At 34.4% G+C, this 144,179-nt stretch overlaps 10 protein-coding genes and 2 pseudogenes across 13 annotated transcripts; 9 read left to right on the forward strand and 3 right to left on the reverse strand.

The window, feature by feature from the left end:
• Positions 1–5,201: 5,201 nt before the first annotated feature.
• On the forward strand, positions 5,202–9,043 carry LOC140802955 (probable mediator of RNA polymerase II transcription subunit 26b). 2 transcript variants are annotated; one of them, XR_012111728.1, is made up of 9 exons: positions 5,202–6,070; positions 6,332–6,400; positions 6,485–6,567; positions 7,062–7,117; positions 7,190–7,314; positions 7,427–7,454; positions 7,571–8,004; positions 8,073–8,177; positions 8,488–9,043. XR_012111728.1 is itself a non-coding variant. In XM_073158587.1 (9 exons), exons 1-9 carry the CDS (start codon positions 5,597–5,599, stop codon positions 8,613–8,615), a joined length of 1,488 nt encoding a protein of 495 aa, XP_073014688.1. In that variant the 5' UTR covers positions 5,220–5,596; the 3' UTR covers positions 8,616–9,041. The 2 variants fall into 2 exon arrangements, 1 of the variants encoding a protein (XP_073014688.1); XM_073158587.1 differs by having other exon boundaries at positions 5,220–6,070; positions 8,087–8,177; positions 8,488–9,041.
• A 4,784-nt stretch (positions 9,044–13,827) lies between these two features.
• On the forward strand, positions 13,828–15,427 carry LOC140802956 (transcription factor MYBC1-like). Of its 2 annotated transcripts, none has more exons than XM_073158589.1 (2): positions 13,828–13,988; positions 14,302–15,427. In XM_073158589.1, exon 2 carries the CDS (start codon positions 14,353–14,355, stop codon positions 15,238–15,240), a length of 888 nt encoding a protein of 295 aa, XP_073014690.1. In that variant the 5' UTR covers positions 13,828–13,988; positions 14,302–14,352; the 3' UTR covers positions 15,241–15,427. The 2 variants fall into 2 exon arrangements, with proteins under 2 accessions (XP_073014690.1, XP_073014689.1); XM_073158588.1 differs by having other exon boundaries at positions 14,307–15,427.
• A 7,133-nt stretch (positions 15,428–22,560) lies between these two features.
• Positions 22,561–26,691, reverse strand: LOC140802957 (uncharacterized). Its single transcript, XM_073158590.1, has 4 exons — positions 26,427–26,691; positions 24,177–24,795; positions 23,640–23,916; positions 22,561–22,736 (listed from the first exon to the last, which is right to left on the reverse strand). Exons 1-4 carry the CDS (start codon positions 26,566–26,568, stop codon positions 22,686–22,688), a joined length of 1,089 nt encoding a protein of 362 aa, XP_073014691.1. The 5' UTR covers positions 26,569–26,691; the 3' UTR covers positions 22,561–22,685.
• A 4,223-nt stretch (positions 26,692–30,914) lies between these two features.
• LOC140802958 (bZIP transcription factor 17-like) lies at positions 30,915–34,228 on the forward strand. The gene is made up of 2 exons (XM_073158591.1): positions 30,915–32,885; positions 33,551–34,228. Exons 1-2 carry the CDS (start codon positions 30,953–30,955, stop codon positions 34,000–34,002), a joined length of 2,385 nt encoding a protein of 794 aa, XP_073014692.1. The 5' UTR covers positions 30,915–30,952; the 3' UTR covers positions 34,003–34,228.
• A 1,156-nt stretch (positions 34,229–35,384) lies between these two features.
• LOC140802959 (exocyst complex component SEC15A-like) lies at positions 35,385–38,582 on the forward strand (annotated as a pseudogene).
• A 5,258-nt stretch (positions 38,583–43,840) lies between these two features.
• Positions 43,841–54,310, forward strand: LOC140802960 (protein NRT1/ PTR FAMILY 3.1-like). Of its 2 annotated transcripts, XM_073158592.1 has the most exons (4): positions 43,841–44,018; positions 44,787–45,004; positions 52,297–52,856; positions 53,245–54,310. In XM_073158592.1, the coding sequence occupies exons 1-4, from the start codon at positions 43,907–43,909 to the stop codon at positions 54,170–54,172; spliced, it is 1,818 nt and encodes a 605-aa protein (XP_073014693.1). In that variant the 5' UTR covers positions 43,841–43,906; the 3' UTR covers positions 54,173–54,310. The 2 variants fall into 2 exon arrangements, with proteins under 2 accessions (XP_073014693.1, XP_073014694.1); XM_073158593.1 differs by lacking the exon at positions 44,787–45,004 and having other exon boundaries at positions 43,890–44,018.
• Positions 54,311–65,688: 11,378 nt separating this feature from the next.
• LOC140803745 (uncharacterized) lies at positions 65,689–66,234 on the forward strand. The gene has a single exon (XM_073159629.1). It carries the CDS (start codon positions 65,689–65,691, stop codon positions 66,232–66,234), a length of 546 nt encoding a protein of 181 aa, XP_073015730.1.
• Positions 66,235–67,351: 1,117 nt separating this feature from the next.
• On the forward strand, positions 67,352–68,190 carry LOC140803739 (3'-5' exonuclease-like). The gene has a single exon (XM_073159626.1). It carries the CDS (start codon positions 67,368–67,370, stop codon positions 67,989–67,991), a length of 624 nt encoding a protein of 207 aa, XP_073015727.1. The 5' UTR covers positions 67,352–67,367; the 3' UTR covers positions 67,992–68,190.
• Positions 68,191–71,405: 3,215 nt separating this feature from the next.
• Positions 71,406–72,254, forward strand: LOC140803632 (3'-5' exonuclease-like; annotated as a pseudogene).
• A 5,055-nt stretch (positions 72,255–77,309) lies between these two features.
• On the forward strand, positions 77,310–88,485 carry LOC140803746 (uncharacterized). The gene is made up of 5 exons (XM_073159630.1): positions 77,310–77,528; positions 87,413–87,835; positions 87,914–88,057; positions 88,141–88,206; positions 88,300–88,485. Exons 1-5 carry the CDS (start codon positions 77,355–77,357, stop codon positions 88,483–88,485), a joined length of 993 nt encoding a protein of 330 aa, XP_073015731.1. The 5' UTR covers positions 77,310–77,354.
• A 6,948-nt stretch (positions 88,486–95,433) lies between these two features.
• LOC140803628 (3'-5' exonuclease-like) lies at positions 95,434–96,262 on the reverse strand. Its single transcript, XM_073159535.1, has one exon. It carries the CDS (start codon positions 96,199–96,201, stop codon positions 95,581–95,583), a length of 621 nt encoding a protein of 206 aa, XP_073015636.1. The 5' UTR covers positions 96,202–96,262; the 3' UTR covers positions 95,434–95,580.
• A 20,594-nt stretch (positions 96,263–116,856) lies between these two features.
• Positions 116,857–133,149, reverse strand: LOC140802961 (4-alpha-glucanotransferase DPE2-like). Its single transcript, XM_073158594.1, has 23 exons — positions 133,130–133,149; positions 132,598–132,996; positions 132,170–132,287; positions 132,023–132,078; positions 131,795–131,925; positions 131,572–131,695; positions 131,292–131,488; positions 131,044–131,122; positions 130,924–130,962; positions 130,682–130,801; positions 130,481–130,582; positions 130,255–130,338; positions 129,912–130,154; positions 129,665–129,790; positions 129,234–129,308; positions 121,095–121,166; positions 119,969–120,088; positions 119,671–119,768; positions 119,333–119,492; positions 119,113–119,211; positions 118,167–118,364; positions 117,381–117,474; positions 116,857–117,298 (listed from the first exon to the last, which is right to left on the reverse strand). The coding sequence occupies exons 2-23, from the start codon at positions 132,949–132,951 to the stop codon at positions 117,057–117,059; spliced, it is 2,931 nt and encodes a 976-aa protein (XP_073014695.1). The 5' UTR covers positions 132,952–132,996; positions 133,130–133,149; the 3' UTR covers positions 116,857–117,056.
• Positions 133,150–144,179: the final 11,030 nt, after the last annotated feature.

Consider the following 144,179-nt stretch of genomic DNA (forward strand, 5'->3'; position numbering starts at 1 on the left):
AGATCGTTTTACACAAGTTTTTGTATATTTTTAAATGATGATAAATTAGGGTGATTATTTATAAAAACAAAGAAAAATAGGGGTGAATATTTATGTTGGGTTGGCCCACCATATCTCATGATCCCAAAGAATGTTTGTTGAGGTTGTAATACCAATGGCTGGAAACTAGCTAGCATACCGAGTGCCAAATGCCTTTAATTGAATACCAAAAACACCATAATTTGAAGCAAAGAACTTGAATATCATTGCTCTACATGAATCTACTAAGGTTTCTCTTCATTTCTAACTATTTTCTTTCCGAGACGACCAAAACATTTCGATAAACGAACGAACTATAAAATTTTGGATCGAGTTTATGTATTTTTGAAGAAAAAAAATTCCCATATCAAATTAAATTTTATATTTCATTAATTGGGTCGAAGCAATAGTGTGAGCACCATTAGAACATCAATTCTACATGAAATTTCCCATCACGGGCTTCTTTTATATTACTAGACCGGTCACCAAAGTGAAATCATTTCTGGTTTCGAAATATCCTCTTTCATGGAACCCTTTCACATTTCTTTTTCTCTTACTTAAATTAATAATGGGCCATCATGGCATAAGGACACTCATCAATTCTTTTGCTTTCATCTAATTTTTAATAGTATTTGACCAAGTAATATAAAAAGTTTATAAAATAACATATATATTATCACAAAAACTCTTATGAGATCATCTCACAGATTAATTTTTTGTAAGAATAATTTTCTACCTAATATGAATTATTAATATATATTAATTTTTATATTAAAAATATTAATTTGGACTCTAAATATAGATCTGGTCGACTCGTCGTTTCATTAGTATAAATCCGTGAGACTGTCTCAGAGACTTACTCATTATTAGGGGTGTTCAAACTTCGGATAAAATCGAAAAAACCAAAAATCCAAACCGAAAAAACCGAACACTGAACCGAACCGAAAGCCGAATTTTGTAATTCGGATATAAATGTTAAAACCGAAGTTTATTTGGTTCGGTTTTGGATTATATATGTCAAAACCGAAAAAACCAAAATTTTATTAAATTAATAGTTTTTTTATATTTTTATTTATATTATATATTTTGATATGATATTTAGTGAATACAAAACCATTTTGAACAATTTTTAGTTGATTTTTGTTTGTCTAATTAATTTATACCTTCTATTTAAATATTTTACTAAAAAAACATATAGAAAGTTAACATATTATATTTTACAATATATTTATATTATTAATTTAAATAATTATACCAAAACCGAAATAATCGACCGAAATTACCAAACCGTTTTGGTAGAAAACCGAACCGAACCGAAGAAAAATAGTTCGGATTCGGATTATATATTTCTAAAATCGAAAAAACCGAAATAAAAAACCGTAAACCGAACCGAACCGATCGATGAACACCCCTACTCATTATTAGTATAATATGGATCTAGTCGACTCGTCTTTCCAATATAAAAATGTGAGACCGTCTCAGAGACTTACTCATTATTATTATATATATATACTGTACAACTATCGTGTATGCTTATCATCCGTATTCATATTCATATAAGTGTGTATGATAGTTATGCAGCATATCAAAACTATATATATTATATCACTCGTCATTAGACATTGTTCGAAAAACTTTGTATTTCACTTTTGTACCAAAAATATATATAAAACTTCGATTTTTCATAAAATTTATTGACTGGTCATTTACATTTACACCATAATATGAAGAATATCTTCATCATCATGTGTTTTCTCCTTGTGTTCCACATGAGTTCAAGGGTACAACCAAACTATATTTGGGCCCGTTGTGGATCGGGCATGATTTCCTGGGCTATCATCTGCTTTTTTGTGTTGGGCTCAAAATAAAGCGGCTATGGTATTAAAAATGGGCCGGAGTCTTTTATAAAAAAACATTTAAGCTCTATAATGGAAACCACAACAAAATTATACTTTTTTGCTGATTATTTATTTATATTTGGGAATTGATAATAAAAAATTTTGGTGTGACATGCATGTATAAACACGTGATGATTATTTGAATAAAAAATTAAACTATCCAATAACTTAATTATAATTAACAAACTAATTAATATCTAACAATTTATTTGATTGTACTATAATTGAGTAAGAACATTATTTAATAAAAATAGTTTTACATTTTTATATGGGAATGTAAATAAACATATTAATCTTGTAACATATACTTCGTATTCGTTAGCATTGTACGAAAATGATTAACTCAAATTGCTACAGAATTCTATTATAACTATTTATAAGTTGTTTTAAAACTTTATTTATTTTTTCTCATGTGAGACGAGTGCATTACATCTTCCACCTTGTTCTGAAGATCGTTTGGAATATGGAGTAAAAATTAATCTTATATGTGCAATTTATTTAAGAATAATGGTTACATTTTATTATGTTTACATGCTTGGTCCGAGAGAAAAATATAGGGGGTATTAATTTGAGTTGGGTAATTTAGGTCCTGGTTCGACCTAAACCCGATCGAGTAAAAAACTGGGTTTTTTTTAAGTATGAGTAGAACCCGACATAAGTATATCGATTCGGATATTGGGTAGTAAACCTCAACCTAGTAATAACTTTTTGTATTTTTAAGTGTACAAATATTTTAATTAATTAAAAACCTACAAGTTCAATTTAAAATTTATTTTTTAAAAAACAGATAATTACTGACGTTAACCTGAACTTGAACTTCTGGGTTTAAAAAATAAAACCCCCCGAAATCGAAAAACCCAATATACATATTTTTGTGTTAAAAACCTAATTTTTTTCAAGGTTCTAAAAAGCGTGAAGCGCCCCGAAGTACGGATGTCGAGCTCCAAGCTTTTCAAGCTTAAGCGAGATTAGCATATGCTTTAGCGTAAAAACATTTTTTTATCTTTAATGTAATTGTAATTATCTCAAACCAATAAATAGATAAAATAATACATAAATATGGTAACTTTAAGTCTGATGCATTAATTCTCATATTTATAAAAGCATAAAAATCTCAAAATTACAATCTTTATTTGTTTTTGCAACTATACCACATTAAAAGAATGTTAAATATTTGTCAAACTATTATCAGATATGTTTAATCATACTTAAAATTAAAAAATAAATATCTAAATTATAAACCTAATTTATTATTTTAAAATAAAAAAACATACCTTCAAAATAAAAAACTAAAAAATAAATTGATGCAATTAATTGTGCTTAAATACACTTAATTAAACAACTTAATTACGCTTAATTCGATCAAACTATAATTTAACCGCTTTTCTCCAAAACAGGGTGTTTTTGTCGAGTTTCAAACTTTCGTTTAAGCAAGCTTTTTACAACATTGATTTTTGCCCAATGTTAAAATATTTAGAATCGTGATAATTAATGATTGAGACTTTTAAATTTAGACTTTCTAGTTGGCTAAATATTATTCCTAAGCTAGATCTACATATTCTTTGTGGTCAGATTTGGACATATCAAATTATGTTTATGTGTCTTCACGGATTGAATCAATATAGAATCGAGCCGAACTTTGTTCGATTTAATCCAGTTCAATCCAGAGTCAATATAATTATTTCTAGGTTGAATCAAATTCAACACCAATATTAAATTTTACTGAATTTTCAAAATGGATTTGAAATAATTTTAGTTCAATTCGTTTGAATCCGATACCATAACTAGTTCAAAATTTGTTTCATACAACTATATTCGATAGCATGTATACTAAACACACACAAATATATACAAAATTTATAAATAAATTAAAAATTTACATAAGACTAAAATCTAATTTATTTAGATACATAATTATTTAGAAAATTGATTTGAATTTGATCTCAATCCGGTTTAATCCGATTTCACTTCATTCGATTTTCGATTTTGGATTCAATCAAACTCCAAATCCGATATCGTACAAGATTGGTTCAGTTTCAGTAGTCGGTAATCTTGAATTGTTTTAATTCGATCCAGTCATGTAACATGTCTTTAGAATATTTTTAATATAAAAAATGCTAAATGCTTAAAAATTATTACTCCATCGTCTTTCGTGATATTTGCTCGATATTTCGAATTTTAAAAATGGAAAATCTTTTAACTTTAATTATATATATAATTTTTTCTTGAATACTACAATCTACACAAATGCATAAAAACGTAAAGTCACACACATCACAAATGTATAAGTTTTGAACACAATTAATACATATTATATGATTTTAAAACTAAAGATTATAATATATATAAATTTGTAAAATAATAAAAATTTATTAAATAATAGAATTTATCATATCGGTTAATTCGGTTAACCAATCTAAAAGTTTTGAAAACCGTAACCGAACCGAATAAACCGATATAACCAGATTTTTTAATTTGAAAACCGAATTTCCAAATAACCGAACCGAATTTCTGAATTGACTTGATTTAGTCCGTTATTTCGATTTAATCGAAATCTTGCTCGTCGCTATCCGGGGGTATGGAAATTTATTCAAAATGCGTTGAAATTTGTCGAAACAAGTGGGTCCCTCTTGAAGATGGGTGGACACCATTTGCTCCAGATGTCACAGGTGCGTTAATTTAGTATTGCCCAAATACAATCGAGTCGCCGAGTATCTATCCGATGGAACAGTCTCGTTGCCTGCCTAATTGTTGATTGAATCAAGATTTATAACAGAAAACAACCCCCAAAGAAAAAATAAAAAAAAAATTATTTTATAATTCAAAAATTTGTGTGAGACGGTCTCACAAGTCGTATTTTGTGAGACATATATCTCTTATTTGGGTCATCCATGAAAAATTATTATTATTTATGCAAAGAGTATTACTTTTTATTGTGAATATCGGTAGGATTGACTCGTATCATATATAAAATTTCGTGAGACGATCTAATTTTTTTTTCATGAGTTAATTTTACAAAATAAACTTTCAACTCGACTCAATTAATAAAATCAGATATTATTTTTTATTCTAAAATTATTAATTTTAAATATGAATAAGGTCTTATGAAAATATATATGCGAGATCATCTCACGATAGATCTAATCTTCAACCGAACTCATAAAATAAAATTAAAAGTTAAAACAAGAATAAAAAATCAAATTTCCTACTTTTCATTTTCACATTATTGTGAATTTAAGAAGAGATTTGTGTAATCCAAGAACCATATTAATTACACCAAATCAAATCTCTATGTGGGTAAATTTATCCCAAATATTTATTTGTCTTTAAAGAGTATACAAAGAGTTGTCTTTGTGCACATCACCTGCCCAATTCTTCAATTTTTTTCAATCTTTAAGCCCACAGAAAATATTCCTTCTTCTATCCAAGTAATACCTTCTGTATATACGATGTTCAGGTTCAAGAAAGTGATATATGATAGATGGATAAAAGATTTATCTCCATCGGGCAAATGACTTTTTGTTGAGTTGTTCTTTTTTATTCGGATTTGTGGGAGTTCTTTATTCTTGAAGGGAAGAATTTGTATTGGATACCTTATCTGTGATGAAGAATCGATTTTCTTTATCTGGGTAGTTGAAAAAAATTAGTTTCGAACTGAATTTAGTCTTCAAATTTTCACCATGGGTGATGCATCAGCGAGTCTTGATAATTGGAGGGATTATTTCAGAAGTTCAAATTCAGATATCTTTAATGTGATCGAGCATGCAATAATGGTTGCCGCCTGTGATTACCCTTACGACTTCAAATTGAAGAGGGATCGCATTGCTGAGATGTTATTCGTGAGTAAAATGACCAAGTGTTTTGGCTGTGACAGGACTGAACTTTTCGTGACAAATTGTGATGGTGTGGAGAACAATGGTAATAACGCTAAAAGTAGGACTGGAGAGAGCAAAGATACAGAAGAAAGCAAGGTGAACAATAACAGAGGTGGTGATAATTATGAAAATAGAAGGGCGATTAAGGCGAATTGGAATCATGTTAGCAATTGCAGTTTTGGAGATGCTGAAGCATTGACTGATGAAATTGATGAAGAATTTAAGGTTTTTGAGGAGGTTTTGAGGATCAAAGAAATTTTGGATAATAAGGATGAAGAGGTTGGTTTGTTTCTGTTTCCTTACTGTTCATTCTGGTTCAATCCATGTATTAAATTTTGCTACAAATTTTGTATTTTTATCTAGCAGATTGAGTTCTATTTTTGTTATTGTTTTATCTGTTGAACTGATGAATGGGATTCTTTTACTTGTTTTTGATTTGGTTTATGTAGCTGTTCTTTGTGTAATTGTTGGTTCTTAGTTTAGCTGACTGCTGTTTGTTTTAGTTATGGTTTTGATTGTTGCCTTGTTTTTCTTGAGCAGTCAGTTGAGGTATTGTTTGATTCATTGAGGCGGCTTCAGCTGATGCATGTCTCTTTAGAGACACTGAAGGTTCGGCTGGAATCCTTGTTTAGGATTATTTTGTTTTCTGGGACATTTTGTTTTTAATCTTGTTTCAAAATGATCTTATCTCAGGTTACAGATATTGGAAAGTCTGTTAAGGTTTTGCAAAAGCATGCATCAAAGGACATTCAGAATCTTGTTACGGCATTAATGGAGTATGGACTGTCATCTATCGCCTTGTTATTATACTCGTGGTTTTGTTTCTCCTTGGAGTATAATTTGTGTTGGCCTAAAAAGAAAGAACCCAATTCCACTGAAAGTGTCAATACATCGTTACATATATCTCTTATCTGGTATGTTAGATGGTGGCAGAGCTTAAAGACAGAGCAGTGGAGAGGAGTGAAACTAGAAGTTGAAATATTTTGAGAAAGTGAAACTATATTTCATTGTATATAGAAATGTATAAAATTTTATAATTCTGCAAGAGGAGCCGTCCTCTGCCGACCCAACTCCATTTGGCTCCCCCACTTTTGTTTGTTCCTTTGATGCCATACCACAGAATCCGATCAATCAGCTGGTTGAGTTGATAGTTATTACTTATATTTCGAATAGTGGCTATTGTTGTTGGTGAACTAACAATCTAGAAAGTTTTTCTGGAGCATTTAAAGCTGTTAATGAATGTTTGTTTCTTGTCTGTTTGAAAATTCAGGGATTGGAGAATTATGATTGATGCATGGGTGAAAGCTACAGCAGCCATTACAGGGAGTTAGTCACGAAGATTTTCTCATGATCTAAACTTTGTGTTTCTGAATGGAGGATAATGAATTATTTTCTTAGGTGGAGAAGCTGAAACAGAATCAGTAAAAATGAGTACAGCTGAAGAAGAAGAGGGAGGGCTTCCGTCTCCCCCGCTAGATGAAGGAGCTTTCTTTACTTCTACGGCTTCAATGGAGCTGTCAAAGGTGTCATATCTCCTCATGTTGATGTTAAAGTTCTGCCAAATTGTTTTTTTTTCTTCTGATTTTATGACATGGTTAACTTATCTTTATTTTTTCTCTTTCATGATTCCTTAAGTTCTTTGATGGCATGGATGATGATGGAAGTGAGTTTCTCCCTTTAACGCTTCTTATGTTATATTACATTTTAGCTATTATGTTCTTTAATAATAATCGGCCTCTTAAAAAAAATAAAGATTCATGCTCTTGGTTACGGTTTCAGACCTGGGAAACATTGCGACCTTTAACAAGAACCAAGAAAATAGCAGAAAGCTGTCCATTGAAAAAAGGGACTTTCCAAAGTCGAAGCTCAAGAATCCCGGTAATTCAAGCATTCCTCCGAATGGCAGGAAGGTTGAAAAGGAAAAAAATCATGAAGTTACATTGAAGAAGCAAATCCTTGAACCAAATAGGCTTCAAAATGGTGAATCTCAACTAGCCAAACCAAAACCACACTATATTGAATCTCGAATAGCAAAACCAAAACCAAAACCACACTATATTGAAAATCGGCTAGCTAGATTAAACCCTCCGAACAATCAATCTAGTGCCATGAGACCAAAACCAGCCATGCAGCCGAGGGTTAAGAGTAACCTTAAGATTCAGCAGAAAGCAGACACAGGCGCAACTCAGAAGAAACCAATGCCTCCCAAACAGGTGAGTGGTGCTAGTACATGAGGTATCAATGTGAACCTGTTGGCTCAATTGCTATCTTATCTCTCAAGTTTTCTTGTATCAGAAGTTGGATTTTGACAATGAGGCTTCGCTTCAGATGAAGCTAGAGGTTGCAAAAAGAAAGCTACAAGAGTGTTATCAAGCAGCTGAAAACGGTTAGTTTGCCTACTTTTCTATTATTTAGCACTTGTGTTATACATTACATTGTGTCACACCTCAGAGCATAGATCATAAGGAACAAGGCCGTAAACAAGACTCTATGCAGTGAATCCTGATAGCAAATGTGTTGTGTTTTTTGTTATGTGGCGAAATGATTGACCCGACTTGCAATATAAGTCTATTACTAAGGTTATATCACGCTTCAAAACTTATTTCACAAATCAATATAAGTTTCTATATATCTAGTGTGAAACTTGTAAATCATATGATCTATCATCTAACATAAATCATCACACATCTCACCAGCCAAGAAGCAAAGAACAATACAAGTGGTGGAGCTTCATGATCTTCCCAAAAGGAGTTTTGCGCAGAGGAATAATCAGCACATGAAGACCGGCTTATCCAACAAGAACTGGCCAAAATTACGCCGGTAGCTACCCCAAATTTGATTTCACTAATCTTCAAGAATCTAGGAAAATCGCCATTAATATTATATCGAGTGGAGCGGTCTTGCCATTCACTAACTCCACGGCATATTTTACACAAGTCGGTTGACAGCTGGAGAGTTGGCTTTTTATCCATGATATCTTACATTATCGGATGCGGCGTGGACCTATTAGTCGAGCATTTAGGACAAGAGAACGTACCCTTCAGTTCGGCTGAACTCTCTTTTAGAAAAAAGGATCCTGGATCGTGTCATCCAAGCCATGAATTATTCCTTTAATGTCCATTTTTCTTTAACTTGCTCTAGATTGTGGAGGAACACAAGGCATGTCTTGTGTTGTTTTATGTTGCTATTCATATTGAAGCCTTTGAACTTCAATGGCATTTTTCTTCTGCCTAAAAAATTATGAAAAGAAGTTTATAAAAAATTTTGGCCTTATAATCCAAACCTACTAACTTCACTTGAGCAAAGCTCAAGCAAACTTTTTAGGTAAAAATGTTTTTTTTTTTGTTTTTTTTTTGCTGTAGAAAATCGTGTATTTTCCATGATTTGTTCTAAGAGGTCGGTTGTATGTGGGGAATGGGGATCGACGGCTTTGGTAATAAAATTTAATTACAATTAGTTGTGAGAATGTATAATTGCCCCCTTTGTCTTTGGATTGATTATGGCTTGTGCGATATATGGTACGGGTGCAATAATTTGATTCCACCTTCTCGATTTTACGATTGATATCATAATCAAAGATCATACATCTAATTTTTGTGAATCGTGTGTAGTTATTTGAAGAGTTCCACTTGATCCAATGATGATGTTGTGCACCGTAAAAGATGCTTGTTTACTCTCTCATTTTTTTTTATACAATAAAAAGTTATAATTTGTATTTTTCGTTATGGCTGCTCGATCCCACACATTGTATTATTTGCATTATATGAGCCGTGTACGACAACTTCATATAAGAAATATTTGATTAGTTTAGTAGGTTCCGACGAAAAAAATAACCCAAAAAACAATCCAAATTACTGAAAAAAAACCAAAATTTTACATAACTAAAATATAAAATGGATCAACTTACGCGACTAAATTCAATTTTCTCACTTAATAATATAAACTAACTTTTGTTTGTCAACTAAGCAAACTTATTTCTGAACAAAACAACCTGGTCAAATTTTTAATCTCAAAAAAATTAAACTAATGGAATAAAACACAAAAAAAATAGAAAAATTCCCCCTTCAACCTATTTTTTTGCACACCGACAGGCGAACAAGCAATATTGCAAAAATAATAAAACGAGATGACTTTATGTCATCATTCTACAGGAAAACTTATTTTTTTTCCCCCTATATTTGTATTGTTTTCAATATTGTTATTTTAAACGTAAATTTGTATTTTTAGTTTTATAACTTGCACTTTTTCTTTTTTTTTTTTCATTTTTTTCCTTAATAATGATAAGTTTGAATCAAGAAGATATGTGGATGATCAAATTCCGGAAGCTTTGACATGCGATGATATCATCGGGATTTATGGTGCACAAGGAATTGGAAAGATATAAGCTCGTATTGGACTTTGTACATTTGGTTTTATTGGTTTTTTTTTTTTTTGGAAAAAATTTTGAATGAAAATGGGATACTTTATGGCTTTTTAAGTGGATGATAAATGTGGAACGAAGAATGTTTCACATAGGAAAATAATATCAGTAGCTGGTCCAAGAGGATGATTAGCTATACTGGGACTGAGAAATGGCCCACACTCCTACGGGAGGAAGCAATGGAGAATTTTCCGCAATGGGCGAAAGCCCGAGGAAGCAATGCCGCGTGAGTGACTTTTTTTCTTATTCAATAGTCTTTAATAATTGAGAACCGTATCAGCATCAGAAATTACAATGGAGCACTTAAAAGCTGGAATGAACCAAGTGCAGCCATCTGATGTGCAGATACATATATACAAAATTGCCATTGAGGTTTCAGACACCCGTTCATGCAACATCCAAGGAAGATAATTCTATACGTGAAACAAAGTCCAATCCCATTTTCACTTTGTCTTGTGACAATTTTATTCCAAAAATATAATCATCTCTTCAAATTTGACAAAAATTATTGTGAAAATGTCGAAACGGATCTCTGACTCGGCCCAACTCAGGGAAAAAAATGTTACATTTTATGCAAAAAAAAATATTACTTTTTCATGATAGATCAGGTCGATTCGTCTAACGGATAAAACATGTGAGATCGTTTCACAATAGACCTCATCTTCAAATTCTAGATATTGTACGTGCTTTTTTCGGTTTTTTGTGGGTCTTTCGCATGCCCTTCCTTACACAAAGGTTCTTTCTTCCTTTCACCTCGAGTCTTTTGACTTATTGCTACTGTTATCTTTTCCTTCAGAATATATCTTTTAGTCTCTTTCAATTGGGACTTTAGAAACGGGAAAAGCATCTTTAGTCCCATGGAAAAGGAATTCTGTGATGAAGTAAAAGTGAATGCTCATTTTGAAACTCAGTCTTATTTACCATATATGTTGATGAATATATGATTTCTTGTGTGTGACTGCTTTTCTTTTATCCGCTCCGATTGCTTCTTCTTCAATCGCAAAGATGTTTCCTAAGGCCAGTACATGTAGCATTATCTTGTTTGACGCTGGCTGCGATATTTCTCATATAAAACAGAAAAGAACATAATATTACGACCATTTTTGGGTAGAATATGTCTCTTTTGAGACGGTCTTACGAATCTTTATCTGTGAGACGAGTCAACCCTATCGATATTCACAATAAAAAGTAATACTCTTAGCATAAAAAGTAATATTTTTTCAAAGATGACCAAAATAAGAGATCTGTCACACAAAATACGATCTATGAAATCGTCTCACACAAGTTTTTGACTTCTGGGTACTACTAAATCCGACAAAGAACCATTTTCTTTGGTCAGTCTGGTTCATGTCATTGCCTTGGATCTTTGTAGACCTATATGTACACTTCCTATGTATACCTATTTTCATGTCATTCTTGGACGTTTGTCAATTAAGATAAGATAAGAAATGAAATATTCTTTGGGTCGAATTTTTATAGCATTTGAGTAGATACATTGCTTGGGTTAATTCATTATGGAACCAGTACTGTATTTTGTGCTAAACAGAATATCAATGGGCTAAATTTTTGTATTCTTAAATTAGTAATTTTAATCTCTAAAATTATGCTTGGATTCGTTGATTCAAGATTATAAATTTCAAATTCATTATCTTGTTTGTATGGACAAAATAGAAATTTAAATGAAGTTACTCGGTTTTATTATTAATTATGGTGAATTTCAAATAATTGATGTAATTTGAAATACATCTATTAAACCTTTAATTTTTAACTATATTAATAAATACCGAATTTTTTTTTTTGAAAGGACATCGATTTTGATAGTGAAAACTTTAATAGAAATTTGAAGATACAAGAAATTTGATTTTAATATAGAAAAAATTTGAGTATTCTTGACAATCTTTTTTAACTTGTATATAGCGGAGATATATTAGTTTTCACAAAACTCTTGTGAGATAGTCTCATGGATCAATTTCGTGGGTCGAATATCTTATTTGGGTCATCCATTAAAAAAATTCTTTTTTATGCTAAAAGTACTACTATTTATTGTGAATATCAATAGAGTTGACCCGTATCACGAATAAAGATTCGTAAGACTGTCTTACAAGAGACATACTCATTATTTTTACACCAAAACTAATGTGAGATGATCTCAAGAGTCAATTTGTGCTACAAATATTCTATTTAGGTCATATATAAAAAAATTATTATTTTTTATGTCAAAATCAATACTTTTTATGTATTTCGTATAAATTAAGAATATTATTGGAAAAACCATTCACATAAACAAAAATCCTATGTTATCATTATTTAAAATAATATTTATGTCTTTAATAAAATGAGTATCTTAGGTTACAAAAATGAAGGAACACTACTACATTAAATTCCTATATGTTATTGTGGGAATCAAATATTTAATTTTTAAAAGCTATTTTATATGTATATATTTTAAAAGGAACTTTACTAAGCATTTTCTTCAAACTTTTCACCTTTTTTCCCACTTGGGAATTTTCAAAGTCCAAACCAACAAACAAAGTACAAATATAATCTAATATACAAATAATAAATGTCATAAATGCACAACTCTAGCTCAAAGACAGCACATAGGAGCGTGCATTACAATCGCCATATCATTGCTCCAATTTCTAAGACCAACCTCTTTGATTTCCAATTTTTTTTATTAAAAAAAAACAAATTATAATATTCCTATAGTTGAATTGAATTTATTTCTTTCAAAATATATTTCCTAAATTTATAAATATTAAAATAAAATTCAGACTATGTTTAGTAGAATTCAAAATTCTCATCACTCGAAGCAATAATTGACATCCTTAATTTCTACAAAAATATCATTACATTTTGGGTCCCAATTTAATTTTCACATATTTTTCATGTTTATTTTCATCGATTCTCAAAATTAATGTTTATCCGTTTGCACAAACCTTGAAAAAAACAAACTAGTCCACCGAATTTCTCGTTAAGACAATACCTGACGTTTTGTTTAAATCGATGGATTTCAACTCCGTGAATTTTAAACATATTTTTATTATTTAAAAAGTTCTTACATATTAATATAATATTTTTTCTTAAATAAGATTAATTTAAAGTTAATTCAATAATTATATTATTTGAAATTTATTCTATTTTATACTACTAATATATAAAATAAATAAGATGAAGATGTAATAAAATTGATTTATTATTTTATGGTAAACAATAAAATTACCATCAAAATTTATTGATTTCAAATACATGGCTTGAAGCATCTCTTTAAATTACATATATATATAATTTTTCCGAGATAAAAATATACCCTTGATTTTGAATAAACACTTGAAGCATCTCTTTAAATTACATATATATATATAGATATGTAGATATCTTGTGAGACGGTATCACGAATCTTTATCTGTGTGACGAGTCAACTCTACTGATATTCACAATAAAAAGTAATAATATTATCATAAAAAGTAAATTTCTCAATAGATAACTTAAATAAGATATATATCTCACAAATTACGACCCTTAAAATCGTCTCAGACAAGGTTTTTTTTTATATAGATATACAAGATTCCCAGAAAATACAATGTATATATAGATATACAAAATTGTGTGGAAAACGAAAACCCAGAGTACCCTTTCACCCACACATAAAAATCAGAAGAAAAGCATCTGCAACAGTAACATTAACAAAAGGTCGAAACAAGAAGACCAGATCCACCTCGATCACCCCTCCCCCTCTACTCTTCTTTCACAAATGAATATCTGCAGAATTCATAGGTGAAAAATGAAGCCCCCCAATTTTTTCTACCTTTTTTTTTGTTATTTTATATAGCTATCGTAATAATTTGATCTATGTTCGAGATTTCACCACCCTTAAAAGTTGAAACCGACTCTTCTTTTTTATCTGTATCTTTGTCAACCACTCTCTAAAAAAAGAAGTGAACTTTTTTTAGTTATTTTCCTTGTGATTTTTGGTTATCGTTTTCTTGGTTTTAAGGGCTCTTGATCTTGAATTTCTGAAGAACAAGGGGTTTTGTTTTTGTTTTTTCACGATGTAAATTTTTGTACTGAAGTTTTTTCCCGTTTCAAGAAAAGATTTGTGTGGAAGTGAATCCAAGAACTGAGGCACAAAAGGAGAGGAATGAGGGAAGAAGAATCCAATTGGTTTTCGAAATGGGAAGATGAATTGCCCTCGCCCGAGGAATTGATGCCCTTGAACCAATCCCTTATTACTCCTGATCTAGCGCTAGCTTTCAACATTTCGAGCCCACATCAAAACCTGAACAACCACCACACACCGGCTCTTCCTCTGCCGCAGTCAACTGCCCATTCCTCAGCTGAATTTGACTCGCCGGAGTTGAGTGGCGCCGCAGGCGGATCAGGTGGGGCTGCCGGGTCTGACGAACCCGCGAGAACCCTCAAGCGGCCGCGCCTCGTTTGGACTCCACAACTGCACAAGAGATTTGTAGATGCGGTTGCACATTTAGGGATCAAGAACGCTGTTCCAAAGACTATAATGCAGCTCATGAGTGTTGATGGGTTAACTAGAGAGAATGTAGCGAGCCATTTGCAGAAGTATAGACTATATCTGAAGCGAATGCAAGGTATTTCCAATGGTGGAAATGGCAGCGCCATCGGGAATAATAGTCCGGCGGGATTGTCTGGTTCTGGCATGGATCCGGCCATGGACCACTTATTTGCGAGCTCCCCTGTGCCAGCTCAGTTTTTGAACCCCGGCAGGGGGAACCCAGAGCATTTCTTGCCATTTGTACCGGTTGCGGCGCCAATGCAGCACCACCACCCGATGGCGGTGGTGGCGGCAGGTCCAGGGCATCAACAACAGTTCAGGCCATTTGGTCACTCACCGCCAAATGGGCAATTTGATCGTTCATTTTTTAGGCAATCACAGCAGCAGGGTCAGAGAATGGGTGGTTCTGTGGTGCCTCTCACGTATGTGGAAGATTTGGAACCGGCTGGCACCACGAACGGGAGGAAAGTTCTTACGTTGTTTCCAACGGGGGATGATTGAGTTTCAGTAGTTGATGACTTTTCCGAGGCGGATTATGCAGTTCATGAGTGATTCAAGGTTCTTGACATTGTGAAAAATCCAGTCTTTTGGGAGACTATTTAGTGTTTCTTTGTCTTCTTAGGTGTTCTTGATGGTGTAGATTCGAGTTTATTGGCATTTAATGTTTGTTAAAATGATTTACTACTTCCATCAATCTTTCTGATTTTCATGTGGACAGCAGTCTCTCCATGAGAACCAGTGCGTGCATAGTGTAAATTTTTCTGTTGCTCCCCCTCCCCCAACCTTGTAACTCAAGTTGTTCTTACAAGGGATTCAAGAGACTGCTCCTGTGTTCGAGTCACTTGGATTTTTTATTCTGATCATGAGTTAGAATCACAAGGTTTTTTATTTGTTAAAGAATTATTGTCGGATCAGCTTAAAAAGAAAACAGATATACCCACAATTTCCCCCACAACAGCAATAATTTTCAGACATTCTTTTGAGTATTGTAAAATATAGTTTTACCAAAACTATTTAGGCTATTTCGATCATTGGTTCTATCGGTTATCGCATTTTGATTTTGTATTACTGTTTCAAAAGAAGCAGGCATACCACACTTTGGCGAACAATTCCTTCGGATCATTTTGGTTATTTTTACTTCGTGAAACATTGGTCCATCGATGGATCCATATGTTTGATAGTCAATCTTATTCCCCTACATCTTGCTAGTTAACTCCATCTGTGGATATCTCATGTGTGTGTGTGTTCCATGCACACAATTTGTGCTTGTATAATAATGTTGTTATTATTGTTTTATTTGGTTCATATCAACTTTTTGGAGGAAAACGTTGTATCTGAATTAAATAATAAGTGAAGCAACTACCTACTTCACCTTTGGTATATTCCTTTTATTAAAATCTAGGTGGGTTTTTTGATGGCCGTAAAGGAATACCTTATGTAGCAATCGCATTCTTTGGTCCAATTTCTTTTCAAAGGCAAAAAAAAAAATCGAAGTTGAATTAGACAATAGTAGAACGGGCCGATCAAAGAAGCATGCTAGTAATCTACTGCAGCGGATCTTGCCAAAATGAAGCCTCATAGATACCAGGTGCCTTTAAAATCAAGGTTCTTAGCAAACTCGAGCACTCAGCGCGATCATTTATTTCATCCAAGCAAATCCCATTGATAAGCCCAGATCTTATAGAGATTTTAGGAATTTTATTTTACAATATTTGTGCTTATCTGTAATTATTTCTTTAATTTTATGTTTATCTGAATTAATTTTATAATGCTTATATATTTGAATAAAAGATCAAAAATGCCTAATTTGGGAGATAACACAATTTTACAAAATTTTAAAGGAAACAAAATATCAAAAGAAAGAAATAAAATATTTTTATATTTTATTATCTTGAGAATATTGAACTTTTGGAAGAAAATCTTTGCAGATCTTGATAAATAAAATATCTACAAACTTATCTACAATATTTAAAAATGAGACGTGCTTCAAAGAGTTGGAGGATTAGGCTCATGAAGAAATATAAAAGGGCGAGACGTGAGCAGCAAGAAGGGAGGCACAAAAAGAGAAAAAAACAGTGCAGAAGAGGCGTGAGGAGAGAGGGAGGCAGAGAACCAAGGAAAGAGGAGGGCAGAGACGTGAACAATGAGAGAAAAGAACAGAGAAGTAGAGGAGAGAGAAGAAAGAAAAGAGAACGGAAGTGAAAAGAAGGGAGCATGAAGAGGATGGCAGAGACGTGGAAGAAGTGAACATTAGAGAAGTAAGAGAACAGAGGACTACGTGGAAAAATGAACAGAAGGATACAATGAAGATATCAACAGAGAGAAAGACATAGGCAAAAACATGAGGAATTCCTCAAACACGTCACAAATCACTGAAAATTCCTTTTATTTTATTTTCTTCTATGAAATTTTATGAACTTAAATATGAATTTTCAGTTCTGTTTTGAATTCATGGAAAATTTTTGTTTATACTAAGATCATGGTAGGACCGAACAATACTTTATTTGATATTTAGTTTATTTTCAATATTTTATTTTTTTTATTTTAATTATTGATTGATGTTAGTTAAATATTTTTTGTTAATAGTCTGATCAACTATTTATATGTTTGCTGATTAATCACAAATCAAAAGATGATTGGTTAAATATAGCAACAAAGACGTCATCAACACATGGTTAAACTGACTACAAATAGTATTCGGTTTCAGTGTGCGGTTTTAGGTGAAAAACTGAAATTCCACTAAGATTTAATGCATTTAGATCTAATTAAATTCGATTAGAAATAATTGGACTGTTAGATTTAAATAAGTTTATTAACTCGAGAAATCGTTTAATAAATAAAAATGAGGATTTCACCGTGATTGTCAAAAATTAAATAATTAATTGAATTTTAACACGCGTCAACATAGTAGAGTTTGGTACTGCTTTGTGTCTTTGTTATTTATTTGAATTTGATATCTCTCGTTGATATCTGAAAAGCTCTAGTAATGTCCTTGAACAGCTTATGATTGGGACCTAGGCCTAGGAGATGGGCCTCCTCAGCAGGAGAAGTCGGGCTTTTCACGAGTCATACCCCCACCAAGGAAACCCCATCTAAGAAGAGGTTACTTCGAGCTTTTGGGGGGCAGGGTTGGTGCTACTGCATGGAGAATCGGATGAAAGAGGAAGGGGTGAGACCGACCACCCGAGTAGAGTCTTGAGCCACCTCGTCAGTATCTCTAAGGAAGACTGTCTTGGGGTTAGCTACAACCTTCATTTTTTGGCAAATTAGGTGTTGGGTTCTCAGACTCCCAGGGGAGAGAGGGGTTGTCTGGGGTCTTGTTCCTTGACTTGGGTCACAGTAATTCCCTCCCCTGTTACCTGTTCAGCTACGACCTTCTCTTTGGCCTCAATTGTCGATCTCTCTTCATCTTCTCTGGCCTCAGCAGTCGCTTGGGCTTCCTCAGCCGCCTTTTTGACCAAGACTTTTTTTTCGGCAGCGGCCTTCCGGGCTGCTTGTTTTTGTTGTCTTTTCAACCGCTTGCCTCTCAGCAAAAACATCTTGCATCTCGGGCTTATATCGAATAAACTTGCAAGAAGAAGAAAGAAAGTATAAAAGGAAGAGATATTAGGTTGATTACCCGAGGCATCAAAATCGTCAATTACCTTATATACAGAATCCTCAGCTCGGGCACTTAATCCGTAGTCCACCATATTTTTCTCGAAAATCACCAGAGAAGAAGAAAATTTATGCCCCTCCATGAGCTTCTGGCTCTGAACATAAGGTTCATGAGTCTTATAGTTGCTGGGGAGCTCGGGCTGGGTTGGCAGCTTGGATTGAAAGTCAATTGGGTAACTGTAAGAATAATGGAGGTTATAAAAAAATATCTTCCTTTCCATCCATTCAAGGAAAATGAAATTTCATCAAGCAATCAAATGTTTACTCGAGCAGTCAGAGAAATGGTCGCCAAACCTACGTACAAAGAATTAATGGATGGGGGTGGGGGTGTGGTTAATTAAGAGATTATGCATTTTAAATAGCGCATAGGCCGAGGTCATTATGCGGAAGGTGTTGTAAGGAAGTTGATTTAAAGGGGCATTGAGAAAGCGGGCCTCCTCAATATAGAAAGAAGTTATAGGAAACCAAAGACTACTACGGAATTGGTCTCAGAAAAAATATAGAACCCCTCAGGGGGCCGGTCAGCTCGGTCCAAAGAACCGAGAATGAGAATGGAGTAAGAAGAAGAGATATATCTGAGAACTCGTAGGTCCTTGTTGGCCCTCATACATAGAGTACTTGCCATAATAGAAAATTATGGGGTACCCTGGGCCTTGGTCTTTGTTTTGGATAGAGCGCAAACTTTGCCCTTACCCTTCTCCCGCGTATTAGAAGGCATGGCATCCTGGTGGACAATTTTGAATTATGGGACTTCTTGGAAAGATAGGTGATGACTGATTTCTTAGAGGTAATAGGGGAGACGGTAGCAGGGGACGCATAGAGGGTAGAGTCAAAGTACAATGTGGCAGAGGAGGTTCATCGGGGCTTCAGTCGCCGGCTTCTCTGTCATCAGTTCACTAACTTCCTTGACCTTCCGGCATTGGGAAGGTGTCACGAAGAGAAGCAAAGGACGCCGGAATCACAGGAACATGAGAACAAGAACGCGGGAATACAAAATTGACAAATGAGGTAAGGTGGTTAGTATTTTTAAACGGGAGAATAGAGATCATGTCCGTTGATTTCGAAGTAAATGGATGGACAAGATACACCTCGAAAATTGAGTCGGGTCAACCGAGAAGACGAAAAGTCGGGTTATAAATATGAAGCGACGTCTGTCGTATTTCTGTCTTCTCAATTGTTAGGGCTTTTGTCATGTATCCATCAACCGTAGCCCGCCTTAAATTCAAAAAATAATTGGTCATCCTCCCAAGTCCAATCTGACTAATCAAGACAACAAGTAGGGCCGAACTATTTAAGGAGGAAGTGGTGATGCCCTGGAAGGACCCCGGGTCATGCTCGGACTCAGGCAGAGTAAAAGATCGGGAGTCTGGGGCTACCGGGGGGAGAACTAGTCCGGGTAAAGAAAGTGCTCTTATATAAATCATCTTTAAATATGCAACAACTAGGGAATTTCATTATAACATCACATTCTTACAAACGCGGGCTCCCAGCCTATCCAGGGTTGTGTAAGAAGGTAAAGATAACAGATTAGGGACTCTGTTTGTGCCATCACATCATGACCAGTGCTCGAGCATCTCGAAAAAAACATCGACTTTGCCCCCAAGTATGGTTTGGAATGCCTCGAAATCATTAGTATGTCAATCAACGTACGTGGAGGCGATGTGACAAGACTAAAAGCAGTATGACTTGTCAGTCGTAACGGTGTCAGAGGACAGAGAAACAACTATCTGATCATGATGAGTGACCAACAATGAAAACAATGTCATCATTACCTTTTCTCCTATAAATACTCAAGTTTGCTTGATTAGACCGAATCATTTAACATTTCCACAAGCACCCATTATATATTCTCTATACAAAACTTTCCTTTTCGCAAATACTCGACTGACTTGAGCATCAGAGAGCCTTTTTACCCTGTTACCAGCATTCGCAAGAAAGAAACATAATCAGGCCCGATAAATTGCCTACCCAACTCACCCAATTTAGCAGACATTGTCAATATAATTGATAATCAGGGGAAAAAATGTTTTAAAGTAAATATAAACACAAATAGAGAACTCAAGAAAAATAATTCAGGCCAAAATTTTTTTCCTTCGCATGCCTGCCTTGATGGTATATACGATACAAATATAAAGATCATTATTTTAAACAGAAAAAAATCTAAATATCCGACCCCAATGACATTGATAATATAACGATTAGCATAGGAAAAACCAAAACGAAAAGGCAAAAAAGTAAGAAGGTACTTCTACTACAAAAATCTTCTCCATCAAATAAATCAAAAGTAGTAAAAAGATGGTCTCCCAACACTTTACCTTAAAAAGATACATATTAATATGGAATTCCCTACCAAATGTCAATGATTTTGGGAGTAATCAAAACTTTGTGGCTGTTGACAGAAGAGAGCCTACAACAAAGATTGAATAGGGATAAATTATTACCACAATTACCGAACTACGCAATTCTATGTTTCATTTTAGTTGTATTTTCAAGAAAACACAGTTCTGGAAATATAAGATATAGAATGACTTTCATCAAGTATAAATGTAAGTTATATCTACTAAGAAAATCTTCCAGAGTGCAAAATGTCAATTAAAATGATACGGAGTATTGAAAAGTAAGGAGAGATGACAGAAAAGAATATCACGACCAGTGGCGGAGCCATATTATATGATATCCGAGCTAAACTTAATTTTTTAAAAAAAAAAATTATGTAAATTTTGGATTAATTTGATATTAGTTCGGATAGATCAATTTAAAATATTAAAAAATTATAGAGTTTAAAATTCTAGCTCGAGTAGAGCCATATTCTTGGCTCTGCCACTGATCACGACGAAGACTTCATAGCATTTTTTAACAACATGTTGTTCAAAATATATGAAAAACCAGAACAGATATCTATGTGTAAAACCAGCAAATCGGTGTAGTTAATCAAAACAGTAGTACAATGGTTAAGTAAATCAAACCGAGGCCTGTAGCTTGTACAGTTTCCTTAAAACAGATTCGCCCCCTCCGGTATATGCTCCGAGGATTCCGTGGACGTCTGTTTCCCAGGATATAACGGGCAAACCAGGAGAGTTGCAGCACAAAACACTATGCTAGCGAACAAAATTAGTACCTGAACTTTATCAGTAAACAGAGCAGAAGCAGAACAAGCAGAAGCAGTATTGTAGCAGCAGAAGCAGCACTGCAACAAAACAAGCAGAAGTACTGTAGCAGAACGAGCAGCAGTAATGTAGCAAAACCAGTAGCAGAAGTACTGTAGCAGAACAGAAGCACTGTAGCAGAAGAACTGTAGCAGCATGAGAAAATAGATTTTTTCGGTCTTTTTTTCTAGGCTAGGCACATCCCCTATTTATACATGTCAATATCATCCATTTGAAAGACCACATGTTGCCTTAAATATGCCTTAAAGATGGTTGATGAAGCACTAACAGTTGGGTAGATGAAGCACCAACAGTTATGTCATGCGAAATGTCTCAATGGCATGTGAAAAAAATTAACAAAAGATGGGCATAGACTGCTAGACAATTTTTGCTTTGATCGGTCCGACATTCGACGCGCTCGTACGCTTGCACACAAGTCAAGCCTTTTTTTCATTGCAAATCGGGCCCATGATTTGCACCTCCTGCCCCTGTGTGTGCGAGAGAGAGCCTCTTGACCAATCATTGTTACACCTCCATAAAGTGTAACAGAATATAAACTTATCTATACCACTTCATTTTTTCAATGTGAGACAAACCCACATTTCTAAATTTCCATTCACTCACATGGAAAGCCTATAAGCTTAAAAGCTCAGCTTTAATCCAACACATCGAAAGTCATAAAATAAAGAAATATAATGATCATGAAAAAAAAAGAATAAACTTGTGTAGGCACTGCAGTAGTCATGTAAAAATACGACGGTTCCAAAAAAAAAATGCAACAAAAATGATTCAAAGTTGTGTTTAGATAACATGATTTGGATTTATTCGAACTATGTTATGTCTTGTTATTCTTTAAATTTTTATAGAATCTTCTGTGTTTCAAGTGATCGGATTTATTCGAACTATGTTACGTCATATTTACTAGTAAAAACATAAATATCCAACCCCAATGACATTGATAATATAACCATTAACATAGGAAAACGCAAAATGAAAAGACAAACAAGTAAGAAGGTACTTCTGCTACAAAAATTATCTTCATCAAATCAATTAGAACAGTAGATACAAGATTATAACACCAAGTTTGTCTCCCAGTTCTTCACCTAAAAAGGTTACCTATTAATACAGAATTCCCTACAAATATCAATGATCCAGGGAGTAATCAAAACTCAGTGGCTGCTGACAGAAGGGGGCCTGCAACAAAGATTAAATAGGGATAGATTACAACTACAATTACCAAACTACGTAATTATATGTTTCATTTCAGTGTTTTTAAGAAAAACACAATTATGGAAATATAGAATATTGAACAACTTTCATCAAGCACAAAAATGTAAGTTATATCTTATAAGAAAATCTTCTAGAGTGCAAAACGTCAATTAAAATGATATGGATGTACAGAAAAGTAAGGAGAGAAGAGAGAAAATAATATCACGATGGAGACTGCATAGCACACTTGAACACCAAAGTCATAAAATAAATACTATATATCTTGAAAAAAAAGAAAGTAAAAACTTGTGATGGCGCTTGAGTAGTCATGTAAAATTGCGACGGTTCCCTGAAAAGAAAGAAAAACTGCAACAAAAATGATTCAAAGTTGTGTTTAGATGACATGATTTGAATTCGAGAGGGATTTGATCGATAATTTGTAATGACCGCATTTAACCATAACTCGAACTCCATTACACTGATTTATAACAAACAATAGAAGGGGGATTTCAAATTCGTTGAATTCAAAAAGAATCCAAACAAATGAATGAATTTAGATAGTTAACTTAAAATTCTTCAAGGGTGCACTTGGATTGAGAGATTCAAAGTTAAGGATTTCAATTCATTTGATTGATTGAATTATTTTTTGTTGGGTGAATTTCAAATCCACTTCTTGAGTAATTTATGTAGATGTAATGATAATTGTATTGGATTTAAAACGCACCTGAGATGGGTGTCATTTCAAATTCATTCTTCAAATTACTCTCTAAATCAAATCATTACATTCAAGCACAACCTAAATTCATATTCTTCAATTTACGCACACCCCTAAATTATTTCAATAATGACCGTTACTGAAATGCAATGAAAAGAGAAGATGGTATTGACCTGAAAGAGGGTGGGCCTCATTTGGTTATACGAATGCGCATACATCATGGTTTGGGTTTGCCATTGCATATATAAAGCATCCCTAGGAGTCTGATTCACCCCGACAGCACAGTAAGGACTCATCACTGGGCTACTGTAGTTAAGAGAAGCCTGAGGTACTGGCATTTGATGAAACTGGGGGAAAACAGAATCATATTGGACAAATGGAGGTTGGAATTTCTGCAAATTACAAGGTGTGAAGCCGAAATTTTGCGTGTTGGGAGTGCTTTTAACATATCTGCAACAAATCAGAAAACAGAAAAAACTCAGATTTGTTTTCGTACAAATTGTATACGAAACATTATCAATGTTGATTGATAGGCACTTAGATTGGGAGGCTGGGCTAAAGCACCTACAAAAGTAAGGTTAACCGGTCTTATCCATTTAGCAAGTGAATCGGTATGAGGCCTATATTTTAATACTATAAGGTACCTCAAAACATCAGCATAATAATTCAAATTGCAAAGATTCCGTGATTGAAATGCAAGGTCTCATTACCTTTTATAACTGCGATCATAATCAGGGTCAGTGCGATCTTTTTCCCTGTCCCTAAAAATGGCTACTCTTAAGGAACTACCAGCATCCCTGCTGCATATGCTCTTGTCAACATCCACATCCAAGTTCCTTGAAATCTCGTTCTCATCTAGAGTTAAGTTCTTCACATCAGAAGTAACTTGAGTTAATGCATCTTCCAACTCAGAACCACCTGAACTACGGAAAATACGAGCCCGTGCTCTGTCATACTCCTCCTTCCTTTCTTCCACGGTTCTTACTGAACTACCTTTATTCCCCTGTTCATTGGCATCAACTGAGGAACCTCTAGAAGCTCTATGCCTTATAACAATTTTGATTTGATCAGGTTTGTCATTTTCTGCCTCTTTCACTGGAACATCTGATAAGCATATATGAGGGAACTTGCTGTCTGGCTTCTTTATAACCAAAATTCCACTTCCCTGGCCATCTACTACATTATCCTGAATCATGGTCTGCAAGCCATAATGTTGAGCGACGCGATGAGCCGCAAGACGAAGGTATGAACTAGGGAAGTGTGGAAAGACAAACATCTGTAGATCAGAATTCTGAAAGAACTTCTGTAGATCGAGTTCCATCAGTAGAACTGGTAAATAGTGACAAAAGAAAATATATCAACTTTATCCAAATAATAAACAGAAAGGAGAAAATAAATTTCCATGATGTGAATAGAAATTATCCAAATATCTTAAAACAATGTTGTCATGTTCAAATCTCACCAGCCAAGTACATGATTTTCCACACCCCAAGATCGTGACAACAAGAATGTAAAAAACTTCAAAGTTTGGAGGTACACATCAGTGGGTGTTAAAATTATTCCAGACATGATTTACATTATATGTAAGTGTAAAAAACACACTGAAAAATATCTAAGCAGTTACCCCATAGAGTCAGTAATTCAGTATATAAGGAAAGCAAAGCATTATGAGAATGTAAATAAAGTAGTATTTTGCCATAATGTTTTACAGTTGGGCAACTGCTAATTCTAAATATTGTTTCTGACAATCGTTTTCAAACAGTCAAAATATTTTGAAAGAAAATAATTCTAAGATTTTTGGGAGGAAAAATAGAATAATAGAACCGTTATTGAAAAACAGGATTGAATTCCAAGATCTTGGCTGCAGACCCATGCCCCAAGAGGACCTGTTAATGGTAATCGGATTTATGTCGCCCTGCCTCTATTAGGACGCCGAAGTATGGAAAAAAACATAGAAATTAAGTATTAACAACAACAACAGACTTAAAAGAGGTAGTGAAGGAATAAAAATGAATTGAACATGGTATGTTTTACTACTGAATATACTACCTTTATTCAGATGCAAAGAAAAAAAAATTAAAATTGATCAAATGAACTATTATCCATGCAACACCAAGTTTCTAATTCCCTTATATTTATTGACATAGGATAAATTGCTAGGCAATTTTTTCTCAGCTATTTTAAAAAAGTTAACTTTGCATTGTCCTCAACTATTTGCCTTAACAGCCTTCAGGTTCTCATCAACTTGGCAACCATCAGGAGAAGAAAGGTCAATCAGTTCTATTATGTCGTCATTTACATGAAGGACCGTACTTGTCTATTTGATATCATTGATCCATAAAGTTATAACAAACCAAATAGTTACTGAAAGAAAGAACTTTAGAAGGCAAATTCAACATAAAGTGTAATCATAATATTCACAGACAATTCATTCTTTTATATTAATTATAAATGAAAATTGTGCAGCCATGTAATCAAGAGTACTTCTAAGAAGTTGCAAATCACAATTGCTGCAAGTACCAATACAAGAAGAACAAAATCGACACCCATCAGAAACTAGCTCCCGCAATTCAGGATACAACCAACAATGCAAGCTGAAGCAATACAATTTTGTTCAACAGCATGCCGGAAACAACACCATGCATTTCTGTTTCTTTGCCGACGCTCATACCAGTGAAGCCTACAGTGGAGAGTTCAGTTTCTCCCGACCCAGATCTAAATCAGCCCAGCACCGAAAATTCCCAACTTCCACACAGCCAATAAAACACAAACAAACACCCTAATTCACATAGCCAAAACCCCACTAGATCTAACTCAATAACTTCAAACCTCCACTTCTCCGGACACACAGAGCATAAATCCACCTCGAGCACGACAACATAAACAGATTAACGCAACCTAATACACAATAAACTGAACTTTTAACAAACAAAATCACCAAAACGGGAAAACAAACTTACTAGTCAGACGATGACGATGATTCTGAAGAGCTTCAACGAGGAACGGGTCCACCATGGAAACATAGGCCGGCGGTGGCTCCTTCATCTCCTTCTGCTCCGAAACGACAGAATTCTCGTTAGCTTCTAGAGAAGTCATATTCATCCTCGAACAAATCCAAAAATTGATTTCTCCTCCGACAGACGGAAAGAAGAGGTCGTAATTGGGAGGGAGAAATTTTGCGTTGGGGTTATCTCTCCCACCAATCCAAGAGAAGGAAGCAATCAGCGAAACAAGGAATCGAATTTATATCCAAATCTTGTGAGATTTTTTTATTTTATTTTATTTTTAGGGAATCCTCGAAATATCCAGCCGATGTTTGTAATACCCATGCCCGATTTCACGGGTCCGAATCCAACCCAAGACTCAAATCAAGTTATTTCTTTAATTACATGACTATGAAATTAGACTTGTCAAATTGAGTCATATCTGTCCGGTATAAAAATTGACCGAATTGAGTTGATAAAATATGAGACTATTTGGAGACGGGCCAGACTTGTTGAGCCTGTTTGGATTGCGGGCCAAGACGGGCGGGTTAGCCCGTCAAATTAGGGTAGAATTTTTTTATTTTTAAGTTTTATATAAAAATTGGAATAAGTCTCATGCGCCTCCATCAACCTCTTATCTTATTTTTCTCTTGCGTCTCGCTTCCATCACTCACTCTGGTAAAGTCTGAATTTCTGTGCTAATGTAGAAGATCAAGATTGAATGAAATTTAATGAGAATTAACTTTATAGTATTTTTTTAATTTCTTCATATTTGGTTTAAGCACTTTACCTATTATGGATTATGTTGTATGTTTTCTTAATTTCTCATTTCAATGTTTTTAAATATTTTATGAAATTATTTGACTAAAATATATTTTTATTCTATGTTTACTGTGATAATGTGTAGCATTTTTTTCTTAAAAAAATAAGCGGATCGGCCCGCCTAACCCGCTGCCAAAGGTGGGTTGGGTTGGCCATTTAGAGTAGGGGTGTTCATCGGTCGGTTCGGTTCGATTTTCGGTTTTTTATTTCGGTTTTTTGGTTTTCGGTTTTAGAAATATATAATCCGATATCCGAACCATTTTTCTTCGGTTCGGTTCGGTTCGGTTTTCTACCAAAATAGTTCGATTATTTCGGTCGGTTATTTCGGTCTTGGTATAATTATTTAAATTATAATATAAATATATTATAAAATATAATATGTTAACTTTCTATATGTTTTCTTAGTAAAATATTTAAATATAAGGTCTAAATTAATTAAACAAACAACAATCAACTAAAAATTATTCAAAATGATTTTTTTTCACTAAATATCATATCAAAATATATAATATAAATAAAACTATAAAAAAATATTAATTTAATGAAATTTCGGTTTTTTCGGTTTTGACATATATAATCCAAAACCGAACCCAATAAACTTCGGTTTTAACATTTATATCCGAATTATAAAATTCGACTTTCGGTTCGGTTCGGTTTTCGGTTTTTTCAGGTTGGATTTTCGGTTTATTCGGTTTTATCCGAAGTTTGAACACCTCTAATTTAGAAGCCCGCCAAAATAATGGGTTGACCCACCAGCCTGTTTTGATATGTCTATATGAAATTAGGGATGATTATTGGACCAATCAATCCGGAATCGGTCCGGTTTAATCAAGTTTAGTCGGTTTCAAATCGACAAAACCTGCATAAAATATTGAACAGGATTTTACTTACACGATGATGAAATACCGATAGTTTTAGATTCTTGGGAACAAAAATAAAATTTAATACCGTATAATAAAAATGTTGAATCGGATTTCATAGTGTTTGTAATACCCATATCCGATTTCACAGGTCCGGATCCAGCCCAAGACTCAAATCAAGTTATTACTTTAATTACACGATGAAAATAATTTTCAATTTATGGGGAAAAATAATTTTTCCAAAATTAAAAAAATATAGCTTCCTAATAAGAAATATTTTATCAATAAACATTATATCGATCCATATTTTACGAATATAATTTTCCTAATTAAGCATTGTGAAATGCAAATCAATCAAAACCACATCATGATCTAATTGAATATTTACAGAATTTTTTTCAGAAAATAAAAATGAATATATAAGAAATTGAATCGATGAGATAATTAAATTGGTACACAAAGTTGAAATATATACTATGGATACGATTGGATTTAATCAATTTCTCCTCTTGCTATTGGCCAATCAACATAAAATATGATAATAAATACATGTCTGCCTCAGTTTGTTTATGAGGGATATCTGAGTCGACCTAATATTTAGTGTTTGATAAATAGTCAAGAGATCGATTCCTTCTACTATCGTTTTCTCGAACGAGTTTGTTGTACATGATTTGTCCATTGTAGTTTACCTGACTAGCATGATTTACATGCTACTGCATTAGCACGAGAGTTTACCCAACACATACTTAAAAATAGCGGCTCTGAGTTCTATCGTCATAAAAATAAAATACAATATTTTTTTTTCATGACCATGAGATTGTGAATCTATGTACGTACTGGGCTTTATACTAATCACATGGGCTTCCATACTTTTGGGGTGTGTGTATATATAAAAATACAATTTCTTAACAATTTCAATGTAATAAAAGTGAGATATTTGTTAGGACAAGGTATCGGGATTTGCAATATAAATCCAATGCAATGGACCACAAACTAAACTTTAATAATTTTATATTTTCTTTTTATTAAGAGAATATTACATAAATGCTACATCGTTGTCACGTTGGAAAAATATTAAAATTATTGAAAAAAAAACATAATTCCAGACAAGTAGAATAAAGATATATAATGATGGTATGATTGTATTTTTAAATAAGAGATTACGAAATTAATTAGAAGTGAGTTAGTATACCGACTTCAATTTTAATTAACCGTAAAATAATAATGAAACAAAAATCTTTAATTTTAAAGTTTACTTGGTGTTGGGTAAGTTGTTTGCTTGGCAATGCTTCAAACGTCTTTAACAAGATTAAACATACACGCAAAGTTCGATGAACCCGACAATTTATTTATAATACAAGTTTTCGGTACTTGTATTTGGTGTACCAGTGGTCGTGGTGGTATTAGAGTATGTTTCTTGTTAGACGATGTCAAGAATTTTATCTGTGAGACGAGTCAATCCAACTTATATTCACAATAAAAAGTAATACTCTTAGCATAAAAAGTAATAATTTTTCATGGATTAACCAAATAAGAGATCCGTCTCACAAAATACGACTCGTGAGACCGTCTCACATAAATATTTGGATTGATGAGACTAAATTTGAGCGAATTTGTCACCAAAATTTGTATTAAGTGATTTTTTTGGTTAAGTAATTTGTAGGATATTACGTTTAGTCCGATAATACATTTACAAATAACGACATCGAGTTTCCAATTTGGGAAAAAAAAATGAATAATGTTGGATATGTTTTTGTGTCGGGTACCACCAAGTCAACCATATGCCAAACGTTCACTATTTTAAGTAAGTTGAGTGAAATACTTAATACTCTCATATTTCATTGCCAAAATCTTAGCAATTTGCGATAAAAATCTTCAATAAAATACATTAATCCCAAAAATATGCTTTCTGAATGAGAAGATCGATTGTTATAATTGAGATTGGAACTCGATGTTTCGTTCAAACTTGAGATTTAACAACAATTAATATATATATGCATATACATAAAAAAAATCTAACAATGTAAAATCCTCAAAATTAACTCCTTATAAAAAGTTAAGGGTATCAATTCGGGTGGGTTGAGTCGGGTTCATCAATAGTACTATTCAAAATTTGCCCAACCCGAACATAAGTAAAACCGAAAGCTCTCAACTCAAACCTGAACACGAATCAATCCGATCAACCCGTATAACTCGATTTTGATTTTTTAAATAAAATTAAATAAAATACAAATAATAATAATAATACAAATTTAATTTCAACATATAGTAACAAAATCTCTCTCATATATATGATTTGAATTTAAAAATCTAATAGTAGAAAAATAAAATATATTTACTAAACCAAATAATCAATTATTTAAAAAATAAAAAAGTTAAAATAAATATTAAATTATGAAAATTTATGTTATAAATATATAATAAATATTTTTTCAAATATAAAATATATAAAAAAATAGACAATATTTATTAATTATAATTTTTTAAAAAATTTAAATTTTTTGAGTTGATCTGAATCCAACCCAACTAGATCATTTTTTTTCGGGTCAGTTATCTAGGTTCAACTCAGATCTGACTCGAACCCAAAAACTTTAAATCTAAACCTTATTTTTTCGAATTGAACCGTATCTGATTGATGTATTGTGATTTGTGTTGTAACAACCCTGTCAAAAGTCAACAATATCTTTATTTGCAACAAAATCATTAAATCATTGGAATTTTAAATTCACGCACTAGTGCGTGCAATCACGCTCCCAATAAACGCGTTTGGTTTCTAGCGCTACCATTTCTAAAACCCCTTCTCCTTAGGGCAGGAAACTCATGCAAAGTCCTCGCAGAGTGACCTGCGGAGGAAAAATGGTTGACTCGACGGTGGTCTCTGTGGATCTTCCGCCGAAGCCTCCGTCAACTACCGAATTTGGTTCGGCGCCATCGGTTCCACCCATCGAGACAGCATTATTTTCTCAACAGCAATTAATCGACAGCAACTGTAATTTGGGCGAACACCTCAACGACTTAGAAGGACTCGATTTCGATTTCGATTTCGTCCTTGACGATTTTAGTTTCACGCCAGCTGATTTCGAAGACCACCTTCCGGATCCCGCCAAATTAGATGAGACAGATTCATTCAAAATCGAACCCGAATTGGACCCGAATTTCGATCGGTTCGATTTTCGCACGAATTTGGCTCCGTATCAAGTACTTTTAAAATCAGCCTCTTCGGACTTGCGTCATCATTCCGGCGACGGAGATTTCTCTGGAGATCACGGTTCGCTTGGATCCGGGGTTCTGAATTCCGCTTCTCCTGTTTTGGAGTCTAATCAGATTTCTGGCTATCTTAATCTGTCGTCTCCTGAATCGGATGGATCAAATCGAGAGATTTCTGAAAATAGTGTCGGAGACGTAAAGGAGGTGAATTGCCCTTCGCCTGATACCCAGGGTTCGGGGAATTGCAAATCTCATGTCTCGGAGGAGTCTAATGACTGTGCAGCTCGACCGGTGAGTTCTTCTCCGAATCTAAAGAGCAATCCCATTAGAAATGTTTTTGTTGATAATGAAATTAAATCGGAGGATTCAAGTAATTGTAATGCTCCTAGTTCTTTGTTGAAAAAGAAAAAAGAGAGAGATGACTGCTATGGTGAGTCTAGGATTGCTAAATATAAGAAATCTAACAGTAATGCCGAGAACGATGATTATAGCGGGTTGAGTGAAGAGGAAGAGAAAAGGAATGCTAGATTGATGAGGAATAGAGAAAGTGCACAATTATCGAGACAGAGGAAGAAACATTATGTCGAGGAATTGGAAGATAAGGTCAGAATGATGCATTCAACAATTCAAGACTTGAATGTGAAAATCTCGTTTTTTATGGCAGAAAATGTGACTCTTCGGCAACAAATGGGCAGTGGTGGTGGTATGGCTGCCCCACCTCCCCAGATGGCGCCACCTCCTCCTGGAATGTATTCGCACCCAGCCATGATGTATCCGTGGGTGCCGTATACGCCACCTTATGTTATGAAGCCACAAGGGTCGCAAATTCCTTTGGTGCCGATTCCAAGGTTGAAACCGCAACCAGCTCAGTCACAGAAGGTGAGTAAGAAAGTGGAGAGTAAGAAAAACGAGGGGCAAAAGAGTAAGAAGGTTGCCAGTGTTAGTTTTCTAGGTTTGCTTCTTTTTATTATGTTGTTTGGGGGCTTGGTTCCAATCATCAATGTGAAGTATGGAGGAGTTAGGCAGGCACTCACTGGTGGAGAAAGTTATGTTGGTGATGGATATTACGAGAAACATAATGGGAGGCTGCTGATGGTCAACGAGACTGCAAATGGCGAGAAATTTAGCAGTAGGGGAGATTTTAGTCGTGATAATAGCAGTGTCAATCGTTGTCAAAGAGGTAACGGTTGTGGAGGTGAGCCAAATGCTGACGAGTTTTCTCATGTCGGCAATGGGACTGAACCTCTTATTGCCTCGTTGTATGTTCCCAGAAATGATAAGCTTGTGAAGATTGATGGAAATTTGATCATTCATTCAGTTTTGGCAAGTGAGAAAGCCATGGCATCTAACACAGAGGTGGATGGAGAGACTGGTTTGGCAGTTCCTGTAGGTTTGGTTTCTGCTATTCCTGTTCCTGGCGTGGGAAGGAGTGGTATCAGGCATCCCCACCTCAGGGCCCTCGGTCCCAACACAGAAGACAGGGAAAATTTGAAGTCGACAGCAACTGATGGTAGTCTTCATCAATGGTTTCGTGAAGGCCTTGCCGGTAATCTTGACCTTTCTTAGCATTTGATTTTCGTTTTATTCAGTATTTTTAATTAATTTGGGTTAGGACTAAAACATTTCACTGTTGACTTGCTTGCTTAAATTTTGACAGCGAGTTAAAAAATCAAATCTTGATACTTTTTGAATGAATAAATGTGGTTTGTGTGGTGGATATGTTTTGGAAATATTTAGATGTTTAGATGATAGATCGTCTGCAAAGATGTTCTGTGTTGTTGTACATTATTCATACTTGTTCTTGTGTACTATTCTAGATCTGCATAAATATTTTGCCAAGATTTTTTGTCCCACTTGTCGGTTTGCTATGCTAGAAGCTATTTAGTAATCTATAAGCATTAGTAGGAATACATTGATTAAACTAGGTTATGTATCGCCTCTTAATTCTTCATCCTTTTACTGCCTTCCATTCCATAATTGGGTGAACTAATGGATTGAAATATCCATCAGGACAATACTTAACCAAGATGAAGTGCTGTACATTATTTGAGTATACCCCTTGTTTCTTTTCTAGTTTGTGACCGTTTCACTTTGCTCCACTTGCAAACAAGTCTTTGATCTGTAATTTTTGGGTAAAAACAATCTGAATGGAGCTCTCATATATATTTCTTTCCACAAGTGTAACACTATCTTGCTTTTATTTGTGATCAGGGCCAATGTTGAGCTCTGGGATGTGCACCGAAGTGTTCCAGTTTGACATATCACAAGCTTCTGTTTCAGGAGTCGTAATTCCAGCCTCCACTCAAAAAAACATTTCTGAAGAGCAGGCTCAAAATTCTACACATCTCAACAAGGGAAGAAACCGAAGGTTCCTTTTTGATCACCCTATTCCCCTCCCTGAATCCCATCATAATACTTCTGAAGAACATAGACAAAGAAATTCACGAAAAGATAATTTGGATGGTAATAATTTAACATCTTCAATGGTGGTTTCGGTGCTGGTGGATCCAAGAGAAACAGGTGATAGTGACGTTGATGGTGTTATGGGAAAGAACTCCATCTCACGAATTTTTGTTGTTGTGTTGATCGATAGCGTCAAGTACGTAACATACTCATGCATGCTTCCATTTCTAGGATCTGCGTCTCATTTAGTCACTAACTGATGATCGAATAGGAGAAGCTAAGAAGCATCGGCTCAATGAATTTTGTAGATACCTAAGTTATAGAAGTCCTTTGGGCTTATCCTAACTTAATCTACTCATATGTAACCTTACAGCCAACTGTGACTTTTACTCAAGCATGTGCTTTATCATGTATTTATCATAAACAAACGATGGTAAACTTGTAGTTCCTTTTAAATAATGATATCTGCCTTCTATTTTGTGTTAATATTGCATATGAGAAGCTTATTACTAGTTTATTGATTGAGCTCAATGTGGCTGTTGGATATCTTCTATATTGATTTTTCTAAATGATGGAGGTTTGATAGATCTTTATCTATTTATATATATCGGGAACAATGTGCACCAAAAATATAATTTTCCGCGCGCTGCAATCGGCAAAACAAGCAATACAATTGCTAACATAAATCTCATGATATTTGTCTGGATCACTGGATGTTCAGATGTTTATACAACAATTGAAACAAATGTTCATAGAGCCATAGTGTAATCGAAATTTCGATCGTTCTATCTCTAGATCATATATCTCTATACCACGCATTATTCGTCAACTCCTGTGCTACATACTTGGTTATGCCCGATATTATGGCAAGTATTATCATTAGAGACTTCTAAAATTAAGCTTTTTATTTTTTTGGGTTTTTGCGTAAAATAAATCTAGAAACGAATAACGAATTTATTCATATTCTTCACTCATATTCAAGTACTATGATCTCTCTATTTGAAAGTGAAAAACCTATGTACTTTTTTTTTTTTGACTAAACCTATGTAATTTTACTAGGATCCTCTAAAAGTTTATTTTCAAATGACAAAAATTAAGTGTATCACCTTTAAAACCCAATTGGGCGCAATAATTGCATTTATTATGAGAATAACATGTCATTTTAATTATTTTATGATTTAAATATTAGAATCATACCATTAATATCAATTTTTTTTAATTAAAATAAGAGAAGTCCAATGTACTATCTTATATATGTATTATTAAACTATTGTGGGTATATTGCGTTTGGATTGATTGATTTCAAATCTATGAATTCAAATATATTTAAATGTATTTTTATTGTTTATGAAAATAAGATCATAAATTTCAACAATAAAACTTTTACATATTTATATAATATTACATGTTAATTAAGATGAATTTCAAGTATAAATAATTATGATGATATTTGAATTTCATTATAATTTATACTAATAATATGTAAACAATTAAAATATATATTTTATATTTGATTTATTAATTCTTCGTAGTTAATAAATTATAATCAAAATCAATTTCAAATCCTTCTACAAGAAAATTATAGACAATTGAATATTTGGAAAAGAAAATGTATGGAGAGCTGGGCCACCGGACGGCGGACTCACTTTTGCTTCAAGTGGGAATGTCTGTCTGACTTTCTTAATCGATTTATGGACTAGGATTTATATGATGCTCACTTGTATCATGGTCTACAAAGTTAATACAAACCCAGTTCGAAGAAATCCATAAATTTCAGCTATTTATCGAATAATTAACGTCAGCAATCATAAAAATCATTGAAAAGAATTAGCAAATCCTCGGACGTGAAGAAAGAGAAGAACCCAGAAAGATTAATCATTGCTCAGAACCGGGGATACAGAATTCTGGGGCTCGTTTCTTGACTTTTGATCGGAGTTGAGCTTCTCTGTTTCAGGTAAATGGAGTAAATTTTTTTAAAAGACCAGACCTTTTGTTATTCTACTTCTTTTTAGGTGTAATCTGTATTTTTATTTTTAATCTTCACCATATCTTCGTTGTCTGGTATGCAACTTTTGAGATGATGAGAGTGAAACATAAATTCATGGAATGAAGTCCCCTTAGCTTGCAGTGTTTTGTTTTTGGGTTCTATTTGGTTTTTATTTTGTTTGGAACTGAAATAAAATATCTTAATAACGGGATTGCAAATTCCCCAGAAGGTATTTTTTTACAGGAATTTCCATTTGATATATCAACCATGAATGCAAAAACGAAGAGGAGAACCATGACTGAGAATGGTGATACAGGCGAGGACTCTGTTCTTGCGACTATGATCAGTAATGGGGAGGATTTGGGACATATGGTTAGGCTTTCTTTTGAGACAGGGAAACCTGAAGCGCTTTTGCTGCAACTTAAGCATGTAGTAAACAAGAAAGAAGTTGAGATTGAGGAGCTTTGCAAGCTTCACTATGAAGAATTCATTCTTGCTGTTGACGAGCTACGTGGTGTCTTGGTTGATGCGGAAGAGCTGAAAAGTGAGCTGGCGAGTGATAACTTTAGGTTACAAGAGGTTGGTAGCGCGCTTCTAATGAAACTTGAAGACCTTCTCGAATCTTATTCAGTCAAGAAGAATGTTACCGAAGCCATTGAGATGTCGAAGAGCTGTGTTCAAGTGTTGGATCTTTGTGTGAAGTGTAATAATCATGTTTCTGAGGGTCGATTTTATCCGGCTTTAAAAGCTGTTGGTCTGATCGAGAAATATTTGCAAAACATTCCTGTGAAGGCACTGCAATCACTTATAGCTAAGAGGATACCCTTACTAAAGTTGCATATTGAGAAGAGGGTATGCAGTGAAGTTAATGAATGGCTAGTTCAAATTAGGAGCGGTGCGAAGGATATTGGACAAACTGCTATTGGATATGCTGCATCTGCTCGGCAAAGGGAAGAGGACATGCTGGCTCGTCAAAGAAAAGCAGAGGAACAGAGTTGTTTGGGTTTAGGAGATTTCACCTATACACTGGATGTTGAAAAAATCGATGAGAATTCTGTTCTAAAATTTGATCTAACACCTCTTTATCGAGCTTATCACATTCACAATTGTCTTGGCATCCAAGATCAATTTCGTGAATATTATCACAAAAATCGTTTCTTGCAGCTGAATTCAGACTTACAGATATCGTCAACCCAGCCATTCCTTGAATCCCATCGGACCTTCTTGGCTCTTGTTGCAGGTTATTTTATCGTCGAAGACCGGGTCTTAAGGACTGCTGGTGGGTTACTTTCACCCACAGAGCTTGAGACAATGTGGGAAACTGCTGTGGCTAAAGTAACATCAATCTTGGAAGAACAGTTTTCCCATATGGATACTGCAAGTCATCTCCTCCTGGTAAAGGATTGTGTGACCCTCTTCGGTGCAACCCTCAGGCAGTATGGTTATGAAGTGGCCACGATTCTTGGGACTTTAAACAGTAGTCGTGGCAAATATCACGAGCTTCTTTTAACTGAGTGCCGGCAACAAATTACTGACATCATTGCAAATGACTCGTACGAGCAGATGGTGATGAAAAAGGAGTCAGATTACCAGGCAAATGTTCTGTTATTCCATCTTCAAACCTCAGACATAATGCCGGCCTTCCCATATATTGCTCCTTTCTCCTCCATGGTGCCTGAATGTTGTCGAGTTGTTCGTTCATTTATCAAGGATTCTGTTAATTACTTGTCTTATGGGGCGGACATGAACTATTTTGATTTTGTGCGGAAACACCTGGACAAGCTCTTGATTGACGTGTTAAATGAAGTCATTCTTAACACAATTCATGGTGGCAGCATTGGTGTATCTCAGGCTATGGGGATTGCTGCTAATATGGCTGTTTTAGAGAGGGCTTGCGATTATTTTCTCCAGCATGCTGCACAACAATGTGGAACTTCCCGGCAGATCAATCGATAGACCGCAAGGTGGTTTAACGGCCAAGGTTGTTTTTCGAGCCTCAAGGGATGCTGCTTATCTTGCTCTGCTGAGTTTAGTTAACTCTAAGTCAGATGAATTTATGACACTTACTGAAAATGTGAATTGGACTTCCGATGATGCACCTCAGCATGCGAATGAGTACATAAATGAGGTCATCATTTACCTTGACACTGTTTTGTCCACTGCTGAACAAATTTTACCTCGGGATGCTTTGTACAAAGTTGGTAGTGGTGCTTTTGAACATAAATCTAACTCTATCGTTGGAGCTTTTCTCAGTGACAGTGTGAAGAGATTTAGTGTTAACGCAGTCATGAGCATTAACAACGATTTGAAGGCTTTGGAGTCTTTTGCGGATGAAAGGTTTCACTCAACTGGTGTACATGAAATATACAAAGATGGGAGCTTTAGAAGTTGCTTGGTAGAAGCCAGGCAATTGATAAACCTTCTTTTGAGCAGTCAGCCTGAAAACTTTATGAATCCCGTGATACGGGTAAAGAATTACAACGCTCTAGATTATAAAAAAGTGGCTACCATCTGTGAGAAGTACAAGGATTCACCTGATGGACTTTTTGGTAGTCTTTCAAACAGGGCCTCCAAGCAAAGTGCTAGAAAAAAGTCCATGGATGTGCTGAAGAAAAGACTAAGGGATTTCAATTGACAGAGCTTGGAACGTTAATTCTGGACTTCCATTGGCTGATATTTTCGATTTATTTGACTGTTCAAAATTTTGCAGATTAAATATTTATGGTAAAACATTCTTTATTAGAATATAGTTTGGATAGAATTTTTCTCATGTCTAATCAGTCCATTGAATTCTAGTAACTTGGCTATTTATGTCTCGATTATTTGGAAATTTACCGATAAGAGCTGAACCTATATATTCCATGTGGCGATGGATAAATGTTTGGAATGATCCATTTAAGCTCTACTTTACATTTTTAGCTACAGGGAATGGATGATGGAGTGTTATTAATTTATTATCTTTAATTCCCAATTGCTTTTAGTTAGCTTTATGTATACCTGTCATATCTTCCAATGTGTCAGTCCAATTCTTCATGATTTGGAGAACACTAACGTACATCAGATAACTCTAAAAGCATATTTAGGTCTCTGCGGTTTGACTGGAAATATATTATTGATTGCTTCATTAACTTATTTAATTTTCCGTAAAAGGCCATAAATACAAGGCTGAGATTCTTGGATTGTGATATTTAGGTCCCTTTGGAATGAAGGAGTTGATTCAGTATAAGACTTTGATTCAGGGAATGATTTGAGAATGAATTTCAAAACAAGAATCGTAACCTGATACTCACACTTCTTTTTCAACTAGCATTGAATGATTGTGTTAATGAATCTTTAATATATCAGCATGCTACAATGATGGTTTTATGCTTTGGGATACATCTTTTCATGAATAATCTGCACTTCCTGTGGCTCCAAATCCACTCTCCAACACATACCTTTACTAAGCAGCTCCCTGCCCCAAAGAAAAAACCTCCAAACAAAAGAAGGGTTAGAGCCCAATCCTGCATCCATAATGTCTGAATTTTTAAAATATCTCGCTTTGAGGATTCTCGCCATTAAAGATTCAGGATTTTGAACCACTCTCCACACTTGCTTAGCCACAAGAGCTTTATTGAAAGCTACCATACTAACCAAATGGCCTGAAAAATGGCCAATGATGACCAAATGTCATGCATAATTCTCAGTTGTTCCCATTTCATTATCATCAGTTGAGTGACTGGGATTGTAACAAAGCTTATCAATAAAGAAGCCGATGCTCATGAGTCATGACTGCCCATGGCCACCATGCATCGACAAACATGAGGATTAACGATTAATTACGGTCGAGTTCTTGTTATCATCTGTAGAAAACGTCCAATGATCATCATCGATTCTCTCTTCTGTTTTTCATGCGAGGTAAAACGTGAATTTTACGTGTTTGAGTTGCTGATGATCATTAAATCTGTAGTGGGATAATACCTCCATTGTAGCATCTCGTTGTGTGAAACCTGCTTACATTGACACATAATAGATCTTGTTTAAGTTCTGCTAAATTGATTTTTTTCTACGGAAGCAGAAAATGGTAGAGTTTTGGAATTATTTTCTATGTTTAGGGCAAAGAGTTCTTGAATAATATTTTGTGAAGATATCTAAAAGATGCGAATTTGGTATTGTTAGGGATGAAAAAGAGCTTGTGCTATAGGGCGAATTCAAATGGATGTGGTGTCTATGTGCCAAATCAAACGAACATTATGAATTTAGGACTGTGAGGTCCACATGGTTTCAAATCATCACGTAAATTTTTAGAAAAAATCGTAATGTTTAGGATTATTTTGACCCAGTAAGATAATCGGTCGGGACTAAATCGAGAAAAACAGGTCTTTTGTGAAACGGTCTCACGAATTTTATCTATGAGACGGGTCAAGCCTACCGATATTCACAATAAGAGTAGATCTCTTGTGAGACGTTCTCACGAATTTTTATCTGTGAGACAGGTTAACCTCACTGATGTTCACAAAAAAATTTATATTTTTTTATGGATGACCCAAATAAGAGACCGGTCTCACAAAATAGGATCCGTGAGATTGTTTCACACAAGTTTTTGTCTCACAATAAAAAGTAATACTTTTTCATAGATGATCCAAATAAGATATTCGTCTCACAAAATACGACGGTGTAATCGTCTCACACAAATTTTGACGATGGAGAAATATACTAAATATAAGATTAAATGGGGATTTTTCATGAAAATAAACTTTCCACCATTATATATTCATCAAGAACTCACGGGTTCGATGATGATTGAAGTGGGCTCGCCTATCTTTCCCATACACTTTTCTTTATTTGTCATTATTATTATTATAATTGCATAAAAATACAACCAACTCAACCATAATTATGAGTTTTTGACGTAAGCAGATATGTCAGCAAATTCGTCAATTCCCCAGAATTATTGCTCAAAGTTTCCCGCGTAAATTTTAGGGCCAGATTTTCATTCTGTCCTTCACATGGGAATTTATTTATACGTATTCTACTTCATTTGCTCTCTCTATGTATAATTAAGGTCAAGTAGTAGCATGTAAATTTCGTAAACTACACGAATAAATTCTGTATGACAAACTCAAAGTTAAGATGACAGAGACAGAAAGATTGAACGTCTTACCTCCCGACTCACTATATCCTACCATACAAACTACATCTTGGATCAATTGATATGGAATTGTTAAATTCTAGAAGGAATAAATTTCTTTTAATTTGCAACCATCACAAACATTTTCATCATTATGAATTTATCACCAGAAATTCAAAGCGTAGTGTTAGAATTCAGTGTGTGTTCTTCATTGATCACACGACATGGTTTCAGAATTAAAACTCTTTATTTTATAAATAAAATAATGTTATATATTTTTTATATAAGATAAAGTTATGATTTTAAATTATTATAAATCCTTCATATTTTATGAAAATATTTTAAATATATAGATGATAAAGTGGGTTTTGTAATAGAGTAGGTACAGTCTCACGAATCTTTGTTTGTGAGACTTATGTGAGACGGGTCAATCCTACCGATATTCACAATAAAAAGTAATATTTTTTCATGAATTGTAGGACCGAACGCTTACCGTTTTACCAAAAGCTATAGCTAGTAGTAATTGTACAACTTAAATCTTTTAAACCGCACAACAGCTCAAGAACCACGATTCGATCGCTCTACCAAGTAGGGACAATTATTGCACCCAACATGAATGACCCAAATAAGATATTCGTCTCACATAATACGAACTGTGAGACCGTCTCACACAAATTTTTGCCTTTGTAATATGAGAAATGGCGGAATGGATTTTGTACTTTGTTGTATTTTTTGAAAATTTTATATTTTGTAAGATTTAAAACTATTTCATGGGTTTGAAGACAACTGTGTTTTAAGTGGTATTATAATATGATCATTACGATTTTGACTTGAATTGATATATTTGATTTGGAAAAATATTAAATATTATCATATATTATAATTTTGTTATAGGTCTTAAAAATCTATTCATATAGGATATACACGTATATATTTCCAAGCAACTAGCAATGGATTATACAAAGAGAAATTCTCATAAAGTAATATCGACTATAGACAGAGTAATATCGACCATAGACAGAATCTACATGTCATCTTCACGTAAAATGGAGTCAATTATAGTTTATTTACAATTAAAATTTCGGTTAATTATAAATTTATTAAGTTGAGCTGATGTTTTTAAATTTCTATTAAAATTCACAAATTTTTTTCCTTATTAAATTTATTTTCGAGTCTACTCACACATATCGTTATGCTGTTGAAAAAAAAAAAATAGATTTTGTTTGTGTTGGGGCAATACTTTCCTCAGCAAGGCAACTAAAAACACGTGACGTTGGGACTGTTGTATTATATTTGTTCATTCAGTTAAAACTGTCCGAACCGAACTGAACCGAAAGTTTGGTTAACCAAAAATCCAAACGCGATTTTTCAGTTTAACTGAATTTTCATTTTCTTAAGCAATTTATTTTTATTATTAGTAAAAATAAATTGATAAAAATAAAATAAATAAAATCGGTTTTTGGTTCGGTTGACCTAGCTAAAAAACCAAACCGAAAATCGAAACGAACGATTCATACCGAATTTTCAGCTTCAGTTTTGGCTAGGGTCCCCGAACCTGAAATCGCAGGGATCAAATCCACATCCCGGCCCCATCCTCATTTCAAAACTATTAATGGGACAAAACGGGATGGGATACGGGGATTCTCCGAACCAAAACTTATTATTATATATTATTATTGATAATATTAAAATTATTATTAATATTTTAAAAATAATAATATTATGAATACTATTATTATTAGTATTTTTATTATTAATATTATTTTCAGGACGAGTTCGGCGCATTCTCATACCTGCCACGAATTATTTCGGGGATTTTACCCGAAAAATTGGGATCCTCGTTCCCGTTTCGAGTTTTTCCCGCTGATCCCCAAACCCGTGGGGAAAATTACTAGTTCTGGCGGTTTGCCGAATCGTGAAAACCACAAGGGTTTGGTAGTATTACTAGCTAGGGGTGTTCAAACTTTGGACCAAACCGAAAAAACCGAAAATCCAAACCAAAAAAACCGAACACCGAACCGAACCGAAACCCGAATTTTGTAATTCGGATATAAATGTTAAAACCGAAGTTTATTTAGTTCGGTTTTGGATTATATATGTCAAAACCGAAAAAACCGAAATTTCATTAAATTAATAATTTTTTTATATTTTTATTTATATTATATATTTTGATATGATATTTAGTGAATGAAAAATCATTTTGAACAATTTTTATTTGATTGTTGTTTGTTGAATTAATTTAGACCTTCTATTTAAATATTTTACTAAGAAAACATATAGAAAGTTAACATATTATATTTTACAATATATTTATATTATTAATTTAAATAATTATATCAAAACCGAAATAACCTACCGAAATAACCAAATCGTTTTGGTAGAAAACCGAACCGAACTGAAGAAAAATAGTTCGGATTCGGATTATATATTTCTAAAACCGAAAACCGAAAAAACCGAAATAAAAAATCGAAAACCGAACCGACCGATGAACACCCCTATTACTAACTTAAGAGTAGACCTCTTGTGAGACGTCTTGCGAATCTTTATCTGTGAGACGGGTCAATCCTACCGATATTCACGATAAAAAGTAATACTCTTAGCATAAGAAATAATATTTTTTCATGGATGACCCAAATAAGAGATCCATCTCACAAAATATAACTCGTAAAATCGTCTCACACATGTTTTTGTCTAACTTAAAAGCACTTTTTTGAGATCCGGTTATGGTGTTTATATGCATCCAAACTCACTTCTTGATTACAATCATAAATGCTGCTTTAATTGAAATAATGGTGAAATGGTAATTAACTTCTTATAGGTGATACTTATATTTATTATTTTAAGGGGGAAAAACAAGTAAAACCTTAATTTTTTTTAAAAAAAATTAATTCGTGGAGTGCTTTATCCTCTGTCGTTCAGTACAAAGACAAGGATATGATCTATCACGTACATGCCAATATTGAGGTCCCCGTGACCCCGTCAATCACTAAAACTCTCAAACTCGAAAGGCCAAGAACTTCCTATAAATTCCATCTTCATTTTGTTCCATAGTCTCACATCTAAATCCATGGAGAAGCTCGACAAGTTTCAGAAAATGGGTAACCATGAAAATGGAGATAACCAAGAAGAAAGGAGGAAAAGGAAGTTGGGAGGTGTTAGAACGATGCCATTCATCCTCGGTGAGAATCCGTCCCTCTATATAAATCGATCTTCTCGTTCGAATTCTCCATAATCTTCTTTCTATTCGTCAAATAGACGAAATATTTAGGACTTCGTTTTTTGGAAAAATCGAAATCATATATAATGTATCAATGTCGCTAGCTCCTCATGATTAACGTCACAAAAGATTCAATTACAACTGAGTATTGAACCTGATATCTCGTCTCAAATTCGAGGTTTTGGTGTCAGATAGATTACAAATCATTTGTTAATATATTTTAAAGATAATTGGTGATAGAAAATAGGAATTTTAGTTAATTTCCAACTTGACAGCAAGATAAAAGAGTAGTTTAATATCTTCACATGGTGAAATACACTAGGGTGTTAATACTGTCTGATATGCATAAGTTCCACGTGAATTTTACGTATGTTATCTGGTAATCATATTACCGTGATTATTGATTATTAATACAGTTTTTGGTGCAAATGATTCAGTGTGAGATAATGAATATGATTTAATGATAAATTACAACTACTAGAGTGAAAGCCAGCAGCAACCTCGAGATCAAATTTAAAATTTCACAAAATCGACTCATGAAACGAGCATTTAATTATTAGCTTCCTACCCCGAGGGTCGTACGTGCCCTTAACTGATCGTCCGAGTTTTTTTGTTATGTGGGATCAATGGAAGAAAAATATAGACATAATATGACCAAAAAATTTTTTAAAACCATTGAATCTATCGTTAAGCACGACTCGAGACTGACAAGAAATGAGCATTTTTACAGCAAATGAAATGTGCGACAGATTTGCCGGTGCTGGATTTCATGCCAACATGATCACATACCTCACTCAAATCTTGAACCTGCCTCTTGTCAAGGCTTCCAACACCATCACCGCTTTCGGCGGAACCTCCAACTTCACCCCGCTTCTTGGCGCCTTCATCGCGGACTCGTTCGCTGGTCGTTTTCTGACCATCATCGTCGGTTCCATAATATACATCATGGTTTGTCGACCTCTCATATATATATTTTTCTTTCGGTGATGCATGAACACTCCCAATAATTGGTTTTGTGCCATTATAAAATTAGCTTAGTTTTAATTTTTTATATACATGGCATTTATTCCATTATCCACACATACATGATACATACGTACATATATATCTAATCTAATCTAACCTTGTTTATTTATTACATATAAATATATGACTTTCTAATATACCTTTTCTCATTTAATTTAAGCAAATTAAATCAATAGTTTTTTTAATGGTTCTTTTGTAATTTATTGTTTATCTTAAATGCCTATGAATATTAATGCATATTGAATTTATCAATTTACCCACGATTTTTCTTTGTTCTACTAAAAAATATGAACTATAAGAAGCATCAGATTACTCTGTGATTGCTTTTTTGCAATTCTTTTTCTTAAATTATTGTTTTAATGAATTATTTTTTAATTGTGATTTTGTTACGTGTACCTCTCATTGCGGGGGTGGAAAACCTTGTATCATATAGAGATGTAACTCGCTTTAATTTTTAAAATATAACTAATAAAATTTGTGAGTTCTTCAACTATATTTTTTAATTTTTTTCATACTATTATAAACACGTTATATTATTTTTTTTATAAATTTTATATATTTAATTTACGTTATTTTTATTAATTACTGTCTATAAATTTGTAAAACTCTTGATATTTTTATATAACTGATAAGAAAGACTAAAAGTTTAAAACTTCTAATAAAATGTTTAATATTTCAGAAATAACTAATAAATTTTGTAAACTCTTCAATTCTATTATATATTTTCAACTTTCTTAGACTACTACAAGTATATTAGATTATTATAAAATAATTTTTTTAGGAACTTAAGAATTTTTTATGTATTTAAATTAAATTTTTTAATTAATATCAAATAATTCATGAAACTCTTAATATTTTTATGTGGATGATAAGAAATGCTAAATTTTTGACAAATTTTAATAAATTGATTTAAGTAATAATTAAATAACTAGATACTCAATAATTTATTAATTTCACTTATGATTCATTATGTACTACGATAATATTTTAGATAATAATGTTTTTAAAATTAAACTTTCTATTATTATATATTTTGTTATCCAATTTCAATTACGTCTAAACATAATACAAATTACGATTATATTAGCATTATTCTATTATGAAATCATCATATATAATATATTGATTTGTTATTTTGTTTGTTCTTTTCAACATAATAATTAATTTCTCATTATATATGATGAAATTACATACATAATTTTTTTTTCTCTTTTCTACATATTAATTAATTTATCATTATATATGATTAATTTATATATAAAAAACTATTTTTCACATTTCAAAATAACAAAATTGTTATTTAATATTAATCACTTATTAAATTAACTAAGCTATGTATATCAATTCATTGTGCATTATTACTATGATTGCAACTTAATCAAGCATATGTGAGGACATAGGGTGGTCACCCTAATAATTAATATTTGTGTTTAAATTATTATTAGTAATTAAAACTACCTTTTGTTCGATGAAATTATTTGATTAGTGAGAATGAATTTGATTTAAAGAAATGACTATAATGTAAAATAACAACCATATCATATTTATTAGGTGCAATAATTGTTTATGCAAAGCTAAACAATCGAAATGTGGCTTTTGAGTTGTTTTATTACTATTTTAAAAGATTTTAGTTAACGTTGCATCATTATTCTGATTATAAATTTTGGTAAAGCGACAAGTGCGTGATTTTACAATTGGTATATATAAGAGCTAAAGTCATGAGATCGATTCTCATAGATTTCAATTAGTTTAATTATTGATATTGTTAGAGCGCAATAATTGTCCTTATTAGATACACCGATCGAATCATAACGATTGAGCTATTAAAATATTTGAGTTGCACCGTTATCATAAGCTATAGTTTTGGTAAAGCGACAAATGTCTGATTCTACAATTGGTATCAAAGTCAATGTCATAAGTTCGATTCTCATTTATTGCAAAAAGCGAAATTCATGAGGTGCAATAATTGTCCATGCTGGATAGAGCAATTGAAACGTGAATCTTTAGCTACTGTACGTTTTAAAACATCTGAGTTAACGTTTAACAGTTGTTATTACAATTTATAACTTTTGATAAAGCGATAAACGATTTATCCTATAATATTTATTCCTATCATGACTCCATTAATTTTACATTAATTTAAGTTAATAATAAATTTTGAATTTGAAATTTTTCTTAAATACATTGAGTCAAACAGTTGATGAAAATTATTCAAGAAAACCTTTTTTTTGACAAAATGTTTCACTAAACAAAATAAATTATTTAATTTAATTTTTTATTTTTCAAACCCTGCATCATAAATTCTAGATTATAATTGAAAATTTCTAAATCTCTCATCATTTTTCTCTATAAATTCTCAATTTTTATGTAATATTTTACATTATTAACTACTTTAAAAGTGTTTATATCTGTTATGGTAATTTTAACTATTATATGGACTTATAAATATAGCAAAATTAATTAAAAATATAGTGAGAATAGCTTCTGCTTCTTCTTCTTCTTCTTTTTTTAATATTTGACGGTATTCAAAATATTGTTTTGCTATATATTACTTTTTAATGATTATATATATTTTGTGTGTGTGATATATATATATATATATATATATATATATATATATATATATATATATATATATATATATATATATTCTAAATTAGTTTTTGAAATATGTGAATATATGTATATTTTCATATTTTTATGTATATATTCTAAATTAGTTTTTGAAATATGTGAATATATGTATATTTTCATATTTTTATGATGTTATGACTTAAATTTTTAAAAAAACATTTAATAACAATTGAAATATTAATATTTATACCTAAAAATTACGAGGTGTCCCGTTGGTTTTTTAAGGAAGAAAATACCGTTATATTTTGGACTTTTTCGATGATGAACTATTTTGATTTTTTTTGCTTCCCTAATAAAATAAATATCTACATCCTTTATCTCGATAGAGGTTTTTTCTAATACATTATCTGCTCTTGAATTTTCATGTATTTTCTCATAATTTTTATTTCAAGTAATTATACACATAATTTTAAAATTATTATATACATCATATCTATTTTAATCACTCCATTTTTTTCCAATTTTTTCTATTCATTATACTTCAAAATTCAGGCATACATTCTTTCTCGTTAACAATTAATTAATATACTTAATTATGATTCTATTTCAAAATAGATATAATATATATAATATGTGGAGAAACCGAGTGAGAATTCAAAAAAACAAGAAAAATAAAATGGATTTTGACCCAAAGCGTGAACGACTCAAATAAACAAAATATGAAGACCATAGGGAAAAACACGCAAGCATCAAAGAGATTAATAAATATAAAATCCGATGATGAAAAGAAACATAAAAATTATATATGATGATATGATTGATGAATTTGATCGAAGAGAGAACTAGGAAAAATAAAATAAAAATATGAGAAAGATACTGAAAAATTCGAAAATCATGCAAGAAAATAATTAAAGAAACTAAACCATTGTTGTTTAAAATGATAAAAAAGCTGTGAAATAATATTTGTTATCGAATAATTTGTGAAAATTATGTTTCTACGTTCATTTGCAAATTTAAAATTAATATTCATAATATACTTAAGTTCGTTATCCACGTGCAATGCACGTGCTTTACTACTAGTGTGTGTGCGTGTGTATATATATGTGTATGCATGCACGCGCGCGCGTGTATGTGTGTGTGTGAGCTTATACCAAGAGGTTAGAGATTCAATATATGCATGTATCTGTCATCCCAACTTTGAGCATGCTATACATGATTTGTCTAGTGTGATATATTTGGTCAACGTGGTTTGAAGACTATTACGTCAACACTCTGAGTTTATCCAGAGCACACCAAATATAGTGACGGCATGTTCTCAAAATTTTTTTTAAAAAAAATACGTACATTTATATGTAATTATTTATTCAAAAATATTTTTTTATTTATTGTTCGGGAAAATATTTATTTTAGAAATAAAACAGTCAGATCTCCCAATCGTTCGTACAATACATCTCAATACCATGTTGTAAAGGCCCGTATTTCGTATTCATAATTTTGCGGAATTATTAAAAATTTTCTAAATAAATAATTATCTTGTCTCATTTAATTAAAATAAGCCTGTAAATAATTTTGAACTTTAAAATAACAGCGGAAGCAAATATTGTTTTCAAACAAACATTTTAAAATTAATCCAACGTAAACATCAACTTAAAATAATCCAACGTATTAAAATTGAGTTTGAATAATAAAAGGTGCATAAACTAAATCATGAGGTCCTCGGGTTTACTACTGCTGTCCCAAGATCGCTCACTGGTCTCCGCCCTCCGTCTCGACCTCATCAGTACCTACAACAATCAAGTCTAGTGAGTCTAACGACTCAACATGTATATATCGTGTATAACAAGTAAATATATATAATAAAATCCCATGTAACGTAAAAATATGGTGTCGTAAAGCGTACGGTGAAAATCGTATCATGAATAATTATAAGTACGTGCATATCTGAAAATCGTACGTAAAAGCTTTGCTCCATAGAGCTCTGTCGTATCATATCATAATTTTCTGGTTGAGATAATGTTTCTAAGCAAGTGGCCCATAACATAGCGTAAGCGCCTGATCAGACTAAACCATAGTATACTGGGCGGTAGAGATCAATCACAGCCCTTGGACTGGATGTCCGTACCCATACATAATCATAAACCGGTCGTAAGTCACCGGACGGAGAGGTCCTCGGTTGCGCCTACCGACTTCCAAACCCATAAGCGTAAGGTTGGCCACAAGACATATAACATATATCTCAAAAATAAACATTTTATATTTTTATGCACGTAATATAATTATAACCTTATTTTACCGGATGAGTTGGATCGCTCCCAAGCTTGCTGCGACTTACTAATAATATGTGACATGCAATAAATCTTAACTTGACAAAATTTTAACAATAGAACCAAAAACGAGACAAATAGAACCAATAACTTGATTTTTAACAATGGCTTCGTACCAACCCGACCCAACATTAAACCGACGTTTAACCATGATTAAAATACCACAAACATACTGAAAAATATGCACAATAAGTGTAAATCACGAAAATAAGTGAAAGGAGTCCAAAAACATAAAACGCTCTTTCGAGAGTCATTTTGGCACCTTTCGCCGTAAAATCTCGTACGACCTCTAAACTCGACCAAATCATGAACGGCCAAAAACATGACCTTCCTAACTCATTGAGGTATTGTCCAGTCCAAGGCCATGGGCTAAAAGCCAACCAAGAACTCAACCAACACCAAAAACCGTGACCCAAGTTACTGTCAAAAAGCAGAAAAATTACAGCAGCGGCTATGTTGCTTATTTGGGTTGAAACTCTGAAAAATTTTAACTCTTGGCTTGAACCATCGACCCTAGACTCTTACCAACATCCTAAGGCATGGCTTGGACCATGGCTACAGGCTAAAAGCCAACCACAATCCAAAACACACCCCAAAACCGAAATTATACTCCCACAGAAAAATCAGATTTTGAAACCGAAGGGTACTTGTCCTGTTTCTGTAAAAATCTGAGGGACCTATGACACAAGCTTTGAAAAGATGATTTGGTCACGTCCTAGACATGATAAAGAAGGTTTGAGACCGTAGTTACAGTCCCTGGAACCACCCTGATTCAAACCCTCACCCTAAACAACCAAATGACAAAACTGTGCTCCAATTCTGCATCTAAGAAAAAGGTTGCTGTCTTTTCTTTATTTTTTGAGTGTTTGGACTTAAACCATTGAACCAACAACACCCTAACACACTATAAATCATGTCTAGAAGCAGCCTTAAAAGCTTGGAATCGAGCAACTCTCTGTAAGCAACAAAACACACCAAAACCGTGAAGTTGAAACAAAAGAGCCGAAAAATCTGTGCAGACTTTTTGCTTGGAAAGTTGCTGTCAATTTCGTGATATTGATTGAACCATGGTTATATAATGGTTTAAAAATATCTATAGGACTTGATTGAAGAGAAAAGAAACAATATATACATGCCTGGAAATTTGTTTTGAAGAAAACAAATCAAAACGACAATACGACGCGACGAGATCGAAGTTGGCTTTCTCTTCAATTCTCCTACTGGTTTGCTGCTATTCTTCCGATCTAAACTGTTGATCTTACTGATGTTTTTCGAGCATATAGTGTATATGATGTTAAGGGTGGAGGTGTATGGTAAATGAGGTGTTAAAGGGGCTATAATACACATTAAGTTGGGGGTTACAAGTCAAGGAGGTGAATGATTATCAACTTGTTTCTTCCTCTCCTTGAGTTGGCCGATTCCTTCCTATAACTTGCTGTATGTTCTCTTTTAAATTATCAGGTATTAAGTTGAGGGGAAGTGATGTGTATCATAGTATTTGAATTATTATTAATTAGTGATTTAACTATGAGGAATTAAATCCACCTTAAGGGGTCATTGAGGATGGTTTGAATGGGGTGTTACTAACCTTTGAAATATTTTAAATGTTGGACCCAAACTTATTATTACTAATTTGCATGGTATTTTATTGTTTAAATCTTGTACTCTAAATGCTTGAGGTTGAATACATCTATTATATAATTTAGTGGTTTTACACCTTAATTTAAAATGAACTCTTGTATGGCATTACATGGTTAACAATTTAAGTATTTAAATGTTATATTTAATTTCTTGAATATTTTATATCTAGATTAATTCCCCCACATATATTTACATATTTTAATTTAAGCTTTATTTAAATATTCACCTAAAGGATTTTATTTAATAACTTAACTCTAATTAATTTAAATGAATCCTAAAACATTATATTAAATTATTCCTTGACTTAAATTAAATTTAGGAATATTTTTCTTATTATTAATCTTATCTCTAATCTCCAAACTCCGGTCCGTCCTCGCGTATTTAACTGAAAAGATAAAACTAAACTTTTGCATTTAAAATAAATAGTTAGGACTTGTCAAATATCAAAATGAATTAAACCCTTCATATATATATATATATATATATATATATATATATATATATATATATATAAATCATTTTTAATAATTATGCATGACTTATACGTAGTCTGATTTTCGGGTCGTTACACATGTAATGACATAGTGTCATATGAAATCCGTATCCATGCAATATACAAGCAAAGAACCAACAAAAGTAGATCAAATAAAACCGAAATGAAATGCTTTGTAACAGGGAATGGCTACCCTCACGGTTTCGGCAGTCCTGCCTCAGCTACGGCCGCCGCCATGCCCTGCTCAGGTTGACTGCAAGGAGGCCTCCGGCCAACAGCTATGGATTCTGTACATTTCCCTTCTTTTAATGTCATTAGGTGCCGGTGGGATGAGGCCTTGTGTGGTCATGTTTGCTGCCGACCAATTCGACATGTCCAAATCCAAAGTAGAATCCAGGAGCTGGAATTTCTTCAACTGGTATTACTTCTGCATGGGAGTAGCCTCTTTTCTTGCTCTGACAGTTGTAGTTTACATCCAAGATAACATCAGCTGGGGTTGGGGCCTCGGGATTCCGACAATCGCCATGGCGTTTTCTGTTGTAGCTTTCATTCTCGGCTCCTCCTTATACCGAAAAATCAAACCAGCCGGGAGTCCATTCGTTAGGCTTACACAGGTAATCGTTGCTGCTGTGAGGAAACGTAAGGAGATTGCACCGGATAACCCAAATGCCCTCTACGAAAACAGAGATTTGGATGCCGGTATATCGACCACCGGGAGGCTCCTCTACTCGAATCAGTTCAAGTAAGATGCTAAATTATAAGTACAATTTTGTTTAGACTATATATAAAATGTTACTGTTGGGCTCTCTTTCATTTACTCGAGGTATGAAACATTGAAAACCCTTAATCCTTACACTCACCTCCCTCAGCCCATGCCATGGAGCATAATCCTCTTTGTATTTGATAAAATTTGTTTTGGTCCGCTAATTCAACGATTCCGGACCAACGCATATTGACTATTAATTAAATAAGTAAATTCCCAGTCGATCTATGGTTCAGACAGGTGGGGTTTAAATTGTTAAATTTGAATGCCATCGAGCTTCTGAGCTTGAGATTTCTAACAAAGGCTACCGTGAAATTTCAGTACTTTGACAAGAAGGGTTGCCTATATCTTGCTTCTTTTTGTACAGGTGGTTCGATCGTGCTGCTGTTGTATCCGAATCCGACACGAAAGCGCCGAACCAGCCGAATTTATGGAGACTAGCAACAGTCCAAAGAGTTGAAGAGCTCAAATCCATAATCAGAATGATGCCTGTTTGGTCAGCATACATACTTCTAGTAGCTGCACACTCCCACCAGGTCAGCTTCACCATCCAACAGGCTAAAACCATGAACCGACGTTTATCTCCCTCGTTTCAAATCCCACCAGCCAGCATGTCCATATTCAGCTCCCTGACTTTTTTAATCGGCATCCCCCTATACGAGCATCTATTCGTACCCTTCTCTCGTAAATTTACGAAGAACCCAGTAGGAATCACATACCTTCAAAGAATGGGTATTGGATTCGGGATCAACATATTCGCCACTGCCGCCTCAGCACTAGTCGAGATTAGACGAAAACAAGCTGCATTAGACAACAATCTTCTCGATAAACCAGCAGCAGTAATCCCCATCAGTGTCTTCTGGTTGCTCCCACAATACTGCCTCCACGGATTAGCCGAAATTTTCTACGCGGTAGGCCATACGGAATTTCTCTACGACCAATCTCCCGAAAGCATGAGAAGTACTGCGTCTGCATTAAACTGGCTAGGAATAGGAATCGGGAACTACGTTAGCACACTAGTGGTAGCTTTAGTTCACAAGTACTCGGGACCAAGCGCGAACTGGCTACCAGATAGGAACCTTAACAGGGGACGGTTGGAGAATTACTACTGGCTTGTGACGGGGATACAGGTGGTCAATTCGATATATTATGTGCTGTGTGCCTGGTTTTACAAGTATAAACCGATAGAAGAGATGACTGATCATATCAAAAGAACAGATGAAGATCTTGAGTCTGATAATGGTAGAAAATCAATCCCCAATGGAGATAAAGAAGTGGAGCTGGCGAGAAATTAGCTAGACTAGACATGTTTTCAAGTTACCGCAGATTAATGGTAGTTTTTTTGGGAAATTCATGTAATAAAAGTCGGATTCTTTAATCCAACGAACATATAAAGATGATAAAAATATAATAATTAAAATTTTTTTGTTATAGATATTTTTTAGGTTTTTTCAAATCTAAATCCAAATCCCACCAAATCTGATCAATTTTGAGAAGATTTATTTATACGGTTAAATCGGCCAATTCTATCCTACTCCAGGTGAGGTACTCCTCTTTACTTTTTTTCTTACACATGTGTTTTTTTAAATTATTATTATTACATTTCACACTACTTTAACCAAAAATCAACCAAACTAATTTCGTTTCATGTATATAACATGTGTTATATTATTATTATTATTATTCTCAAATTTTAAAACTTAATATTTTATATTTAAAAATTACGTGAAATTTTTATTTGATAGTAAAATTTTTACGTTTGAGGTTTGAGATTTTTATTTCTATTATTTTTATTTTTGTGCTAGAATCATATAAATTATAAAAAATCAATATTTTAAAATTTAATTATTATAAGAAATTCTATGTTCTACCCATTTACAAACGCTAATATAATTATTGTAGCTATTTTTAAATGCTAGACATATATATATTATTTAGTGACAGAGAGTAAATCTCCTGGAGTAGGATAGAATTGGCCGTTAAAATCAGGATTTACAAATCCAAATCCCTACAAATCTTTGCTTCCAAATATGGGGTTATGAGTCTATGACTTAGTTTCGAAGTTGGTAGAGAAAAAGAAAACAAAAGAAGAAAAAACAAAAGAAGAGAGAAAAATTATGTATTTTTCACCTTCAAAAAAAAAAATTATGTATTTTTCTATTTGGAGTTGAGGATAGAAAAGAAAATGATGAATTTTCCTGCTATCACGTGTCTATTTCCTCAACTTTGAGAGGAAACTATTTGGAGTGTGGAGAATAATAAATTTTTCACTTGGTTTCCTTTCTTTTATTTCCTTAAAAACTCCTAAATACAATAATTTTTAACTTTTTCCTTTCAAATCTCTTCTTTTCTCTCCATTTTGAACTCTCAGACGAAGCCTATATGTGAAGTTCATTGTGATGGAAGAAAGCATATTGTCTTTCTTATTCATGAGAATAAAAATTTGTGCGGAATTCCGACTCAATCCGGCCTATAAAAAATTACTTTTCATTGTCGAAATAGACTGAGTCGATTGTGAGTCTGTCGTCCAAGAAATCTACTTTAATAATTTAAATAATACTTATCTTCCCGTTCTTAAGAAATTTAAAAATGATTTAAAAAAAAAATATGTCTTACAATATAAATCACATTTCCTTTCGGTCTCATTCTAGAGTTCGCACTATCTTCTCATGTTGGACAACTCCAAGACTATTCCACGCAATAAGTTTTATTCCGACAACTGACTTGTCGAAGTCAAAGTTGACCTATAGTACTTCTCGTTCGAATTTCCTATTCTTTGCAATTTTAAGACTGCCCAGCTTGTTTTTTTGTGCACGTGCATAGCCATACGTACGTACATACAACATAATGCTACAAAATACTTATATTTCAAATTCATTTCAAATCCTTAAATCAATTTACTAAATACTATTGATACTAAAATGATAACAAACACTTGAATGGATATTGGACATATGGATGTTAATCGAGCCATATCGTTTGATTTATATAACGTATAGCGACAAAACACATGAATTTCAAATTCATTAACGAACTTACAAAATTTTACTGATATCAAACACTAATTGAAAATACTGATATCCATCTATAACATAAGAAACAAAATATTTACGTTTCAAATTCTTAACATACACCTCTATTTTAACATACACCTCTCTCTCAGAGCACAAAATAGAAAGAAAACACAAACTACAAATTTTTTATTTATTTAATTTTTGGAGGGGACAAGAAAAAAACTACAATTAAAGAAATAAACACTTGCAAAATTTTTTTATGTCTATATTGAATAAATATTGCTCACTTCCCTAATTTCCCACATTTGGATTTACTTAAACCACAAATATTTCATCCATCCATGTGAAGTTATTGTGTTTTCTCTTAAATTTTGTGATGAATTTGTGTAACATACACTTGGAATAGCATGAATACACTGGCTAAAAATCAAGAATTTCAATCTACAAAATATGTTTAGTTGTTTGGATAGTGCTAAATTAATCCTTGAATCCCATAATGTACACCTGCAATCTTTAGGAGCGACACCAATTTTTTGTCCCTTCTCCAAAAAAAAAGGTCAAAATTTACGAGACTTGAATTTTATTAAGTAACTAGGGATAAGAAAATTACATTAACTTAGTTGTAAACTTATGCTATATATACATGGTAACAAGCATGATGGCATGAGTCGACTATTTTAATTTTCCTACGACAAAAGTTGGCCTTTTTCTTTAGTATTATTCTATTTTGGCACAATGCAATCCGATTTCATGCAAATGGGATTGTGAAATCCATCTTGTATAAATTTGTAAGTGAATTCCTCTTGAAAAAACCACTTTCTTTTGGCAATAATTAAAAATTACTTCTAGCAATATTGTTTATCAATGGAGTCCTCCCCTAATGCCGTTGCTGGTAACAAAGCTTTGTCTGATGTCTCGAGCAAAAGTGGTGAAGAAATTGATCTTTCTTTGGTTGTTGGTGAAGCCACGTCTAATGTTTCGGGAAAGAAATCTGAAGAGGTGGGATTTTCTTCTGTCCCTGGTGGATGTAGTATTCAAGGGGCTGATGATTGTAATGAGTTAAATCCTGAAGTTAACTCATCGAATTCCAACAAAGAAAACCAATCTGTCATTCTTGGAACATCAAGGGATTCTCCTCAAGGGGTAGATTTCGATGAGTCGAATCTGGAAGTTAACTCATCGAAAGCCAATGATGAAACCCCTCTAATCGTGCTTGATCCGGTAAATCACGAGTCTAGTAAAGGGGAAAATCTTGATGAGTCGAATCTCGAATTCAACTCACCGCATGCCAATACTGGTGAAATTCCTCCCCACGTGCAGGATCCTTGTGCTAAAGAGAAAAATCTTGACGAGCCTGATGCTGAAGTCCCTCCCGTAGAGCCAGAGGCATCTGACGTGGCAAATGCTGAGCAGGACGATGACGAATACGCTTGTAAGTACTGTCACAGGAAGTTTTCCAACAAGCAGTCGTTGGGCGGGCACCAGAACGCCCATAAATTTGAGCGCGCCATGGAGAAAGATGCGTCTGAGGCCCATAAGTCGGGTGCTGGATACTTAAGCGGGACTTCATCCTATCCCAGGGTGATTTCTCCTCTATCATCCCACCCTGGATCTTTGAAAAGATCTTACGAATATATGAACAGGCCACTCCAGATCAGAATTCCATATCATCATGAGTCTCAAGACTCTCAACAAATGCTGCAGCATCAGGGAATGAACGTTGCACGTCCCGTGCTTCCTAGCATCCTGCCTCAGGCCGTTTCTCGCCATTTTGATGAAAATTATCATGGTTATCACTCTGCTGGATGGACCGGGCCTGTACCGAGGAATTCGATCGCTGTCCCCACTGTGCCTGTTCCAAGAGTTTCCCAGTTCGTTACGGCCCAGCATTCATACCTTCCGAGTATTGGTCTAAGTACTCTTCAGTTTCCAAATCAAGGGGCACCGAGTCCCAGTTCCATGCCCGTTTCTCAGGGCTTGTCAGCTTATCCTGAATCAAGATCGGTCTCTGGAAGAAACGCTGGAGTCCAAAACAATAATCAGATTAATGTTCCTGGAAGTGAGGAGGATGAATCGGGCCTGGATTTAACTCTCAGGCTTTAATCAATTTCATGTGTTATTTATCTCAAGAATTTATGTTTGATTGAACTATCGCAATGATTGCTCTTCATTTTCATTGCCAAGAAATAAAATTCACATGCTTTTACATTTCTTCTATCCAATTTAAAGTTCATAAACCGGAGATGTGCGCTAATTTCAATCGACTCCTTTTTTGTGCTAAAACTCATGTTAAATACTTTCTGGCTTAAACTCTAAATTATTGTACTAAACATCTACCGTTTCAAAAATAATTATTATTAATAACAGTGTAATTCAACTATTTTAGATCATATAACCGAAACAATATATTCAAACGGTAGCGCTACATACGTAACCATATACGTTATAATTGTTACTCAAAAAAAACTAAACACGCTTCAAAAATGAAAATATTGATAGAAGTCATTTATAACTGATTGACATTGACCCTTGTTATATATTGATGTCATATCTTTTATTCAGAGTTTGCCTTGATTTGGTACCGCTCTCGCGGCCTAAAAATCACTTTTCATTGTCCACGACGTGCATGTGCTTGTGCAATAGTAATAAGTTGTAATTTAGGAGAATCAAATTAATTTGTTCCAAAGGCCACAGCCAAGACAGATAAGAATATGAGATTACATGACACTTGAGAGGTTACTGGTGCGTAATACTTATGATGATGTTTGAAATTTGTTGCCAGATTTTGTTTGCCAAAATTCAAAAGTTACAATGTACATCAATAAATCTAATGTACTTAATATTGAGGAAATTGATATTATTTATTTATGTTTAAATGCATATCTGAGGGATTGACTCAATGATAATGGGTATGTAAAACTAAAGTTTGGCTATTCGAAGTTCGATCGATAAAAGCTTTGAGTCGAGCGTTAGAAAACAACCAGTTCAGTCTACAATATCGGTCGTTAGCTCGTGAATTTCGTGAAATCGTAATCTATATGAAAATAATATTTGATATTTAATGATGATTTACACATTAATTGAGTTGACAAATCTATACATATTATTATAAAATGACAATAAGAATATATATTTTCTAAGTATAACTTTACGTATTTAATGAATATTTAAATGTAGAATTTATATTTATTAAGCTCGTTTAGGTTCGATAAAAGCTTGAATAAGCTCGTAAGTTATGAATATATTTGTTAAATAAAGCTCGAGCTCGGCTCGATTATAAACAAGCCAAGCTCAAATATTCAAAAGTTCGGATCGGTTCGACTCGATTACATCCCTAAGTCAATAGGTGAGTTTGAGACATATTTGACTTAGCTCAGGACCAGCCCCAAAACCTGTCTTAAAGTATTTTTTAAAAAAAATTATTCATACACAATAAAAACGCTTAAAAAGTAATAATCATTAAAATTAATTTCCAAAATTTTATTAATAACATTTAGGGACAAAAAATTAGTATAGACAGTGTAAAGCTATTAATTTATATTCAACTCATAACAGTTTTATTTTATAATTATATATTTTTATTAAACATATCATAATCTAACAAAATTATTTAAATAATATGAATAGGGGATTTTTTTTTTGTCCGATATGTTTACCTCTTTGTGATTTTAGTCATCTATGTTATCAAACTTCAATTGATCAGTCTTTTATCAAATTTTAGTTTTTTCAATTTTAGTCTTTTTTCGACTGGTGCTGAGGTGACACTAATGCACTGCTGATGTGGTGCTGACATATATAGCTCCACCTCACCACTCCCGATGAAAAATTACTAAAAAACTGAAATTTGCTAACATAGATTGTCAAAATCGCAAAGTGCCAAAATTACAAGACCAAAAATGCATTTTTCAATTTATATATATATATATATATATATATATATATATATATATATATATATATATATATATATATATATATATATATATATATAATGATTAGGTCTTCTATGAGATAAGTCGACCTGACTCTTACTTACATTGAAAAATAATTCTTTTAACATAAAAAATAAATTTTTTCATGGGTCGGTTTGAATCGGAGAGTTGTGTCACAAAATTGATTTGTAAGACGATCTTATATGAGTATTTATGATCTATAACAAATTAACCATGCCATTCTCATCCCTAGATATGAAAATTTTTGTAATATTTGGGAAGTCAAGGTTATGTTTATTAAGAGGAAAGAATGGTGAAAAATGTTTACTTAAACCATGCCATTCTCATCCCTAGATATGAAAAATTTTGTAATATTCGGGAAGCTAAAGGTTAATATAGAAAAATTTCACATTCAATAGGTGAGTGATACCTCATCGGTGCTCACATAAATAGTGCAAGGTAGGTGTGCAGCATATCAAAACTTATATATATATATATATATATATATATATATATATATATATATATATATATATATTTTTGAAAATGTACCTTGATTTCATATTAGAAAAATAGATTTGTTAACATATACAAAATAATAATATTTTTTAAAAATATTCGTCTTACAAAATTGATTTACCAGACAGTTTAACATAACTTTTGTAAAGGACAAGAAAGGCAATACCATCTATAAGATTCTAAAATATCCTGAAAATCTAAAATATATATGATGCATATGTCTTATATTATAACCTATGACGTGATTAATTACATTTATTATTTCGTTTATCAAATTCAAATCTATTACATTAACAATACCCTTTTCAATTATATTAGTTTTCGTTTTTCTACAAGTACAATTAAACAAAGTTTTTAGTAAATTCGAAAAAATTATAAAAATAAATTATTATTTAAGAATATGAGAATCACATACTTTTCGAATTGAGCCATATCAGTAGTGTTTGCAAATACTGCAAAACTTTGCCAAAGAAAAATTTATAATAAAGAAACATGGAAGGTGCAAGATTTTCTCTCCATGTTGAGAGCGTGACTTTTCTCCTCTCCATCTTGGTGAGAGGCGGGTTCCTTGCATAGATTCTACCAACCATGGATGAACTTTTGGCTGACCTCTCCCTCATCGGCGACGAGGACGAGGGATTAATTTTTGACTCAACCAGCTTCGACCACCCAACAGAAGGCCAACACTTGATTTTGGTTGGGCGCATATTAACGGATAGGAATGTCAACTTCAAGGCTATGAAGAACAGATTGGCAGATCTATGGAGGCCTGTTAAAGGAGTCCAGATCAGTGAAATTGGAGATAATCGAATTCTCTTCCAATTTTTTCATCAAATGGATATGGAACGAATCATGGAAGGAGGGCCATGGACATTTGATAACCAATTCATCATCCTGCACCATCTACAAGAAGGCCAGCTGCCGATGCATGTTCCTCTCTCTTCATTGAACTTCTGGATTCAAATATATGGGCTGCCGATAGGATACTTCTCTGAAAATATTGGAAAACAACTGGGTGCATTTTTGGGTACTCTATTGGAATATGATGATACAAATACTTCTGAAGCATGGCGAACATATATGAGAATTAGGGTGGCAATTGACGTGAGACAACCCCTAAAAAGATGCAAGAAAATCAAGAAAGCGGGAGGCGACTGGCTTATCGTTCAATTCAAATACGAAAAACTGGGCTCTTTCTGTTTTGTATGTGGATGCTTAGGACACACCGAACGATTCTGTGAGACTCTATACTCATCTCCAGATAAAAATATGAAACGTGAATGGGGCACATGGCTAAGGGCGCCGGACAGGAGGTCATCGAACATACGGGACTCCAAATGGCTACGTGAATCCAACCACATGATAGAAACACCAAGCTTCAATGGTCATGGTGATCACGATAACGAAGATCGGAGAACGATGATGGAAGAGAATCTGAGATCATATCAAAATCCCGTATTTTCAGGAATTTTCTCAACGAAATCAGGGGAACATATCTCAGGAAATATGCAAAACTGCCGAGGAATATTCAAGGAAAGATCCAATCAAGGAAAAGCACCAAATCAGGATATAATCCACGACGAAGAAAATGGGCTAGAACTCAATGAAGATCGCAAAAGAAGGATGGAAGCCCAAGTTGCTAAAGGCCAAATTATGAATATGGAGATGGACCCAAAAAATTCAAGTGCCTTGGTCCACATAAATCATATTGAATATGCTCAGAACATACCAGAGGAACACACTCTACTTCTAGGTGAGCCTTTTTTATCGGCAGGGCCCGAAACCCGGGCCTGCCGACAACCATGATAGCTTTATCTTGGAATTGCAGGGGCTTGGGTCATCCCCGTGCAATTCCGGTCCTTCGTGAGTTAGTGAGAACTCACAAGCCTGATATAATAATCCTGATTGAGACCCTAGTACATAAAAACAGATTAGAGGAAATTCGAATTCAGCTGGGATTTGATTGTGTATTTGGAGTTGATAGGGTGGGGCGTAGTGGAGGATTGGATGTCCTTTGGAAGGATAACATAAATTGCTCCATAACAAATTTTTCCATAAATCATGTTGACATGGAAATTGATGATGCTTGTAAAGGCAAATGGAGACTCACAGGTATCTATGGCTTTCCGGAAAGACATCGAAGACGAGATTCATGGGACTTTCTGAGAACATTACATGCACGATCAAACCTTCCATGGGCGTGTATAGGTGACTATAATGACTTGCTTAGCAATGAGGAGAAAAGAGGGAGATTGGAACATCCGGCATGGTGCATTAGGGGATTCCAAGATGTTGTGACAGAATGTGGCTTGAATGATCTATTGATGGAAGGATACCCCTTCACATGGGTTAAAAGTAAAGGCACAACTTCTATGATTGAGGAAAGGTTAGACCGAGCATTGGTTTCAGCAGCTTGGCTTGGACTTTTCCCGCAAGCAAAGTTAGAAAACTTAATTGCCCCAATATCAGATCACACACCTATTTGCCTCAAGACGAATATTCCAGTGAGATATGATCGTCGTAAATTCTTCAGATTCGAGAACAGATGGCTTGAGGAACCGGACCTCAAGGAGCTTATGTTGCAAACATGGAATGCCTCAACTACACAAGATGTAAGAGTTAAACTTACACATTGTGCAGAATGGTTAAGCCGGTGGAGCAAAAATAAAACAACAGATTGCCGAAAGGAAATAAATGCATGTCATATGCGATTAACATCACTGAGGATGAGAACTGATCCTAACTCGGTTGAACAGTACGAAAACACAAAAAACCAGCTTGTAAGCCTACTGATGAAGGAAGAAATTTATTGGAAACAGAGAGCAAAATGTTATTGGCTCAAGAATGGAGATTCAAATACACGATCTTTTCATGCTCAAGCTTCAGCCAGAAGTAAGAAAAATCGAATTGAGAAGCTCCAAGAGGATAATGGGATGTGGGTTGAGGATGAAACTAGAATGGGGGAGATGATTCATGAATACTTTGTCAATCTTTTCTCACAGAGTACGGGAGAATATGACTCAATCCTGGAAACTATACCCACCAGAATCAACGCAGCAGAAAATTCTATGCTTCTCGCCCCGTTCAAGATGGAAGAGTTTAAGACATCGATCTTTCAAATGGATCCAAACAAATCCCCGGGCCCGGATGGATTCAACCCAAATTTCTACCAGAAATTTTGGGATATCGTGGGGATGGATGTGTTTCAAACAAGCGTGAAGTGGCTAGAACAGAAAAAGCTTCCCTCTAAGATAAACGATACAAATGTTATCTTGATTCCAAAGTGCGAGAGGCCTTCGAAGGTGAAAGATTACAGACCTATTGCGCTATGTAATGTGCTGTACAGAATCATCTCAAAAGTATTGGCAAACAGAATGAAGCAAATTATGCCAAACATTATCTCTGAGTCTCAATCCGCGTTTGTGAAAGGAAGATCGATCACAGACAATTGCTTGACTGCTATTGAAGTTTTACATCACATGAAAGGGAAGAGGAAGGGTATCAAAGGGGAAATGGCAGTGAAAGTAGACATCAGCAAGGCCTACGATAGAGTCGATTGGGGGTATTTGAGAGCCATACTAAATAAAATGGGATTTGCAGAACAATGGATAGATATCATGATGATGTGTGTCTCCTCGGTAAAATACTAGTTGGTATGGAATAACCGATCAACAGAACAAATAACCCCTTATCGAGGGCTAAGGCAAGGAGACCCACTATCCCCCTATCTATTTATATTATGTGCTGAGGGGCTGACATCGCTTTTGCGTAAAAATGAAGCACGGGGCCTGATTCATGGAGTACAAATCTGCCGAGGTGCACCCACCATCTCACACTTATTATTTGCCGACGATAGTATCTTCTTTTGTCAAGCAAACCAGGCTGAATGTATGGCATTGAAACATATATTTCATGAGTATGAAAAAGCTTCTGGACAGGCTATCAATTTGTCCAAATCTGCTGTATTCTTTAGCCGAAACACCTCACTAGAGCATCAGGCAACTCTGACTAACATTCTCAACATTAAGGAACAGATGAATACAGGGCGATACTTGGGGCTTCCATCACTGATTGGTAGGAAGAAACGAGCGATTTTCAACAACCTGAAAGATAACATATGGCGAAAGATACAATATTGTAAGAAGCAGAAACTTTCAAGAGCAGTGAAAGAGATCTTGATAAAGGCGGTTGGCCAAGCTATTCCGGCATATTGCATGCAAACGTTCCTTCTACCGACATCCTTACTAGAGGAACTCCAGCGGATGTTAAACTCCTTTTGGTGGGGTTCAAAGCAAGGAAATAACCGAGGATTAAACTGGTTGAATTGGGAGCATATGTGTACTCGGAAGGATGAAGGAGGGTTGGGATTTCGAAACCTGCAAGCTTTTAACTTAGCATTATTAGGGAAGCAAGGATGGAGGCTTCTCACATATCCAGATGCATTAATAAGTAGAATCTTCAAAGCCAAATATTATCCAAGAGGGATGTTTTTAAGTGCAAAACTTGGCCATAATCCAAGTTTCACTTGGCGTAGCATTTGGAGTGCACAAATGGTGCTAAATAAAGGGTGTAGGTGGAAAGTTGGAACCGGCCATAACATTAATGTTTGGAATGATCCTTGGCTGCGAGATGAAACAAATTTCTTTGTGGCTACTCCTGCTAACCCAGAGCTGAATGGAATGAAGGTGAGTGAGCTTCTTATTCCGGGGTGTCAAAGTTGGGACCACGAACTGTTACTCGAATACTTCAATAGCAGAGATGTACAAGAAATCTTGAATATTCCACTACCTTCAATGGTGAGACAGGATCGACTAATTTGGCACCAAACAAAGGATGGAGTATACTCGGTTAAAAGTGCTTACAGAATACTCATGGCGGAACTGGAGCAACATAGAAATGCAAATAACACAGAAAATTGGAAAGAGCTCTGGAAGTTAAAAGCCCCGACAAAGTTTAAAACCTTACTTTGGCAAGCCTGTCGAAATTGTCTCCCCACTAGAACAAACCTTAGAAGGAGGGGAATAAACTGTCCCTTAGTGTGTGTGATCTGTAACAGGGATATGGAGAATACTTGGCACACATTTGTATCATGCCCCTATGCAGAACAATGCTGGAAAATTTCAAACCTGAAGGATATTGTGGACCAATGTGCAGAAAACGCTGATGGCTTTGTCGACTGGTTCTTCAAGGTATTCAGTGCAGGAGATAGGGTGCATATAGGAAAGTTTGCTGCGGTGCTCTGGAGTATTTGGAAACAAAGGAACAATAAACTATGGAGAAATACGATCGACAGGTGTAACCAAGCAGTTTTTCACAGCACTAGAGCTCCTATATGATTGGTTAGCCATGAGACAGAAAGGAACCGAGGGACAGGAAGATAATGCAATTGGAAGAACACTTACAGAATGGAGGAAACCGCAATATCCTTTTTTGAAATGTAATGTTGACGCAGCATTCTTCGCCGACACTAGAAGTATGGGATTTGGAATGGTAGCTCGCGATAATGAAGGAAAGTGTATTGGATGCCGAACAATGGTAAAGGAAGGACTATACGAGGTGAAGGAGGGAGAAGCCATGGGATTACGTGAAGCTCTTTCATGGATTCGTGAAATGAAGTTCAACCAAGTAATTTTTGAGATGGATGCTCAAATTATTGTGAAGGCCGTTAACTCTACAAAAGTTGACGAATCCGAGTTTGGAGCTATAATTGAGGATTGTCGAAGTATCTTGAAACAGGAACCAAGTTTTTCTGTTATTTTTATTAGTAGGTTAGCGAACGGGGTTGCTCATGCTTTGGCAAAGGAATCCCGAACATATGCTAACCCGTGTCACTGGTCGAGTCCACCAAATCACATTAGTGATATTGTAACTCGTGATGCTATTAATGATTAATAAAACTTTACTCTTTCAAAAAAAAAAAAATTTATAATAACTTTTTTTAATATATGTTCAACAATGCATATATGTACATGATATAATAATATAAAGTAAAAACTTGTGTGAGACGAGTCATTATTTGTGAGAATGATATCTTATTTGGGTCATACATGAAAAAATATTATTTTTTATGTTAATAATATTACTTTTTATTGTGAATATCGGTAGGATAACTCGTCTCACAGATAAAGAATTGTGAGACCGTCTCACAAGAGACTTACTCATAATATAATATTCGTTGATATAATAATTTAATGTCACAAATAATATATAATATCTGCCTTATATAAATTCTTATATGTAGTTGGGAAAATGGTTTTTTAGTTTGTTATTTTTGTTTCATTGTGGTTTTAATCTATTATCTAGTTAAATATAGTTTTATTGTTGTATTTATAAATATTTTGACAATTTTGATACTCTTTTATGGTAAAAAAATCTTGCTCATCGAAATTTGATGATATGAAATCGAAACTATAAAATTTTAAAAATAGCAAGGAAAATTGTCTTATCACACAAGTCCGATACGACACAGCCCTTATCTGATTTTAAAAGAAAATAAAATCAACTGTAGATTGTAGTATTTTATGCCATATATATAAATTTAAAAAAAAATCATTAAAGTTTTTCATTTTTAAACTTCAAAATTCAATTACTCGGAACAAAATTAATTTTATTTTTTCTTTTATGGATCAAACATTCATAAAATTTCTCTTATTATTTATAAAAATTAATATCAGAATTTTATAAAATGAAATCATTGGCTAAAATATAAATATTATATTCTATTTTTAAGTTAATAAAAAATATTACACAAATATATGATACTATTATTGATTTAATTGTTGACGTAATATCGAATATTTCAATAATTTTAATATCAAATCTATATTTTTGACACTTTTGATAAAATAAAATAAAAAATAATCGAAATTATTGAATAATTTTTTTTGAATAATTAATAGATCAAATCTAAAAAACTAGTTTACCGGATTTGCCAAGTATATCCAGTACGAATTTCAATCGCCCACGTTACAATACAATATAAACCCCATACGAGAACAGAAGAACACACGCAAAGTGTAGAAACTATGAATCACCACGGCGAATTCCCCAATGAGATCTATACCACCTCCTTCAACGTTGATTTCTACGGTGACTCTATCGACGCCACTGTCACCGACGACTGCAACGCCGTATCGGTATGGATCTCTGAAGTGGAGTCAATCTATCGCTGCCGCCTCCACCACCTTATCGTCGGGCTCGACGCCGAGTGGCGCCCCGCCTTCAGCCGCTTCCCAAACCCAATAGCCGTCCTACAACTATGCGTCGGCCGCAGATGTCTCATCTATCAAATCATTCACTCCCAGGGTATCCCTTTTTCTCTCACCAGTTTTCTCTCAAACTCTAACTATACTTTCGTGGGAGTCGGTATCAAATCTGACTTGGAAAAGCTTGAACAAGATTATGGGCTTGGGAGAGATGTTAATGCAGTGGATTTGAGGGATTTGGCGGCGTATGAGTTACTTAATATGGACTTGAAGTGTAAGGGGCTTAAGGATTTGGCTAGTGTTGTACTGAACAAAGTGGTGGACAAGCCGATGTGGGTGACCCTGAGTCGATGGGATAACCGGCGGCTGACTTATGATCAAGTCGAGTATGCTTGTCTTGATGCTTTCGTGTGTTCTGAAATGGGCAGGATGTTGAATGCTTAACGCTGAAAAAAAGGCAGTGTGATCGATGCTTCGTTTTGCTAATCTACTGATTATGATTACGTTGTGTGTTTTATTATTTCACTTTCTGTGTCGAAGCTTGTTCTTGGTTTCCATTGCAAGGTTAGGGATTCAAAAAATTGTCCACTGAATATTTCTTCCTTCTGCATTTTCTATAAATTATCTGCATCTTTCTTATGAATTTCTTCGCCAGAACACCCTGAATGCTTGTTATTGATTGTTTGCTTGCACGTTGTCTGGTATTAGCTTCGCTGCTCCAAGAATCTGTGTCGACTTTTTATGAAATTCTGAAAAATGGTTCATATTTCCGGGATCCGCTTTGGTTTTGTTGACGGGGGGTGGGATCGATCCACCACTCCACGTCCATCCATCCATCCATCCATTGGCCAGTAGCTATGGATGTTACTCCCAATGGATTTTTGTTTGTGTGTGGGTGACGGTGTGAATGGATGCAATGTCAAAATGATACGGCCCCATCGTACAGCACCGGTTATCTCCCGTAGGTAAGATAAGCATTATCAAAGGCCATTTTATGGTTAAAGAGAAGATAATAAAATGTAGTGAGCAAAACAGAACGATTGATTTCTTGACATCGACATCATTGGATTACTCAAGAGGTTGGAGGAGTGTTTAGAACTTTTCGCTAAGGTTGAAAAAGATTATCGATGACGACAAATTAAGATAAGTAGACACACGAGAGTGTCTACAAAAGAGTTATATATAACTTATATTTCCATCCCGTAGGGCAAAAATAATATGAATAACTTTAATAATAACTAGTGCACTGACACACGCGTTGCGTGCTTGTATAATATTTTATGAGAGACTACACTGTAATTTTGATATATAAATTAAAAAAAATTGAAAAATAAAAAAATGACATCAGTAAAAATTGAACCTATAATTTAAACATCAAGAAATAATGACTCTATCTGCTAGACTACATATAACTTGCATTTAAATTTTAATATTTCATTAATATATATAATTATTAAAACAAACCATAACACCAAAGTTAGTTATTTTAAGTGTCTCAAACTTAATAAGATAGTATAGATGAGAGGAAATAATTTTTGTCTTGTATATTTGTTTATGTGCGCTTTTGATATGCTGTCTCAATAAATTTCAAATTTAGTCATGTATTTTAAATTTTTTTGACAATTTTAATATTTTTTCATGAGAAGTGCACATGTGACATTACATATATCAATGCCACGTCAGCATTGCATTAGTGTCACATCGTCGTCACATGAGAAAAAAAAATAAAATTGTAAAGATATCAGACTAAAATGAAATTTGACAACACTTATCATAATCTATTAGAAGGAAATATCTTTTGAGATCCATTATTTTTGGTAGAATATTTTTAGACGATCCGACTAATTTTTTAAAAAATTATTAAAAAATTAAAGCAAAAGCTAAATCTACAGATTTCCAGCAACTGAATTCTTAAAATATATTAAAAATTACTTTATTTATATCAAAATATTATTTTTATGACTATAACCACATCTGGAGTGAAAAATTATATTTTTGATAATTTAATGAGACAAATATCTTACGCGATCCGGACAATGAAAAACAATATTTATATAGATCGAGATGACCCTAATCATATAATGGGAGATCGTTTCACAAGAACGTCTCATAGGAGACATGAGATCTACTCAAATAAAAATGTATAAACGAACGGTGTTACTTGCATTTAATAGAGTTTTAAAACACTAATTTTTACGTTTTTGTTTAACCATCTTCTTAGAATTAAAAAAATAATAATAATAATAACTTCTAAGCCGCCTTATATAAATTCTTACATATAGTTGGGAAAATTGCTTTTTTAGTTTGTTATTTTTGTTTCATTGTGATTTTAATCGATCATATAGTTAAATTGTAGTTTTATAGTTTTGTATTTAGAATGGGTCTTATGTGAGACTCTCACGAATCCTAATCTGTGAGACGGATCAACCCTACCGATATTCACAATAAAACGTAATACTCCTAACATAAAAAGTAATATTTTTTCATGGATGATCCAAATAATAGATTCGTCTCACAAATATGACCTGTGAGACCCTCTCACACAAGTTTTTACCTTATATTTATAATTATTTTGACAATTTTGGGCGCTTTTATCGTAAAAAAACATTGTTCATCGAAATTTGATGATATGAAATCATAACTATAAAAATTAAAAAATAGCGGGGAAGAATTGTCTTATCACACACAAGTCCGATCCGATATAGCCCTTATCCGATTTTAAAAGAAAATAAAATCATATATATAAATTTTATAAAAATAAATAAATAACTTATAATTTTACATTTTTAAACTTCAAATTCAATTACTCGGGACAAAATTACTTTTATTTTTTTCTTTTATGGATCAAACATCCATAGAATTTCTTTTATTATTTGTAAAAATCAATATTAGATTTTTATAAAACGAAATCATTGTATAAATATTATATTCGGCTAAATACAAATATTATATTCTATTTTTAAGTTAATAATTAATATTAAATAAATATATCATATTTATTGTCACACAATATACCACATACGTGCCGTGCGTAGTTGATTAGTTGCGTCACAGTAGAAAAAAGATTCGTATCCTTATTATTATTAGGAAATCTAGATTGGCGCAGAGCTCTTTATTTTTTAAAATTTTATTTTTGTTTTTATTTATTATAAATATTTATATTAAAGATTCTAAATATTATTTAAATAATAATATAATATTATTGTATTATTTTAATAATTACATATATTTAAATAATAGTATAATATTTATTATATTAATTTAATAATTCGATGTTTAAACATAAAAATTAAAAAAAAAATCAAATAGATGGGTTGAAGAATGTCCATGTCAGGTTCAAAAAATAAAATAAATTAAATAAAAAGACTATTTTGATAATATTTTTTTAGAATATGATTTGAAGTACATCTGTTAGAGATAAATATTGTATTTGGTGCAAGCAATTGTACTATTTTAAAATAAAATTGTTTTAAAATAAAGTTTTGGGTTAGAGATGACCTTATTATTATCATCATCATAAAAAAATAAAAAACGAAAATATTTTTTATACTCCGTAACAAATCTTGATATCCTAAATTTTAATTTTTCGATTAATTTGGTTGACACATTTTAATGGCAAATTTATATTTTTGGTATTATCCTATCAACAAATTTCTTCTTCAGCATTCTGATAAAATAAAATAAAAAAATAAAAGAAATTAAAGTTAATGGATAATTTTTTTTTGAATAATTAATATATCAAATCTAAAAATTTAACAGATAAGTTGATAAAAATTTATTTTTATCGCATTTGCCGAGTATATCCAGTACGAATTTCAGTCGCTTGGTTAACGCCCACGTCACTATTTAAACCAACACGAGAACAAAGAAAACACACAGCACGCACGCAAAGTGTAGAAACTATGAATCACCACGTTGAATTTCCCAATGAGATCCATACCACCAACTTCAACGTTGATTTCTACGGTGACTCTATCTACACCACTGTCACCGACGACTGCGACGCCGTATCAGAATGGATCTCTGAAGTGGAGTCAATCCATCGCCACCGCCTCCACCAACTTATTGTCGGACTCGACGTCGAGTGGCGCCCCCCCTTCAGCCGCTCCCCAAACCCAATAGCCATCCTACAACTATGCGTTGGCCGCAGATGTCTCATCTACCAAATCATGCACTCCCAGGGTATCCCCTTTTCTCTCACCGGGTTTTTCTCAAACTCTAACTATACTTTCGTGGGAGTCGGTATCGTAATCTGACTTGGAAAAGCTTGAACAAGATTATGGGATTCGGAGCTATGTTAAGGCAGTGGATTTGAGGGATTTGGCGGCGGATGAGTTGGGTAATAGGGACTTGAAGTGTAAGGGGCTTAAGGATTTGGCTAGTCTTGTACTGCGCAAAGAGGTGGACAAGCCGAGGTGGGTGACCCTGAGTCGATGGGATAACCGGCGGCTGACTTATGATCAAGTCGAGTATGCTTGTGTTGATGCTTTCGTGTGTTTTGAAATGGGCAGGATGTTGAATGCTTGGCGCTGAAAAAAGGCAGTGTGATCGATGCTTCGTTTTGCTAATATAATGATTATGTTGTGTGTTTTATTATTTCACTTTCTGTGTCGAAGCTTGTTCTTGGTTTCCATTGCAAGGTTACGGTTTCAAAAGATTGTCCACTGAATATTTCTTCGTTCCGCGTTTTCTGTAAATTATCTGCATTTTTTTATGAATTTCTTCGTCATAACACCCTGAAATCTGAATGCTTGTTGTTGATTGTTTGCTTGCACGTTGTCTGGTATTAGCTTCGCTGCTCCAAGAATCTGTGTCGACTTTTATGAAATTCTGAAAAATGGTTCATATTTCCGGGATCCACTTTGGTTTGGTTGATGTGGGGTGGGATCGATCCACCACGTCCGTCCGTCCGTCCGTCCGTCCATCGGCCAGTAGCTATGGATGTTACTCCCAATGGAATTTTGTTTCTGTGTGGGTGACGGTGTAAATAGATGCAATGTCAAAAAGTACAACACAACCATTCCGTGTATAAATTATAATTGCATCGGTCACATGGCAATTAAGATTTGATAGGATTTCATGAGATTTGAAATTGGATTTGGAATTCAAATATTTGAAATTCTATTTGGTGTTTGGTTTAAAATTTAAAAATGGTTTTTCAAATTCATTTCTTTTTTGAAGAAAAAAGGATTCGAATTTGGAATTTTAAAATTTTACTAAGTTACCTTTAGAAATCATATAAAAATAAATAACTCAAAGAAGTTTAGGAATTAATAAGCTTTCGTAAATTCAAAAATTAATTATTATTTATTAATCATAGTGCACATAAAATAATAATTAAAAAATCATCAAACAACTTCAAACTTTAACATGAAATTAATTATTAAACGTAAAACGAAGCTTTGATAATTATTATAATTTTTATTAGATTAATCAGTAAATAAGACAATAAACTTATGAAATTTAAACGAAATTTTTCAAATTCTAAAAAAAATGTTAAAAGGAAAAAAAATGTCTAAAAATGTAGATACTTTTGTTGGAGAATGATGTGTTGGATATACAAGTAATTGTATGTTTTTAAAATCCAAATCCTACTAAATCTTATCAAATTTGATGGGATTTGGATACACTTATTGAAATCCCATAAAATTCTAAACAAATCTTAATCCTTTTTTTGAATCATCTTCCAAACAGTAAAAATAGGATTTTGAAATCCAAATCCCATGAAAGCCTCCCAAATACTGATTGCCAAATACACTGTTAGTCATTGATGGTAATTGCTTAAAAATAATAATTAGAGTAGGTCTCTTATGTGACGATAACACGAATCTTTATCTGTGAGACGGGTCAATCCTATCTATATTCATAATAAAAAGTAATATTTTTAGCATAAAAAGTAATATTTTTAGCATAAAAAGTAATATTTTGTATGGATGATCCAAATAAGAGATTTGTCTCACAAATATGATCCGTGAGATTGTATCACACAAGTTTTTGTCGAATAATTATAGACAATCTTGACTACATAAAGTTTATAATCATTTTTTTGAGTATTTGTAAAAAAAATTGTGAGATTATCTTACAAGTTAATTTTGTGATACATATATTATATTTAAATTATTTATGAAAAATTATTTATTATTAAAAATATAAATAAATTGATCGTCCCGTGAATAAATGTGGAAGATAATTTCAAGGTGCGTGTATCAAAGTTGTTTTGTATCTTATGGTGTAATGGGTTTGCTCTTTTTTTTTAAAAAAAATTGCATTCAAATTTTAGTGAAAAGTAAAAACAAAATCTCGTTTAGCCATCCACAATAGAGAAGATATTTCCTTCAAATATTCGTGGTCTTCTTAATCTAAATCATCAATCAAATATTTCTCTATTCAAATATCACACCAACCCAATATTTATAGATCCTATTGTAGAGATGTCAATGGGACGGGTATGGGAGGATTTGGCTAAACCCAAGACCCTCCCCATGAAAAAAACTTTGACCCATTACCCGCCCCACTCCGGTTAAATATTCTTCGGACCCACCCCACCTCGAATACGAAATGGGGCCGGGTAGACCCGTGAGACCCGTGAGACACGAATTTTTTTAAAATAAAAAAGTAATATTTCTTCTCACATGACTGAATTATGAAACAAACAAGCATCTAAATACAATTGTGGAAAATTAATTTATGTCTTCGACCACACTTAATAATAACAAACAAAGTATTTTCACGACATAAAGAATTACATAAAAAAAAAAGTTACTAGCTCTCCAAAAAAATCTTAACATCCCAAAAAAAGTCATAACATTATTTAAACAGATCAATATAAAATCAGTGAGTAGACAATATTTAAGTCTACTAAGATGATGACCAACTATTCTTCCACTTTTGCTAAAAGCAGATTCAAATGCAACAGTTGACATAAGAATAGCTAAAATCGTTATAGTTGAGGTGAGCTACTAAAAAAAATGAAAATTAATAAAACTAAAACCCTAGAATATTTATATACACATATAATGGGGTGGGTATGAGGTGGGTATTATAGGACCCATGACCCGCCCCATATCCGGACGGGTTTGAAAAATTGGACCCGAGACCCACCCCATGACCCATTTAGTATGCCTATACACACTCCATACACGCGGGTCCATTGTGGGTTTGGGTAAAACCCGGACCTATTGACATCCCTATCTTATTGTCACTTTAATTAATATTTTATTTTTATTTAAATAAAATTATTTCATCATTTTAATTACTTTTATCTATTATTTAATATTATATTTTTATTGAAATATAAAATTATAAAGTTTATAACGATTAATAATTAAATAAATATTTAATATTTAATTGTTCTTTCATATTGATTAAATATAATTAAATAAATATTTAAAAAAATTAAAATAAAAAATAAAAAGAGCTCGACCCAAGCTCTTGCTCGACCAAAAAAAAAGCTCGACCCAAAAACAGATTTCGACCCACTTCGTCCCAAAAAAAGAGTTCTACAAAAAAAAAGTGCGCCTCAATCACACTGGTTTGAAGAAATTTTAAAAAAATTGCTATACTATGTTACAAATTTGTAATCGGATATTGTTGTGACACAAAAATCAACGATGTGTAATTGTGAATATTTAGATGAAAAAAATATTTAAATTTGGATTATATCCATCGTTATCGAAGTTTTTAGGGATTGGAATCCGCACGGCTCACTGTGTATTGTAGTGTATAGCCTGTCAAAATGATACGGCCCCATTGTACAGCACCTGTAATGTAGCGTATGTAGGATAAGCATTATCAAAGGGAAAATTCGACCCTGCCCCTGCAGGCACTGCCTGCAGGGGCAGATCCAAGGGCCAGAATTTTTCTGGCCCTTGGTTTTTTTTTTTTTTTTTAAAAATTCCCCCCCCCCCCCCCCGCCCCCCCCCTCATTTCTTCTGGCCCTTGGTTTTTTTTTTTTTTTAAAACCCCCCCCCCCCCCCCCCCCCCCCCCCCCATGAAATGATCTGGACTGTTGATTGGGTGTGGGGGCACTGCCCCCACACCCAGCATCGACCAAACCTTATCAAAGGCCACTTTAACTTAAAAGACTAGATAATAAAATGTAGATTTCAGGGTTTAATGTAAGAGGAATTTGGAGAAAACTGCATCTGATCATGTATTTTTTACGATTCAGTACTCTTCAGTATCTTTTTGTGTTTTAATACCTGACTAAATTACAAATTAATTTTTACTACCTGTTTTTTGCATTTTTACCATTTTACCCTTTATTAATTAATAAAAAATAATTAGAATCCCAAATGGTGTTGGTCCGTGTGTTAAGATTGGAACTTGGACCTAACTCAACCCCAAAAGCTAGCTCAAAGGGGAGGATTGTCCAAGCAAATATATGTCACTCAAAGGTTATTTATCCAACCGATGTGGGACAATTAACACACCTCTCTCACGCCCAGGAATGAACATCTGGAGCGTGGAGTTTACAAATGACCCAATTATGGGCAGAACGGGTGGCCTAATTATAGGCAGTCCAACACATAACGGTGAAACCCGGGCTCTGATACCATGTTAAGATTGGAACTTGGATCTAACTCAACCTCAAAAGCTAGCTCTAGGGGGGAGGATTGTCCAAGCCAATATATGCCACTCAAAGGTTATTTATCTAACCGATGTGGGACATTTAACACTGTGGTCTTTCTAATCGGCTACTCTTCTTCCCGCTTCTACTCTTATCATCTGTGCGAGAATTTGTTGGGCTTTCCTTCATTTTCTTAGTCGCCATTTTCGTACTGGCCATTTTCCTTCATTCTCCTTTGTTTGCACAATTTACCATCGTTTCCACTGTTGAATGTAAGTGAATCTGGCCACAAACCGTCGCTCAAATCCCTACCTCTGCGTAACGAAGCCTAGAAAATTCCCAGCAAATCCGAGTTTGTACCAGCGAAGACGAGACGTTGTAGCATCCATTGCTGTCCTATTTCCGTAACCGTTGCAAAAACCAGATTTTGTGGGTGGAAGCAATTTCTGGGTCAAAGCAGCTTAGGTGAGAAGGAAAAAAGAGGCGCTTCAATTTCAGATTTTCGGGGAACTACAACCCTTAAAACAAATAAAGGATAATTGAAGGGTACACATTTCAATTGTTGTTTATTTGTGATAAAATTTGTAGTTGTATTGTTTTATTTTTTTGCGTAAAATCAAAATCTTTTCTTCAATCTAATTTTGGATACACAAATGGATTTATGACGTATGTTCGTAATAGGATTGAAATTTGCTGAAAGAACCATCGGCCCCGTAAAAGACAGTGGAAAGAAGCTTGAATTTAAGGCAGAGAGTTGGTCAGTGAAACTCCATTTGCACGAATTTGGTTGAATGTGTTAGTGTAGAGAATATGGTTGGAATGCTAATTATGTGAGATTATTTCGGCTTGTGAAAATGAGTTTGTTATAGTTTATTTTGATAGAATGTGTTTGATTTGGTTTGACATGAATTGATTGTTATTTGATATTAGTTTCCGCATGTAAGATCATTATCAATGTTTCGACATTTAAGATAATTATGTACTGTCGTGAGATATTTATTTGAGATTGGTTGTTCATGTTTGTAGCAACTTGTTTGTCTAATTTCTTGAATTATTCGTGGCAATTTACTGTGAAATTTATTGAGTTATTATTCATGTGTAATTTTTTTTTAATGTGGATTAGAATGAAGATGACTAAAAAGAGGAGTAAATCAAAGACTGCTGATAATGATGCAAATATTGGTCCTTCTGTTAAATAGGGTTACTCAAGGTGTTCGCCAACAAAGTTTTTAGCCGTGATGGAGCAATTGGTTCCTAGATTGAGTGAGTTACAATTGAAGAGGATAGAAGCTTCACCTGTGGCACCTTGGTTGAAGATCGAAAAGCTTTCTATAAGCACATCAAGAGTCTACTCAATGCTTAAACGCTTTGAAGTAGAGACATGCAGCTTTTGTTTTGGAAGCAATATCAAGGTTGAAAGCGGACCGGTTACGGTGGCCGGAAGCGCAACGGAAGTCAAAAATTTAAAATTTAGCATGAAATTTTCGGCCACCTAGTATAGTGTGTAATATTTACAAAACAATCACATACATAGGATGTTCAAGTGATTTACCTATCAACCTTAAAAAGTTGATGATGGCTCCAACTTAGTTGACTAGCAACTAAGCTCTTCTTGGCAAGACAAGTCTACAAGCTTCCTTCCCCTTCAAGAATTAGGCCCACCACTTAACAAGGTAAATCCCCTCAAGTTTTGCACTAGAAAAACTTGTGGATTTTTCAAAGAGAAATTTTGTTCTCCAACAAATTGAAGAACAAAAGAGAGAAAAATTTTGAGAGTATTTTTCTTCAAGTTTCGGCCAAGGTGAAGTGTAGAATGAGGGAGTGAAGTCTAGTCTTGGGTGTGGGAAAAGTTGGGAGAAAAGGTGCATGCCTTTTGAATTTTTTAATAAAAATAACCAAGACTCTTCACCTCCCAAGCATGCAAACCCTAGCATGTCTCACATATATATTATATGGTTTTTAACACATTAAAAACCATGGACTAAATTTTAATTATCTCAAACACATTTGAGATTAATTAAATACTACTTGAATTTATTCAAGTCCTACTAGTTAAATAATTATTTTAATTGAGCTCTACAAGACTCAATATTATTTAATTAATTCAACACTTGAATTAATTTAATTATTTAGACTCTACTAGGTCCACTAGTGTTTAATTAATTCAACACTTGAATTAATTTAATTTAGTCCTCAATAATGTTTATGAAAATCACAATTTTCAACTACATTATTTACTTGGCCAAATTTTAATCTTAGAAATACTTCCATAAATTAAAATTTATATTTCTCTCTTAGAAGTCATACTTCTATTTTTCTTTACGCTTATAAACACATTTACAAGCCGTCCAACACATTGAACTATTTTACTTCTCTTCGGGATTTACAAAGCAAGTACTTGTGTGGCCCTCAATGGTTCATTGATACAACTAGCCGTGGGTTCACATCTCAATGTGATTCGGACTAAACATGTCCTTATTCGAGCATACCCCAATTGCTCCATTCTTACTTATCAACACCTTTATAATAAGAACGTCAGAACTCAAGTCTGATAGCACCCAACCAATCACGTTAAACGCCTAGCAGCATCGCTTACGTGATTCCCTAGGTATCACATGATAGTGCCTGCAAGAACCATTCAATTATGGTTAGCGTACAATACGGTCCCTTCAACTCATATATCCCGACCGATTCGACAACTATTGGTTTATCGAGAGTTGTCAATGAATCGATATTATGTGTCATGTTGTGGTTGCATCGATGGTGTAATCTATGAAACCCCTTTCATAATTACCACCATACTCTGATCAGAGATTTCAACCCACACATACATGAAAAACACATAGGATATCCATACCCGTAGGTAAGCGGTGAATCCCCGGCTACAATGCATCGACTCCTATATGTTTCGCCGTAACACCCAACCTTGCCACCTGATGACCCCATAAGAGTCGGTAAACAAGTCAAAGTGAAACGCTAGCACATAGAGTCTCAATGTTGTCCCGGGTCATAAGGACTAATGGTGTACAACCATAAACTAGGACGTTTCCACTCGATAAGTGAGAACCACTTGGAAAGTCCTTTATAGAGGGTTGTTCGGTGCACTCTACCAGGAGCACTTATCTGCATGCTCGGACATCACAATGTCCCCTACCAATGAAACATGGTACTCACATCGCAAATACTAGTCTCTAACTCGAGCGGCCTATATCCTTCTTAGTGGCGGCTGAATCGACTAGGAACAGTTTAGAATATACAGTATTACAAATATGAGTTTCATGATACTCATCATATGAGCATCTCATATTCTTTCTACTATTTGTATATTCAAGGACTTTATCTATGCAACTAGCATGTGTATAAAGATAAAGATGCGCCAAATTAATAAATTCAAATATTATTAAAATAAATATCGTTTATACAAAGAGTTTCATCGTGAACAGTCGGCCAACACTTGGCTCGACGTGCACCTACTCTAAAAATCTCCCACTTGCACTAGAGCCAACTACCCATATACTTTAGACCCATTGATTCGCGATGCTTCTCGAATGATGGTCCTGGTAAAGGCTTAGTTAGTGGATCAGCAACATTATCTGCGGAGCCGACTTTGTCAATCACGACATCTCCTCTTTCCACGATCTCTCTGAGGATGTGGTACTTTCTCAATACGTGTTTGGACTTCTGATGAGACCTTGGCTCCTTCGCCTGAGCTATGGCTCCCGTGTTGTCGCACATCACCGGGATAGGAGCAACTCCATTTGGAATGACGCCCAACTCTTGGACGAAATTCCTAATCCAAACAGCCTCCTTTGCTGCAGCCGATGCAGCAATGTATTCTGCCTCAGTGGTGGAATCCGCAGTACTGTCTTGCTTGGAACTCTTCCAAGAGACAGCACCACCATTGAGCATGAATATGAATCCGGAGGTTGACTTCGAGTCATCAGCATCGCTTTGGAAGCTAGAGTCGGTATAGCCTTCCAATTTCAGTTCTCCACCCCCATAGACCAAGAACAACTTATTGGTCCTTCTCAAATACTTGAGGATGTCTTTCACAGCTTTCCAGTGTGGAACACCAGGGTTGGATTGATATCTACTCACTACACTTAGTGCAAATGCCACGTCAGGACGTGTAGATATCATCCCATACATGATACTACCAATAGCCGAAGCATACGGAATTCGTGTCATCGCCGCTATCTCTGCATCAGTCTTGGGAGACATAGACTTGGATAGGGACACGTCATGACACATTGGTAGATGTCCTCTCTTGGACTCATCCATCGAGAACCGCTTCACGATGGTATCAATGTATGTGGACTGGGTGAGACCAAGCAATCTTCTTGATCTATCTCTATAGATCTGTATTCCCAATACAAAAGATGCTTCACCCAAGTCCTGCATTGAGAACTTACTTGCTAACCATATCTTTGTTGATTGCAACATTCCTACATCATTCCCAATGAGTAGAATGTCATCAACATAAAGAACAAGGAATGTCACAGCACTCCCACTGACCTTCTTATACACACAGGGTTCCTCAGGATTCTTAGTAAAACCAAACTCTTTGATTGTACTATCGAATCTGAGGTTCCAGCTCCTTGATGCCTGCTTAAGACCATAAATAGATCTTTGAAGTTTGCATACCATATGCTCACTTCCGATAGATGTAAACCCTTCAGGTTGAGACATGTAAATTTCTTCCTTAATATCCCCATTAAGGAAGGCTGTCTTCACATCCATCTGCCATATCTCATATTCATACCATGCAGCTATGGCTAGCAATATCCTAATGGACTTGAACATCGCAACTGGAGAAAAGGTTTCCTCATAGTCAACACCTTGCCTTTGAGTATACCCTTTTGCTACCAATCGCGGCTTGAAGGTCAATACCTTCCCATCCGCCCCAAGTTTCCTCTTGTAAATCCATTTACACCCTATGGGAACAGTTCCCTCAGGTGGATCCACAAGATTCCACACTTGGTTCGAATGCATGGAATTCATCTCAGATTCCATTGCTTCAAGCCACTTGGATGAATCAGCATCCGATAACGCTTCCTTGAAGGTCCTTGGATCACATCCAAGATTAGGCTCATCATGGCCCTCTTCAAGAAGCAGACCATACCTCATAGGTGGTCTCGAGACTCTCTCGGTTCTTCTAGGAGCTTGTATCTCCTCACTTGGCTTCTCGGGTGTGGGTTCTACAACTGTGGGTGTCTCTCGAACCTCTTCGAGTTCTATCATCTCGCCCTTTCTATCCAATAGAAATTCCTTTTCCAAAAAGGTTGCATTCCTAGAAACAAACACCTTTGTTTCTTGGGGATGATAGAAATAATATCCAATTGAATTCCTTGGATATCCCACAAAGTAGCATAAAATGGATCGACTATCCAATTTATCTCCCACTGCCTGCTTCACATAAGCAGGACACCCCCATATTCTAAGATAAGAATACTTGGGAGGCTTACCCATCCATATCTCATATGGAGTCTTGTCAACTGCCTTTGTATGGACATTGTTCAACAACAGTGCCGCTGTTTCAAGCGCATATCCCCAAAAGGATGGCGGCAACTCCGTGAACCCCATCATAGACCGAACCATGTCCATCAAAGTCCGGTTACGACGCTCCGAAACACCATTCAACTGCGGTGTAGCGGACGGAGTCCACTGCGAGAGAATCCCATTCTCCCTAAGATACTCTTGGAACTCGGCACTCAAGTACTCACCACCTCGATCCGATCGAAGTGTCTTGATGCTTCGTCCCAATTGCTTCTCTACTTCACTTCTGAATTCTTTGAACCTTTCAAAGGATTCAGACTTGTATTTCATCAAATACACATACCCATACCTTGAAAAGTCATCGGTAAAGGTGATGAAGTAGGAATGTCCATGCTTAGTGGTGATGCTAAGCGGACCGCACACATCGGTATGGATCAAATCCAATAACCCTTTGGCTCGCTCCGCATGGCCCTTAAAGGGAATTTTGGTCATCTTTCCTTTAGACAAGATTCACAAGTCGTGAGAGCATTAATATCGGACATATCAAACATGCCAACTCCCACTAGCTTGTTCATCCTTTTTAGGGAAATATGACCTAATCGAGCATGCCATAATTGTGCCGAATTAAGAGTATCTTGTTTGCGCTTATTTGTTGTTGTTATCGTTTGGACATTGTTAAGTGGAATATCTTTTAATTTTAAGGTGTAGAGATTGTTTTCAAGTTCACCCGTACCAACTAAACATTCATTCTTGTAAATATTGCAAACACCTTTGCCAAATAAACAAGAAAATCCATCAATATCAAACATAGAAATGGAAATAATGTTTTTAACCAAGTCTGGTACATACAAAACATCTCTCAAAACAAGCTTAAAATCATTGTTCAATATTAAATAAACATCTCCTACGGCTTTGGCAGCAACCCTTGCTCCATTGCCCATCCTCAGGAAGGTCTCACCCTCTCGGAGCCTCCTACTTCTTCCCATCACCTGCAAATCATTACAGAGATGTGAGCCACAGCCGGTATTTAATACCCAAGAAGTAGAATTAATCGAGATATTTACTTCAATATAGAACATACCCTTGCCAGAACCCTTCTGCGCAAGATATTCCCTGCAGTTACGCCTCCAATGTCCAGGCTTCTTGTAGTGGTGACAGATGTCAACAGTCTTCTCAGCCTTGGTTGGCGCGGCTGCCACAACGGGACTCGGTGTTTGCCTCTTCAAGGGCTCGCTCTTCTTGGGACGCTTGAAAGAACGCTTCTTTCCCTTCCCAGGTGGACCGGTCTTCGTGCCAGATGAAGAGCCCACATAAAGAACCGACTTCTCCTTTTTGATTGTGGACTCAAAGGTCACAAGCATGTTCACCAACTCTTCAAGGCTGGCTTCGAGCTTGTTCATATTGAAGTTCACGACAAAAGGATCGAAAGAGCTAGGCAGCGACAGCAACAGCACATCCGTGGTCAACTCCGATGGCAAGATCAAATCCATGCCAACAAGCTTGTCCACGAGCCCAATCAACTTTAGACCATGCTCATGGACCGAAGTCCCATCTCGCATGCGTAAAGTGATGAGCTCCTTTACTGTGGCATGCCTCAAAAGCCGAGTTTGCTCACCGAAGAGCTCCTTGAGGTGCATATGAATGTCAGCAGGATTCTTAGCATCCTCGAATCGCCTTTGCAGCTCATCGTTCATCGAAGCCTGCATATAACACCTCGCCTTCAAGTCATGGTCGTACCAATCCTTGTAGGTCTGCAATTCCTCAGGAGTGCAGCTGGTCGGAGCCTCAGCAGGGGGCGACTCAGTCAGTGTGTATGCGATTTTCTCCGAGTTTAAGACAATCTTTAAATTTCTTAGCCAAGTGATATAGTTTGGTCCGGTTAGAACGTGTTTTTCGAGAATTACGGAAAACGGGTTGCGAATTGATGACATTGTCACAGATTTGTACTGAAAAGTAAAACAGATAAATGTTAATGACTATTTTAAAATATTTAATAAGATATAAAGTTTGGACTTTTACTTTATAAATTATCGCTCCCACTGTTTTGACATTTTCACTACCCTCTAGTGAAAACGGGAAACACTTTCCTCAGTAGGTACGTAAGGTCCAATCAGCGAATTGTGATCCCGAATAATATCGGCCATCACAATTCCTAAAAGGTAGTTCCCAATTGCATCGCCATGCAACCCTCTACGTAAACTTTTGTCTCACGTTTGATTAGGACCCAATAATATGACGTCGTTCATCTTCACGTGTCAAGCCTAACCCATCGATATTGAACCTTAATGGACGGTCGCCATGAGTTCCCTCAATAATATGAGCCGAAATCATGGGAGTTCCACGTAGTTCACATCACTATGTCAATGGATGTCACAGCTTTCCGGCACCCAGGGCCCCCTCAATAATATGAGCCGAGCCCCGATACGAGTAGCGTTCATCATGCATCCATTGTCGATGGAAGACAAGGAAATTATAAACAAATTTATAATTCCCCTTTTCGGACTTGTTATTAATTTTGAATCTTATTCAAAATGAGGGTTTTTTAATTTTGAAAGGTCTCATCATTAATTTTATTTTAAAAGCTCGCCATGTTTGATCGTATGTTTGCCGGATTCATGCAACTTTGTTATTATAATAATAATAACGCACATACTCATTATTTATAACATATCATGCATATATTATAAATAGAAAACAGTACAAGGATGATCAATTGCCCCAATACTAATGGCCCGTGTGAGCTAAACACGGGCCTAGGTCCAATCCTAGGGTAAATGCAAGGGATGCAATGCAACTAAATTATTACATTAGCATCCAATATTACATGTCTTCGATCTTCATAATCACCAAGGCCACCATCTTCCAATCTTGATTTTCCACTATTCTAATATTTACAATTAAATATCCATGGCACATAGGGATACATCTCATGGGGGTGGGAACGGGCCATAAACCAAGCCCACTTTAAATTGATAATTATTACAATCATTCAACACAAATATCCTAGCATACACCTAGCAAATTAGACTTGGGCTTTTGATCATCCTTCATGCATAATATCACATATCATACACCATCAATTAATTATCACTATAATTAATTGATCCAATATTATATATCTTGATCCAATCACTAACCGCCACAATTATAAATTAAATTAACAAAGTATACAAACACCTTTGTCTACTTTCAAATTAATTTATTTATAATCGAATTTCTTGTAAATCATAATTTACTATAAATAATTAAAGTCCAACTTCAATTATTTATTTTATGAGAAAATATGTGCAACAATTGTAAATTTAAACTTAAGGGCCCAAAAACCATTTTTCACCAAAAATATTTTGGCTCATTTAAATTTCACAAATTATGTTGTCCATCCAATGGCCCAACATCTCAAAGCCCATGACACTAAGATTCTCCAAAACACTTTTGGAAACCCTAGCCGTCATCGCCATCGCCGGAGCTCCGTCGCCGGATTCCGGCAACAAATTTTTTTTTTTATTTTAAAACTGGAATTTCGGGCTGCCCCATATGCTGCCCGAAATTCTCGGGCAGCCCGAGACTTCACGGGCAGCAGCAAGCTGCCCGAAACATTTTTTTTTTTGTTGTAAAATTTCGGCCCTTGTAATTTTTATGCACAAAAATTCTCAAGCGGTTAGAAATCGATCTCAACATAATATTATGCAAATATTACACAAAAACCGTAACCATAGCTCGGATACCATTTGAAAGCGGACCGGTTACGGTGGCCGGAAGCGCAACGGAAGTCAAAAATTTAAAATTTAGCATGAAATTTTCGGCCACCTAGTATAGTGTGTAATATTTACAAAACAATCACATACATAGGATGTTCAAGTGATTTACCTATCAACCTTAAAAAGTTGATGATGGCTCCAACTTAGTTGACTAGCAACTAAGCTCTTCTTGGCAAGAAAAGTCTACAAGCTTCCTTCCCCTTCAAGAATTAGGCCCACCACTTAACAAGGTAAATCCCCTCAAGTTTTGCACTAGAAAAACTTGAGGATTTTTCAAAGAGAAATTTTGTTCTCCAACAAATTGAAGAACAAAAGAGAGAAAAATTTTGAGAGTATTTTTCTTCAAGTTTCGGCCAAGGTGAAGTGTAGAATGAAGGAGTGAAGTCTAGTCTTGGGTGTGAGAAAAGTTGGGAGAAAAGGTGCATGCCTTTTTAATTTTTTAATAAAAAATAACCAAGACTCTTCACCTCCCAAGCATGCAAACCCTAGCATGTCTCACATATATATTATATGGTTTTTAACACATTAAAAACCATGGACTAAATTTTAATTATCTCAAACACATTTGAGATTAATTAAATACTACTTGAATTTATTCAAGTCCCACTAGTTAAATAATTATTTTAATTGAGCTCTACAAGACTCAATATTATTTAATTAATTCAACACTTGAATTAATTTAATTATTTAGACTCTACTAGGTCCATTAGTGTTTAATTAATTCAACACTTGAATTAATTTAATTTAGTCCTCAATAATGTTTATGAAAATCACAATTTTCAACTACATTATTTACTTGGCCAAATTTTAATCTTAGGAATACTTCCATAAATTAAAATTTATATTTCTCTCTTAGAAGTCATACTTCTATTTTTCTTTACGCTTATAAACACATTTACAAGCCGTCCAACACATTGAACTATTTTACTTCTCTTCGGGATTTACAAAGCAAGTACTTGTGTGGCCCTCAATGGTTCATTGATACAACTAGCCGTGGGTTCACATCTCAATGTGATTCGGACTAAACATGTCCTTATTCGAGCATACCCCAATTGCTCCATTCTTACTTATCAACACCTTTATAATAAGAACGTCAGAACTCAAGTCTGATAGCACCCAACCAATCACGTTAAACGCCTAGCAGCATCGCTTACGTGATTCCCTAGGTATCACATGATAGTGCCTGCAAGAACCATTCAATTATGGTTAGCGTACAGTACGGTCCCTTCAACTCATATATCCCGACCGATTCGACAACTATTGGTTTATCGAGAGTTGTCAATGAATCGATACTATGTGTCATGTTGTGGTTGCATCGATGGTGTAATCTATGAAACCCCTTTCATAATTACCACCATACTCTGATCAGAGATTTCAACCCACACATACATGAAAAACACATAGGATATCCATACCCGTAGGTAAGCGGTGAATCCCCGGCTACAATGCATCGACTCCTATATGTTTCACCGTAACACCCAACCTTGCCACCTGATGACCCCATAAGAGTCGGTAAACAAGTCAAAGTGAAACGCTAGCACATAGAGTCTCAATGTTGTCCCGGGTCATAAGGACTAATGGTGTACAACCATAAACTAGGACGTTTCCACTCGATAAGTGAGAACCACTTGGAAAGTCCTTTATAGAGGGTTGTTTGGTGCACTCTACCAGGAGCACTTATCTGCATGCTCGGACATCACAATGTCCCCTACCAATGAAACATGGTACTCACATCGCAGATACTAGTCTCTAACTCGAGCGGCCTATATCCTTCTTAGTGGCGGCTGAATCGACTAGGAACAGTTTAGAATATACAGTATTACAAATATGAGTTTCATGATACTCATCATATGAGCATCTCATATTCTTTCTACTATTTGTATATTCAAGGACTTTATCTATGCAACTAGCATGGGTATAAAGATAAAGATGCGCCAAATTAATAAATTCAAATATTATTAAAATAAAGATCGTTTATACAAAGAGTTTCATCGTGAACAGTCGGCCAACACTTGGCTCGACGTGCACCTACTCTAACAAAGGTGCCATTCACTTCGAGGGAATTGTCTATCGTTATAGGGTTGGCGAGCGTTGGTCAACCCGTTAACCTGGATTTAAAGTTGAGTTCAAACTTCCTTGAGCGTCATTTCAAGGGGGTGCACTGTGTGCAGAGAAATGTCATAACAGAGAAGTTGTTTGAGTTGGCCGGGAATGATCTTGAGATTGATGATTTTTTCAGATTTTTTATTTTGCTGCTTTTTAATTGTGTTATATTTCCTATTAGTAATTTTGGAACACCAAAGTTTATTTTCCCATACTTGGACAATTTGGAAACTTTTTTTGGATATGGTTGGGGAGACGCAGCCTTTAGGTTTTTGCGTGATGAAATTGCAGACCATCTTGGATTCTCTAAAGTGAAAAGAAAGGATAAAAAGTATATGGGAGGTTGCATAGTTGGATTGATGGTATTATCTTTTTTTATTTTTGAAGCTTATATATGTTATTGTTGGTTGTAGTAAATGCTATTCATTTTATTTGTATAGGCTTGGGTGTATGAAAGAGTTCCTATGCTTGGTGAACCGCGTGTTTTACATTGCTTTCCTCGTTTATTCAAGTGGGTAGAGAGCAAGATTCCCGTGAATCCTATAAGGGCAGAGGCTGCTTTAATGGCTGTGAGATCGAACAAGGTTTGCGCAATTTAATCTACATCATCCTATAGTTTTGCGTACATGGATTAATATAACTACAAGTTTTTATTTATTGTTGTTAGATAGTGCCGATCAAACCATTCGAGGATGAAAAAAAACTCGTTGATGATATAGAGAGGATTTTTGAGGTAAACATTAGTATTTGATGATAGTCAATATTTTAATAGTATGCTATTTAATGAATTTTCATATTTAAATAGCACTTATATTTTCATGTTCAGTCTCGATACAATGATTCAGAATTGTTGGAGCATATAAAAAGACTTGAAAATGAGATTAAAGTGTTGAAGGAAAAAAATGAAGTGGTTGAAGATGATACAACCCAATTTGTCTTCAAGGATGCGACACATATGTATGATGAAGGTCATACCGAGCAAGATGTAGATGCACATGTTGATGATAGTTAACATTATTTTTTTAAAATTTGCATAGATTAACGTGATTTGGATGCTCGAGAAAATGAAGCAGAAGAGGGTCAAAGATAAATATTTTTCTGAATTTACATCACAGTTGGACGGGAGTACATTGAGCAAGCTGTCTGAACTAAACAACGAGGTTCTAGAACGCTGTAAGCACATAATTTTCCCGATTAGTTACAGAGCACATTGGATCTTGCTCGGGTATACTCGAGGCGATAAGCATCTCACACTAAGGATTCTCTTAGTGGTCCAGTTTACATAGGTGCAGCCAAGAAAATTGTAAGTTGGCTACAAAAAAAAATTTTGTTTTAAACAAAAGTGCACAACACACATCTTTTATGATTTGTTGGAAAACTAACATTGATTGAAATGCTTTTTCAGGCCAAATTTATGTCTGGATATCTTTGGAATGTGAAAAATTGTGATGTTGGCAAAGGTGAAGTGATTGCGTTAAAATGTAGGCAACAAGGAAATGATTTGAATTGTGGTGTTTATGTTTGTCTATGGGGTGAATGTTTTGCTAGAGATAACCCGACATTTTGGAATGAAGAATAGAGTACTTCAATGGAAATGTATAGAACTCGGATTGCTTTGGCGATTTTGTCTGATGAACGAGGCTTGTTCAAAGGTTTAAAATGATTTGTCCATGAGATGAATGATGAGTGATGAGGATAACAATGTTGGTTTTTGTAAGTTGGTGTTGTTCCTGCACCTTTTGGAGCATTACATTTATGGTACCATCACGTCAAAACAAAAAAAAAAATGGATACCATAAACGTAATGCTCCAAAAGGTCGATTAATTCAAGTAACAAAAACAAATATATTCACAAAATGACACCACATCTTGTAGTTTTTTTGAACAACCTTACCTGCAGCTTTCTTACTCTACTACATGCCTGCAATAAATTCAAATAACGTCTTACCATCACGAAAAAACAGCAAACAAAAAATAGATACCATAAACGTAATACTCCAAAAGGTCTATTAATTCAATGAATAAAAACAAATCTATTCACAAAATGCCACCACATCTTGTAGTTTTTTTGAACAACCTTACCTGCAGCTTTCTTACTCTACTACATGCCTGCAATAAATTCAAATAACGTCTCAAAACAGCAAACAAAAAATGGATATCATAAACGTAATGCTCCAAAAGGTCGATTAATTCAAGGAACAAAAACAAATATATTCACAAAATGCCACCACATCTTGTAGTTTTTTTGAACAACCTTCCCAGCAGCTTTCTTACTCTACTACATGCATGCAATAAATTAAAATAATTAAGATAGCGATTTGGAATTTTAAAAATAAATAACATTAAAATAAAATAAAGATAATTGAAGTAAACAATATAGTATTAATGTCTATGTCAATCAAACCAATTATGGAACTGGTTCTTTGCAAGTTCGTCTATTATGCCCTCGCCCATGACATCTCCCACACGTTGTCACACGTTGTTCAACTTGAGAAGGTATCCGTTTAGTTCTTCTACGTCCTGGCTGGCTACGGGTTGTAGGAGCATAAATTGTAGGTCCATCATTTAGATATCCCTCACTCATGTCATATGTTGGAATTGGATTTATGATTTCTTTATAAGCTTGGCGGTACATGTTGATCTTAAAATATCCATTACAGAATTGATAAACCGACAGAGACTTCGATTCTATGCACGAGCAAGCATGCTTGCATGGTAGCTTATAGATCTGCCAATATCGACATGAACAACGACATGCATTCAAATCCACTGAAAAACTTTTGTCTCCATCTATCACCTCAAACAGAGCTCCACATGACTTGTGCACCTTTAAGGTTCGAGATTGTTTGTATGCAATTGACACATCCTTCTCCTTTCTTAAACTTAGTTCTCCGGTCATCTCCAATGTTTTTTCTCTTCTTTTATGCATCACGGTCATTATTTGAATTCGTATAGTATCTATCATACCCACAATAGGTAGATATCACGCTGTTTTTACCCAGTTGTTCCAGCTTTCCACAATATTATTATTAATGACACCCCATCGCTCACCCACAAACATAGAATTGGCCCAATTTTCTGGGGACACATTCACAAGAAAATCCTGGGCGAGCGGCATCGAATCGATTATGCTTTTGATATGTTGCGAGAACTCATGTCTTGATGGGGTGTACGCAGCTTTCTTCAAAACAGAAAACCAATGTTTCTTGTTATGGAGAGGATACCTCCGCAATATCTACAAAATTTAAATTTAAAAACATTAAAGATAATAACCAACTGAAAAATAATTAAAAAAAACATGGCTAAAATATTGAAAAATCAAAATAAGTCAAACCTGCTTGACAAAGTTATCGACCATATGTCTTAAACAATAAGAATGGTGACTACCAGGGAACACAGACTGAATAGCTTTGATAAGTCCAGGATGTCGGTCAGAGAAAAAAATGTAGCTACGGGATATCATTACGTATTGGGATGCCAAGACATGTTTTAACTGGTAGCAAAACCATTCCCAATTAGAATCATTTTCTGCATCAACAACTGCATACGCAAGTGTAAAAATATCATCATTCGCATCCTTCGCCACAGCGCCTAATAAACGTCCTTTGTACTTATTCTTAATGTCAGTTTCATCCAAAAATATTAATGGCCGACAACCAATAACAAAACCAACAAGACATGCGTGAAAACAAATGAATACACGTCTAAATTTGTTTGTCATCGAATCAATTTCACATTCAACAAAACTCCCGGGATTTGTTTCTTTAACAGCATGACAATACCATCGTAATTTATCATACGACCCCTTATCAGTTCCGTGAATATCATACATTGTCATCTCTTTACCCGCCCAAACTTTATGATACTCAAGTTCTACTCCATAATCTCTTTCAATGTCTTTCAGCATTGTAGATGGGCGATATGATGGCTTTCCCCTTAACTTCTCCTTCACAACATGAGCTACCCAGGATGAATCAGCTTTAGGGTGACCTCTACTCCGCAAATTGTCATCCCCACAACTATGGCTTAGGTTGCACTTTCTTATGCCGAATGAATTGTCCGCTTTATGTTTGGAGACATAAATTTTCCACCGACAATTGTCTTTGCTGCAAACAACTAAGATCTTACCACTTTCATTTCTCTTGTATCTAAAAGATCTTCTACTGGCAATAACATAATTTTTAAGACAAATTCTGAATTCGGCTGCATCTTTAAATTTTTTCCCAACCCCACGTATGCAATGAATCCAAGCATCAATAGAATTGGTTAAAGTGCCAACGTCAAGATCGTCAACTCCGTCAGAACAAACTTCATCACCAAAATCAAACCTAACCATTTTAATACAAATCAATAAAATACATGAGGAAACACATCAATATTCTTTTACCTAATTTAAATTGAACTACAAAATATAGAAAATAATTCTCTATTATTGCAAAGTAGTAAAAAAAAAGCAATAACTCATTTATCAACTTTGCAATTTCTGAAATTTGCAAACAAACAATAAAAAAATGAAAACAAAAAAATAAGGAAGTTACCTCGCAACATTTATGTTGACCGGGCTTTGATAATCTTTATCAACTGCTATCAATTTGATTATATTTAATTTCAAACAACTGTGAAGGTTTATCATATTTCGGACATCATCATCTTCATTCAGGGTTACTGCAATCTGCTCATGGGGTGCTATGTATTGCAATATCGTTAATTCTGAATTAATAGCCGCACATATTCGTCCTAAACTCTCGAATATCTCTATCAGAGTTGTGCTATTAGGAATTGAAATCAAATAAAGACCATTGACATAGCGGCAACTTCCAAGAAACGAAAATATTGTGCTCCCAGAACCGACTTCCATCAATATATCGATTGTGGAATATCTAAAATATTAAATTTGATTATGCCGATTTAGGCGTCAAATAAAATGGACATAAAAAAAATCAGTCCTACAATTTCTTACTTTAAATAAGAACTCAAATAATGGGGATAAATGAATTATATAAAATAAAATCATAACCTAACCAAAATTGCCTTTGTGTTTAAACAATATTGAAGCATAAATTTATCTACTCACATCATATTTCAGCAAAATCATCCAAAATTTTTGGTACTCATTTCAGAAATACAGGGATAAAATTAATGTCCGTATTCAGTAAAAAAAAAATTCAATTTCACAACACTGGGATAAAATTCAATTTCAAGATAAGACACCAATATTAATTAACAGAAAAAACCTAAATTGGATTTATTCAAACATATTATTTTGTTCAACCTTATTCGTGCAAATGGTGTTTGTCTGACGAAATTCTCTGCCCTAAATTCAAGATTCTGTCCGCAAATCGCAGTCCTAAACTTTGCTCCATGCCATCTTCAAATATTTCAATTCTGCTATCTTTTAGGGGGCCGATGGTTCATTCCGCAAATGACAATCCTATTACGAACATACAACGTCATAAACACATTTGTGTATCCGAAATGCGATTGAAGAAAAGTAAAAGTTTTTACGCACAAAAACAATTACACCCACATAAATGATCACAAATAAACTACAATTGAAATGTGTACCCTTTAATCACCCTTTATTAGTTTTATAGGGTGGTAGTTCCATGCAAATCCGAAAATGAACGCCTATTTTCTCTTGCTCACAGATGCTGCTTGAACCCAAAAATTGCTTCCACCCGAAACTCTGGTTTTGGAAATGTTTGCAGCAACAGGAGGGCAATGATAGCTGGTTTGCCTTGGTTGGGAATCGGCTTTGCTGGGAAATTTCTACGCTCGGTTGCGCAGATTCACGATTTTAGTCAACGGGTTTGTGGGAAGAGTGGGTTAATTAGACAAGCGGAAAAACGGTAAAATATGCCAATGGAGAATGGGAGAGGGTTTCATACATAATGGCTAGTAGGAAATTAAAGGAAAATAAATTGGTTGATCGCACAGAAGACAAGAGGGTGGGAAGCGGGAAGGAGAGCAGAAGATGAACATCAATAATAGGGATTCTTACAATTTTTTATTCATTAGAAAAGGGTAAATATGTAAAATTAGGTGACCCATGTAGTAAAAAGAAAACTGAATTTTGGTCAGGTACTAAAACACAAGAAATAACTAGTGGGTACTGAATCACAACAAAATCAAAGACAGATGCATTTTTCTACAAATTACCGTTAATATAATAAAAAATTTAATATAATATTTGATTCGGTTGATAATTTATTTGATTTAATTTGAGATAAAATGATAAATTATAAAGAGCAATGGTGAAGTCGCCTCTTGCTTCCATCGTCCAACTTAGTCTATGGTTGTCAAAAGTCACTCGAGAAGAAATGGGAAGTTCAGGTGTATAACATATATAGAGAGCAAAATAGAGCGGTTGACTTCTTGGTATCGACATCACTGGATTATGACAAAGACTGTAGGAGTGTCGAGGACCCTTCGCTAAGGCTGAGTAAGATTATCAATGAAGACAAGCTAGGAATAAGTAGACACACGAGAGTGCCTAGAAAATAGTTATATGTAACTGACGTCCTCATCTCGTATAATAAAAATAATATGTATAACCTTAATAATAATGAGAGGAAATAATATTTTTTTCTTGTATATTTGTGTATGTGCGCTTTTGGTATGTTATTGTCAATAAATTTCGAGTTTAGACATGTATTTTATGAATTTTTTTGACAATTTTAATATTTTTTCACGAGAAGTGTTCATATGACATTATATATTGACAAAAACTTATGTGAGAAGGTCTAACGGGTCGTATTTTGTGAGACTGATATCTTATTTGGGTCATTCATGAAAAAAATTACTTTTTATGCTAAGATTATTACTTTTTATTGTGAATATCGATAAGGTTGACCCGTTTCACAGAAAAAAATTCATGTGACCGTCTCAAAAAAAACTTACTCCATAAACAAATACAACGTCAAAACTAAAAGAAAAAAAACTTGACGAAATAACGTCTCAACATGATTGTTTATATACAAATCATTAGGAAATTACAAATACCTGAAAATATAATTAAAATGTACTACAATTTGAACGAGACTGGTATAATATGCGTATATAAATCTCAACAGCGCGTTGCTGAAGGGCGTGATCGGTGTGAGCAAATAGATAAAAAAACCAAGTTAAAAATTTATTTAGAAAAATTTCGATCAATTTTGGTTTTCTTTTTATACGTTTTTTTAGCTTTAATTAATCGGTAAAAATTACCCATTTTCCCACTTTTTTGTCCAAATCAAAACTTTTTCTTTACTTAACCATGCTTAATCTGCTACGTTATTTAAAACACTGTTGGATAAATCAAGTCAGTTAGCAAATTTTTCCGATAAATATTTGATTTGTATTCAAATTTATCAAACGGAAACCGAACTCAAACATGTTTGAATTTTTTTCGAGACGAACTCGAATCAAAATTATTTTGTTCAACAGTTCGCGAACAACTTTATAAATATAATATAATTATATATTAAATATATACACAATTCAAGCTTTCGTACATCTCGAACTTTCTAATCTTCATTGTTGAACCTTGATTTTAACAATAGTTCGAATAATCGCGCATAGATTCGAAGATTTCTAGTCGAACTCGAACAAAAAAACAAAAAATATTCGAACTTCGAATCGAGTTAGAACTCGGATATACGTAAATCAAACCGAATTCGAGCATTAATTTTTTATTAATATTCAGTTCTATTTAATTCGTTTACATCAAGATATAAACATAAAGATTCATTGGTTAAATTTGATATTTTAAACCTACAATTTTCATTCATTGAAATCAAATGAATAATGTAGAAGATTATACATGAGTTGGTTTAATGTGAAACTATAAGTATTTAAAAGAAAATTAAAAATTTTGATATAATTTTTTTTTTTTATAGATTTGGTTAGATAGAAAATCTATCTGATAAAATAAAGATTTGATTCACAAAATTAATCCTTAAATTTCATAAAAAACAAGAATCCAAAAGACATTTTCATAAGAATTTTCAGGTCTCAAATGCATAACTAGATGCATCCACTCACATTCTTCACATATCTGAAGATGAAACCCAAGAATTAGATGATCCGATTACAGTGAAATCAAAGCCAGATTCTGTACCTTTTTTCACCCAGAAGCATTCAGGATCCTGCCCATCTCATAGCACACAAATGCATCCAAACAAGCATACTGGACTTGATCTGGCGTCAGCCACTGCTTATCCCATCTGCTCATCGTCACCCTCCTCGGCTTCTTCACTTCCTTCTCCAGCACCACTTTCGTCAACGCCTTCACCCCGGAATTCTTTAATTCCATCCTGTCATATACTTCCGCCGCCAAACTCCTCAAATCCACTATTTTTGCGTCCATCCCGAACCCGTAATCTTTTTCAATCTTTGTCAGATCAAATTTTATACCCACCCCCACAAAAGTATAGTTGGGATTTGAGAGGAAACCGACCAGCGAGGATGGGACGGTCGGGGCGTGAATTAGTTGGAAGATCAGGCAACGACGGCCCACGCAGAGCTGGAGGGTGGCGGCTGGGTTCTGCGTGTTGCGCTTGAAGCAGGGTCGCCACTCCACGTCTAGTCCGACGATGCGGTGGTCGGGTTCTAGATCCGAGATCCACTGGGACACGATTTCGGGGTCGTGGGTGACGGTGGTGTGGATCGAACCGTCAAAGAAGTGAACGTCGTAAGTTTTGTGGGTATTGCTGCGTAATTGATGATCTACTATGCTCATCGCCATTATCGTCTGGCCTTCTCTTTTTCGCCACACTCTATTTTATGGGTGGGAGACTTGGCATTCAGCCCCGTTTGACCCATTTTTTTATTCCAACTCCCCAAACCCTATAATGCTCTTTTTCATATTTCAAATTAAATGATTTTTTTTTTTAAATAATGACCCATCATGCTTCCGTAAAATAAACTAAATTTTTTACTTTTTTGACCGGAGTATCACCGGGTTATATCCACCGTATTTTACAGACTGCTCCTCACAGTCCAACCACGCGATCGCAACCGATGGTTACTGACGTAAATTCCTTCAGCAATACTTGGCACAACTCTAATTCGTTTCCTACTTTAGAGTGTACAATAAAAGATAAAATTTTGAAAATAATACATGAGAGGGGCTAAGAGCAAAGATCTCTTTTATTCAAACACAAACATTTATTTATTACATAGTAACCTCCTGTAGAGGAGGAGAAACTTGTTTAGCTACTCACAGTAGCTGAACTTACTACACACATAAACTTGAAAGAAATATTACAAATGAGTTGAAGAAAAATGAAGAGGTTGATCGATGCCTTCATCTTCCTTCTGCTTCTTTATTTATAGAAGGCTCCTTCGGATTTGAAACTCGGACTTCAAATCTTGATAAGCCTTTACAACTTGCATATGGACCCAGAGATGATAAAGTGGTCCTTTTAAGATGGTCCTTCCATCTTTCTTGATTTGTCTTCTTCTAGATTATCAATCTAGAAACAGTCATTTCTTGCAACTTTATCTGTCTGCATAAATAGTTTATATGCACCTGGATCAGATCAGCTTGTATTTCTTTTCCTGTTTCTTCGAGCTTCTTTTGAAATTCTTTGAAATTTTTCAGCTCTTTTCTTGTTCCCTTAATCCTTTTCCTGGAAACTCTGAGATATGAAAAATACATTTGGTTTCCAAGTTTGGTTTAAGTCTGGTGTGAGTTACTGGTTCCCATTTGATCTTATTTATAGATTTATTTGGGTCCAGTTTCTGGTCTTTTTATTAGATTTTCCTTATCTTTAAAGATAAGGCATCCAATGTCCTTTGTCATTTTCCACCGATTATTGGTGGTCCTTTTCTTTTTCCACCGATTATTGGTGGTCCTTGAATTCCACTCACATGATTTTTCACATGGTGGTCCTTCTTTTCTTGGTGGGATGCTCATATGTTCCTTTTAACTTTGTCGAGGAATCTTTGGCTTTCGGTTTCCTCGAGAAAAACGTGAATGTGGTCCATCCCCCCTTGTACTTGTATCGGTAAAGTGTTTCCGATCAGATCTCGGTTTGAATCCTTTACCGAATTCCGGTTCCTTCTGGTTTTGGCATTCTGGACAGATGTTTTCAGACCATCTTCCTACATGTGCCATATTACAGAATTTCCGACGAGTTTCTTTACTTGCCGGCATCTTGCTATTCCACAAAAGATTTCTCTTTTTCTCGAATAAATCTTCTGCAAAACTTGTTGTTTTTCCTGTCATGGTATTTAACAGGAATGATCTGTTCGCTGAATGATTATAGAATTTGAACGGAAACTTGACTTTGTCCATCTCAGTTAGACAGACCCATAGACCCCAAGCTCTTCTGGTAGAAATGTCATCTTCAGTGATTGAAGCAACCAGGGGTGTTTCTTCTGTTGGAGGATCCTTGATAAATTTTTGGACATTTGTATCCGGCCTCCTTAGCTTGATGAAATGAAAGGCTTCGTGAGAACCTTTCCCTGCTGGTTCTGGTGCTGCACTAAAGAAGTATAGCTCCAAAACATCTCCTCTGGACAAATAATCATTGTTTGCCCAAGTCTCGTGAACAGCTTCCTGGATCCACTTTGGTAAACCTGAGATTTCCGGAAAGCTGGATGATGTTGTATAAACTGAGGCAAGAGCCCCGAATTCATACCATGCTTTAACCTCCTTTGGATATGAATTTTGTTTCATCCATACCCTTGGATATTTTCCTGAAACATCAACCCTGTTTGTAGCTGGGTTAATGCCAATACGTGTTTTCAATTTCTCCCAATTCTGCTGATAAACCTGAAATGGAGAAATTATACTTTCATTAGTATCAACCTTAGTTTTGCCTTTGTCAATACGAGGCCTAAGGTTGATCTCTCCCTCTTCAATCCCCGAGGTGAAGGGTTGACTTGAAGACTCAAGATAAGGATCAGGATTCTCAATTTTTGTTTTGGCCGACTCATCTGGTGATGATCCCGACTTAACACTTGTGCAAGGAGTATTTGAATCCCCCGCTACAGGTATAGAGTCCTGTACTCGAAAACTCTCCATCTGGGAAACCAATGGCTTCTCAATGCCCTGGAGGATAGGCCTTTGCATTACAGACCATAACTGAGTATATGCCTGTAAACATCCTGTAATTCGATCAGAGACAACTCTCTTATCGGCTTGTTGTAGTCTTCCCGCAACTTCTGCGTTTACGACTAGCTTGTTAAACTCGTTTTGAAGCATTTCAAGGTGTTCCCTCAAATGCCTCTGTATCTTGATAATAGCATTTATGTCAATGCTGTCCATCTCTTGTTAAAAAATCTGCAAGAATATTTTCATGAGATTTAATTATCACAATATCAAAAATATAATTTTGACATAGAGCTTGCCATCGTAATAATCTAGCCTTCTCAGGTTTAGACTCAATTCTATTCCTTAAGAAAGCTTTAACTTGTGTGTTATCAACTTTTAAAGTGAATTTCTTTGCAAGTAGAAATAATGGCCATTTTTCAAAAGCCCTTTTTACTGCATAAAATTCCTTTTCGTTGATATGCCATCTTATGGCTTCTGCATCTGAGAATAACCCACTACAATATCTGCATGGTTGTTCTCCTTCTGGGGTGAGCTTAGTAAGAACTGCTGCCCACCAATGATCACTGGTATCAGTATATAATACCAGATCATCTTCATCTTGAGGAATAGCCATTTTCGGAAGATTTTTGCAAACCTCCTTTAAATGGATCAGTCTTTTTGTGTGTTCGTCTGTCCATATAAATCTAGCATCTTTTTTCAACAATGGACTAAACACCTTCCTATGTTTTGCTAGGTTTTTGATAAACATCCCAGCAAAATTAACAACTCCTAAGAAACTTTGAAGTTGCTTTTTGTCCTTGAGATTTTCTGGAAAATTCTGCACTTTTTCCACTATGTGTTCTTGCAGAATTATTCTTGACTCATCGATTTCAATTCCAAGGAATTCAATCTTTCTTGTGGCAATGACTGCTTTCTTTTCAGATAAAACCAGTCCTTCTCTCTTGCAAATATTAGAGAAAATCTCTAAATGCTTGACATGTTCATTCATATCTTTAGATGCTATTAAAACATCATCAATATAAACAAACATAAACTTAAAATAATCTTTGAAAAGATTATCCATTTTCCTTTGAAATATCTGGGGTGAATTAGCCAATCTCATTGGTAATACTTCCCAAATATAATGTCCTTGAGGTGTGGAGAAAGCTGTAAATTTCTTGCTTCCTTCCTCCATCCGAATCTGATAAAATCCGGACTTACAATCAAATTTAGAGAATATCTTTGCATTGCATATACAACTGATTAGATGCTCTCTGCTTGGTATAAAATACCCATCAAACTCCAGAATTTTATTAATTTCTTGATAATTAATAACCAATCTGGGTTTACCTCGTTTTATCTCACCATGATTTCTTACCAAAAAACCTGGACTACTATATGGTGACATACCTGTTTTTATTAAACCAAGGTCCAAATGTTCCTTGATTATAATCTGCACATCCCTTTGATCAATGATGTTCATTGGGATGGGTTTACAACGGACAAATTCATACTCTTTGCCTTCCTTAATCTTAAGGCAAGCCCTGAGTTGATTCCTGTCCCACCATGCCAAAGGATCTTCATTGTAATTTTCTCTGATCCTCTTCTTGACATCTTCCAATGATACCTTAGATTCGAACTCTACTTCATGTGTTTGTATAGTTATCTTAAGGGATTCCATGTCTTCTGGTTGGAGTTCTTTATCAGCTCTCAACTGGAGCATTGTTTCTCCAAACCGTCTTGAATCTTTCATTTTTGGGTTCAGAAGTTTTCCTGAATCACCACGCTTGCTGCGAAACTGGATCGGCAATTTTCTGTAAAATGCCTCTCGAAGTCTCTGGACTATGATTTTGTGAGCACATGGTGTTGTGAACACTAATCTTCTAGTCTCATTTTCTTGTGTATAGGACTTGAACATTTGTAGGAAATTATTTCCTAACAATATGTCAGCTCCTGTATCATGAAAATAAATTGGTGGTGTCTTTACCTTGTACCAAGGTGTTTGTCCCGCACTGCCAATCATAATTTCAGTCATCTTAATCCCTTTACATAAGATTAAGATTTTTCTGGAAAAATCTCTGCCAGCAATTTTTGGTAACTCTTCTTCCAAATTATTTGGAAAGATTTCTCTTTTTGCTGTGCAGATTCCAGCCCCTGAATCAATATAAGCAGCAAAGTATTCTGCCTTATATTGTTCATATAACATCCCTATTGGAATGTATATGGAGAATGGACTTGTGGTCATTGGATTTTCCACATTTTATCTTCTGCCATAAACTCCATTCCATACTTTAGACGTTTCCAAGGTTTGTGTTCCTCGAGAAACTCTAGTCCAAGAATCAGTCGATCTGATTCTTTCCCTGGAATTCCTTGAATGTGAACCTCCAATTCTCCGATATTAATCAGTCCTTGGTAAGTTCCTATCATCGGTTGTTCCAAATAGTATATTGAATTACAAGGAAATTGATTCATTTGCTTTGTAATGTCAAATACTATTTCTACCTCCTTCCACCCTTCTGGGCATCTAAGTTTTCCTATTGTAGAAAAACTTTTCAACTCCTGTTGGGTTTCTATGACAGGCTTTTTATCCCATCTATAGCTTGTAATTCTATCTCCTTGAAAAGATAGTCTTCTTGACTCCAATCTGAGACTTTGATTCCTTTGTAGAATCGGTTTGTCTTGGATCTGGATAACTGTTTCCTGTATTAAAGGAAACTCAATTCTTTCTGGATAAATTGCCTGAGCAACTTTTCCGAATATCTCAGGGATCTCTATAAACTCATTTCTAATAAACAATTCAGAATGATGTGTATTAGATAGAGCATATGAAATTTGATAGGTAATAGAATATGGTCTATTACCTTCTTTCATCAACCTTTTTTCCTTGAAATTCTGATGTAATGTCAAGGCTCGGCTGAAATCCCGATCTGCCAGGTTGTAGGCTATCCTTGGATAGATTACTCCTACAATTTTTCCTGCACAGAGGTTTCCTGAGATTGTTCCCAGTACTGAATCTTGTAGATTCCCCATTCTTTTATCGCATATAGCAATATCAATTGGTGAATCTATCCCTTCTTTGAAAGTAGCTTTTATCATGATTTGGATTGCTCCGATATGAATCCAGGACATAGTCCTTGCTACTTCTATCTTGAGTTTTTGTAATTCCTCCTTAATTTCTTCGGAAGGAATTAACTGCATCTCCATTCTATTTCCTGTAAGTTCCATCGGGATTGCCATTTCCCTTCTAGAAACTTTATAGATTAGATGATGCTTTCTGTTTCTTAGGCCAAGACTTCCTAAGAACTTTTCTACCTGTCCTGCAGAGAAACCTTGATATCTCCGTAGACTCGGATTTTCTCTCATGATTCTTTGAACCATGTTATGAGATATTGTTGTCTGGCTGAAAAATCCAGACAGATCTTCATGTGTTTCGCGTCGAAACACCTCGTCTTCAGTCAGATTCCGATTCTGTTCCATCAGATTCTTCCTGACTTAAGACTTCTTCTTCTTCTTCATATATACTCTCATCTGAGGCGATGTCATCAAACCGGTATACTTGAATAAGATCTTGGTAGTAAACTGCTTCTTCTATATCCGGGGAAGGATCAAAACGTTTAATACCTCTTTTTTCATTTTCTGGACAATTGGTCGAAATATGACCTCTTGCTCCACATGTCCAGCAATTACAGTCCTTGAAACTTTCATTAGCCCGAGTATGAGCTCTTCTGAAAGTTTTCTTGGTAGGTGTTCTTCCTGTGCTTCGAGATGTACTCGAGGCTTGGAAAGATATCCTACTCCTTGATGGTCCGCTTCTTTGTCCAGATTTATAAGATCTGGCTTTCTGTCTAGACCATACAGTTCTTGGTTTCCAAGAACTCCTTCCACTTCGTGCATAAGGATGAGTTCTAAAACTTTTCCTTTTCTGCTTCTGTGGTTTACTTCCAATAATTGTTGGAAGATCATTTTCCTTACAACATAAAGGAGTTCTTTTGTTAATACTCTTTAAACGTTTGTAATTCTTTTGTAATGCTGCCATATGACACCATTCTGCTAACTTTCCTTTGAGGAAAGAGGCTCTTCTTGCCAGTGTATCTGGACTTCCAGGTACATATTCCCTTATAAGCATTTCTCTCCAAGGGCTTGGCATTTTTGCGAAGAAAAGCTGCATAGCTATATCTTCTTCGACTCCTGAATTCCATCTATATTTAGTGAATAACATAATGTATTCATCCACCAAACATATGTCATGTAATTCAAGACTATACAGAGCTTGAGTGTATTTTTTCTTCTTCTTTGTATCTTGACTATTGAAATAGTCTACCCCTATAAAATGTGCTTTAAATAGGGTGGCCATTTTTCCAGCAATCTCACTAAGAGATTCACCAGCTAGGACTGACTCTTTCATGTCTATTGAAGTCATGTCCCAAGCAATTTTTACTGATCCCATAAGACTCATTTCTAAAAGTTCAATGAATCCTTCTTTGTTGAGATCGAGTGTTCATGCTGCAATTCTCATAGCAGATGTCCAATCATCTATGAGTTCTTCCCTGTTTTTGAAGTCTAATACATCAAGGTTAAGCATAACCCCGTAAGGATGTATAGGATCTAAAACAGTTTTCCCATAGGGTGTTTGGTGCAAAGGAATTTGAGTTCTCCTTGCCCTTGTTCCTGCTGGGTGTGATCCTCCACCAGTATGGAAATCAGATTGTGCTTCTCTCATGTTTACATTCTGAGATCCCACACTTTCCCTGGGTAGTTCCTGAAAAGATGACCAGGTTATAGCAGGTGGTGTTTCACCTACTGCTGTGTTCATCTTTAGATCCACTACTTTGAGATTTGCGAAAGATTCCGCAAGCTCTTGTAGATCCTCTAAACCAATCCTTTCTAAAGTTGTCATCAGATTAGTTTCTTTTCTGAGACAGACTTAATTAGATTGATCATCTTTTCTTCTTCAGTCAAAAGTTTTGAAACCACTCTGGCCTTCCCTTGTTGATGTAACAAAGGTTCAGTACCAAAAGATGGTGGTAACCAACCTCCTGAAGTTCGTCTGCTGGAACTGGGTTGTTGTTCAAGTTTCTGAATTCTTGTTTGAATATCCTTTAAGGTTACAAGAATTTCTTCTTGTTTCTCTAGGACTTTCTCAATTCGTTGAGGTACATAATATAGCAAAGTGCCATAACTTTGTACCGTTTTCTGGATCTCTCTAAGATCTGAAGAGAGCTTAGAGAAATCTGGAACTATCTCCAGAAACTTATTATTTTGAATCATAAGTTTACCTGAGATTTTACCTGAGGGTGCAGTAGCTTCCCTTTCTGTTTCTGATATCTAACAATAGTTAGATGTACTTTTTTATATTCCAAAATATTAGAATATTCCTTGTAAATTATTTTCCTTGAACCGAAGTTCGGATTCATAATTTCTTCAAAATTCTCCTTCTCATTCAATTAGTTACTAGTAATAATAAATTTTGTGTTTGAAATAAATCAACCTTAGGCTCTGATACCATTTTCGAAAGCGCGGGGATCAATTAAAATTAAATAATGAATAAGGGTAGTATAAGGGTAGTTTTGGTATATATTAACAAATTTTCTCTTACCAGGGAGTGGACACCAAAATGAGTTTGGATTGGGTACTGATTCCAAATTCTCCCTTTATGGGTCGTATGATTCGGGTAACCCGTCTCAAAACTATACCAGTGGTCAGTGGATTACAATATTAACAAATTTTTTTTATAAATAAAGTATCGTCGATGGTTATTGTTATAAAATTTATATCTTATCATGTTATCAATTATTAAACTTTGTAAATGTAGTCTATAATAGATGTCGCAAATGATAAATAAAGCATTCCAATTCATTTTCTCTTCTTTATATTTTTCACTATTCATAATACGTTATCAGCACGAGTGTTCTTCAAGATAAAATTCTTATTCTTGTATGGATACTCTCGAAAAAGCACACTATTTAGATTTAATATTGATGCTCTCGAAGTAGTACAAATTATAAGTTTGTATTGATTTTCGTAAAGAAGCACAACTTTTAATTTTATGTTGATTTTCCTGAAATATTACATCACGAATCTATGTTGATAATATTGATATGTTTATAAATAAAATACCAAGATGTAAGATTTATCAATATTCTCGAATAATCTTGATCTAAGATCATAAAAATATATTAATATCTATGAATAATATTAATATAAAATATAATGTTATCATATTGATAAAGAATTTTGACAAATATATGTTTCAACAATATTCTTGAAAATATTGATTCAATATAAATTATAAATATATTCTTGTTTTGATTTAAATTTTTTTTTATCATATCTTAACTTGCTTGTTTAGTAGTTATATTATTTTAATTTTGATGATTTTAACTAGTCACTAAAATTTTTTTTGTGAATACAACTATTTGATAGATTTTTGATAAGTTTTGAGTCAATCACAGTAATATAATTGATATTAATTGAACAAAACAATTTTTTACTATTTTTTTTTATATGTCTTCCCTTCACTTTGAAATTGATTGGTTCATATGTCAATAGCTTACTTGATGAACAAGGTAAATTATTTGTCGGTTTCGAAATTTGATTTAGCCGTAAATTGATACATAAATTATTAATTGAATACATCTCTATGTACACCAAATTTGATATGTTGATTTATATTTTCTATGCATAAATGAAGACTATATAATAGCTAGATAAAATAATTCATTATTTATGTTCATTGATGCTTGTTTAACAAATAGTATAACGAAATTTCAAAATTGCATAGTAAAAATGGTAACATGTGTTATCATTGCATAATTTGATATATTATTTATTTTCAATGATAGTAATACAATTTTACTCTACAAATAATACAATTTTAATATGTTTTTGTTATAATTTTAATTACATAATTTTTTTAAAGTTGTAACGACGAACATCACCAAGCTTGAATTTGAAGCACTTGACTTGACTGAAAAAAAAATTATTTATTTGGATGCCGACCTCCACATTGTCTCTATGAATTTAGGGGATACAATCAAATAAGGAAATGAAATATCCCAGCTGGACCGTGCAAAGATACTCATTTTTCTTCGTCATTACTTCAATGATAGATTGAAAATTGAATATCTCACTATGAAAAGCTTTGGAAAAATCTAAAAGAAAGATTTGACTATAAGAGAATTGTACTTCTCCCAAGAGCCCGTTATGAATTGATGCATCTACGCTTATAAGATTTTAAGTCTGTAAGTGATTATAATTCTACTTATTCAAGACTAGTTCCACAATGATACTTTGTGGAGAGAAAGTCAATTGGTATAACTCACTTGGATGTCTCCGATTTCTTTACACATACAGATGGAAATATAGATAGTTTGATTGATGGTGGTGTTTTATTGGTCTTACTTCTACTTTGAATTTTATTGTTTATTAGGTTATAGTGGTTTCGTTTTTATTTTGAAGTTTAGTTCATGTTTAAGATTTGTTGAAGTATTTTTTTTATTCAATAATTTTTTTTATTATTATTCAATAAATATTTCCTTTGAAACTCTTACATATTATTTATCATATTTAATTTACTGAGTTATATTTTATTTTAAACTAATGATGAAATGTCATGATGAATGCTTAAAAGATATTGATACAACACATACGATTCTTCAAATTATAAGGTATATTTTGGAGTTAACATTAGCCGAAAATAATGTTTCAACAATATCTGGTGCATGAAAAATTATTAAAAGCTATGGAAAGGAAAAAAATCATTTTACCAAATGATACAAGCCTATACATTGAAAATTCTCTATATGCTAGCAAATCCATTATAAATTTGATTATCTTTAAAGATTGCCGAAATAGATACTATATTGAAATATTTAATGAAAATAATTTAGAATACCTTAGAATAACATCTACTATATTTGGCCAAAAACACAAAACATAAAAGTCACGTGCACATAGCTTTTACTAAATTACTTGCTCAATTTATTAATTTACGAGCTCAGTTCCCTGATCATTCAATCAAGACAATTTGTCTTGATAATGATGCTGAATTTAAATCACAGACATTTAATGATTATTGTATGTCAATAGTTATTTCAATTGAGCATTTGGTTGCTCATGGTCATACACAAAATAACTTAGCAGAGTCATTTATTAAGCGTTTGCAATTAATTGCTAGACCATTACTAATGAGAACAAATCTTTCATCATTTGCGTGGGGTCATGCCATAATACATGCTGCATCATTGATTCGTATAAGGCCAACTAATTATCACCAATACTTTTCCTTAAAACTTTCTTATGGTCGAGAACCTGATGTTTCTCACCTTCGAGTATTTGATTGTGCAGTACAAGTCCCTCTCACCTACACAATGAACCAAAGTGGGTCCACAAGGTAGAGTTGGGATTTATGTGGGATATGATTCATCATCTATTATTAGATATTTAGAACCTTTAATATGAGACTTGTTTACTGCGAGATTTGCAGATTGTCACTTCGATGAGTTGGAATTTTCAAATCTAGGGTAAATAAAGTTATATCCCGAAGAGTAACAAAATGTTTGTTGGAATGAGAAAACATTATCTCATTATGATCATCGAAATAAAAAATGTGAGCAATAAATTGAAAGAATCATTCACTTGCAAAGAATTGAAAATCAATTGCCTGATGATTTTTTATAATACAAAGAATGTGACAAAGTCACTTATACATGTAGAGAATGCCTCTGTAAAAATTGATGTTCCCGTACAAGCAACTACTATTCAACTGCAAATGAATCTAAAATACGCTAGAAGCGTAGTCGACCAATTGGTTCTAAGGATATTTTACCTTGAAAAAAAAAAGGTACAAGAGAAAGAAAGTCTAGAAGCTCCGGAAGAAGCAATCTTGGATGATATAGTAAGAGAAATCGATGGACCAAACTTAAATAATATTATTCCTGAAGAATCAAATTATCATGAAAATAATGAGATTTCAAAAAATTATATATCATCTCAAAATTGTGGGATCCAAATAGCACAATTGCTGACAATGTTTTTGTCCTAAATGTCGTCTTGACATCATACATAATGAAGACCCAGAACCACAATTTATTCGTTAAGGATTGTCAACAAATATATGATTGGCCAAAATGGAAGGAGTCTATACATACTGAATCAGACTTGCCAAAAAATATTAAGTGTTTGGGACCTGTAGTTTGAACATCTGAAAATCTAATCTCAATAGGATAGAGATGGGTTTTTGTACGAAAGAGGAATGCAAATGGTGAAATTGTAAGACAAAATTTTGTATCAGATTGCAAATTGAACATTTACAAGAGGGAATATTTGTTCATCAATCATTATATACAGAAAAATATTAAAGCACTTTTACATGGACAATACACACCCATTAGCATCATGAATGTTTGTTCGATTAATTGATGCTAACGAAGATCCTTTTCGACCACTTGAAAATGGAGAAAAAAGTGTTTGTCCAGAAGTACCATATACAAATGTGATTGGGGCATTATTATATCTCGCAAATTGTACTCGCCCAAATTGTAAATTTTTTAGCAAGATATAACTCATGCCCAAGCCGAAGACATTGGAATAGTTCAAAACACATATTTTTTTACCTTCGTGGTACGACTGATATGAGATTATTTTTTTCAACAAAATTAAACTCTTTTTTAGTTGGATATGCAGATGCAGGATGTCTTTCTGATCCACATTAATCTAAATCCTAGACATGTTATATGTTTACGCAAAGATACAGTGATATATCATGGAATTTGGTGAAGCAATCCTTAACAACGACGTCTTCAAATCACTCTGAGATCATTGCAATGCATGAAATAAGTCAGGAATGTGTGTGGTTGTGATCCACGACACAACATCTTCAAGAATCGTGTGGGTTGTCATCAACCAAAGATATCCCGACAGTAATATTCGAAGATAATGTTGCTTGTTTGCATAGTTCAAAGGAGGTTGTATCAAAGGTGATAGAACAAAACATATTTCACCAAAGTTCTTCTATACACATAGGCGTCAAGAAAATTTTGATATTGGTGTCCATCAAATTCGCTCAAGTGACAAAGTAACAAACTTATTCACAAAGGTATTGCCAACTTCAACGTTCAAGAAATTGGTGCATAAGATATGGATACATCAGTTGAAGGATCTTAGATGATTGATATCAGTGGAAGAATCTATTGTTGTACTTTTTTTTTTCGTTCAAGTTTTTTCCAATGAGTTTTACTGACAAGATTTTAACGAGGCAACATTTGAGCCCCCACATTTATTTAGTCGATAATCATCTAAAGAAGAGTGCTATAGATAAAATATTATAGATGATTATTGAGATAATATTTATATTTTACCATGTTATAACTATTCAAACCCTGTAAATATACTTTATAAATAGATATCTCAAATGACGAATAAAGCATTCTAATTCATTATTATATCATCTCTATATTTTTTACTATTCATAGCATTATGAATATCCTTTTTTTATATCTTATAATATTAATTATTTTATATTTCTATATTTATATTATCAATACAATGATTTTAAAAATCTTTCAAAATTTTCAAATTAGCATACACCAATATTTTTTTTCAAAATTATTATTACGAATTATTACTTGTATTATTTTTCGTCTCAGTTTGACTTATCTTAAATTTATATAATTTTGATATTGTTTTATTTTAATATAAATAATTTTTTTTAAAAAAAAATTTATACACGCACACATCACATGAACAGATGCACTAGTGCTTTATTAAATATTATCTTAATAGAGACAAAACTTTGGTGTGACTAAGTTCAGAAATTTCACGAAGGGTTTTCGTTATTTTTTATGAATATGATATTATTAGAATGTAAATATAAATCAAATTACTTATAATTAAAAAATATACAATCACGTAATGTGTATGTGTGGACAATAATATTAATAATACTTAATAGTAGATACTTTAATAAAATTATAAATTTTTTGTATTATTATAATATCTGGTCAGTATGTATCATCTTCTAATTATGATCTAAAAATTGGAATTTAAGATATCATATTGAGGTGGATTTTTTAAAATAAAAACACAAGTTTTTTAAACTTGATCTTCATAATTTTTTACACACTAAACTTTATTTACAATTTCTCTTATTTTTTTGTTGGTGTATCATTTCTAAAGGGTGAACCCCACCCCCGAGAACCCCACACAGAGCCGCCCCAAGCCCCGACGTGAAGGGAGGTAAATCAGGGTTATGCACCGACAGCAGGTACCTAGAGGAGAGGTTGGCAGGAGAAAATCTCCATAAAGGGAGGGCCGAGACTCGATCCTTCACTCCAAGCCCTTACCACACAACCTATGCCCCTAGGGGCTAGGTGGTGTATCATTTCTAGCAAGTTGCGCAAGATGCAGCGAAAGTTATTATTATATTTTTTTTTTGTAATTTGACTATCAAATTATAATTGGATGTCGTGTGATTTTAAATCCATTCATATTGTGTTAATTGAGTTTTATCTTTAGCGTTTAACGTTTGACTCCAACTATTTCAGTTTTCAAGTGGATATAACTCTTCTTGTATCTCTCCAGGAATGATCAACTGAATCAAACGCCGTTCTTCAATCGTCTAATTAAGTCCACAATAAAATCTTTTACTCCTTATATAAATCGTACAAATAACTAGATGAAATTTGCTTCGAGAAACAACGATCGGAAAGCACAGCAATCCAGCGGTTGCATGGTGTCAATGAGTTGGGGCATCGGCTGTCGTGTGGTGGTCGAGAGTGGTGCTCGGTCGTGAGGTTGCTTTCTAAAAGTGGTGGCTGATTTGGGGTTCTTGAAGAGAGAGAGATGGATCTTTATTTTTTTGTGAAGTCTTTATTGTGTTGTATGTTATCAACTATTGACCACATGTAGTTATTATATCTCAATATCTGACACGAATCTTTATACCATTAAGTATTTTTTTCTTGTCAAATCTCTTAATCTTATCAACTGTATATAAGATACGATAAGATTAGATAAGCTATTATTCATCCATATATTTCTAGGTCATTCTAGAACTCTCCTCGGGTGATTTGACTAAGCAGAAAATCTACTAGACTATGTTTGATTAGGGCACTTCAAGTTTACTAATAAAAAAATCCATGATTATGGTTTCATCATAATCTCGATTGACGATCAGACATCACCGATGTAACAAGGATAAAAAGTTCAAAATTTTGAAAATATATTTTCCACTGATTCAATTTTCGTCGCTGTCAATTTTGGAACTCCTCCATAAAATGTTGGCAGCGCCTCACCAATTTAGCAGTTATGATACTCTCACATCTTTCAAATGTGAAATCCACTTGTAAACAGTTTTACAAGCCAAATGTTTAATCTCAATCAAACTAAAACGCCAATTCAAATATTTGAATTTGACTATCTCAACGGGAACATGTTATTCAATACTTGTTTGACTCTCAATTGTTCAGATATATAGTTACTCGTGGGTCCACAACTCATGTGATTCGAGACAACACATGTCTCCTACACGTGCTTACCCTTGTTAACCTAATTATGTGCATCAACCTTTTGATTACAAGAACGTCAGCACTTATGTCTGATTGTGTTGTGCATTTTTCGCTTGCAAACACACAATTGTCGAGTTTTAATATATGAAAGTAAAGTATCGTTCCTACGAGGAGTATGTATGTAAAAATATATCAGTTCTAATTGAAATTAAAATAGTTATGACTTTATCTAAAAAAATCGATAAAAGGTTTGGTTTGCTGAAAATTAATTAATCGCAAATAAATATTAATCTAATAACGAGTTGAGAAAATATCAATTAGAGAAAATATCTAGAGAAATGATTTCACTAAGTTTCCACGATAATTATTCCCGGTTGAATTTATATTCATAAATTCTAATTATTTAATGGTCAAGAACATTTAAGTATTTTATTCCCCATTTTTCAAGTGACGAATAAATTGTATAAATCAAACTTCGATTCAAACTTCCTAATAAAAATATAAGTTTAATTGATAAATGCAGACGATGTCCTTCCCTAGGCCTCGCTAAAGTTATACGTCTTTCAAATGATATAAACATTCAACGATGTGTTTCTAATGATCTATAATCCTAGTCACTCTCCCGAATTGTAGAACCAATCAGACAACAACAATTTATGACCAGTAAATTGCAATCAAATAAAAACAAGAAACACAATTAAACCAAAACAGAATTCAATCATATAAACAACCACGTCAAATCATCGTTTCCACAAAGCTACATCATCCTCTACACTAAAAAATTAGTTCATAACGAAATATACAAAAACAAAACATGGTTGAAGTTATAGACATCGCAACACTAGAAAATAAAGAAGTGAAAAATTAAATGACAAATCAGAAGTGGCGTCTATGTCCCCAGATTTGTCGTTCTTCATCTTCGTGATCGATCTTCGCACTCCAGATCTTCGTTCAGTGCGTCCTCTCGTCTCTCGTGTGTATCTTTCTCTCTAAAAAACGGCTCTCCTTTTGTTTCTGACCTCTTTTTCTTTTTATCATCTCGTACAGGCCGTAAACGAAGCCCATTTGCTTGTTCTTGACGCTACTAACCCCGCGGTGCTGCCCAAATCCTCGAAGGTATGGTGCTGCGGCACTACCCAGGTGCTTGGTGCTCAGTGGTCTAGCACTGCAGGGCTGCTGGTCAGTGCCTAGGCGCTTGTATTTCGGTCATTCAGGCGCTGCGACGCTTGGTTTGATCCTTGAAGCCTTAGCACTGTAGCACTTGATCCTTGGTGTCCTAAATGCCATCATTCGTCCAAAAGTTGTTTATCTCCTACACGACACAAAAACAACAAATATCAAGCGTAATTTTGTTCGAAACTAACATAATTCAAATGGATTAACATATAAATTAAGTGCAATTCTTGCACTTATCAGATTGCACCCATCAAATCATGATAAAAATGTCTAGCAACATTGCCCAGTGATTCCTTAGGTATCACTGATAGTGCTTGCAAGAATCAGTAGGTAATACAGTCTCTTCAACTTTTATATCTTGATCAAATCTGTAATCATTAGTATATCAAGAATTGCGTATAAATTTGGCAATGATGTGATTTGTCTTTGACTAAACATGCAACTAGGGAATCATTTTACCTAAAGCACATTTCTGATTATGACCAGATTTCTTGTACTATATATTAACTCATCAGATCACATATGATATCCATATCCGTAGGTGAGTGGTGAATCTCCAACTACAATGCATCAACTCTTTCGTATGTAGGAACTACACTCAACCTCGCCACTTGATGACTCTCGTGGAGTCGGTTAACGAATCAAAGTCCAACACCAGTACATAGAGCCTCTATGTTATTTTAGGTCAAAGGACTAATGATATACAATCATAACTATGGATTAATCCACTCGATAAATGATAACCACTTAGAAAGTCCAATGAAGAGTTTTTCAGTGACTCATCATATGAGCATCCATCTGTATGATTGGACATCTCCAAACTCATACCATTGAAACAAGGCATAGAACATCATATATGCTAGTATCGACCTCGAATGACATTAATCTTTATTTTAAGCATTTGAATTAATTAAGAACGAGTCTATAATATACAGTACCTTTAATTTAAATGTGTTTCATGATCGACGTGAACGAGTTTAGAATATACGATAACTTTAATTTAAACATGTTTCATGATCTATGTGACATGTACGATCCCATTATATCAAATTGTATTCATTATCTTTATCTATGCAGCTTGCATGAGTAAAACGCAAAATATTATTTATTATATAAAAATCAAAAAATTCGAAACCACAAGTTGGCTTGTTGAACACATACACTGACATTCCTTGTGTTCTTCTCTTACATTCCCTATATTAAAAAATATATGGCTAAAGAGATAATATCCTTGTAGAGTCTATATTTCAACCTTATTTTTTCCAACATTATTTATTTTCCTGTATAAGTTGATTGTCATATGTCTAATTTAATATACTATCACACTAAAAAAAATTCAACATATGTCAGTTAATTGATAATGTAATTGAGGAATGTTATAACAATTGACACGGATGAATTTTTCTCAACATTCACCTTAATCGAAACATTTCACACTTTACAAAAGCAAATTTTTTTTAAATCTCCAAGTATGATATACTACAAACTGTAAGCATGCAAATTATTCGATGTCGTATTCTACGATGACACCGTCACCAATGATACTGCAACCCTAAGCCAGTGGCTGATGCATACACAATTCATCCTCGTCATCAGCCTCGATGTGGTGGAGGGCTGCATACCCGGTTGCCGTGCTCCAAATTTGTGTTGGCCGTGTATCAAATGCTCTATACATCCCATATTCCCTTGTACGGTTCATCTCGAATCCCCACAACACTTTTGTAGGAGTGGGAGATTAGATAGGGATTATGGATTCGGGGAACATGCAAAGTTCTTGGACTTGAGGGAATTGGCGGCATCTGCATACGATAGAACGGAGTTGCGGCAGGCCGGGTTGAAGTCTTTAGCAAATTTGGTGGTGGGGAAAGAGATGGACAAGCCGAAGCATGTGAAACTGTGGCTCAAGTCCGGTATGCATGCCTGGATGTGTTTTCGTCGTTCGAAATCGGCAGGATTATTGCTAACTTATCCCTATTACGCATGCAGCCTAGCTAGCTAGTTAGATTTCACATATCTACGAAAGTATTAAAAGACGTACATGCTCTACATTGTTTGTTCCAAGTATTTAATTAAGATGAAAGGATGGGTTGATTTTATTGAAAATTTTCGTATAGACGAATATATTTTAGAGCGATTTCAGAAATTATTTTCTCACTTTTATTATTGCATCGTATACATCATATGTTCCAAGTTACTTGATTCATACATGAATGAATATATCCATCTTTAATTTATATATAATATTTGATTGTTTGGTTTCCTAAGATAATTCGATACTTCGATGCAAAACTTAATGAGTAGGTCTCATGTGAGACCGTCTCACGGATCACAATCTGTGAGACGGGTCAACCCTGCCCATATTCACAATAAAAAGTAATACTCTTAGCATAAAAAGTAATATTTTTTCATGGATTATCCAAATAAATATCCGTCTCACAAAATACGACCCGTGAGACCGTCTCACACAAGTTTTTGCCAAACTTAATTTGTATTAGATTATAGTTTAGAGTAGCGTTATAGTTCGAATTATCCATGGACGGAGCCAGGAATATGAGTTTGGGGGAGCTTTAACTCAATATAATAAGTTATATATTATTAAAAAAATTACATTATATTATTCAACGAAATTGTGCCCTACGAGATTTTAATACATAAAATTCATCTATAATAGAATTTACATCTATATGTTTAGCTAAACCTCGTTCAATATAGAGTATCAAACAATCGGCAAGAAAGTCACCTTCCATTTTATTGCGAAATGCCGTCTTCACATACTTCATTGCTGAAAAAGCTCGCTCAGTACTGGAGGTAGACACATGTAATGTCAAAACAAGATGAATCAATCTAGTCAATCAATGACTCAATAACAAACAATCAAAATTCAAGAATCAATGGCTCATAAACAAATATTCAACCAATGTCGATCGATTAAAGGACGGAAAATATATACAAATCACCTTATAAAATTTTTTATAAAAAACTTTTCCAAAAAAATATTTTATGTTTTTTTTCCACTAATGAAATATTAAAAACCTTTTTAAATTACTTATATAAACATAGTCCAACTATCGATTCTTTAAAATTTTAAATTTAAAATAAACATACATACATATATATATATATGTATATATGTATATAAAATATAACGTAAACAGCAATTGTGAAGCTAAGGAAATTGGTGGGCTGGACTATGACTTCATAGGTGGGTTGAAATTTTAATCAAGTATAAAAAAAAAAGGAGCTGAGCTACATCCTAGTACAACCCTAATTAGCTGCATCCGTCCCTGGAATTATCTTAGATTTTAGTTTGTAATCATTAGCATTGACATAAACTGTGTTATGTTCAATGGATTTCATGAAATTTGGTGAGATTTAAAATTAAAAATCTCATTTGATGGTTTGGTAGAATAATATTTTAAAGTATGGTTGATATTTTCTGGAATTTGATGAGATTTGATATATCTACCTACTTATATGAAAACCTCAATAATTTGTATTTGGCCAGTTTCTGTATAGTTCCCGGTCAAAAGTAAGAACACGTACCGTATGCTTCTTTAATTCTTTCTCTAACAATCAAAAGCTTATGCTGTCCATTTTTTTCTTCTTTTCCACTTTGCTTTTCTTTTTCTCCGGTTATTGTATTTGTTGTTGGGACTATTTCAGTTCTCCATCTGCTTGTGCTCATTCCTTCTTGTGTGCTCATTCCTTCTTGAAAATTTGGTTTGGTGTTTGTTCTTCTTGCCCGAGTATATATGAAATCCTAAATAAAATGAGAGAATATAATGAGATTTGAGTTATATGGACAAAATGATTTTATTTTTGTGCTTCCAAAACTTATAAAAATCTTTTTCCAAAATATCAATACATTTAATTAACAATTTATCATACATTTGGAAAAACTATTTTGAAACCAATTAAAATATTTATATGTTTTAAAAATTATGTAAATTTCTTTTCTTGTGAATTTTGATTATTGTTAATATAAGTTAACTAATTATAATTTGGCGACTTTATCTCAATTTTTTTATGAACTTATTACTTTGTTAAAAAAATTATTTAGTAAAAATATTTGTTTTCTTAAGTCCCTAAGTAATTTTTCTTGAATATAATATTGAAATAGTACGTGGGTATTGAAGACTGAGTAGGTCTCTTATGAGACGATTTCACGAATCTTTATCTATGATACTAGTCAACCCTACCGATATTCACAATAAAAAGTAATACTTTTAGCATAAAAATAATATTTTTTCATGGATGATCCAAATAAGATATTCGTCTCACAAAATACGACCAGCGTGATCGTCTCACCAAATTTTTGTTTTATTAATTAAAAAAGGATTTTAAAAAAATTAGTAAAACAAAAATTTAAAATATCAATTAACAATAATTTTAACTATACTATCCAATTCTTAAAATACCAAAAATAAATTCCAAATCCATGAATTAAAAACTATTCCAATTCCAAGTCCAAATACACCATCTCATTTTTAGTTCCTCCAAAAAGTCGAAACAATTTTGAGTTTAATAAAATCGAAAAGTGAGTCTCTCTCTCTATTTCAGACATCCTTCTGGTTTTGCGATGTGATGCCACTAACTCGACACGGATCGGCACCACAAGAATTCTTAATCATGCAGAATTGCAGATGAGAGCCTCAGCCATTTGGGTTTATTAAAAACATTTCAGGTGGTATAGATAATGACTTCTTTTCTGCAGAACAAGAATTTAAGATAGGAAGAAGATTTTAGTTACTGAACAAGGCAAACTGACTATATGCGTCTGCAAATTTACACGTTTTTATTAACATGAATAATTGGAAAATTCTAACGAAACACAAAGGGAGATCAATTAACAGCAAATTCAGCCATCTCGTAGTTCGTTCATGGACCCGTCGTGATCGAAATTCCACTATTCACTCGACTATCAAACTGGGTTTCCTCTTTCCCAGTTTCTGCAATATTCTGCAATGTATCTAGATGTGTCGTTGATTTTTCTAGCTGTGATTTGTCGTTGTCGTCGTCCTCCAAAGGAGGGCTCGATCTTCCACTTGCTAGGACAAGATTTTTAATGGAGGCTATATGTTCTTTATCCTTCAGCAAGGATTCTAATGTAACGTGAACTCCTGAAAAAATGAAACAACATAACGTGAGTTGCTTTCAGTGGGAAAAAAACAGGGAGAGATGTAGTTAGAGAATGAAACATACGGTATCTCCAGTAGTGTTTCGGGTTCGTAGGGTCGTTTATCGTTTCCTCTACGGCTGGCCGTGTCATGTATTCTTCTTTCAATACTAGCAAATCCTGCAAAAGTTTGAAACTATTATTTGTTTGCGAAGAATCAAAGAATGCCAGATGGGCCCTAGCAGAGTCTTGATATCTATTGATTAAAAATTCCAAAATGGGTCTCGACAATGCTCAGGTTGTTTGAAAAAACATATTACATCGTCATAAGTATGTCATCTTTATCGTCAAAATTCAAGCTATAGGATCGAATGATTGATACTGTACCAAGAAAGTAACTGATGGTAAGCATGCAGTTCAAATATTTTAAATTGGATAAAGCCGAAAGGACACGTTTTGATCTCTATGCCGTTTTAGGCAGCCATATGGTGCTATAATGGGTCAGTTGTTGCTATCCATCAGCGCCAACTCAAAATCCCTTTAATGACAAGCATGCAAATAGTAGTCGGGTAAGTGATACTTTCTAAGAAAACTTTATTTTTCGTTTATGAAACATCGATTTTTAGTACTGGGTAGCTATCCATCAGAGACAACTCAAAATCCCTTTAATGACAAGCATGCAAATAGTAGTCGGGTAAGTGATACTTTCTAAGAAAACTTTGTTTTTCGGTTTATGAAACATCGATTTTTAGTACGTACCCAATGAACCCACAAGGTAATGTGTCAGCATGCTTTGCAGATGTGTCGTTTGTTTCGAAATATAATATTTAGAAATGCACAAGTAAAAATAAGTTACAGACTGATTGATATACCTGAAGTGGGAAAATTGACCACATTGATGGTGCTTCAACATGCTGCCTCAATATGAAACGTGCGACATCAGGAGTGCATTCATCAGGTGGTACCGAGTCAGTGCCCACAAAGGTCTTGAAATATCTGAGTCGTCTTTCTTGATCTTCTTCCCACCAAGCACGCAGGGTGGAACAGTCGTGACACGATGGAGCACATACCTGATACAGACTCCAAAAGTTACAAATCAGGACAATGAAAGATATCGACACAAATTTGTATGGTCGTAGGTATAATATTTTACTTGCCTATTTTATTCTACAAAGATCGAAATTTACAATAGTGCATATGAGAGAACAAAATAAAGGTTAAGAAATCACAAAATTCACACTTGGCTTAAGAACCTTGAAAAAATACAAAATAGAGCGACCAAGACCAACTGCACTGTAAATAACGAACCAAACATCTGTCAAACTGTCATAATGCCTAACTTGACGTGCTCGAGTAGTCTCCTCCCAAGGGCAGATTCTTAACACATTCTCACCCATTGAATGAGTAAATAAGGAATAAGCCAGAGGAATAACTAAACACAAAAATCTAAACATGCATGCTCATTAAACAAGTCGCGTAAACTAAATGGTCACCATCCCTCCCTATTAAATTTCGCTGTAAATTTTCAAGACTTGATTTCTTGCTCATAGGAGAAACTTGTGGCTCTGCCACCGGCTACCACAAAATTCCTCGCTGAATAGGAATGTATAAATACAACAAATAGCATTCACGCCAGACAATTTGTTATTGAGAACAAAGAAAATCGATTTCAAAAGGGCTTTTTCCAAAATCTAGGTGCTGACCACGCTATAGAAATTTATAACATAGCATAAGAATTCAGGAAAAACCGACTCAAAAAAATTTGCTAAACTATATCTCGGTTACGCGCAAAAAACAAATATATTGAATGGCCATTACCGTCATATAACTGTACTGAGAAGGAATACCAAACTCAAGACCAGGTTCATTGGGCATACGTTGAATGCGTAATCCAATTAAACCAAGTTCTTGCATCACCTGCATCGAAGTTGTCCAAACACAATTTTCAATTCAGAATTTAATGAAACATAACTTATGTGACAAGAAAAGGTGAAAGATTTAAAGTATGAATTTCTATGGAGAATCTGATAAAATTTACCGGATGAACACAAGAAGGAATCATCCCCAGGTCTTCTCCACAAGCTAGCATATCTGATGAGCTCAAGAGAACTGGCAACGTCTTAAGTGCATTTAGACGCCAGAGAGTTTCTTGGCGATGGAAATAATAATCATAATATAGTCTTCTCATTACATTTTTGCTGCATCATTAAATAGCCGTAAGATATGGTAAAATGTGAAGCAGAAGCCCAAATCAGTTAAAAGATTGAAGATGAAAGAAGATGATATTTTATAGGGCTCTTCATACCACAATACATTGTGCGGTTCACAACAAAAAGGAGTTAGCGTGTTACTGGAATAATATGACATAGAAGGTACCTGTGCTCATCTAAATCATTGAAGCTAGATGTGTCCTCTAGGTTGAAGCGTGGGTAAAATTTTTTTGAATCTTCTGGATCTCTAATGAGGACAATATTCTATCACGAGGAAAAAAACAAGAATTAGGACAAAAATGATATCTTGAGAGCGACATGTACGACAGTTATCTTAACTTTCTGAATATTGTGTAAAAGTAAATTCGGAGTATCTGAGATTAGAAGTAAATAATTAATTATTTTGTGCCACCATGGATTACAAAAACTAATTAATTTTCCTTTTTGTGTGTGTTTACACTTGCCTGCAGAAGATCAAAGAGGTTGCGTCGTAGTTTTTCCTCGCTCTCCAACAACATGGAGTTTTCTATGCAAGACTGCAGCTTAGATGCAACTTTCTTTTCAGTATTGCAATCTTCTTTGAACTACATTGATCACATATTCAAAACTTCATCAAGTCAACTGACAAAAAACAACCCAGATTTCCCCAATATTTGTTTCTTGTTTTGAATACTAGTTTGATCCTTCTAACTTGACACAAAAACAATTACTAATTCCAGACATACGAAAAAAGCATTTCCTTAATGATGCTGAAAAATATCTATCAAGAGCAAAGATTGTGATATATTGTATATGCCAATACATGGAACATCAAAAGAAAATTTTCATATTGGACATCTAACAACACAGAAAAAACAGTGTGGCCTAAAGATGGGGGTGGTTATTGGCAATGTGAAGTTGAAGGATTGGTCAAAATGTCAAAAGAGTTGCGCACAATACTCCTCAACACATGTTCAAGGTAGTGGAGGGCAGCAGTTGGGGAATCAGATGCAACAACCAAGGGACAACACTCGAGGACCAGGTAGAGAAGAGGCTCACCAACAATCATCATCAACAAATCGCAGCACTATGCAAATTCCCTGAAATTACATAGCTCCAAATTCTAGTTCTATTTCAATTTCCATTGTAAATGCTAGTTTATCATTGTTAGTTTCTAGAATTTCCTTAGGATCTCCATCATTTCGTACCATTTCATTCGTACATTTCTGCATAATTTCGATCACAATGACCGATTTAATTTTTCTGTCATTTGTCGAAGCTTTCATTCCAGATTTTATCATCGTTTCGTATTTTTCGACACTTAACCGGGGAAATTAGAACTGAAAATCAAACCGAGGCTGGCAATCACATATTAGAAGTTAGATTTTCTACATTTTCATCACATTTGGCACATAACGTGCCTGACACGCCGGCAAATAATTCTTGCAAATAGATACATAAATACATGCATATTCCTTAGCTGAGAAATGATGACATTTCCTATGTGAATGCCACATATATTAGTTTGACTATATAAGCATAGCTATAATATTGTTTAATTGGTCCGAAAATGGTCACATAATATCATAAATTAACAAATATCTATATTACCTCGTAATGGTCTTTCTGACATTCATCCAGAAAGTTGGAAGCTATCAGAGCCCATGAAGCACCAAACTTCTCCTGAAATATTTAGTGCCAAATACATATAAGCTTAAACGAGAAGCCCACATAATAACTGTGCGTAGATAATTTGGAATATGCAAATAATTTAGGAAATAAGAATATCGTGTTATTTTCTATTATTTGTTACCTAAAATTAGGAATAGATAATTGTGTATTTATAAACTTTTTTGTATCTCAAATATCCATTCAAGAAAGTAATAAAGAATCGCAGTAGACTGTTATGCTCACGAGTAAAGGATCTAGTTATGTGACGATTTTCAGAGAATTCACCACTCGCAATGTTGTGAGAGTGTTTATGGGATTTTTACCCACGCCTCGCTATTTTAATTGTGTATTTTTTTCTTGAGTGCGGGAATTCTCTTTTGTGAGTTAGAGAAATTATTTTCTCGGTATGCTCGAGTTTGGGAGTGAGGAATATTGAGTGTATTGGTGTATACACTTGTTGAAATATTTCTTCCGGTTATAAAAGTTGCAGTGCTCCGTGGACGTAGCCTATTTTGGGTGAACCACGAAAATCTTTGTGTTCTTGTTGGTTATTTTATTGCGCAAGTTTTGGGAACTATTATCATCGTGATCGGTATCGTTTCGGGGTAATTCCCAACAACTGGTATCAGAGCCTTGTTGTGAAAATTCTTAAGAATTCTGAGTATGCTATGTGGTTGCAGCGTTGTCTGATCTTCCCCATCAGAAAAGAATTTTTTAGCTTTTTTCTAAGGCTAGAGAAGTGATGGCCGGAGATGATGGTTCGGGACCGGGAATCAACAAGTTCGACGGTACAGATTTTACGTTCTGGCGACTACAAATAATTGATTATTTGTATAGCAAGAAGTTGCATCAACCTCTATCAGGAAAGAAACCGAAAAAGATGGAGGACGATGACGGGAAGCTTCTTGACCGACAAGTGTTAAGTGTAATACGATTGACCCTAACGAAGAACGTGGCACATAACGTGGCGGAGGCAAAAACAACGGAGGAGATGATGTCCATTTTGTCGGACATGTACGAAAAGCCATCGGCAAATAATAAAGTACATCTCATGAAGAAGTTATTTAACTTGAAAATGAGAGAAGATGTATCAGTGGCTAAACACATCAATGAATTCAACACGATTGTTTCACAGCTAACATCGGTTGAAATTAAATTTGATGATGAGATTCGGGCACTTATTCTTTTGGCGTCATTACCAGACATTTGGGAACCAATGCGGACAGCAGTTAACAACTCTGTTGGAAAAAGAAAGCTACAATTCAATGATGTCAGATATCAAATTCTTGCCGAAGAAGTTCGCATGATGGATTCGGGTGAAAGAACATCATCGAGTTATGCTCTAATATCGAGAATAGAAGAAGGGGCAGGAGTGGCGAAAAGAGTTTTAACCAATGGCATGGTGTGTCAAAGTCAAGAAATGGAAAAGACAAAGCAACTTTGAAAAGAATGTGAAGTGCTAGAGTTGTGGTGAGACTGGTCACTTGAAAAAGAATTGCAAATCAACAAAGAACGACGCTAATGTTGTTACTGAGGAGGTACATGATGCTCTATTACTATCCATGGAAAGTCCGGTTGATTCTTGGGTTATGGACTCGGGAGCTTCGTTTCATACCACTGGTAATCGTGATGTATTCGATAATTACATTGCGGGAGATTACGAAAAAGTTTTCCTGGCTGATGGAAAACCTTTGGAAATAATTGGTATGGGTGATATCCGGATGAATATGACAAATGGATCTGTCTGAAAAATAACAAAGTAAGGCATGCATCAAAGTTGACACACAATCTGATTTCAGTGGGACAGCTTGACAACGAAGGTCATAAAGTGACCTTTGATGATGGTTCCTGAAAGTGAAAAAAGGAGCCATGATTGTTGCTCGAGGAAAGAAACTGGAACACTTCATATGACTTCCAGTTTGAGAAATAAATTAGCAGCTGTGGATGTTGGAGTCAATTCAAGTCTATGGCATTATAGACTTGGACATATGAGTGAGAAGGGAATGAAAATGTTGGTGTCAAAAGGAAAGCTACCAGAATCAAAGACTGTTGAACACCAACTATGTGGAAGTTGTATCTTTGGAAAGCAGAAGAAAGTGAGCTTTTCAAAAGGTGGTAGAGAACCGAAAGCAGCAAAGTTGGAGCTGGTTCATACTGATGTATGGGGACCATCTCCTGTGACATCCCTTGGAGATCACTCAGGATATTATGGCACTACTGTTGACGATTCGAGCAGGAAATTTTGGGTTTATTTTGTGAAAAATAAATCGGATGTTTATGAGACCTTTAAACAGTGGGAGCTAGCCATGGAAGATGTGATGGATTCACTGTCATCCAATCACATGTGGGAGTTGTCAGAACTTCCTGAAGGTAAAAAGGTTTTACATAGCAAATGGGAGTACCGGTTAGAACATGACGGTAGCAAGCGGTACAAAGAAATACTTGTTGTAAAATGTGAAAAGAAAGTCATTGGTTACACTGATATTTTCTCTCTGGCGGTAAAGTTAACTACTATCAGGACTGTACTTGGATTGATGGTAAAAGAAGATTTACATCTGGAGCAGTTAGATGTAAAGAAGACGTTTCTTCATGGTAAGCTAGATGAAGAAATGAATCAATCACAGGGATTTGAAGTACGAGGGAAAGAGAAATGGTGTGCAAACTTCAGAAAAGCTTGTATGGTCTCAAACAAGCTCCAAGACAGTGATACAAGAATTTTGATGGTGTAATGAATAATGATGGTTTTCTGAGGTATCAGGCTGATCACTGTTGTCATGTGAAGCTTGATGGTTATTATATCATATTACTGATATATGCAGATGATATGTTGATAGCAGGAGCTTGTCTGGAGGAGATTGATAAACTCGAGAAAGAGTTATCAAAGGAATTTGCTTTGAAGGATTTGGGTACTGCAAAACAAATCCTTGGGATCCTTAGAGACCGGGTGAACGGAGTCTTGAAGCTTGAGAAGATTCCTGGAAGCAAGAATCCAGCTGATGTGATCACGAAGGCTGTTATCATTGAAAAACTGAAGTTGTGTTTGACTTCAGTTGGTCTCCTGGACTAAAAAAGAAGGTATGAGCCGCTGCACTGATGGTGTGAAGACATGATTGAAATCAAGTCTTCAAGTGGGAGAATTGTTAGGTTTGATTTATTTAATGGGGTGGGACCCACACATTAAATAAAATAATATTAAATCTCATATCCCACATCGAATGTTTACAATAGTTGGTGGAGGGAATTAATTATAAATAGAGCTCAATTCCTTCAGTTATTGTATCCCAAAATCAAAAGCTTTTCAGCTTTGATAAAAAGAGAGTTTATAGAAAAAAAGAGTGTATTTTTTCTTGAGTGCGGGAATTCTCTTTTGTGAGTCAGAGAAATTATTTTCTCGGTATACTCGGGTTTGGGAGTGAGGAATATTGAATGTATTGGTGTATACACTTGTTGTAATATTTCTTCCGGTTATAAAAGTTGCAGTGCTCCGTGGACGTAGCCTATTTTGGGTGAACCACGAAAATCTTTGTGTTCTTGTTGGTTATTTTATTCTGCAGTTTTGGGTGCTATTATCATCGTGATCGGCATCGCTTCGGGCTAATTCCCCAACACCAAGGTCGAAGCATCCTGCCAAGAGGCCTCTATGGGCAAGAGGCTGACCCAATGGATCAGCAGCTCGCGACATACCTGGCGGACTCCTGAATCCAGAATGACCATTGGCTGGGGTGGGTAGTCTTGGTTGAACACTGGCAGGTCCGAACTGTGGGGAATATTTCCCTTAAATGGCTTCATAGATAAGACATGGAATAATGGGTGGATCAATGATGAGTCAGGAAGCTTGAGTTCGAATGCGACCTGAACAATGCGTGCAATAACTTCAAAAGGGCCATGGTAGCGTGGAGAGAGCTTCTTGTTCAAACGCTTCGCGACACTAGACTGACGGTATGGTTTTAAGCGTACCAGAACCATATCTCATGCTGAAAATTGGACATCCTTGTGAGATGAATCATATTGCGTCTTCATGAGATTCTGGGCGTGTAAGAGACGTTGCCAAAGACATTTCAAGACCTCGTTTCTTGTCTGTAATTCTTTGTCGACGGCCTCTAATTTGGCCACCCCTGGGCAAAATGATAAAAGACGCAGTGGTGGGCGGCCATAGAATACTTCAAATGGTGAGGAGCGCAAGGACGCATGGAAGCTGGTGTTATAGCAGAATTCAGCTCAAGCCAGCCACGTAGTCCATTTTCTTGGGGAAGTCACCGGAGAAGCAACATGGATACATTTCCACAATACAGTTAACCACCTCCGTTTGGCCATCCGATTGAGGATGGTAAGCCAATGTAACACAAAGTTGGGTTCCACTTAGGTGGAACAGTTCCTTCCAAAATCCACTTGTAAATTTGGCATCTCTGTCGCAAACAATGGACTCGGGCAACCCATGGAGCTTGAAAATATTCTTTAAAAACAAATCAGAACAACGAGTATTGTCGTATAAGGATGTTAGAAAGCAACAAAATGTGCATACTTTGAAGATTTGTCGACCACGACCAAGAGAACATTTTTCCCGTGTCATAGGGGCAACCCCTCGATAAAATCCATAGAAAAGTTCGTCCATACGTGGCGAGGAACTGAGAGGGGCTGTAATAAACCCGCAGTCTTCGAATTTGCAGTCTTATTGTGTTGCCACACTGCACATTCCGCAACAAATGCCTTTATGTGGTTGCGCATGTGTCCAGTAGAAGTCCCTCGTGATTCGATGCAACGTCTTCAGATATCCCTCACGGCACAAGATATTAATAAAGGAATGATAGAAAATGTTAATGCCGAATCTGGAGAGAAAAGACCTTCTGATCATACCAAAGGAGGTCATCCGAGAAGTCCCAGGGGCCAGGAGCTTCTCCGGCCTTCGCCTTTTCGATCAAGGACTAACTCTAGCCTAGAGAAGAGTTCAATTCTGATTTTCGCCAGCCCATTCCAGTCACGGGATTGATATGGACAAATAGAGCAATTTTTTGATTCATCTCGTCTCGAGGGTGCGTCGGCGACCACATTATATTTTCCTGATTTATATTCCACCTTGAATTCAAATCCCAACAGCTTGATGATCAATTGTTGTTGAGGGGAAATAATGATACATTGTTCCAACAGAAATTTGAGATTGTAATGGTCGGTGTGAACTAGGAACTATACTCCCCGTAGATATGTTCGCCAGTGGCGGATTGCCTTAGCTAAACCTATCGACTCTTTTTCGTAGGCTGGTAATTTACGGTGCTGCAACGCCAATGCCTGGCTATAGCAGGCAATGGATGCCCGTTTTGAAGGAGGACAACACCTAATCCAATTTCTGAAACATCGTATTCCACCACAAATGGTTCTGCAAATTAGGTGAGGTTAGTACGGGTGTGGATGTCATTACTCTTTTTAATTCTTCGAAATAGCATGTAGCCTCTTGCGACCAAATGAAGGAGTTCTTGCAAAGGAGGCTGGTTAAGGGTGCAACAATTCCGCAGTTCATTACAAACTTGCGGTAACAACACACGAGGCCCAGAAATCAGTGAAGGGCGCGGACAGAGGAAGGTGTCAGCCAATTAGCAATGGCTGCAATGTTCTCTTCATCGACCATGACACCCGACTAAGTCACTCGATGGCTGAGGTAGGCAACTTCTGTTTGAGCCAGAGAACATTTGGATGGCTTCAGGAAAAACTGTTGTACCTTTATCGTAGAGAGGACCATATGTAAGTGTTTCAAGTGCTCCTCCCAAGATTTGTTGTAAATCAGAATATCGTCGAAGAAGATGATAACAAATATGCGCAAGTAATCCCCGAAGATAGAATTCATGATGGCCTGAAATGTAGATGGTGCATTTGTTAGCCAGAAGGGCATAACTAAAAATTTGAAGTGGCCACGATGAGTCTTGAATGCCGTCATGGGATGCATGTTGGATCCATCAAAACTTGGTGGTAACCAGTTCGAAGATCGAGCTAGGTAAAGAATTGGGCCCCATTAAGTTCTTCCAACGGTTCTTCAATAACTGGGATTGGGATACCTTCAAATTCGTCCAACAGTGCCTGAAGGCCTGGTTGTTCCCCTTCGATGGATTATGTTATAGTAAAGGCAAAAAGGCTAGAGCCCGCACTAAGATCTTCTCCCTGTAGACTAATCGAGTTTCCCTCATATGGAAAATTCATGACTATGTTAGTGAAGTCCCAACTGATGGCTCCAAGTGCGCACAACCAATTCACTCCAAAGACCACCCCAAATTCTCCCAACGGTATGGAAAATCGAGCTCCTCCCAAAAAATTCTGTACAACGCTGCACACTCCCGAGCACTTAAGCTGTCCGCCATTGGCCACAGACACCCTTAGTGTAGGTCTGGTTTCCACGGATAAACCTAGCTTGTTTGCTGCGAGTGTGTCAACAAAGCAATGCTTGCTTTCCAAATCAATGAGGACCTTCAAGTCGCAGCCCAGAATTTATCCCCAAATCTGCACTATCTTTGCACCGCAGGACCAGAAATTGTATGGATAAAGGCTTGGAAATCTTCTTATTCTTTTTCGTCCATGGGATCATTATCGTAAGATATGTCCTCTATTCCTTCCAACAAAAAAATCATTTCCATCGATGTCCCGATGTGTATTTCTCATCACGATTGTGGCAGAGCCCCTTGGGACACCACTCTTCTAACTCTGGTCTACTCAACCGTTTGATAACAGATGTATGCTGCTGCTGCTGGGAGCTAGGGTGGCGCAAAGGTGCCCGCATTCCCACCCTCGGATTAATCATTGTGTGTTTCATATAATCTCGCCAGATTCATAGCAGTAGTGAGATTTGTTGGGTGGTGGTTTTTAACTTCTATAGCAATGCTTCTGCGCAATGCACTAATGAACAATTGAACTTCCTGCCTAGATGTTACGGGACCCGAATGGGCCAGCAATTCCTCAAAGCGTTCCTGATAATCATTCACAGAGTTTGTCTAACGTAGTTTGGCAAGATCGCCAAAAGTATCCCCTCGAATGGGTGGGCCAAACCTGAGATCGCATTGTTCTATGAAGTTGTCCCACTGAATACCCGGCCGATCACGTTTTAATTTGAGAAACCACAATTGTGCCTTGCCGTCGAGATGGAAGGATGCCAATCCTACTTTTTATGCTTCATGTGTGTGCTGATGTTCAAAGAAATGCTCGCAGCTATTTAGCCAAGCCAAAGGGTCTGACTCTCCGTCGTAACAAGGAAAATCTAACCTGGTATACTTAGGTACGAACAATGAGTTGTCTTTCCCTTCATTTGCGTGCGGGCCTGAAGAGTACGTATCATGGGAATCTTTGTGGTGGTTGTCACCAGTGGTCGTGCACAGTTTCTGTTTTAGATGCGGTGACTTGGATCGATAGTTACCCCAACCGTGTGGCCAGATCTCGATGTCGCTAGTCGCTCTCTCGTTGTCGCTGGTCATTCGCGTTCCTGTCTTCCTTGTACACGGCCATAAAGCCTCCAGCTGCTTGTGCATGGAATGCAAGTAAGAGATCTAGTTATAGGGCGATTTCACGGAGAATTCAGCAATCGCAATGTTGTGAGCGTGTTTATGGGATTTTCGCCTACGCCTCGCTATTTTGATAAATGTTTATTGAGGCTCGTTGAAGAAAGAACCTCACGATCTCCAAACTCCTTGATAGAGCCAAAAAAATTCAGATGCCTTTTCATGTCCCAAAGCTTCCAATAAATACACGTCGTCTTGGCAATCAAGAAAACTAAAAGATAAAAAACTCTATCTAAAGGATAAAAATCCCTATCTAAACCAAAGAGTAACTTCCTAACAAATTGAGATAAGCTTTTATTTTAAAGAAATTAAAAGCAAGAAAAATCTGGATCCTATCAGTTAATCCACAACTTTGAACTTCCCATGTTTACGCCTTTGAAAAAAAAATATTCTTTTAAGTTGTTGGCTGGGCTCGGCACTTGTTGGTTTTGCGCTGGTCGTGACATAGAGTTTTTCATCTGCCTCTATGTCATGTACTTCCTCGAGTCGGTGCACACTGAGGAAAGGAAACCCAAAATGGAAGAAGTGGTAATTACAAACTCAGTACCTGTAACAGTTTTTGCCTAATATATGGTTGGCTTAAACGATTGAAGTCCCATATCCCTTCCCGTTCAAGTTCTTCCTGAGAAAAGGAAGCAAATCACAAATGGTGCATACAAACACAAGTTCTTGAGCGAGTAAACTCAGAAAAGACTTAACTTAAAAAGCAGTTTATTTCATAGTGCTTTCTAAGTGTTTTTTCTTTAAAAAGGGCAAAAAATTCATACTTGGATATAACAAGCAAAACATAAATTTAATTTTTAAACAGAAGTCATAGACACTATATTTTCTAAATTCTTGATTTAATATTTTTTTAAATGTTTTTTAAAATAAAAATTTAACTGATTATTTTTTAAAAAAACCTCCTTCAGCCAAACACACTTTTAAGTAAAATCCTCACTAAACCTGAAACAAGAACAAGAAAAACAAGGCACCTACCTGGCTTAAAGCGATAGATGGTCGGAATTTTCCACAGAGGCCAGTCATTGCATGATCCGGAAGCTCCCAGATTCTAAAGAATCCTAATATATGGTCAATCCTGTATGCTGTAAAGTACTTCGCCATCTGTGAAAACACAACACAGCTTGCTACTTGAAAATGATATGACATCTATGAAGGACATAGTAACTTTACAAAGAGAAACCAAATAAAAGAGGCAAAGTAACACAATAGATTCATCAGGAACCTGTGTTAAACGAGCCCGCCACCATGCATAATTGTCCTTGGACATTTCTTCCCAGTTATAAGTAGGGAAACCCCAGTTCTGCCCGTTTTTATCAAAATAATCAGGAGGCGCCCCTGTCGAGGTGTTCATACGAAAAAGATTTGGATATACCCATGTATCCACACTATTCCGGTCAACTCCTATAGGGAGATCTCCTTTTAATACAACTCCTTTCTTTCTTGCATACTCAGACGATTCAGACAACTGCTCTTTAGCAAATGTAAACATGATTAAAAGTGTTTCAAGTGTTACTGAGAAATACCAATCAAAGGGAAACTGTCAGAAGGTAAAATTCATAACTTACTTGCTTATGTAAATGAAACTGAATATAGTAATGGAAAGAGATTATATCATAGCACAAGCTGTCTTTCAGAATAAGTTTCTCGAGCTGAAAATACACATATGTGATTGATAAATAAGGATGTCAGAGCAAAGACAAGTTTTGAATTTGAGATGAAGTTTCTTAGCCCATTTTTATTAATAGCTCAGGAACACGAGTGCAGGGAAAACAAATTCAATTATCCAGTCACCTTATCCTTCGAAAAAAGAGAAAAACGACCCCACTGGCTATGATCTGATGTTTCAAAGAAGTCCCGTAGAAAACAGAAGGCTGCATACGGTTTTAACCAATCCTGAGATTAAAAAAAAATATATCAGGAGGGACATCTAAGAGGTCTGGAATTCCAATACTGTAAACTCCAAAAATTATCCGAATTCCAGGATAATGTGACCTGATTTTCAGAAAAGAAGTTCTGGTATGCAGTTGAATTAAATGTGATTTCTCTCTCCTGAGAATATATTTTCTTGGCAATAGAAAGCTTTGCAGCCATCGTAGCCTCATAGTCCACATGCTGCCAAAAAGAAAAGGCAGGAATTAGAAAAATCCACATTTTAAACAGTGGTTGATACTGCAAGCAGAGTTTTCAACAAGAAAGAGAGCAGAAAAAATTACATTGATCAAAGAAGTAAATACCTTCCCATCAAGCTGTTCTCTGGCCTGATGAATCTCATGCTGAAAAGAGAGACAGATAGTGTAAGGATATGGACCTTAATCCATGTCTTTTACAACATCGACAAGTGAAGAAAACCTCACCTTGACATCCACAGAAATATTTTCAGTGAGAGCCTGGACTCTCAGATATAAAGGATGCAAAGCAAATACTGATAGAGAGCTGCATGTCACATGAAACTGAACTTATTATCAACAGGTAAGCCTATTCCCATTCTTTTCCACTAATGTACTTACTATCATGTCTATATAATCCATATAAAAATTGAAGGCATTCTTTCACAAATTTTCTTGTTCATCAGTAGAAACAATATTTGAAATAATTACAATACCTGTAGGGGTATGAGTCCCACCACATTCCATGTACAGACGTATCATTGATAGGTAGCAGCTGAACCAGGTGAAAGCCCGATTCAACCGCCCAGTCCACTAGTAATTTCAAATCAAGAAACTCTCCAACTCCCAAACCAACCTCAGATCTGACAGAGAACATAGGGATGGCAACACCAGCACCTCTCCAAGGCATTTCCTGAAGACAAAAATCCACATCTTAATATCAAGAAAGGGAGAAATAATTGAATAAATAAAGAATTAATATCTTAAATGTCTTACTCGCATAAAGCCATCGGACAAGACAATGTACTTAGGTTGACTAGTTGAGAAGTCGACAAAGAGCTCCCTGTTCGAGCCAATTTCTAAACCAAAGTTTCCAGCTTTGCCATATTTACAATATCTGTATGTAAAGAATAGTTAAGGAAAGGTACATACACAAAATCTAATATTTTCACAGCATGTGAGTCATCATGCCAACAGAAAGGCTCCTAAACCTAAAGGATATTGTACAGGAAAGTCATCCTTATGCATTAGTGACTCAGCTTGCCAAACTGATTCACCGGCATAACTGAGTTTAAGTCCATCTTGAATCTTCCACTTCCCCAGCTTTAAAGAACTACCAATCACATAAATCTACAAAATTTAATAAAGAAACATTAGTGAGTCAAACTTGAAAGAAAACGCGTTCCCTCTGATGATTTGCTAAGCCTGTTGGCATAAGAGATCATACCTCTGAGTCTTTCTCAATTTTCGGGCAGCAAATTCTGAATTGCACGATAACTATATCTGTGAATTACATTCATTTGCAAATAAACTTCCATATGTCGCATGATGGTGTTTAAAAACAGATATATTTGATCTTTAGCAGGAAAATCACCTTCCGCCGTCGACAGTTTCTCAATTTCCCCATGGGGTTTATCAATTTCTGGATTCCAACTTCTACGAAATATGACGTCTTTAAATGCACTTCTCAAAGGGAGATCATCAGAACCAGTCTGCTCTTATTGCCCAAACAAAATACCAGCTTCTGATTAGGAATCCGAAAAATGTGCAGCCAATAACAAATCCGATAATCAGTGATTCAATGACACCACAGATCATTAGATGAAAAGAGCAGAGAAATCATAAGAATCCTAGCTGAACGAGAAGTAAATTTGAAGGAAATGGCAATTATGTGTAGTAAGAGAGTGAAACATAATATAATTAGCCAAAACAGATCGAGCAGAGAAGTATGCAGGCGAGCCAAAGTAATCATATTACATGCTGTGAAAGGAAAAGACCAACAAAAGGAAAAAAAAAAAGCACCTGCCAAAGATCATGAAGCTCTACCAACTCCCCATTCTGAATGCCATTCGGCAAGAACAGTTTTCTTTTCTTTCCAGCCTCCCATCTCAAAACGTTCCTCTCATCATCCACCATATAATAGCTGTACTCACATGCAAACCTGGCCGTTACAGAGAGACAGCCAGACCATATAAGCTCATCCCCTTGGTGAGAAGGGCTTAACAAAAGACCTTTCTTCACGCTCCACGAGCCAAGTAAAGGTTCAGAACCACAAACCAGAAGATGCTGGCCCCAGTGAGTATAATAGGGTATTCGAAAGCTCAGAGTTACTGAACTCGATTTGTTGCTCCCATGAAAGAACCCCAGGTTCACCATTTTTTCACTAAGTGTTGAACGGAGACAGTTAGGATTATTCAGACTCTAGTAAAGTACAATGGTAATAGTAAGATTCAATATCAAATGGCATATTCAACGAGAAAGCATATAAAATAAGTCTGAATTTCAGATATTCGTATTTCTCAGTAGAATCGATACATAAAGTTGAAAGAAAAACCTCAATTAGTGTGTACGGCACAAACTCTTGTAAGAACAACCTCAATAGAATCACGACATGAAGTTGAAAGAAAAGCAATTTTTGTTAATTGTCCCACATTGGTTGGATAGATAACCTGAGAGTTGTATATATTGACTTGGACAATCCTCCCCCCTTGAGCTAGCTTTTGGGGTTGAGTTAGGTCCTAGTTCCAATCTTAACATGGTATCAGAGCCCGGATTCCACCGTTATGTGTTGGACTGCCTATAATTAAGCCACCCGTTCTGTCCATAATTGGGTCATTTGTAAACTCCACGCTCCAGATGTTCATTCTTGGGCGTGAGAGGGCTGTGTTAATTGTCCCACATCGGTTGGATAAATAACCTGAGAGTTGTATATATTGACTTGGACAATCCTCTCCCTTGAGCTAGCTTTTGAGGTGAGTTAGGTCCAAGTTTCAATCTTAACAATTTTTGCAACCTACATCCGTTCTACTTCAACAGTAAATGGCTATCTTTTGCACCAGCAAACATGCATAATCTACGACGAAAGAAAGAACAAAACAAATACTAACACTAACAATTAAAACCTTGGAATCTCCAAATGAGGAATAATTTTTTTTAAAAAAAGGAACATAACCCCGATTCGAAAACTCAGAGATTCGCATTTCTGAGAGCCTACAAAGTCGAACTTTCAGCAAAAATAACTCGAGAGAAAATGTGGGAAGGGGAACCCACAAAAATAAACCAAAACAAAAAAAAAAAAATCAAATCGCAAAAATGCACTACAACATTACTCACATCGGAGCACATAGAAACCAAATAACAACTAAATCAACAGTTCCAACAAGTTAAGGCCTACATAATTTCAAGACTGTACCTTTCCTCGCAAATCTCCAACCCAATGAAATTGAGCTGGATACAGACTATACTCAAGAAACCACAAAATGGGTCTTTAAATCTCTACTTTAAAGCGAAAGTGGGGTTTATAAACGATCCAGTAATGAATCCCCGCACAGAAAAAAAGTGGGAAATCTTTTGGCCCGTGAAGCAATTCTCATCAGCCTACGTGCACTGTACTATACTGCGAATCTCTCTCTCCATTGCCCACACTCGCACATTCTAGTTTCTAGAATCTTATTTTATATTATTGAAAAAGAAAAAATACATATTTTTTATTTCAAGAAATGCACGTGTTGTGCTAAGGTTTTATGTTCCATTTCCATTCTAATGTACGGTGGAAGTATTTTAAATTTTATTTTTTAAAAAAATTATGTGTTTATATATGCAAACATTTATCCATTATTATATATTAAAGTTGAATCCCAATTTGGTTGAGTTGGTAATATTTTTAAAAAAATCTTAAAAATATGGTCATTTTTCAAATAACTATGCTTATGTCATTATTATTTTTGCTCATTAAAAATTAGTTTAAACTCTCTAACTTACTTAAAATGTTGTAAACTTAAGCTCTTTTTTAGATGCGTGAACATTATACCTATCGAGTTTGTCTAAAGTCATAGGGCTATGCAAGATTTTTCAGCCTATATATCATAAATAAGAAGGTTTATATATACATATATATATATATATATATATATATATATATATATATATATATAGCTCGTCATACTTTCATAAAATAAATTAAAGAATTTGCCTCTTTGACCGGAGTGTCGCCGGATTGTACTCATCGGATTTTATAGATTGCTCCTCACAGCCTAACCACACAGTTGCACAGATAGTTCCTGAAGTATATCCCTCAACAACACTTAGCATAACTCTTTATTATTTTCTACCTTAAGATGTACAGTAAATAAGTTTAATTTTGCAAATAATACATAAGAGGAGCAGAAAGCCTTAGTTATTTTATTCAAACATATAAAATATTATCACATAGTAATCTCATGCAGAGTATGATGAACTTGTTTAGCTACCGACTGTAGCGGAAAATACGACACACATAAACTTTTAAAAAAACTATTACAGTTTTATTTGAAAGAAAATGAAGATAATGAATTTAGAAGAAGATGAATGATGTTTTCATCTTCTTTCTATATTGATATATGTAGAAGCATTGATGGATTTGAAATCCAGACTTCAGACTCGTGAATTATTCTGCTAAACAGTTTTGGCCGACAGCAGCTTGTGATAGGTGGTCATGTAAACTATTATTTAGTGTTTTGTCCTTTCATGGTGGTTGAGTGGTCTATCCACTTTTAGTGGATTGATTGGATCATATATTTTCTTTAACTTTGTTGGGGAATCTTTTGCTTTTGTATATTCACTGTAGAAAAAAGTGACTTGTGTGGCTCTTCACTACTTGGGCTTGTTTCTGCAGTATATTTTCGGTCATTTTGTCTTCTGACCATCTTTGATATGAGCCATGGTGCAGAATTTCTGAAGAGTTTCTTTACTCCTTGCATTTGCTGTTTCACAAAATATTTCTTCTATAAAACTTTTAGTTTTTCTTGTCATGATACTTAAAAGAAAAGATCTATTTACAGAGTTTTGATAAAACTTAATTAGAAACTTGACTTTCTCCATATCTGTGAGATAGATTCATAATATCTATACGATTCTCCACCAGTTTGGAAATCTGTTCATGATCCTCCCATGTTTGTATCTAAAGATACTACACTTTCCCTTAGTAGTTCTAGTAGAGTTATTCTATTAATGATAGAATTTTCACCATCTTTCGTGTTTATCTTTAGATCTACTATCTTGAGGTTTGCAAAAGACTCTACAAAGTCTTGTTTATCATCAAGACCAATCCTCTCTATCGTTGTCATCATATTGTTTTTTTCCAATACAGCTTTGATAAGATTGATAATTTTTTCATCGTTGGTTAAAGGTTTTCCATTACTTTGGCCTTGTCACTTTGATGTAATAATGACTCCGTTCCAAAATATGATGATAACCTATTTTCCGATATCTTTTTATTAGAACTTGGTTGTTGTTCTATATTTTAGATTCTTGTTTGAATATCCTTGAAAGTTCCAAGAATTTATTCTTAATTTTTAAGGTTTTTTTTTCAATTTTACATGGTATATGATACGACAGACAGTCATAATTTTGTATCATCTTTTAGATTTCTCTAAATTTTTTGAAGAGTTCGGAGGATTCTGAAATTATTTCTAGAAATCTAGTATTTTAAATCATACTTGAGTTCTTTGATTCGTTCACAATTCCTCTCGATATCTAACATGAGTTAGATTTTCTTGTTTTAAATACTACAAAATATTGGAATAAAAACCCGAAATTAATAAATCTTGAGCGTATTTTTGGATCAATAATTGAGAAAAATCTCATTAGCAAACATTTAGTTACACAATAATAATATTGTATGTTAGAACTATTTTACATCGGCTTTAGAACTATATTCATGGCCCCGTAAATAAAAGAAATAAGTGCAACGGTATTTTTTTCACAAAATTCAATTAATAAAAATAAATTATTTATATTGATACGAAATCCAAATATAATATAAACAAATCGTTATCATATACCATTTGATGTGGGGTCTTTTATCAAATTACCGTAATTTTGAATCTCGTTTATCAATCTAACGTACTTTTGTAAGATTTATAAAAATATTGTAAAAAAAAAAAAAAAAAAAGAAAATTTGTACTCCCCCGCCCTTCCAAAGGGTCTTTTATCAAATTACCGTACTTTTGAATCTCGTTTATCAATCTAACGTACTTTTCTAAGATTTATAAAAATATTGTAAAAAATAAAAAAATAAAAAAATAAAAAGAAAACTTGTACTCCCCCGCCCTTCCAAATGGGGGGGGGGGGGGGGGGAGTAATTGATTTTTAATTAATTCTATTCTCCCCCGCCTGTGGGGGTGGCGGGGGAGAGTTTTAATTAATTCTATTCTCCCCCGACTGTGGGGGTGGCGGGGGAGAGTTTTTTAATTAATTTTATTTTTAAAATATTGCCCGCCTACGTAAGAGGCGGGGTAGAATTTAAATTATTTTATTATGTTTGCCCCGCCTATTACAGTTGCGGGCGAATTTAAATAATAAAATAAATTTGTTTTTTGTGTAATTATTGGTTGCTAATAGAAACCGACGAAACTGTATCGATTTGATCTATTGTCGTTATATATGAATTGATATGTGGTCTTATCTTATCATGTCTTTCAATGTCGACATAAATATCGACATGAATATCGTCAATTATTAATGTTTTTGTATTTATTTGAATCACGAGTTTTCTTTAATTTTTTTTTTAAATATAGGCAATAAAGAATTCATGTATTGTTTCTCTATATATATCTGAAGTTATTTTTCTTGTTTTGCATCTTTCTTGTTTTGCATCTGATAATAAATATTCTTTCCCGAGTTGTGGTTCCGTCGGTGAATTTAAGGAGTGAAGAAATATTTGGCATCCAGACTGATTGAGGTATATCGCTAATTTTTCAAATATGATATATCAATTTTTGTTTTGAAAATTACATCGATCAAAAAAATAATTTTCATACAAATAACTTATATTCATAATTATTTTTTGTTGTAGATTGAACGACGAACGAAAGATTTGTTCACGATAAAGGACATCTTTTTCTAGGTATATATCATAATTTCATAAATTAAATCTTATTACATAAATACTTCTATTATTTTTTATTGAACGAACCTAATTATATATTTCAAAAATATTTATGATCATTGATAAACACAATTTTTTTTATATCTTGTTTATAAAATATATGTGTGCGTAATATTTATGTATATTAAATCATGATGTATAAACAATTTATTATATATATTATATATATACACACACACATATATATATATATATATTATATTGTTAATATTTATAATTCATCGTATTTTCCTGGTTTATATCTCATAAAATTTATGAATTTCAATGTTACGAACTTTTTAATATTTTTCGTACAAATCGTTCATAATTATTTTTGTGGTAGATTGGAAAGTTATGATATAGACCACGATAAGTAGAAAGTTGTTGTGGATTATGTGCTTCAATATTTATCCTACAAATATAAAAATATTAAAGTGATATTTTTATATACATCTTTATTGTATTTTTTATTTACAATTATATGTGTACGTGATATTTATGTAAAACAATATTATGACATTGTTTGATGTCTTTAGTTTGTGTATAATATAATTTTTTAGACATATGAATTTTATTTGAAATGTTAATACTAGAAATGTTTTTCTTTAAATTGAAATTTTTTTTTACATAAATTTAAATGCAGGCATGGATACAATTTCAGCCATTTTATATATTGGCGGTGATGTTATCGTAAGACATGGAACAGTCAATTATAGTAATAAAGGGGTGAAGTTAATTCGTATATCTAGATCTATGTCATTATGCGATTTGATTGAAATAGTTCGCATATCACATAATCTCTCACCAATTTTTATAGTTTCTGTGATAGCAGACTCCAGTGCCTCACGAGGCTGCTCTTGTAATGATAGTCCACGAAACCAATTCCTCAAAATTTCTGCATCGTTCCTCTGAAAACATAAGCAAAAATCATTAAATGCGAAAATAATTAAAATATTGTAATTTCAATTGGAATAAAAAGTAGGTTACAACAACTTACCATAACACATCTCACATTTGCATCACCGGGTCTATAACCATATTCTGCTTGCGGATCGATAGGGGTTATGAAACGACGAGTTATGTTATCATACCACATCGAATACTGACGTGTCATACCCACGTTTCCGTTTGTCGGTTCACCCTCAACAATCAAATTGAGCCTATCATTCCATGCACATATGCTGTTTTTATGATGTTCGGCCCAATTATAGTTTCGCCTACCTTGTCGGGTGCATTCGTGAAATTCATCCCCATCAAACGCTGGCCCTGGAATGTGCTGCAACTGACCAAATTGTCGGAGAACTCGGTCTGGGTGGTACATCTCCACAATGTTGAAACATATAAGCGGGCACACCGAACGCCAATATTCTTTGTCAAATTCATTAGAATATAGCACCCATTTGAACTACAATGAATGCAAAAGGAAAATCAACTACGATGAAAACTTTTACACATATGTAACTAGTAATTAATATATTTAATTATTTGATAACTACCTGGTTTGGCTCCATCTTATCCAACAAATCACGAATCACTCGCACTGAGTGATTCGTAGTATGTGTCCACGTGAAACTACGGTTCCACCTGAATGAAATTAAATTGGGAATAAATTTGCAATCAACATCACATCACAAAAATACATTTACCCAAAGATTTATAAATATACCTTTCACCAAAAGGAGGATATGGAAGAATTTGGTCATTGTGATCATCGTCATCTGGAATGTCACCAAATGGATCTGGACAAAGAAATGTAATTCTAGAAAGTGCCCAAACCTACAACAATAATACATAAACGAAATATAATATTAATAAATGTGCAATGGAAAAATATGTTATGAAATAATCAAAAATTGCTAAAATTATGTATACCTGTAAAATGAAAATTGGTCCTGCTATTTCACCTTTGCCGATAGTTGATGCAGTACACAGTTCACGGTAGAGGAATGCTAGTACAGCACTTCCCCAACTGTATTTTGAAACCTGATTCGTGTCTCGGAGAAGACGTAAGTACATCAAATTTACGGAACAACCATCTGAATCAGGTAACATACATCCTCCGATAATCATCAATGCCACGCACCGAGTATACCGCTCAACTTCTACATGTGTGCTATTATCGTTGATCAAAATTGATCTACAATATTGATCCAGCACTGACATTACCAATTTATTACCTCTGAATTGATTTACGTGTGGCATAAAACCCAACCATTCAGCACATTGACTTTGCCACACGTGTGGCTTAAAAGATTCGTCAACACCAGTAACAGCAAAACCGTTAATATTTAGATTCCATACCAGCTCAACATCTTGCAACGTTATTGTTGCCTCACCAACACGAAGATGAAATGTATGAGTCTCTCTACGCCATCTTTCAACGAGAGCCGTAATCAAATGATTATCATATTTGAAGAATCCGCAACGAATAATGCCATAAAGACCTATATCATTTAAATGTGTAAGAACGCGATGATGCAGTATTTTATCTTCACACAATTTGGATATAATATTGTCGGATCGCCGCACCCTTAAAGTTCTATCCAAATTGTTTTTTGAAATGACACTTGATATATGAGTTTCTTGTCTATATAAAACATTACCATCTATTGGTCCAACGTTAAATTCCATCTGTATTTCATATATAAAAAATTACCAGTTAGAAATAAATACATATTTATATATAATTTCATTGTAATTTAATTGATATAAATTCAATTATTATAGTCCATCTTAAGACACTATTTTTTAAAATATTCTTGTTTGTTAAAAATTTTATTATATAGCATTGCATTATTTTATAATCTTCAACTATCTTTTTCACTATTACAACTTTTATTTTTGATCAAAAAACATTTGACTCATTTTATTCCCTAAAATTTCTCGAATAATAATTGAAATAAATATATTATATTACGTGATCTTTAATTTAACACTAAAAAAATAATAAACATATAAAAGTTTATCTTGATGATTAAATTCATGTCTAATAAATTTTTTAGATTTTATTTTATTATTTATGTCTAATATTTTAATTAAATGATACTACTAAATCATAATATTTTCTGCTACATTTTACAAATTATTAATATTACAAAATATTAGATCTAATCTTAAAAAAAACGCTACTACATACAAAGTAATAACTTTAGTACGAAATATTACAAAATATTAGATCTAAATTTTAAATTCTCAAAGAATAGTTTGAATATAATTGTGAAAATGATTATTTATATTAACAACGCCCGTATTCATAAAAACAATGTAAAAAACTAATTAACATATTTAACAATTAACATAATTAATATGTTAGTTTGATTAGTTATTTAATCTAATACTAAATTTAATTATGATGATAATAAGAAATAATCCCTTTTATTTGACTTAATTTAACGAATTAAGATTAAAAATTTCTAAACATAAATTAAAATTAATATAATACAACTATCAAATAAATTAATTGAATACAAATAATTTTAACAACAATTAGAAATATTATTTACCTGAGCACGATAATTTCAATAGCTACACTTCCTGAAATAAATCAAGATACAGGAGATATAAAATTATTAGAATTCAAAATTTTATCATACCTTTGAAAAATGAAGTGAATTTGCGTGAAATGAAGTGAATTTGCGTGAACAACTTCGGATAGAAAACACAAACTAACTTATCGTGGAATTTGCGTGAAATGAAGTGAATTTGCGTGAACAACTTCGGATAGAAAATACAAACTAACTTATCGTGTAATCGTGTATATATAGGACTTTAAAAATATTTAAATTTGCCCGCCTATTACAGTGGCGGGCAAGCAAAAGAAACTCTCTCCCGGCTGTCGTACAGGCGGGAGAGAATTTAAAATCATTTCCCTCCCCCGCCTCCCCTACATGCAGGGGAGGTGAAATAATTTAAAATCATTTCTCCTCCCCCGCCTCCCCTACAGGCGGGGGAGGTGAATTGAATCAAATGGCGGGGGAGTACAACTTTTCTTTTTTTTTTTATTTTTTTTTAACAATATTTTTATAAATCTTACAAAAGTACGTTAGATTGATAAACGAGATTCAAAATTACGGTAATTTGATAAAAGACCCTAGCATCAAAGCATGTGCCTAGGAAATGAGCCTTTATCTCATTGGTACGTATTCATGAAAAATACAAAATGCTTTGAAATAAAATATCAAACTTTTTTTATGATAAAAAATAGCAAATTATTTTTATAGTTTTATTTACTTTTAAACATAAAGAACTTATAGTTTGAATAAATAGACGAAGGTTACCTTTTTCATATATGCGTGATAAAAATGAATTTTATGATATATTTTCTGATTTTTTCTTAAAAATAGAATAGGAACAAATTGATGAGTAAAAATATAGAAATTATCTCATCGTAACATAACAAAGATTATTGAACACGTCGTGGATGACTTGTAATTCAACTGGCATTAAAATTTTAAGTTTTGGATAAAATTTTGGATTTGATATCCGATTGTAACAATCAACTCCCACTCATGATAAAAAAAAAAAAAGAAAGATGATTGAACACAAATTTTCAGTAACAAATAAATTATTTATCAAAACAACTCATTCTAATACTTCCATATCATACGTATGGTATTCAGTCAAGATGATCGCATGCTCCTCCTCAATACGTGCTCAACAGATTCAATTTTCACTCGATTGAAAGATTAAATCTCGTTGAGCTCGAATATATTTTACTCACAATCGAGTGACACATCAAGTTGTTTAATACTCTTAGGTTGTATTTGAACAAAAGATATGGAGATTGATTTCAAACACATTGTCTTATTTATCATGTTCATCTGACTCAACGTTAGACTGAATGATTCCTTTTGTTGTCTCGAAAAAAAACTCTTGAATTTTGAATGCACCCCATAATCTAGTCATTTTAATGTAAAATGTCTATTTAATCCAAATAAATCCATTCAAATTCAATCTATATGTGCATAGCGTATTTTAGAGGTGGCCTTGAGATAGGGCAGGCCGGGCCACCACCCAAGACCCCAACTTGAGAGGGGGAGCCAATTATTTTTATAAAATTAGTTATTATATTAATACTCATATAATTGTAGTTAATTAATAAATATATATATAGTATGATCGAGATTTACTTGAATTTTATCCATCCATACAATAAAGTCAAGAAATTTGAAATCATGAATCATTCCAAGCATAACCTGAGTTCATCGATGATAATTGCTCGACAATACAAGAGAAGTGCGTTGTAAGTAGTAAGCATGAGAGATACGTTTCAAAATTTTATTTTCGGTTGGAAAATACCACGTAACATAACAATATATATATATATATATATATATATATATATATATATATATATATATATATATATATATATTTAAAAATTATGATATATATATAATGTAGAAATATTAAATATTTTTGTATTCATTGTGTAACATATAGTCACCTTGAAAGATTCTACATGGTTGAGGACCTCAGGTCATTATCGTTTCTTTTGTACAAAAATAAAAAAAATCGAGCAAAGCCAATTTGGAATATGCGAGTGGACTTTAGCCGAACCCAAATTCTTTGATTCGTATTCCTCCACGGCTGTGAAAACTGTTAAAAATGAAAAAACAAAATAGAAAAAGGAAAAAGAAATTTTGATTGTAACTAAACATACCCACTTCAGTTCGGCTAGTGATTGTTTATACATAAAAACTTTTATTAGATTATCTCACAAATCAATTTTGTGAGACGGATCTCCAACTTGATATAACATATGAGAAAATATTTATGTTAAAAATATTATTGTTTACTCTATATATCAAGGTTCTAAAACGCGTGAAGCGCCCCGAAGCGCGGATGCAAGCGTGAAAAAGTTTTTTTTATCTTTAGTATAATTATAATTATCTCGAATCAATAAATAGATAAAATAATACATAAATATGATAAATTTAAGTATGATGCATTAATTCTTATATTTATAAAAGCATAAAAATCTCAAAATTACAATCTTTATTTGTTTTTACAATTAGATCACATTAAAAATACGAAAAAATTGTCAAATCATTATCAGACATGCTTAATCATAATTAAAATTAAAAAATAAGCATCTAAATTATAAATCTAATTTATTATTTTTTTTAAAGACATACTTTCAAAATAAAAAAAAAAACATAAAATAAATAGACGTGATTAATCGTGCTTAAGCACACTTAATTGAACGCCTTAATTACGCTTAATTCGATCAAACTACAGTTTAACTACTTTTTTTCCGTTTTTCTCCGAATCGGGTGTTTTTGTAGAACTTCAAACTTAAGCGCGCTTAAGCGTGCTTTTTAAGCGCGCTTAAGCGTGCTTTTTTAAGCGCGCTTGAACAATGCTATATATAGACCAGAACAACTTATCTCACTAATATAGATCAGGAAAACTGTCTTACAAAATATATACTCGTTTATATAATATTGAGATTCCGGTGATGGCATTAAATTCGGTG

The sequence above is a fragment of the Primulina eburnea genome, chromosome 10, assembly GCF_022965805.1.
Source record: "Primulina eburnea isolate SZY01 chromosome 10, ASM2296580v1, whole genome shotgun sequence".
Lineage (NCBI taxonomy): Eukaryota > Viridiplantae > Streptophyta > Magnoliopsida > Lamiales > Gesneriaceae > Primulina > Primulina eburnea.

What these genes read in the sequence shown, in the direction of transcription:
- LOC140802960 (XM_073158592.1), top strand. Translation starts at nt 43,907, where the DNA reads ATGGAGAAGCTCGACAAGTTTCAGAAAATGGGTAACCATGAAAATGGA. An exon ending in AACGATGCCATTCATCCTCG is followed by an intron (nt 44,019 to 44,786) that starts GTGAGAATCCGT and finishes GCATTTTTACAG; the next exon opens with CAAATGAAATGTGCGACAGA. An exon ending in GTTCCATAATATACATCATG is followed by an intron (nt 45,005 to 52,296) that starts GTTTGTCGACCT and finishes GCTTTGTAACAG; the next exon opens with GGAATGGCTACCCTCACGGT.
- LOC140802955 (XM_073158587.1), top strand. Translation starts at nt 5,597, where the DNA reads ATGGGTGATGCATCAGCGAGTCTTGATAATTGGAGGGATTATTTCAGA. An exon ending in CTTCAATGGAGCTGTCAAAG is followed by an intron (nt 7,315 to 7,426) that starts GTGTCATATCTC and finishes TGATTCCTTAAG; the next exon opens with TTCTTTGATGGCATGGATGA. An exon ending in AACCAATGCCTCCCAAACAG is followed by an intron (nt 8,005 to 8,086) that starts GTGAGTGGTGCT and finishes TTCTTGTATCAG; the next exon opens with AAGTTGGATTTTGACAATGA.
- LOC140802957 (XM_073158590.1), bottom strand. Translation starts at nt 26,568, where the DNA reads ATGAATATGACTTCTCTAGAAGCTAACGAGAATTCTGTCGTTTCGGAG. An exon ending in TCATCGTCATCGTCTGACTA is followed by an intron (nt 24,796 to 26,426) that starts GTAAGTTTGTTT and finishes ACTATTTACCAG; the next exon opens with TTCTACTGATGGAACTCGAT. An exon ending in TGAGGCCCACCCTCTTTCAG is followed by an intron (nt 22,737 to 23,639) that starts GTCAATACCATC and finishes TCTTTGTTGCAG; the next exon opens with GCCCCCTTCTGTCAGCAGCC.
- LOC140802958 (XM_073158591.1), top strand. Translation starts at nt 30,953, where the DNA reads ATGCAAAGTCCTCGCAGAGTGACCTGCGGAGGAAAAATGGTTGACTCG. An exon ending in GTTTCGTGAAGGCCTTGCCG is followed by an intron (nt 32,886 to 33,550) that starts GTAATCTTGACC and finishes ATTTGTGATCAG; the next exon opens with GGCCAATGTTGAGCTCTGGG.
- LOC140803739 (XM_073159626.1), top strand. Translation starts at nt 67,368, where the DNA reads ATGAATCACCACGGCGAATTCCCCAATGAGATCTATACCACCTCCTTC.
- LOC140803628 (XM_073159535.1), bottom strand. Translation starts at nt 96,201, where the DNA reads ATGGCGATGAGCATAGTAGATCATCAATTACGCAGCAATACCCACAAA.
- LOC140802956 (XM_073158589.1), top strand. Translation starts at nt 14,353, where the DNA reads ATGAGGGAAGAAGAATCCAATTGGTTTTCGAAATGGGAAGATGAATTG.
- LOC140803745 (XM_073159629.1), top strand. Translation starts at nt 65,689, where the DNA reads ATGAGACAGAAAGGAACCGAGGGACAGGAAGATAATGCAATTGGAAGA.
- LOC140802961 (XM_073158594.1), bottom strand. Translation starts at nt 132,951, where the DNA reads ATGGTGAACCTGGGGTTCTTTCATGGGAGCAACAAATCGAGTTCAGTA. An exon ending in CTCTTTTTTCGAAGGATAAG is followed by an intron (nt 130,339 to 130,480) that starts GTGACTGGATAA and finishes GTGTATTTTCAG; the next exon opens with CTCGAGAAACTTATTCTGAA. An exon ending in GAAACACTACTGGAGATACC is followed by an intron (nt 117,299 to 117,380) that starts GTATGTTTCATT and finishes TCATTTTTTCAG; the next exon opens with GAGTTCACGTTACATTAGAA.
- LOC140803746 (XM_073159630.1), top strand. Translation starts at nt 77,355, where the DNA reads ATGGAGCAATTGGTTCCTAGATTGAGTGAGTTACAATTGAAGAGGATA. An exon ending in GTTGCATAGTTGGATTGATG is followed by an intron (nt 87,836 to 87,913) that starts GTATTATCTTTT and finishes TTATTTGTATAG; the next exon opens with GCTTGGGTGTATGAAAGAGT. An exon ending in ATATAGAGAGGATTTTTGAG is followed by an intron (nt 88,207 to 88,299) that starts GTAAACATTAGT and finishes TTTCATGTTCAG; the next exon opens with TCTCGATACAATGATTCAGA.